Below are 144179 nucleotides of genomic sequence, written 5' to 3'. Positions count from 1 at the left end.
AAAATGTGACTGATACGACACTTTTGTATGAACAAAAAAACAAGGTAATTCAGTGTGTGTGTAAATGTTATGCAATGAGAGTGTGTGGTAGAGAGACACCAACACAAAGAGGAGGCTTGCAATTTGTTCCTGTTCCCAGAATGAGGGATCCTGAAGCTGTATCCTTCAGTCTTGTCCCACAGTTAGATGCCAGGAGAAAGGCCTAAAGGGGCTGAGGTGGGGGAGATGCTACAAGGATCCAGAGATTACATCAACCCTGACACCACTGGATGGACTGGCGAGGACTGCTCGCCATTCACTTCTTGCAGATGTGCCCTCCAGATCCCTCTGCTCTCTACAGAGAAGGCTTTGTCAGCCTAGCTCTGAGTTTGTGGTCATGCAGAATCCAGAAAATGTGTGGCAGGAAGAGTATGAGAGAGGCAACAAGAATGTGGAATGATAACTGCTTGCGGGATTGGTTCTCGGTTTCTCATTTCTGTGAAGAGAAGCAGCAGGGCAGAAAGAGCAAAACAAGAAGGTGAATGGGTCACAGGGAGTGAGGAGGGAGAGGGAAACTGAAAAGGTACAGGAGTTGGGTCTAAGAGATTCTTTAAGTTTAGCATGGGAGAGGTTTTGAGGCCCTTCAGGGGAGAAAAAAACTGAGCAACAGAGAAAGGGGTTGTTGGGAAGTGTTGCTGTGGATTTCACAAAAACATAAAAGTTGACTTCATTCAAAATGGTGGTTGCCCTGGGGTGTGGGTATTGATTGACTGAGAAGGGGCACAAAGGAGCCCTCTGTGGTTCTGGAAATGTTCTCTGTCTTGATCTGGGAGGTGTAGGCGTGCCAGATAAAATATAGGATGCCCAGTTAAATATTTGGGACACACTAATACAAAAAATTATTTGTTGTTTATCTGACATCAAATGTAACTGGCTGTCTTGTATTTTTGTTTGCTAAATCTGGCAACCTGAGGGTGGTGGTTACATGGTATAGACCAGGGCTTCTCAACTGGGGGTGATTTTGCCCATGCAGACATTTGGCAATGTCTGAAGATATTTTTGGCTGTCACAACTGGGTGGGCATGCTGCTGGTACCCAGAGGGTGGAGGCCAGGGAGGCTGCTAAACATCCTGTATTGCACAGGACAGTCCCCCACAACAAAGAATTATCTAGCCCACACAGCAATAGTGTATACCTATGTAAAAACCCAGCAAGAAGACACTTGCTTAAAGCACCTTTGCTCTTTTTACTGTATATATATTATAATAAATTTATGACAAAAATAATTCTAAACCAACAAAACTATTTACAGTATCAGAGACCTTAAAATGGGTTAAAAAATGAATTAGATAATAGGATAATGAATCTAAATAACATCAGAAAAAAAATGGACCTCATTTTTAACGTTTGTTCATTGGAATGCACTTTAATAAATTTGAGTCCTTGAGGAGACTGAGCAATATGCGCTTGATGTGGTTTGGCTCTGTGTCCCTACCCAAATCTCATCTTGAATTATACTCCCATAATTCCCACATATTGTGGGAGGAACCCAGTGGGAGGTAATTGAATCATGGGGGCAGTTTCCCCCGTACTGTTCTCATGGTAGTGAGTAGGTCTCACGAGATCTGATGGTTTTATCAGGGGTTTCCACTTTTGCGTCTTCCTCATTCCCTCTTTGCCTGCTGCCATCCATGTAAGAGGAGACTTGCTCCTCCTTGCATTCCGCCATGACTGTAAGGCTTCCCCAGCCACGTGGAACTGTGAGTCCCGCTAAACCTTCTTTTGTAAATTGCCCAGTCTCAGGTATGTCTTTATCAGCAGTGTGAAAATGGACTAATACACGACTCCAGGATTTTCTGATTGCGTGTTTTTTCAGTATTTACATAAGACCTCATGTTTCCCTGTGGCTGCCCAGCAAACTCATAGAGATACCATGAGCTATTTTAAATTCTCAAGAGAAACACAGAGGTACTTAACAACCTCCAGATACTGTACAAACTGCTAGCCTCAACTAGTTCAGTTTTAACATGAGGTCACAAAATTCAGTATGAAACAGAAAGTGAGGGGTGGTGGTGCTTCCATAATTTGAGAAGCCGTAGTGTTCTCAACTAGTGTACACAATCTCATTAGTAAGTGTGGTCATCTAAAAAAATGTTTTTCTTCCAACTTATGTGTATTTATTTAAATGTTTACTAAGTAATATATAGGGCACAGGTATTATTAAATTGTTTTAACCTAACTACTGAATAAGCAGAACTGGGCCAGGCGTGGTGGCTCACGCTTGTAATCCCAGCACTTTGGGAGGTCGAGAGAGGAGGATCACTTGAGGCCAGGAGTTTGATACCAGCCTGGCCAACGTGGTGAAACCCTGTCTCTACTAAAAATACAAAAATTAGCTGGGCGTGATGGTGTGCACCTGTAGTCCCAGTTACTCAGGAGGCTGAGGCAGGAGAATCGCTTGAACCCGAGAGGCAGAGGTTGCAGTGAGCTGAGATTGCACCACTGCACTCCAGCCTGGGTGACAGAGCAAGACTTTGTCTCTCTGCCTCCAAAAAAAAAAACAAAACAAAAAGCAGAACTGTAGATATTTTCTTTAGGCTTGGAGTGCCATGAAAACATCACTGGGTACCGTGAATAGAGAAAGTTTGGTGAACCTCTGCCTAAGAGAACTGAGTGATTGTACAAATTTAGCATTATTTATACAATACATAGCACACTGATTTGCAGTTTTTGAAAGTAAGCATGTTTCCTCCCCCTTGAAAAAAGGCATTGTCTTAATCGTCTTTGTCTGTCCAAAGACAGAGAATGTTTGCTGAATGGCAGTTGAATGAAAGGGGGAAAATTAGCAGCTTGTTACCCCCAGAAGAGCATGGCTAACGTGTGATTTCAATTGACGGGATAAAATTTGAAAACCCACAAAATAGAGAAGAAAGCAAGGAAATTTTTAGACAGGGAGATGTGAGGAATGGGGCTTTCCCTGTGTCTTGACATGGCAGAGCAGACACAATGGCCTCCTCTGTCCCTGGGAGTGGCTTGGCCTTCATGTGAGCACAAAAGACGTAAGATAAAATTCCTTGGGCTGAACATTAGAGCAGTTGATGTCACCATATCTATCTCATAATCACCAGTGGAAAACAGCCCATTCACCTTGAGCAAGCATAGAATTTTTCAGTAGTGTTCAAAGCATTGCCACAGCCATGTTCATTTTGTCACCTGCCTCTTACTTAGTGAAAAGCATGAACATCACTGGGCTCCCGTGCCTGGCCCAGGTTCACATTTCCTGGCTTTCCAAAAGGCATGCAGGTCTCTCTGCTTTTGCACAAGGCAGTAGCCCCTTGACCTTTTGCAATTTTCCACAGTTGTGTCATATCCAGTCACTCACAGGCAAGCACAATTAGTGGTACTGCCAAGTGCTGGTGGAGAAATGCCAAGCCGGTGAGGAAGTGAATCAAAATGAATTGAAATTACCTGCAGAGAACTGATGAAGAGGACTCAGTCTGCCGCAAAAATCAATGAGTTATGAAACAAAACAAAAAAGGTCTGCCTGAGAAAATCAATGAAACCCAAACGGGGTGACCATCGAGAAAAATTCTCACATACACACAAGTCATACCTGACCTCAGATGTGCCCAGCAAATCCAGCTCTTGCCCAGCTTGCTAAAGGGAGCATAACCCGTCTACCCTCTGCAGCAGGATTTCTCAAGCTTCCCTGTGTATGTGAGTCACCTGGGGACCTTGTTAACTTGCAGAATCTGATTTAGTAGGCGTGAGGTGGGGGCCTGAGAGTCTACATTTCTAACAAGGTTCCAGGAGACATTTCTGTGGCTGGTGTGTGAACCACGCTGAGTGGCAGGCATCCAGAGGTGTGTGGTTTCTCAAAGGGCAGCCCTTACACGAGCATCATCAGTACATCTGGGATCATGTTACAAATGCAAATTCTTAGACCTCCACCCCAGTCCAGCTGAATCAGAAACTCTGGGAATAGGGTCCAGAAATCTGAGTTTTAAGCTCTCCGAGTGTTCGATGCATTCTAAAGTTTGAGAACTGCAAATATTCTAGATCTATGTTTTCGTGTAGGTCCATGTCCATCTCTACAATAAAAATGTTTTATGCTAACCAAACCCTAAGGTCTCTTGCCTTCCTCTGAAATCACCATCCCTTAAATTTCTATTTTATGTTGTTAACTTTTCAACGGTCATATTTATCTCCCAAATAGCTATTGTCTTGTCTTAGAAACGATATCAAGAGCTGCTTGAGAGCAGGGGCCATACCTTGTGTAGCTCTGTATTTCCAGCTTAGCACAGTGTTTGCCACATGGCATGTGCTCAACGAATACTTCTTGATAGGCCGATGGGTATTATGTGGATTCATGTTGAAGTCAAATATGAAATGACATGCAGGAATTCGTTTTCTAGTTTGAGCATCCTTTTCAACTGAATATAGGCATTTCTGTGAATATCTAATGCTGCATAACAAACCACCAAAAAACTTAATGGCTTAAAGCGACAATACTCATTTATTTTCTCTCATGGTTTCTGTGGATCAGGAATTCAGCACACATGTGGCTGGCAGTTCTGGCTTGGCTTGGGGTCTTTGATGAGGTTGCAGCCAGATATTGGCAGGCTAAAGTCAAGCAAAGGCCTGAGTTCCTCTCCACTGATGACTGCTTGAGTGACCTCACAAAATGGCAACTGGCTTCCCCAAAAGGAAGCAATCCAAGAAGCCAAGGCAGAAAGTCTGAGGCTGTCACTTTGTTTAGTATTCTATTGCTCACATAGGTTAGCCCCAGTGCAAGGTAGGAAAGGACTGCACGAGAGCGTGAATAGCAGGAGGCAAGGATAACTGGAGGTCAGTTTGGAGGCTGGCTGCCATAGTGGGTATCTTCATGTAACCACAGACATCGCTTTTGCTCTCAAGGAGTTTGCATTCCTGAGGAAGACAACAAACAGTAAGCAAGTCCACAAATAGGGATTTAAGACAGAAATACTTGTATGAAAAAAATAAAACAAGCAGGCAATGGGGTGGGATGGGGATATGACTTCAGATAATGAGGCCAGGGACTCTGGGAGGTCACGATATTTGAGCCGAACGATGTGAAAGAACCTCCATGTGGCAACCAGACAGAGGGAACAGCTTGTGCAAAGGCACTGGGCAGGAGGCACAAGCTTGGCATGCTTCAGAAACAGAAAGCAGGCAAGTGCAGCTGGAGAGTAGTAAAGAAACAGGAGAGTGCCAGTGAGGAGAAGCCAGAATCCAGGGAGGCGGGAAGGGAGCTGGAAGGGTTTGGTGTCTCCAAAGCCAAGAAAAGAGCGTTTTTAGAAGGACAGAGTCATCCGCTGTTCTAAATGCTGCTGAGAGGTTGAACAAGAAGAACATAAAGAATTGGCCAACGGATTTGGCAAGGAGTGCTTTGCAGACCTTGTCAAGAGCAGTTTCCATGGCGTGCTTGGGATCAAAAGCCTGATGAGTGTGTTGAATTGAAGCCGGGAAACAAAGACGTGGAGGCAAGCAGTGTGGAAAAATTCTGAAAAGAACTGATGTCATGAGAAAACAAATGGGGCAGTACCTGGGGAGGGAGGAGGGGAGGGGGACGTGGAGTTAAGAAAACTTTGTTTTGATTTGGTTTTGGTTTGGGGCTTTGGGTTTTAGGTTTTGGTTTTTGGTTTTAAGGTGGGAGATGGGAAAGCTACGTGGGCTGGAATATGCTGAAGGGAGTGAGGTAGGATGCGGAAGTCTCTGGAACACAGCAGTCACTCAATACATGCGGTTCTTATCATTACCCATGTGACTAAATTGTACTTTGACCCAACTAGCTCGAGACAGCAGATGTGGCAATTTGGGAGACTTCTGTTTACTTGGGAATTGTAGTTCTTTTGTTAACTCTTCTCATTTAACCTATGAAATTGCTACTTATACCTTAGTGTCTAACTTGTAAAGTTTATGGAAGTAGTAAAGCAATCTTTTGTTTCTAAAATATACAACTTTAAATTGCCATTGATTTAGACTTGTCTCCTTCCTTTCACTCTTCTGCTTATTCCTACTGAGTTTTTTTGTGGTTAAATATGATTGGGTGCAGAGACTCACCCCTGGCTGTGCTCTGCCTAGGGTGTTCCCAGTGATCTCAAGGGGTATTGAATTTTTCCTACATTTTATTGAAACTGTCAAGTTTCATTTACTTTCATTAAATATATAAGTTATAAAGAAGGGCTTTATTTTAAACAAATATACAAAACATCCCATTGTTGCCTTGAGGCACCCTGGGGAAACCACAAGATCCCCTCAGTGATCCACAGTACTGGCAGCCTCTGTCTTCCTGGTTGTATTTTATGAATATTTTTTTTTTTGTAAGTGCCATGAACTGCAGAACACTGAGAAATCTGATTTTAAAACACTGGATGAAAGTCAAAAGTGACACAAGGCCTTCTTGCTTTTGCCTGGCTCCTCCATGATGGGACCCCAGCACCCTCCCATCCTCCATCACCAGCTCTGCTTGTCTGTCTTGGAGACTTCCTAACCTCTTTCCATTCACCAGCCTTGTGTAGGACCATGTTACACTTACCTTTGAGGCTGCTGCCTAGAGAAAGGGAGGAAACAAATAAAATCAGTGATCCACATGTATGTGCTAGTTAATGCCAATCTCCTTGGTTGCTGTGAGTTAGTACAAGCCCTCCTCAGGAATCCCCACTCTGGGGGCAGATGATTAGGAAGTGGAGAATCCTAAACAGGAGTCCATTCTCCAGATTCTGCAAATGCTCCAAATAGCATCCTCTAAATCAGCACCAGAAGGCTCCTAAATTAGCATATGGATGTTAGATTTAGGCTTTACATTGGGAAAATGTTTTCAAGGTGTATATTTGGCTAAAATGAGTATGCATGCAACACCGCCCTGCAGTCCAACACCTTCCAAGCAGTACCCCAGTTACAGAACTCCACGTAGTCCTGAATGGCCCCATTCACAGAGGACTCTGCTGCCTGATCCAGCTGGAAGACTTGCTGATTCTTCCCCACAAGGGGCTGTTTTGAACGCCCAAGAGGACAGAGAACAGGGGCTGCACCAAGCCTAGAGAAAAGGTTGTATGATGCATTTGAACCTGTTTTCTTACAAGTCTCTACATGTGAAAGAATTCTGTCTGAGACCAACTTCCATTTTTAACCTGTTTTACTTATCTGCTGCTATTGACCACCCCAAAACACAATGGCTTGAAGTGATGATTTACTATGTTTCATGATTCTGTTGGTTGGCAATCTGGGTCCTCTTTTTTTTTTTTTGAGATGGAGCCTCACCCTGTCACCCAGGCTGGAGTGCAGTGGCTCGATCTCAGCTCACTGCAGCCTCCGCCTCCTGGGTTCAAACGATTCTCCTGCCTCAACCTCCCAAGTAGCTGGGATTGCAGGCGCCCACAACCACACCCAGCTAATCTTTGTATTTTTAGTAGAGATGAGGTTTCACCATGTTGGCCAGGCTGGTCTAGAACTCCCGCCCTCGTGATTCGCCTGCCTTGGCCTCCCAAAGTGCTGGGACTGTCCTGAATCCCATGTCTGGCTGTTGGTGCCAGCTGTTGATGGGGGCACCTCTGTTAATGCTTCCCCAGGAGACAATGCTAAGCTTTGTCACAGCATGATGATCTCAGGCTTCCAAGGGCGTGAAAGTGGAAGCTAAATAGCCTCTAGAGGACTAGCTCAACATCACTTCTTACATATGCCACTGGTCAAAGTGAGTTACAGGCCAGCCCAGATTCAAGGGGGGCAGAGAAATAGACTCTGTCTCTTGTTAGGACTAGCAGCAACATCACATTGCAAAGAGGCATGGCCACAGGAAAGAATGACCCATGAAAGCCATTATTACATTGATCGATTCCCTCATCTGGTAGTGAGATGGAGGAGGCAAAGAATTCCTACCCACCACTGATCATTCAACAAAAGAATCTAACAAATTAGGCTGAAGTACATCCTTTGTCAGAATAGATGTAAACCCTTTTTTACAAACTATCTTCTTGATAATTTTGAATTTTTCTTCAGGAAAAACTTGTTAGGCCTAATGAAAACCTCATTTTTTTTTGAACCTCATAATTTGGCTGATGAAGAGTTCCAAATTGGAAAAGTGTCAGCATAGGCATTTTTGATTGCCTTGTGTTTGCATGATTAGTATTATCTTATTCAACCTCCAGCTCCATCGCTGGAGGGTTTCTAAGCCACCTATACAATTGGTAAGCATTGCTTAAAATTGGATAGGCTAATACAGAAATCTGCTTTACCTGAACATGAAATCTGAAACACATCATAATTTGCTAATGGAACAACACTGTCAATCCCTCTTCACTCTCCCTGCCATCCCTCTAGATACCTTGTGAACTGAATGTGACATGTGTCCTGCTGACATATGGATCAGGTAGGGATTATATCATCAAACCCGCTATTAAATAGTAAGAAACTTTTTTATTTATTGTAGATTTTATATAACTATATATGTATATGTTATAATATATATTATTATATATTATATTAATTATATATTTTTATATATTATACCTGTTTTTTCTTCCAGTGCCTCCAGTGGATCATGTTTCACACCCCTTTGGAGACTATAAGAGTTACCTTCATGCAATGCATAATTTATTACCTTATTTTATAATTAATCGTGTGTGTGACATCTACCATACTCAGGACAAGGACTAGGGTGAGGTGAATAAGGCATTTGCCACATGCACAAAATTTAAGGAGACACCAGAAAACCTGCAATCAAAATAAGTACTATTTTAATGCAATATTTTAAAAATCAAAATTAATGCAAAAAAGATCCATGATGAACACGGTATGAAAGTTTTAAGTAAAGACAGCCTCCAACAGGGCCAAGATTAGCATTAGGCGAGTGAGGCTGTGTGCAAATGCAGAGTTGCAGTCTTTATTCTACATGTTCATACTGCGTTCATCCATGAAACACAATCTGAGATATGAGATTTTTTAATAAGAGTTTTTGGATTCACAGCAGTATTGAGTGGAACATACAGCGAGTTCCCGTGCATGCCCCGTCTCTACACATTCACAGCCTTCCCCACTATCAACATCCCACACCAGAGTGGTGCATTTATTACAATCAGGGAACCTCCATTGTCACATCATCACCATTCAAAGTCCATCATTTACATTAGGGTTCACTGATGCTGGTGTGCATTCTATGGGTTTGGACAAATGTATAATGACACATATCCACCATTATGGTATCACACAGATTATTTCACTGCCCTAAAAATCCTCTGTGCTTTGCCTATTCATTCCTCCCTCCCCCCCTAAGCTCTGGCAACCACTGACCTATTTACTGTCTCTATAGTTTTTCCTTTCCCAGTATGTCTATAGCCGGAATCATGCAACATGTATCCTTTTCAGATTGGCTTCTTAGCCCAGTAATATATAAATTTCCTCCATGTCTTTTTGTGACTTGATAGCTTGTTTATTTTTAGTACTGAATAATATTCCTCTGTCTGGATGTTCCAGTTTATCCACTATATTAGTCTGGGTTATCCAATAGGATATATATATATATATATACACGTGTGTATATATATGTGTGTATGTACATATATATGTATATAGGTAGGTACAGAAGGTACGGGGAAATGGACTGATGATAAGGAATTGGCTCATGCAGTTATAGAAGCTGAGAAATCTGAAGGTCTGAGTTTGGCAAGCTGAAACCCAGCACAGGAGGGCTGATGGTACAGATCCTGTCCAAGTCCAGAAGCCTGAGAATGCAGAGAGCCTGTGGTGTTAAGTTCCAGTCTGAGACCAAGTCCAAAGGCAGAAAAGACTCATGTTTCAACTCAATGATAGACAAAGCAAATTCTCTCTCAGCCTTTTTGTTCTATTCGGGCCATCAACAGTTTGGATGAAGTCCACCCACGTTAGGGAGAACAATCTACTTTGCTCAGTCTACCAAATAAAATATTCTTCCCATCCAGAAGCACCTTCACAGACACAGCCAGAATAATGCTTAATCAAATAGCTGGACACCCTATGGCCCAGTCAAGTTGACACACAAAATAAACCATCATATCTACTCACTTACTGCAGGATATCTTGGTAGTTTCCAAGTTTGGGCAATTATAGTAAAGCTGCTATAAACATCCGTGTGTAGGTTTTGGTGTGAACATAAGTTTTCAGTTCATTTGGGTAAACACCAAGGAGAGAGATTCCTGGATCCTCTGGTAAGAGTGTGTTTAGTTGTAAGAAACCAACAAACTGTCTTCCAAAGTGGCTGTACTTTGCATTCTCACCAGCAAAAGATGAGAGTTCCTGTTGCTCCACATCCTCATATATATTTTGAACTAATTTTCATATTTTTAATATTGCAGTAAAATATATTGGTCACTGCATTTTTTGGCACCACTTTAAATTTTGAGCCTAAGGCCAATGCCTTCCTCACCTCACTCTAATCCTGGCTCTTGATTTAGCTCCTTCAGGGCAGAAACCATTTCTTCTAATTTTTGAAAATATCTTAAGTAAAGTACTTAGTAAAGTGCCTGACATACAGTAAGTGCTGGAAAAATGTTAATCATAGTAAATACTATTATGAAATAGTGCCTACCAGAGTTATTTGTACATACTAAATATTCAATGACGTAACTGCTTTTTATATCATTGAAATATCCTTTTACCTTTTACCTTTCACCTATTTTATTAATAAAAGCACATTGTTGCCTATTTTGTCCAGCTCAGCAAATCTGTTATTTGAGGCCTGTCCATATCTTTACATTCACCTCTAACATTTCAAAGGTTGCATTTTTAAAAGTCAAGCCTTGTGCTTTCAGGTAGAGCAAATGCTTCCACTGAATCCCGGATGGAGAAAAGATTTTCTACTTGGGCTAGAAAAAAAGGCAGTTTCCCTTGCTTTCCTTGTTATGCAATGCAGTGAGGATAGGCATTTGCTCTGAGATTCTACTGGTGATTAAAATAACATTATAATTCAATAAAAAGTGCACCAGGCAGCCTCTCTTCCAGATGATTACATGTCACTGTGGTTGTTTTCTATTTAAAGTTCAATAAAATAAAGTATAATTCAGTACTGACTTTAGGATTTGCTCCAATGTTTTTATCAACTGTAGTTTTATGTACAGAGATCAGCATTTATGTCTTCTGATTTTCCTCACATTCTAGAATCATTGAAGAGTTAGTCCAAATGACTTTAAAAATTTCAATTGCTGAGGCAGGAGGATCACTTGAGCCCAGGAGTTCAAGACCGCAGTAAGCTATAATTGCACCACTGCACTCCAGCCTGGGCAACAGTGCAAGACCCTGTCTCAAAAAAAAAAAAAAAAAAAAAAAAGATTTCAATTACTAGCAAATTACAGAATTGTAATTCTTAAAGTAGAACTAGCCATAAACCAGAATTCTCAATGTAAACAATAATGACAATTTAATCTTGTGAAAACAGCCTACAGAAAGGCTGGGAGAAAAATTTCCCATTCTGGCAGGATAGTTACTGATATTTTTGTGACTGTGTCAAGAAGCTATTCCAAAGTTCTCACAATTACACAAGGCAAGCCACTTAATAACCTGCTTTTGAACAGCTGTCAGTTGCCAATATAAAGGATCACATTTACCACAACACAACGAAATTTCTGTTCAAATCAAATCACAGGTTTATTTCCACACATTTGTGCATCTCTGCACCAAAATAAAGAAATCACACATGCATCAAGGACTTCAGTCAATCCTAGCCCCGTTCCCAGTCAATTTGAGTAAAGATAGAAGCAGAGGGGGAAGGAAAAGGGAAAGTAACCGGTTTAATATTTTTTTAGCTTGTGATAGTATTAGCTAACTGGTGATTTATCTTAATGTTTTCCTGCTACCAGGAGTGGAGAGAAAGATCAGCAACAAAATCCATTCAGTACTTTTCTTTTTTTCTTCTTCTTTTTTGAAAGGGAGTTTCGCTCTTATTGCCCACGCTGGAGTGCAATGGTGTGATCCCAGCTCACCGCAACCTCTGCCTCCCGGGTTCAAGTGATTCTCCTGCCTCAGCCTCCCGAGTCGCTGGGATTACAGGCGTGTATCACCACGCCCAGCTAATTTTGTATTTTTAGTACAAAATGAGTTTCTCCATGTTGGTCAGGCTGGTCTCGAACTCCCGACCTCAGGTGATCCACCTGCCTCAGCCTCCCAAAGTGCTGGGATCACAGGCATGAGTCACCACGCCCAGCCCATTCACTATTTTTCTTATGTGAGCCATTCAACCAAGTGCCTCACTCTCAGAAATGTGTTCAGTTGTGGCTACCATGAATGCTTCCTTTAGCTGCTGATGGTAAGAGGAACATGCCTGGCAAGGACAGTACAGCCACGGGGCTGAGCTCCTCATCTCTGTGTGTTGCCTTAGATTTATCTTTACCACACAGGCAGGTCTGTGCTAAAAAAGTATAATTTATATATTCTGTACCACCATTAATAGGTAGCAATTGATATTTACTAAGTGCAAATCATCCATTGAGGATTAAAACTTGAAGCAGAAAACTTCTAATAGATTTACTTTAAATGATTTAAGTCTAACATCAGTAGAGTAGAGAGCATTCTGAACTGTATTCACTTTAACAAAAGATGGCTGGAAAGGCTAAAACTCATCTAAAATTCATGTGAGTGATCTGGCATCCCCATATGGGAAAGGCCCAAGCTGGAGTGCAGTGGCTATTCACAGGAATGATCAATGCACACCACAGCCTCGAACTCCTGACCTCGAGGGATCCTTCTGCTTCAGCCTCCTGAGAGCTGAGACTACAGGCACGTGCCACTGCACTCAGCTTCTTTTCCTTCATTGAGTCCTTTCTGCTATGAATTTGTCCACGTTACTAAGAAATAATCATCCTTTGTTGAAATGCTCAATTGAATTATGGCTGTGATGAGACATTAGTATCTCATTTACCTGTGGAGGATTCTGCTCCACAGATGCTAGCAACAGCATAGAGGTTTTAACTATTTAGATGTGTATATTAGAGACTTCTAGATATTACATACTAAAAATCCATGTTGTCTAAAAGTTAAAACATCTAAAATGGATACAAGCCAGGCACAGTGGCTCACGCCTGTAATCCCAACAGTTTGGGGGGCCAAGGCGGGAGGATCGCTTGAACGCAGGAGTTCAAGACCAGGCTGAGCAACATAATGAGACCCTGTCTCTAAAAAAACAGAAAATATTAGCCGGGCATGATGGTGTGTGGCTGTACTCTCAGCTACTCAAGAGGCCGAGATGGGAGGATTTCTTGAGCCCAGGAGCTCGAGGCTGCAGTGAGCTGTGACTGCACCACTGCACTCCAGCCTGAGTGACAGAGTGAGACCCTATCGAAAGTAAAATAAAATAACAAAATAAAATGAAATGGATATAAATTAATAGACAATATGACCAAGTTTTTTTTTTTTTTTTTTTTTTTTAGATGGAGTTTCGCTCTTGTTGCCCAGGCTGGAGTGCAATGGCATGATCCCGGCTCACAGCAACCTCTGCCTCCCGGGTTCTAGTGATTCTCCTGCCTCAGTCTCCCGAGTAGCTGGGATTACAGACATGTGCCACCACGCCTGGCTAATTTTTTGTATTTTTAGTAGAGATGGGGTTTCTCCATGTTGGTCAGCCTGGTCTCGAACTCCCAACCTGGGGTGATCCACCCGCCTTGGCCTCCCAAAGTGCTGGGATTACAGGCATGAGCCACCACGCCTGGCTTATGACCAAGTTTTTTTTTTTGAGACGGAGTCTTGCTCTGTCGCCCAGGCTGGAGTGCAATGGCGCAATCTCGGCTCACTGCAAACTCCGCCTCCTGGGTTCACACCATTCTCCTGCCTCAGCCTCTCCGAGTAGCTGAGACTACAGGCGCCCGCCACCACGCCTGGCTAATTTTTTGTATTTTTAGTAGAGACGGGGTTTCACCATGTTAGCCAGGATGGTCTCAATCTCCTGACCTCGTGATCCGCCCGCCTCGGCCTCCCAAAGTGCTGGGATTACAAGCGTGAGCCACCGCGCCCAGCCTATGACCAAGTTTTTAGGCACTAACAGAGATTTTCAGAGAAAAGACAACATTAATATTTATGTTCTGTAAACTGAAGGTATAGGAGGTCTGCATCTTCCAAATCTCTGAGTAGATGGTTACCATGCTGCTAAGTGCAGGTCCAGAAATGAGAAAGACAAACATGGTAGATGATGAGTTTTGCACACTGACAAAGTGGATATCATGAAAAGCAATAATAAGCGCCTGGGCCATATTCCCGAATTATAATTTGTTTGATAAAATGCTAGAAGGACAGACATCTTGGCTAGGTGTATTCTATTTTATTCGCTCTTCAAATAAAAGAGTCTTTCCAGCCCAGTGATATGTCATGGGATTGTACAAATTGGCATTTGCGGATATCAAAAGGATGCCTGCCACCTAGAGAGACACGGGAGTTTGCTGTCAGCTGCTGGCTGTCAGCGGCCTTTCTGATCTTGTTTCCATGGAAATTGACATTAGATAGGTGAGGGGGAGGGGAGAGTTATGGGTTGCGTTTTTATTTCATTATTTCAAATGAGATGTTTGAATCCTTTACCTTCTTTGCACCCATCTGAAACTGGTTTCCCTGACAACGGCATCAGGGATGCTGCCCCCTCAAGATCTGAGAGCAGGAACTCTTACTTTGCTGGTCTCAGATGACAGCATTGAAGAGGACAATCAGCCCAGGCTGCAACTCCCTCAATCGGCAGAAGGGGGTCAAGAAGAAAAGGAATTGGAAGTGACCTGAAACTTTCTAAGAAGGTTAAAAGAAACACCACAAGGTTTCCTTTATTTCAAAAACTAGTCATTCAAGTAAAACAAATGCACAGGTAGTGAGGCCTGGCTCAGACCTTAAAAACTGCCATCATGCGGATAACTACCTAATCCCGCTGGTTCACACAGCTCCTCTCTCTGTGGGTTGGACCACCTGCTTGTGCGCTGTCTTAGAGAGCATGCTCACTTTTCTTAGATAGAAAGAAAGGAAAATTCCAGACAAGGGCTCATTAAGTCATTTTCTTTCCCCACCAATCAATGTTCTTCATACTGAGTGCTTTGCTTTCCAAGGAACTATAGTTGTTTTTAAAGGATTTTTGCTGCAGAGGGTATGCTAAATGCAGAATGTGGTGGCACTACAATGGCTCTCTGCTTAAAAAAATAATACTATACAAGAAACCATAAGGGAAAGAAAAGAGTGACCATTAAAGTAAAGTATTAAGAATGGTTGCACTCTACATTCCAAATGTGAAGTTATGTATCAGGGCTATTACAATGGCAGAGAGCTATGCAGTGGATTCAGTAGAATGGCCATGTAAATCGACAAGCAAACTAATGTCTCTTAAAGCCTGGAAACCACAGAAGGAATTTGCTCCCAAGTGGAAAACTCCAGGCAATCAACCAATGAATCACTCACCCAAAGAACAAGAGCTTTGTCTTTCTCGACTGTCTTTTATGCAGAAGGATGTGGGTCACTACACACAACATCAGAAGAAATCTAGAAGGGCACAGGCTTTGGCATAGGCCGTACTTGAGTGTTGATGGTTTCTATAATGAAAAGGGAAAGAGTTTGTTCCTTTTCTTTAATTTTGCCATATAAAACATTCTTATGAAAGGCTATACCAAAAATGCTTGATAAATAGAAAACTCTTGATTGAGATAGTTGTGTCGGGTGGAGGTAACAAATTTTACTTTTATGCAAGCTAACAACAGAAATGGAAAATACGCTTATGATATAGTCACACTCTATGATGTAGCAATCTAATTCTTGAGATTATTGCAAGGCAATAGTTCAAAAGAATAAAAAGAAAGTTCTATAGATGGAGACTTTAATACAGTATTAGTTATTAGAGTTAAAATAACCATGCAAGGCCAAGCACAGTGGTTCACGCCTGTAATCCCAGCACTCTGGGAGGCCAAGATGGGTGGATGTCTTGAGCCCACGAGTTCAAGACCAGCTTGGCCAACATGGTGAAACCCTGTTTCTACTAAAAATACAAAAAATTAGCCAGCCATGGTGGTGTGCACCTTATAGTCCCAGCTACCCAGGAGGCTGAGATGGGAGGATCACTTGAGCCCAGGAAGATGAGGCTGCAGTGAGCTGAGATTGTGCCACTGCACTCCAGCCTGGGTAAGAGGAGTGAGACCATCTCAAGGAAAAAACAACAAAACCATGCAAAATGGCAGTAGTCTAATAAATGGCATTGTATTATTTGATGGGGTCAATAAAAAGTACAGAAGACTATGCAGAAATAAACGGGAAAAAATTTGTGATAGCAAATGGAATGGGTGTTGTGCTTGCATATGTATGCATGCATGAAGAAATAAATGTAAGGGAAATACACCAAAAATAGAAATACTAGAATGGAATAATTTTTTGTTTTTGTTTTGAAACAGAATCTCACTCTGTCACCCAGGCTGGAGTACAGTGGCGCAATCTTGGCTCACTGCAACATCCACCTCCCAGGCACAAGCGATCCTCCCACCTCAGCCTCCTGAAGAGCTGGGACTACAGGCACCCACCACCATGCCTGGCTAATTTTTGTGGAGATGGGGTTTCACCATGGTGCCCAGGCTGGTCTCAAACTCCTGAGTTCAAGCAATCTGCCCACCTTGGCCTCCCAAAGTGCTGGGATTACAGGCATGAGCCAGAAGACTATGCAGAAATAAAGGGGAAAAAATTTGTGATAGCTAGTGAGAGCAGAACACAAAATGGAATGGGTGGAGTGTTTACATATGTCTGCATGCATGTAGAAATAGATGTAAGGGAAATGCACCAAAAATACAGATATTTTTGCCTGGCAGTTTTGTTTTTTAATGCTTTGTAGCCTTTTCCTCCAACAATATATAAAATAAGGCAGTAAACTCAATGTTTGGGCCCTTCCTGCCTCACTTTTGCAAGTGGATTTGCATGTTGGCTGTTGCTTACTGCATCAGCTCGTGGCATGTAAGTTGAGTCATTACACCGGTTACTTCTCTAACTAGACTTAGCATAAGGAAAACAGGATAAATAGTAGCATATCTTATTCACAGCAAAGGAAATGACCACTTACATCAAGAAACTGCTGAAAACTTGACAGTTAACAGGAACATACAACAGGTGGAAACTGTGCAAGCCTTAATAGAGCTCACTCATTTTGAGAGATATGAATATAAGTATAGAGTTTAAATTGCAAGAGATAAATGCCATCTATTCTTTAAGGGGTATTGAAACACAGTTTCTTTCTATGGAAAATGGTCTGAACAATCATTGTTCTAGGATAATAAGGGATACCCTCAAAACCTAGTAACGTACTAGGTAACCCATTTACTGACACCATCAGCATCTTTTTTTTTAGAGCTGAGAGAAGCTATCCACAGATTGGACAAACGTAAGTTGATCGTATCAGGACTCACACAAGTCGGCTGTACCCCTACAATCCAGGCATGCTGCAAAGCATTACAAGTTTCTTCAAACATCACCTTTTCTGAAGGTAACATTTGAATTTGGTTATTTCTAGGAAAAAATGCCAGTTCAGAAGGTCCTGGATGTTGAAGCCTGACTTCCCAGTCACCACCCATGCCCTTAAAAAAACTAAACACGAGTTGCTGACTGTGCTAGTTACACTTTGTACAAGCTTTTGTTAAAGTCTACCCATTTATTCACCACTCAAGGCAGGCCCAAGTAACAACCAGCTGGGGAGGTCCAGTGGCCAGCCAAACTGGGCCCAACATGGCAACTTCTCAAGGAAATGCATGACTAGCCCCCACGTTAAATTCTCAAAATGCAGTACCTGTTAGCAACTCTGTGAGGTATACACTTTTATTCCAATCTTGCAGCTGAAGATTCTAAGAAGGACTGAGGAAGTCGCTCAAGGATATATAGAAAAGGTAACTACGTATCACACCTGCCATCTCTGCCTGGTCTGGAGATGATTACAAATGGAGTGTCCTTCTTAACACACCACAGTGCCCGTGGCATATTACTCTTACAACTACAGAAGATCTTTCTAAATAATACAAATATAGAAGTAGGTTATAGGTCCCCACTCTTAACTTATTAAGGTTTATCATCATTGGGGTTTCTAAATTACCCCTTTGTGGCAAGCAAATGATAACAATGAAAAATAATTATGATCCTGGAAAACTATAGATTCTTAATATTGAAAAATAGAACACATAAGTATATACAACAGAAACTGATCAAGAAAATTAGGCATCCACATTAAGTGTCTAAAAGAAGCTATCAAGGGTCTATGAAAGCTTTTCTAGGAATTGTTAACAGGACAGACATCCATTGTTCTTAAAGATGGTGTTAGCCTATGAACTGATGTCAGGATCCTTTAGAAAATAATGAATGGAAGCTAGAACAAAACTAGATGGAACATGAGACATTTATTGCCTATCATTAGCAAATACTTTCTTCGAGTAAGAACATTAATGAGGTTGACCTGAGAAAAGCGGCCATTGCCATGCCTTGCTAGGGACAGTATACATAAGCCCAGCAATTCTGGAAAGCAATTTGGCAGTTTATAATATCAAAGATCTGAAATATCTTATCTTTTGATGTGGTAATTCAACTTCTTAGGATTAATCCTAAGGAAAGGAGCAGAAATGAGGAGAGAAAATTATATATGAAAATTTTCTTTATAAGGATTATAATATCTTAATGTTTAAAATGGCCTACATATCGAACAAATGAGAAATGGGCAAATTATAATGTACCCAACACTGTAAATGTTAAGTGATAAAAAAAAAAAGTGAGAAGCAGGTTATAAAACCTCATGGACAAGAAGGTAGAACAGAATTAAAACTTTGGAGTCCGAACATCTGAGTTAAAATCTGATGCCACAATCTCAAGCAAGTTAATCTCTGTGCCTTGGTTTCCTCATCTGTTAAATAAGCATGAACCCAGTAACTACCTCACTGGGCTTTTGTGAAGGTTCAATGAGATAATACAAAGTGCTTAACTGTCCTTTGGTAAGCAGCAAACACATTATTAATAATTTGTATTACATTTGGCATGATTGGCATAAAAAAGAGTAGTTTTGGCCGGTAGCGGTGGCTCATGCCTGTAATCCCAGTGCTTTGGGAGGCTGAGGTGGGTGGATCACTTGAGGTCAGGAGTTTGAGATCAGCTTGGCTAACATGGTGAAACCCTGTCTCTACTAAAAATACAAAAATTAGCTGGGTGTGGTGGCATGTGCCTGTAATCCCAGCTACTGGAAAGGCTGAGGCACGAGAATCACTTGAACCTGGGAGGTGGGGGTTGCAATGAGCCTAGATCATGCCACTGCACTCCAGCCTGGGCGACAGAGTAAGACTGTCTCAAAAAAAAAAAAAAAAAAAGTTTCTAGGTGAAGCAATTATGGTGGGTTTTAATTTTCTTCTTTGACATTGTTTTCCAAGTTGATAATCAGGTGTGTGAACTTTTTGATTTTCTCAAAAGTATCAATAAAAACAAAGGGGACTTGTTTTTTATTATGTATATGGGCACATTCAGTAATTAAATGCAAGAACATCTGGAAGCCCTTGGCACATTGCCTGGCATAAAATAGTTCTTCCAGACACTTGTTGGAATGGCACCATTGGGTGTTCTAACCAAGGGTCAGCAATGCCAAAGTGTAATTCACATCCAAGACTGCTGAGAGCTGACTGCCCATCGTTACTGTTGGTTTTCTTAGGGCCATGTCTCACCACATCCCCTCTATCACCATCAGCAGATTCTTCCCCAACTTCCCTCTTTGGAATAACTCCATCTTAGTCACCAGCCCAGTGACCACCCTGCTTTAGTCAAATGGCTGGTTGACTGAATCTAATATGATAATTTGAAGGACAACACTCTGTCAAGTCAGCAGCTTACTATCTTACAGTTATGTATTCCAATTTTCAAAGAACGATTTCTAACTCTGCATCACCACTCCAGTTAAACACCATGTACATTCTTGGGGCCTCCACATTAGGTCCTTGTGGTATGTTTTCCAAACCTTCGCAGACTCACATTGATTTATGTCTAAGCAAGAAGCAACATTTTTAGGAACTCAATTATTGTAGGGCGCTTACAGTACTCTGCTTCAAAAGTTAGTTTTGGGCAAAGAGACTACTCAAAGAACAGATGTCAAGCAACTTCAAAACAGTAAGCCTTACACTTTATTGCCATCTTCCTTTTAATCTTCAGCCTCAAACTCTCAAATACTGAGGGTTCCAGTCTTTAGGAAATATTAATATACTCTCTGTTTATTAAATTGATGGCTCTGTTGTAAAGATTATTATGCCAGATCACTAGTTCTCAAAGTGTGGTCCCCAGTCCAGCAGTCTCAGGACCACCTGGGAACTCGCTTTAGAAATGCAAATTCTCGGGTTCTAACATGGCCTACTGAAACAGAAACCCTGAGACTGGGGTCCAGAAATCTGAATTTCAACTAGTGATGCTGATGCAGACAAAAGTTTGACAACTTCTCCAGAAACATGAACCTGATTAAGAACAAAATATTTAACTGCTTATTAAGTGCTAGTTTAAAATATGAGGCAAAAAAGCTTTGGATATCTGGATAATAAATTCCCCGGGGCAGAAAATGACCCTTATATGAGCTTCATCTTGCTCAGGGAAGCCTGAAATTGTGGTGATCTGATGATGTCACTGCCACGTGAAGAGAGGACATCCTTGAGAAGTAAACAATCCACGCACCCGAGCAGAGAGTTTGAAATGTCACCACTCAACTTCCTTCCCATGATGACAGAGGCAGCAGTCTCTTGAGGGAATTAAACAACATGCTGAAAGTAAGAATCTGATCCCTTTCTCTGATCTGTTGGCAAATCTGGGGAAAGTCAAAACTATTAGCAAAGGTGTAATTTTAAAAATCCCCATATGGGCTGGGCATGGTGGCTCACTCCTGAAATCTCAGCATTTTGGGAGGCCAAGGCAGGCAGATTACCTTGGTCAGGAGTTCCAGACCAGCCTGGCCAACATGGTGAAACCCCCGCCTCTACAAAAAATACAAAAAAATAAAATAAAATAAAAATCCCCATATGAGTGTTCTCAGCTTTGGGGCAGCTGCTATTTACCAGTCATATCTTAAAAGAGCCCATCAAAATCCCATCCATCAGCCACCACAAAAATTAGAATTTATGTCAAACCCCTACCCTATCACTTCACAAACAACAGAAACTTAATAAATGGTAATTATATTGATGCAATATTTTGTCCTTATTATATAATAGGTGCTAGAAACATCTAGCTATGAAAAAAGTATTACAAAACCAATCTCACTAGGACTTTGATTTTTCAACCCAATTCCATAGATGAGTTACATGGTAGAAACATACATGCAAGGCATGAGTAAAGACTGTGAGTGATTTAAAACATCAATATTAAATATATATGATTTGTTGGTAAAGAACAAGGAAAACAAATATTTACGTAAATTAGTTTATAAATTAGTGAACATGAACGTATTTATACACCTAATATTACATAGGAGTGCTGCTTAAGGGAACTGTGCAAATTATAAATTTTTTTTTTTTTTTTTGAGACGGAGTCTCGCTCTGTCACCCAGGCTGGAGTTCAGTGGCGCAATCTCGGCTCACTGCAAGCTCTGCCTCCCGGGTTCACGCCATTCTCATGCCTCAGCCTCTCCGAGTAGCTGGGACTACAGGCGCCCGCCACCACTCCCGGCTAATTTTTTATATTTTTAGTAGAGACGAGGTTTCACCGTGGTCTCGATCTCCTGACCTCGTGATCCGCCCGCCTCGGCCTCCCAAAGTGCTGGGATTACAAGCGTGAGCCACTGCGCCCGGCCATAAAATTTTTTTTTTTGAGACAGAGTATATCGCTCTGTTGCACGGGCTGGAGTGCAGTGGCGTGATCTCGGCTCACTGCAAGCTCCGCCTCCCGGGTTCCGGGTTCACGCCATTCTCCTGCCTCAGCCTCCCGAGTAGCTGGGACTACAGGCGCCCGACACCACGCCCGGCTAATTTTCGTATTTTTAGTAGAGACGGGGTTTCACCGTGTTAGCCAGGATGTTCTCGATCTCCTGACCTCTTGATCCGCCCACCTTGGCCTCCCAAAGTGCTGGGATTACAGGCGTGAGCCACTGCGCCCAGCCACAAATTATAAATCTTTAAAATGAAATGAAGATGGAATTTGGAGAACTAGAGGGAAAAACAAAACTTAACAGCCCACTCAGCAGGGCACGGTGGCTCACGCCTGTAATCCCAGCACTTTGGGAGGCCGAGGTGGGCGGATCACGAGGTCAGGAGATCAAGAACATCCTGGCTAACACGGTGAAACCCCGTATCTACTGAAAAAAAAAAAAAATGCGAAAAATTAGCCGGGCATGGTGGCACGAGCATGTAGTCCCAGCTACTCGGGAGGCTGAGGCAGGAGAATGGCGTGAACCCGGGAGGCGGAGCTTGCAGTAAGCCAAAATCGTGCCACTGCACTCCAGCCTGGGTGACAGAGCAAGACTCCATCTCAAAAAAAAACACAAAAAAACAAAAAACAAAAAAACCACAGCCCACTCGATGAAATTTGAAAGAACACAGACAAGGCTCATGGCAGAACCTGCATTTGGTCTGTCCTGTGAGGTCATGGGGACACAGCTTCCCCGACCCTTGGTTATATGAGGATAATGATAACCACCTTCTGACATTTTTATATGTGAAACTGCCACATAGCTCTTGGCACATGGTGACCAAAGAATCTGAATTTGTTGAAACTTACTTTGTAACCCATATTCAGGGCAAAAGGTATACAAATATTTGGCTTACTGGATCTCAGCAATCACATGATTCCAGTCTCCTGGGGAAAAGGAGTGGTGACTCCTACGGTCACAGCTTAGGAAGAAATTGCTCTCCCACTTGCACTCGCATTTGTGAGACAGTCACCACTCACAACCCTGTTCTCATACCTACCACCATCCTCCAGACCCTGAAAGGTAGACACAATTTTTGCTGTTCCCATTTTCCAAGTGGGAAACAATTGTCTGGGCAATTTCCTAAGACTCTAACCCTTCTGCAGCTGGGCTTGCACTAGTCATCTCCAGGACTCTTGCCACCAACACAGTCAGAGCCTCTTCCAAAATCAAATAGAAGTGGCTTCCTCAGATTCAAGATGATCTACGAGTTGATAAAAAGTTTCAGAAAAATCCCGTTACAGAAAGAATGTCACAAGTTTGAGAACTATAAAGTATGAGGGAAAATGAAGGGAGAAAATCCACTAACAGAAAACAGGAGTATCTCTTTAACTCACACACACGCGTCCCCCTTCTCCACGGGCATATGGCTGCGAAGCAAGACATCACATTTCCAGTCTCCCTTGTGGCCATCATGTGACAAACTCGCTGCCGATGGACTGGCAAATAAAAGTGGTGGAACAAATTCTAGTTACCTGCTTAAAAACACATCCCTTTCCCTGGACTTCTGCCCTTTCCCCGCTGCTGGCTGGAAGTGGTGGCAACTAGAGAGGCCTTGCAAGTGCAGAGCCGCATTGTGGGCCTGGGTCCCTGGGTCGCAGGTGGGAGGGAGACAAACTCTAATGATCTTTAAGCTACTTCATTGTTGGTATTAGAGAAAATAGGGAAGTAAGGTGGAGAGGGAGAGAGAACAGAAAAGATAAACACTCCATTAACAAGCCATCGGAGTCCGTCGGATAGAAAGCTACTTCGTTATACCAGGAAAGGATGACGGCAAAATCAGCTTTAGTAATGGGGGTTTGCCATTCACTTAATGAGAAGTGAAAATATTTAACTCAGTACATAAACATTTTTTTTTTTTTTTGGCAAAAAGCAAACAAAGTAATGTTTTTGAATATATAAAGAACAAGGTCTTGGTAACAAATGAAAAATATTAAGACAAACTGCCAACAACTCGCTGGATCATAAGAGCACAAGAGCATTAAAAATTCCTTAGGTGCTATTTTTAAACAGCCAGGAACACTGCCTTAAAATTATTAGCTATTATTTTATAAAATAATAGAAAATAACAGTGTATAATAGTATATAAAAAATGAGCCATGTAGCTTTTTCAGGAGGAAACATGGATGGTAACTTATTAAAAGCCCAGGGTTACAGATTTCATCTAATCAAATTAGTAAAAGCATGTCCACAAAGATAAAGACCAAAGACTAATGATAGATAATAATGGCTAGAGCTGCAGGGAGGGCCTTAATGAGAAAAATGGGGAAAAGTGCTGGGTATGGCTGGCTTAAGTAAATTAATATAATAGACCAAATAAGTATTAATGAAGACAAAACCAGCTGACTTTCCACCTTTTACAGGTTAATGAACTCTGCAGCTTTCTGTGTATCATAGATCATAACACAAAACCCAAGTGAAGCTTGTGAAGAGAGAGAATACAGATTTGAAACTATTGAAGCTGGCATGTAGTGGGTCATGCCTTTAATCCTAGCACTTTAGGAGACCAAGGCAGGAGGATCATTTGAGGCCAGGAGGTCGAGACCAGCCTGGGCAACAAAGTGAGACTCTGCCTCTACAAAAAAAAAAAAAAAAAAAAAAAAAAAAAATTAGCCCAGCTATTCAGGAGGCTGAAGTGGGAGGATTGCTTAAGCCCAGGAGTTCAAGGCTGCAGTGAGATGTGATCATGCCGTTGCACTCCAACCTGGGTAACAAACAGTGTGAACCCAAATCTTTAAACAAAAAAAAAAAAAAAAAGAGAGAGAGAGAATGAAAGAAAGAAAGAGAGAAAGGAAAAGAAAGGGAAAAAGAAAGAAAAGATTAGGCCTTCCTAGAAAAAGGAATATTTTGCCTTTCAATGAATCACCAGAAAAAAGTAGAGCTTTAATTTGTGACCTTGAATCACAATAGTATCATAACAAAAAAACAAATCTTGATGAAGTAATTTTACCTTCCTAAAGAAAACTGTCATTAGTAAACCTTCAATTACTCACAATTCCTAGTCTTGAGTTCCCAGTAACTCAAGCTTGTGAAGGATTAGGTTCTAATGCAATGGGAGCCTACCACCAAATATATTTATAAAATAAGCAGTGCAATTCAAAACTTCCTCTACAAATGTATAATCTTTGTTTATAAAACCCACATTGATGATCCCAAAGCTTTAATAAAAAACAATAAAGAAAGAAAAGGGAAACCACTTATTGGTACTAAAGCCTTTACTGTAATAAACCAAATATATTTACAATTTATACAAATGTTTAACCTTCAACAAAAATACAAAAAAACATTTCACAAGATGCAAAACCAGGAAACAAGTTCATTGGAGACACCACTGCTCTACAAAGGACGGAAAGTGAGGTGAACTGCAAGGAATAGAAAGGTAATCTCACACTTGGGCAAGGGGTGATCCCCAGATCACCCAGAAAGAAAGAATGGGCTGTCACGTGAGTCGGCAGATTCTGTTCCTCAATCCTACAACCCATGGCCCCTCTGTCCGCTTGGCCTTGGTGCTCCATTTGGTCTATGTAGACAGGTGACTTTCTGCTGATGGACTTGTCGCCTCCTCTTTGTAGACTCAAAGTAGTTTCGTGTCAAGGTTTGGAAACAGGTGTTTGTAATTTTTTTTCTCTTTTAAAGTTACAACTTTTCTATTTCTACAAATTCGAAACATTTTGGCCCAATTCAACTATAAACGTTAAACCACATAATGTTTTCAGTAGATGACTTCATAGACTGTAGCCTTCTTGTCCCCTGAGCCAGTGACTATGTACTTATCATCCACAGAGATGTCACAGCTAAGCACTGACGAGGACTCTTTGGACTGGAAGAGAAAACAACAGACTTGTGTTTCATGTGGAATAACGGTACTCAGAGGCCCGGCTCCCTCGGAGGCACCTTCACTCCTGGTTTCAAAGGCGACACTGTGGTCAAATTGTGGATCTAGGTGAGGAGCACTTACTCACCTGGAATATGCTGGCTCCATAGGGGGTCCGCCAAGCATTGAGGAGGTTATCTTTTCCAGTACTCACAAACCATTTACCTAGAATTAGCAAAGGAATATCTAGTTTTCACAAGGTTAAAACTCCTACTATACAATTAGCAACTTGGACTTAATCAAACTAAGAACATTTTTCATGTATGAACTATCATGCCCTAAGGACTGGTCCATGATATGAACAGAGGTTTTAATCTGGGCTCCTCAGTGATTTATCAGTGATCTTGGGTATAATCTAAGAAGTGTCAGCCTCCTTAGTCACTGGATACAGGACTAGTAGCATCATATCCAACACACGGTAACCCTCAAATATAGAATCAATGAAGAATGTGTTCTATTTTAGTCAGTCTCCTCATGATAAAATGGGATTAAAAATTCCCATCTTTAATGGGAATTAAAGGATTAAACATCCAACTTAAGTAAAATGCCAGTCACATCATATAGCATGAAGAAAAATGCTCAATAAGTGATAGGCACTCATCCATCCATCTATCTATCCATCCATCCATCCATCTGTCTGTCCATCCATCTATGCATCCTGTGAACAGATATCTGCCCATCTGCAGTGCACAAGAAGGGTCTCCACATGAACTTCTTCCCTCTTCATCCTCACTGTAGAGTGTAACTAAGTATCTGGATATATCTAAATATCGGCTTCTCTAACCCTGAATTCCTCATCATGGCCAGCTCATAATGACTTCCACTGCCCCTGCCCCATTCTTCAATAAATTCCCACCCACCCCTCTTCAGAGTGGAAACTCATTGTTGTCTCCCAACCCCCCCAAAACAAACTTGTGTCCAAACCTTGTATTAGGCAATTACATTGCCTGCTGACTTTTCTCAAATTAGCAAAACAGACTGAAACAGACATTGCTGTGCTCTGAAGGGCATATTAAAACAATAGAATTATTGCGTCCAGCTGCTCAGAGAACAACATTTTTTCCAGATATGATCTCTACCATATTTTTTTAAGAAGCGTTTTCCATTTGGGCCATCGACGACCGCCAGTTTCCTTTCGGCTGAACTCACCACAATAAGCAAATTTCAGGGACAGCACGCAGCTCTCGTGCAGGTGCAGCTGGTACTTGTCGGGCTTGTTCACGTGCAGCACCTCCACATTGCTGCTCTCCATGCCCACTGCCAGCCACTCCCCGGTGGGGCAGTACCCCAGGGAGAAGATCTGCAAGGAGCAGGACAGGCTCACTCATGATTCTGCCTGATACACTTAGGAAGGGAAGACGCAATGTGAAAAGGGGGGAAATAGCAAGAATGGGGGGAAGTAATCAGCCAAGTACAGACTGTGGGGAGGCCCACAGAGCAAGTGATCTAATGCAGATGAACCAAGTGTCAAAACCTTTAGGAAACTGGAAACATTTGAACCCCTCTGTCCTTTGGGATAACATTAAGAAATGATTCCTAATAATAATGGCATTCATGTGTACATTTTAAAGGAGGCTTTACCTTTCAGAGACACTAACTGAAATACGATCATATATCACCTATCGAGGGGGATAGGTTCTGAGAAATGTGTCGTTAGGTGACTTTTTTTTTTTTTTTTTTTTTTTTTTGAAACGAGGTCTCGCTCTGTCTCCCAGGCTGGAGTGCAGTGGCGCGATCTCGGCTCACTGCAAGCTCCGCCTCCCAGGTTCACGCCATTCTCCTGCCTCAGCCTCCCGAGTAGCTGGGACTACAGGGGCCTGCCACCACGCCCAGCTAAGTTTTTGTATTTTTAGTAGAGATGGGGTTTCACCGTGTTAGCCAGGATGGTCTCGATCTCCTGACCTCGTGATCCGCCTGCCTCAGCCACCCAAAGTGCTGGGATTACAGGCGTGAGCCACCATGCCCGGCCTCGTTAGGTGACTTTATTGTGTGAACTTCAGAGAGTGCATTTACACACATCTAGATAGTGGAGCCTATCGCTCGTAGGCTACAACCCTGCACAGCATGTTACTCTACTGAGTACTGTAGGCAACTGTATCATAATGGGAAGTATTTGTATATCCAGATACATCTAAACATTGAAAAGGTACAGTAAAAATATGGTATTATAATCTTAAGGGACCGCTGTCACATATGTGGTCTGTCCTTGGCTAAAAGGTTATATGGTGCATGACTGTGCTTATGGATAAAATGACATGCTGCTGGAATTTATTTTAAAATAATCCAGTGTTTGGGGGTGGGAACGAGAGTTATCATACGGCCAAATAACTTAAAGCTGAGCGATGGGCATGTGGCATTTATTGTACAATTCTCTGTACTTTCATAAATGCTTGGACATTTGCTGTACTCATATGTATTTGAGAATTTCTCTAAGAAGTTTAAAAATAAGGCAGAATAAAAATTGTATCCTGCTTATGTTGGGAAAGAGTGAAAACAGCAAGACTCTAAGAAACTCAACAAAATGTTAACAGGAATATGAAATTTAGAAGTGTATATGCTTGTTTTCTGTTTCTGTCCTAGTTTTCTGAGTAGAATTATTTTTATTACAAAACAAGGTAAAAAAAATGCCAAGTCATGATCAAAAGAACAATTCTACCACCAGAAAGCATTTAAAATGGCAAACACTGTTTTTTCCAAAACAAGTCTACATTCAGACCCTGAATATCAAAATACTTTTCACAATCTACAAAGTTGCAATTTATATATTATTTCAAAAGTCTGCAAATCTAGTCAGCCACAAGTTCATTTTTTAAAGGATGAGGAATAAAATGGGTATCACTGAGGTACTGTACATTTTTTTAAGCTCTCTGGTGCAGGCAAAATAAATGAACTTTCAGAGCAGCTGTGACTTTACTCTTTGTGACATTCTGCAGATTTCTCAAGTTCTGTTTATTTGGGAATCAAAAAATCATCTCCTACTCCTGCATTAGATGGTGAGAATATGTGCCACAGATCAAACACTGCTGAAGGAAAACTATACATTCCTCACTGTACAAATCCCTTAAACAAACTCATATGTAAATATAACACAGAACACGCCTTAACCTGCAGGATTCTAAAAACCACTCTAGGAGTTTTGGGGAAGGTAGGGACAAGGGTGGTGAAGGAGGAGGTGGTGGTCGTTGTTTTTAAATTAGTTACCTCAAATTCTGCCCTGATCTGTTTGTCCAGCCACTACCATCCTAGGGTAAGGAGGGAGGCTTGTGAGGAGGAAGACACACTCCAGCCACCTCCCAGACTCGGGGGCAGGCGGAAGCCACTCAGTTACCTGGGAGGTGAAGTCGTGCTGCTGCAGCTGCCGCCCCTCGCGCAGGTCCCAGGACCTGACCGTGTTGTCCAAACCGCCTGTCCAGAGCTTGGTGCCATCATTAGAAATGTCAATACAGCTGGCTCCATCTGTGTGGCCCTGGAATTGCCTGATAAAACAAACCAGATTGAATAATGATTTCCTGCCAGAGCTCAAGGTAAACACTGTTGTGTTGTTAGTTTTGGACCCTGTGTGTGTGCGTGTGTGTGTGTCATCCGCCAGTGTCTGCTGATGTGCAAGATCAAACTAACCGTCCCCCGAGGAGGAGGGGAAACAGCACCTGCGATTGTCTTTCCCTTTTTTCACGATCCAAGTGCTAAAGAAATGGAATGCCACTGCAGGTCACTACCCAGAACTTAAATATGCTACTCTGACAAATCCATCTGGAAGGTAAAATTCTTTCCAGGTCTGGAAAAGTGTTTAACTGTTAAATAGAAAATAAAAGACAAACAAACAAAATCCCAATTGTATTCCTTATGGAAAGATAAAGGTCTGTTCTTTAATCATGCAGGCCTGAGTCCATGAGAGAAAGAAATGGGGACGTTACAAGCACAGGGTGTACAGAAGCATTCCTGTTTCCATGAGTGAATCAACACAGCAATGCCCTACGTGCCAACAGAGCATGAGCTCATGTATTTACTCAACCTTGCTTTCTGTGTTAGAAACAGCCCTGCGTTAGGAAATCTGGACTCCCAGAGACAAAGGGTCACGCATGCCAGCCTCCTGACCTCAGAGGCATTGGGCAGAGACAGAGGTAATTGCTGAGACAGACCTATGGGCACCTCAGCAAGACTCTGCCTCCAAGCGGAGCACAAGGTTGTTCTTTAAAGAACCTTGTGCTTCATTCAAAAATCGCCACCAGAAATGATCAGCCAACAGGGATCTGCTGGGCACAGATGCTGTGCAAGGCAACTAGCAGAGCTGCTGAGGGGAGGTCAGTGTAAGCCCCAGCAGGGACGGTGACTGGTGGACTCAGTTCTGCATGCTGAGAGGGAGCTGGTGGGGGAGCGGCCAGAAAAGGCGAGCAAAGTCTAGACCCAGCCTCAGAACCAAGCGGGATCCAGTAAAGAACTGCGTGGGAATTTCAACACCAAGAAGAAAGTTACCATGCTGTTTCTTCCTCCAGGATCCCCACACCTTATCATTCCTGTAGAGCTCCAAACTTTCAACCTGAGCTTGGATTTTAAAGAGTGCAAGGGAAGGAAAAAGCACCACTACTGCCCTAAATTCTAAGCCAAGACGTGAACCATGACTTTCAAAATCGTCTCTCTGCAAGCCATCCCCAACTTCTGCACTTTAGGATCCAAGTTGAGTCCTCTCTCCTGCGGCCGTGCAGGTGGACCTCCAGTGTTTCCACTTGCTTCCCAGACGTCCCCACAGAACACCCAGGCCTGGAGCAGTCCCTGCTTCACTTGGTGAAAGTGTTGCTTTTCTTCCCTTCAAACAGCTCTGGAAATCCAGTGACCCTCTGACTTCTTTTGACCTTTCTAACTCATTAAATGCTGTTCCTCCTTGACTGAAAACACCTTCCTCTGCTGACATACAGTACCTGACGGCTGCTCCCCCATCCCTCTGCCCTCCCTCCATCCATATACTTCAGCACTATTCTCAGGCACATCCTATGACTGTTCAGAACGTGCTGGGTTACAGTGGATACAAAGACATTCAACAGGCTGTACATGGCCCTGTTACATGCGGCAGCCACTAGCCACCTGTGGGCGGTCCAGAGAAAGATTTGTAAGACGTTACTCCATTCTATCCAACAGGTATTTACTCCCCAGGAGCCAGCACGGAGCAAGGGTTCAGAGCAAGACAGCAGAATGCCTGGGCCTCAACTTGGCTCCACCACATCTGACTGTGTGACCTGAAGCCAGTAACTTACCCTCTCTGAGCCTCAGGCACTTCACCTATAAAATGGGGCAAATAGCAGGACAGATGTTATGAGGACTAAGTGGAGGAATATTTGAAAAGTGCTTAGAATTGATATTTCGGAAGTGCTACTTATGGAGTTTTAAAAAAAGAAAAAAACCAAGTAACTTTTGCTAGGATAAAAGGTTGAGAGGGCGTTCGGCTCTGGCTCCATTATTCCATTTTGCTCACCTACACTACCCAGCAAACAGAAGAGGAAAGTAACTGCCGCATTGTCACCCACACACAGGGACCAGGCCCGGCTCAACGACACTTAATGGATTTCTACAGCGGAGGTCTGAAGAGAGTGAGCTGTCATGATGACTTCTGGAGCCCGTCCCTTCTCTGTGCAGCATGAGAAGGGACTTACCAAAAAAGCCACAGACCCCAAACTGCGCCATCCGCAGGGATGGCTTCCCAGCGAAGATGAAACAAGAGTAAAACACATGCTCATTTTACCTTTCATGTTTCATTCGTGCTTACTTTAAAAAGACTTTTTGAGAACAGCTCTGATGTGAGCACTGACTTCTGAAGGGGGCATTTGGTGGGGGAGCTGAGGAAAGACACAAGGGTACCAGAACTGCAGCTGCTGCTATGGTGACGGGGCGGATGCCAGGACGCCAGGCAGAGCCCTGTGGGCTCCTGGGTGGAACCACCCCTGGGCAGGTCTCCTATTTCATTATTAAGATACTTTAAAACCATTTTGTGGGCAAAATTCATAGAATCTCCTCTTCTCGTGTCCCTTTGTTGATTTTCTGTTATCTTTTATCAGTTGGCTCTTGTCTGCACCAAATTCTAGCCAAAGCCCAAAACATCTAGTATCAAGGGCCTTTTGTGCTGCCGTGCAATCCACATTAGGCCACCCCTTGGCAAAAGCCAGAAATATTTTTAGAATAAGTTTGGAGTCTGTATGTGGGCTGAAGAATTGGCACACTAAGGAGATAGAAAGTCTCAGTGACACCAGGAATAGTAGCAAGACTGTAAGCCCCCCAAAGGCAGCAACACAGTTGTCTTTGTTCCCCCATCACCTAGCCGCATGCCTGGCATTCAAGAGGCTTTTATTGTGTGGGCTGCGGGCAGCCAGAGAGAAGCAGAGGTGATAGGCCCAGCTGCTCAAGAAGTGAACCCCTCCTCAGATGACCATCTTTGCTTACCTCACTAGTGTCTGGTTGTGCAGATCCCACACAGCGATGTTGCCGTCGCTGCAGCATGAGAAGCAGACCTTGGAATCGGGGCTGATGGCCAGGGCGTAGCAGGCGGGGGCCGAGGACGTCAGCTCCGCCTTGATGCGTGGGGTTGGAGCCGCCAGGTCCCAAATGGACAAAGTACTGGCTTCCCCTCCCACTATGAGAGTGCAGCCATCAGGTAGCAATTTACAGGAACGGATATAATTGTCTCTGTTCTGTAAAATAAACATAATTCATTGCTATAATGAATTACCGAGCAATCATAGCACCATGTTCTCTAATGGCAGTCTTGGTTTTTTAAGAGTGGCGTTTCATGGACACTCTAACACATCAAGAGTTCTCTAGTCAAGATTGGGGTCCAAGTACAACTGTCTCCTTCAAAATAGTAAACAAAACAAATTCATAGGAGCTTAGGTAACTGCTTCTGGTGTCCTGCGTCACAGAGCTGAAACTATCTAGGTATGAGGTACAGGTGTACACATAGTTCCCTGAGAAGAAACCACTTTTCCAAGCTAGTTTATAAATCTACCTCAACATCCTGCATTATTTACCTCTTGGAAACTGCAGGCCCACCCTCTATGTTTCGGTCTTCTTTATACTTAGCACATTACCTCATTAGTCAGAAGGATTCTTGCTAAGAATTTACCAGAGCTTCTTTCTCAAGTTGTCATGTGGCTGCTGTTATATTTAAGCCCCTCGATGCAAAGGCCAAAGAACCTGATAAAAGCAGGCATCTTTCCATCAAAACCAACACATATGAAGGGGGTGGGGGGCCCCTCACATGATCAACCCCTGAAAGATGCAGATATGGCTAAAGTTTGCTTACATGCTTTTAAAGATGGATTATCTTTCAAAGATTAAAGAAATTTTAAGCACGTGACTTCAACAAAGGATACTCCTACTGCTATAGAATATTGGGCCATATTTAAATACGAATTTCATGAATGAAGACATTTTGAAGTTATTTGGTTTTTTTAAAAAATGCACTAATAACTATGCTAAAAAAGTCTGTGTTTCAAAAACACTGCCACTCTGCTTTTTGGAAACACTTTCTCCGTAATCCCTACAATTTTCCAGGCAGGCAGTGGGTACATGGCACCATCTTCAACAGCAGAGTGCAGGCAGACACCACGCCAGGGAAGGGCAGGGCAGCTCGGAGTCTGCTTAAGGCCAGTGGTATGTGCTCTGTAAATCCTGGGGTTATAGTTTAGAGATCAGAACATGGCCGGGCGCGGTGGCTCACGCCTATAATCCCAGCACTTTGGGAGGCCGAGGTGGGTGGATCACAAGGTCAGGAGATAGAGACCATCCTGGCTAACACGGTGAAACCCCATCTCTACTAAAAATACAAAAAATTAGCCGGGCGTGGTGGTGGGCGCCTGTAGTCCCAGCTACTAGGGAGGCTGAGGCAGGAGAATGGCGTGAACGCGGGAGGCGGAGCCTGCAGTGAGCTGAGATCCAGCCACTGCACTCCAGCCTGTGCGACACAGCGAGACTCCGTCCCAAAAAAAAAAGAGAGAGAGAGAGATCGGAACATGTCCCAACATGTTTTATGTCCCTGAAAAATGCAAAATGGTATTCTCAGGCTCTGTTTTATGTCCCTGAAAAATGCAAAATGGAATTCTCAGACTCTGAGTGGATGTGGCTTAGGTACTCTGGGAAAGCATTCTCACTGCTCTCTTTTGTTGATGGCTGTCCTGGGTCTTTGCAGTGACAGCCTTTAACCCTTTCCTGAAGTTAAGGTCATAAAACCTAACCAGCTCTCTCAGGTCTCCCTTAAAAACACAGACCCTGTTCAGAATGGTTTTTATGCCATGTTATCAAATATTTACTATTCTGTATTTATCTAAAGGCTATAGGTCAATTAAAAACCGAGTGGATGGCAAGGATCAGAGTCCAGGCCAAGTTGTGCTTTTGTCCATTAAATGGGAAACTCTCTTTTGTAACACACATCCATACACAAGGACAGCCTCTGTAAACCACTGTAAAATATTTTTTAAAAAGAAATCCATCAACTCTGGGATTTAGCCAGTACAACAGCAACAAATGAAACCTTCGCATTTAAACGGGGAGCCGAGGGGGTTAAATACCCAACACAGGAAACAGAAGGGGCTTCTATTTCCTCATAATGGGAATAAAACCCAGGCCCACACAGCTATTTCCTTATTGAATCTCCAGGGAGAAATTGCCCTTGTGCACCAGTTCCTGTTCACTCACCAGACAGTCGAGCTGGGAGACAGGACTCTTATTGCCAGGGTGGCTGATGTCCCAGACCTTGACGCAGCCCTTCCCGCCCGTATACACGTGTCTCGTGGGGTTGCTGATGGTCACCGCACACACCACCTCCCCGTGGTTGAGGGTGTTGATCTGGCGAGCATGCCGGGGGATTCCAGGTCCAATGAGGGCGTCGGGGGGAAAAGGGACAGGCTGCATTTGACCGTCTGCAGTAACGTGGAAGGAGTATGCACTTTTGGAAAAACAATTGGAGAGAAGACACAAAACACATTTACAGAGGAAGCAGTCGTTATCTCGGCAATGTGCTACGACTACGAAAAAGACGAAAAAAAGGAAAGATTCTCTTGTATAGTTTCCTTTGAAATCAATACAAGTCGAAGTATTTACTGATGGTGCAAATTTAAAATAATTAATAGCAGAAATCTAGCGTGTACCAAATGACATACATATTGAACTGTATTTAGAATTTTTTAAAGGTTTTAAATTGTTCTTACCCATTCTGTAAAGCATTCCCTCAAATCTCATTATAAAACACTTAATGTACTTCCAAATGAACATAAAATACCTCCTTCCATGTATCTTGTGTAATTGTATGATTTCTTAGTATAATTTTAAATGATTATTTTCTCTGCTAAAGATGAAGCCCTTAAGAACTAATAATAATTAAACAGAGTAGATAGTGTATTTCAACAGCAAAAACAACCCCCAAAAAAACAGCTTTCTAAAAATACCAGTTTATGGTTTGGACTTCAACTTTCTTGTGCTTAAGGAAGAGAAAATAAGATTATCTTATATGGCTTTAAACAGAGATTTTAGGTTTCCTACTCAACAATCTTCCTTGCCTACCTTGGTTAGGAACGCCACAAGGCAGCAAAGTGCCCAGCTAAAAAACTAGTCTTCTCCGCTCTCCTTTACCCTGGCCTGCCTATGTTCTGACCAATGAGGTATAAGAAGAAGCTGTTAGATGGCATTTTGAGGAAGTTCTGAACTTGAAAGAGAGGAGAGGGATGGGGGATATGGGAACTCTCTGTAACTTTCCACTCTATTTTGCCAAGAACCTATAACTGCTCTAAAAAAATAAATAGGGAGAGAGCATACCTGCCCTCTTCTCTTCTTCCTTCCCACTGCCTGAGCTAAGAGCAAGACGACTGGTGCTCCTATAGCCTCTCTGGGCCACAGGTTGATTTCAAAGACAGAAATCAATTGCTGGATAGCAAAGATTTGGAACCAACCCCAATGCCCTTCAATGACAGACTGGATAAAGAAAATGTGGCACATACACACCATGGAATACTATGAAGCCATAAAAAAAAAAGGATGAGTTCATGTCCCTTGCAGAGACATGGATGAAACTGGAAACCATCATTCCCAGCAAACTAACACAGGAACAGAAAACCAAACCCTGTATGTTCTCACTCATAAATGGGAGTTGAACAATGAGAATGAGATCGCGCCACTGCACTCCAGCCTGGGCGACAAGAGCGAGACTCCATCTTAAAAAAATATATATATATGCACATTCTACTTTGAAGACCACTACTTCCACTTTCTTAACTTGAAATGACTAGGAGAGCTAGAAGTTCAAACCATAAACAATAAGTGAAGTATGCACTGCTTCCTCCTTCCCATTACCCTCGAGAAAGTCTGGGCCCTTTCTGGAGCTTGTCATTGGCAGCTTTAAATATAATGTAAACACCATGAGTACTAACACAGAGCTTAAATTTTCATTTTAATACAAACTCAAATTTTGTAAAGTAACTTAGCAAGCACAAAACTGAAAACCGATTATGCCAGGTCTCTACCACCCTGCACTTAAAACCCACATACATTTGCTTGAAAATAAAATGCATGCTATTATCTTCCCTCCATAAAAGCAAAACATCAGACACATGAAGACTTTTTTCAACCACAGGACACAATCTCAATCTGTTATCTGCTGGCAAATCGGTTCCAGTAACTAAAAGTAAATAGCTTTTTGGCCCAAATCCTTAATGTTACTCTTAATTTGAATGAATAAGCACATATAATGGGAACCATGGAGACTGTCCTAGGAAATAAATACACATATAAAAACAATATAGCTCAAAGCTCTCACATCACCAAACCACTCAATTTCATTTTTTATCCAACAGGATTATTTGGTGTCCTTAGCAATATATCGAGTCCACGTGGTATTTCAACATGCACATTATAGTTAGTTGAACAGGAACCTATGCCACTTATTATGGGATATTTGGAGTCATAATCAAATAGCATTTTGTTGCCCTTGAAGACTGCCACAGAACTATGGGAGTTTAAGTCTATTCATGTCCTACAAGAATTCTAGGCTTTGAAGAATGCTCAACAAACAAAGTCCAGTAGCCAAGTTCTATGACTCAGAATCAGGCTCCATGCTCTGGGTCCAAAAACAACAAAAAAATAGCCAGGTGATACTGAAGAAATGACAAGTAAATTTCCATAAAATTAAACAATTGAGGCTGGGCGTGGTGGCTCACGCCTGTATTCCCAGCACTCTGGGAGGCCGAGGCAGGCGGATTATGAGATCAGGAGATCAAGGCCATCCTGGCTAACAGAGTGAAACCCTATCTCTACTAAAAATGCAAAAAAATTAGCCAGGTGTGGTGGCGGGTGCCTATAGTCCCAGCTACTCGGGAGGCTGAGGCAGGAGAATGGCGTGAACCCGGGAGGCGGAGCTTGCAGTGAGCCGAGATCGCGCCACTGCACTCCAGCCTGGGCAAAAGGGACTCTGTCTCAAAAAAAATAATAATAATAATAATTAAAAAAATAAAAGTAAAACAATTGAGTTGCACATGATTTATAAGGATGGTGGTTAAGATGGAGAAACTGCTTCTCAAAGATCTCGGTGCTATGAGAGAAATGACATATGTGAGGATTAGTTTTTCTCTGTGTACCACAAATCAAGCTGGGCACCTCCAGGTAAGGCCAGGTTTCCATGAGGCACCCTTTCAGCAATCTCAGATATTTCAGAGAAAGGAAATTTTATCTTCCTCCAACTGGAAGCCTGCTTATCATAGAGTTAAATGTTCCAGATTAAATAGATGCACCGAGTAACAGACGGGAGATCTGTCTACTGATCTTTGGAAGACACCCACTTCTCTCCCAGGTGTCCTCTTCTTTAAACTGCACAGGAGGCCTGCGATCATCATACGGAGGCAATTTAAAATTGATTCACAATACAGCGAGCTGCTGTCAGAAGCTGTGAACACTCATCCATCCCACGGGAAACCCATATGGATGTTAATACATCAGTCACAGGGGGCCTCGCAGGAAGCTGGTGCTGCCCGCAGTGCTGGAGAGCCAAATCAAATGAACACACCAGAGCAACACAAAGGGCGGATGAGTCTTTAGGAGGGATCAACTGGAAGGGAAAAACCAGGGGAGGAAATTATTCACCTACAATAATAACAGAGCTTTTTCAATAAAAGGCCACAATGAGGGCTCATCATGACAATGGTAAAGGGATCCCAGAAGGAAACTTAACTTTCTCTACTGGTTGAGGAAGTAGGAAAAGTAAAACCAATCAGAAAGAGGAATATATAAACAGATAGTGAGTATTCATCAATATCGCTCACACCTGAATTCAGAATGAAGCCAGATACAAAATAATGGACATGGAAATGACTGCATTTCTAGAATTTCGAACACAGGCAAAACTCATCTGCAGTATTGAAAGTCAAGGAGGTGGTTAACCTTCGTGACTGCAAGGGGCATGGCAGGGGTTTCTGGGCAATGATCCTGCCCTGTTCCTTGATCCAAGGGCTGGTTACACAGGTGGCTGCCTTTGGTGAAAAGTCACTGAGCTAGACACGTATGATTCATGCACTTTTCTGTGTGGGTATGGTATTCCAATATTTAAAGTTTGGATTCATTTACTTATTCAAGAGAAAGCCGAGGGGAAGGCTGTTAACCAGTTAACACATTAGATTAGGTCCACAGCCAAATCAAGTGCCCAAACTTTGCTGTTAAATGAACCTCTCTCTGGTTCTCTGGCCACATCAACTGCGGTCTTGCCAATCAGCCAGCCTGCAGTCGAGAATGTGTCCGTTTCGTGATCCATAAGATAGGAATAATAAAATATAGAGGTCGCAGGGGTTGCTGTAAGGATTAAAGTGGTAACAGCTGCAAAACACTTAGCACAGCACTTGACACCTGCAATGAGTCTTCAGGAAATGACAGTATTGTTATCGCACCACCATGAATTAAAAAAAAGCCAAGTGAAGATATGTTGAATTGAGGGCTTTATCTCAACCAGTGGACAAGTATGTGGGTCAGGGAATGTGGAAAGGGAGGAAGACGCAGGGTGGGGATCAGGAAAGCACAAGGGCAGTGACGAGGTAACAAAAAACACAAAATTTGTAAGTCATCAAAGGTGAGAGTGGGGGAAATGGCATTCTGCAAAGACTAGAACAAACGCCCAAAGCGTAGAGATGGATGTTTGGATAGAATCGTGGCAAACTGCAGGGCAGAAAGTCAGTCCTGGATCCCTCATTAGGGGCCACACAGCGAAGCCCACCTGCATCTCAGAAAGCCTCAGAACTGAGCCCCAGCCCCCACCTAGCTTTCTGAATCAAGCTCCTACAGATCAGGATCGCTTCTGATTCTGAAGTCTGGTGTCAGAATCGAAAAGAATAAAGCCCAGTCGACTTGACAGATGTAAAAAGTGAATGAAATAAAAACCCATTAAGAGCAGGGGGCTTTTCATTTACTGGGCACACAGCAGAGGTGAAGGAACTAAAAGCAAAGAGTCCCCATCAGGCTCCTTCGCAGCCACAGTGAACTGGAAAACAAGACTGTGTTCCAAGGGGGCAGGTTGATTTTTCCTAGCAGACCAGGCTCCTGTTAATAAAACTATGCTGTGTTCTGTGGTCAAAGGAAAACAGGTGTTTACAGGGTTGTTGGTTTCCTGGAAATAGGATCTGCAGTGGCAGAATCAAGTAAACAATAATGAAGAACCACAGACCCCGGAGATGATGGCTGCGGTCAAGCCCCGCTGCCTATGGACTTGGCACTCTGGATGTGAAATTGTTAGCTATATTAACAAGGATCAAAAATCTGATCGTGTCAAAAACCTTCATTCACTCTTCAAGCTCTTTAGGGCTCATGAAGCCCTTTACAATTTAGTGCCAACAAGTCTTATTTCATGTGACCTTAAACTCCCAGCCACGTAGGACAACAGGCCAGTCCCCTAAAATATCACATGCCGTCACATCTCCAAGTTGCGCACAAACTGTTCCCTCCTGCTAGAATAGCACCGCCTCCCTCCCAAGTACACGCCGCTTCCTCCCTCCCTCTGCCTGCCATGACCTCCCCAGCCTTGATGATTCTTTCCCAGGGTCCTAACCTTTCCTACTAACCTCTCTAGTAGTATTTCTCATGCGGTGAACATTTATGTCTTTCCCATTCCAGCGTTCTTCAGGGGTAGGCAGAAGGTTTCGCCAGCCGGCACTTTATCAATGGATCAGAACACCACAAGCTGTCTACTGTTACCTAATCACTTATATATTGAGGAAAAGTTGCCCTGGTAAGGAAAATCTGCTAAAATAAGGTGGGCATTCCTCTCTAAGCCCCTGAGTTATGCCAGCCAACTTTTCCCAGGCAATGTCTAGCAATTATACCAAATGTCACTACGAGATGGTAGCAGTTTTCCTAAGGGGGAAAGGCAGTCTCTAGAGAGCAGACTTAGACCACAAAAAAGACAGTGAAAGCAATGACAATAATGAAGTGAAATCCATAGCTTTCCCCTAAGCCAGCTAAATCCAGTGGATGCTGGGCCCTTCCCAAGCAAGCTGTGGCAGAAGCAACCAGAGGTCACATGGAACAAGCTCCATCCTGCATCTGGGCCCTGGAAAGCAGGACCCACACAGTCAAGTGCAAGAAGTCAGAAGGCACAAGCAATTGCTTCAGTTTAATGACCAGTAACATGTGGGCACCATGCCTAACCAACTTGAGCCTCATTTCCCCATTTTTACAACGTGCCCTGACAAAACTTAGCCTATGAACAGGACTGCTGAGGTGTGAAGTAATGAAGCCACATGGGAAAGGACTTCAAGAAAACTATGAAGCGCAATATAGTCAACCTTTGTTTGCCACGTCACAGGAGGGGGCTCACTATCCCCTTACTGTTTAGAGATGAGGGAAGGTGGCACAGGAGAGGCTAAGTAACTCGCCCATAACCACCCAGCTATTAAGCGGTAGACCAACTCCAGCTCAGCCCAGCTGCAAAAGTGGAGCTGTTAATCTTTACCTTAGCTTCCACGTCAGCACTATCTGTGACGTTATCCCCTCAAGAGGGATAACGTGGGACCCACCAGGACAAAGACACCTACCCCACACAACGTGAGCAACATAAGGCATGTCGACATCGTGAGTGTGACTGTGGGGGCTGGGTTCCTTATAGAATGGATGAGAATAATGTAATTTATGGTTCCGGAGGATACTCTTAGCCTGAAAACTAATAAAGTTGGTGGCTGGGAGGAATAGTGACATGGGGCTCATAAGAAAATCAGTCTTATTATTCTATGATTTTAGAAGAAAGTATAATTTACCTGCTATGGGTAAAACCTTCCTCTGTCAATTTTTTTTAAGGGTCTGCACATCTAACCCATAACATCTACAAAATTTTCCCAGTTTGGCCACTCGCGTATTCTTCCAAATAGAAAATATGCAGAACAGGGTATAATTCCCACCTTATTTGGAAGACAGCATTTCTGCGTTAACGGACGGCTTTATTAACAACTAACTTGAAAGCGGCAAACTTCAAAGCATTAGGTTGGGGGACTCTTTGTTTCCTTATTTAGATGCATACACTCTATTTTCATTTTTTTTAAAAAGGCAAATACCAAACTTCTTAAAATGGATATGTAAAAGAAGATTACAAACAAAGAAAACAAGAAACAGATGACCTAAGTTGATAAATGAGGAAGTATTCCAGCCAAAGTCAACATTTAAGATTCTGAGTTCTAGGACCTAACTTCCTCTATCAATTACACGTTTCCAAACTTCTCAACATGCTGGGGCAGGAACAAGGCTCCAAAACAGGACAAAGATACAAATGGAGAAATTCTTGGATGGAAAGTAAAACAAAAAGAGGCTTAATATATTGCTATTTCAAAGCTAAACTAAAAAATTCCAGCAAAGGAACTATCACTACAGACAAAAACGAGCATTATCCAAGCAAGAAATATACACAGTATATTTATATCCCATAAACCAAAAGTCATTTCTGACAAGGTGAAGAGGGACAGAGAGAAGTAAAGTGAGGAATTATTGTAGCTAAACACAACTGACATCAAAAGGAAGGTCCTCCCAGCTACTCAGGAGGCTGAGGCAGGAGGATCCCCTGAGCTCAGGAGTTCGAGGTCACCCTGGAGATCCGCATCTCATTTTTCTTTTTAAAAAGGAAGGGCCTCACCTCAACTTAATTTCAAAAAATTAAGCTACATATTCCTATATCAGAAGGTAGAAAAACAGAAGTTAAACTAATGCCCACATGGCAATAATAAGGAACAAAACGGGCATGTTATTTTTAGCATTTAATAGACCAAAAAAAAAAAAAAAACCTACCCAAATATCACTGTGATGGTCAATTTTATATGTCAACTTGATTAAATCAACTAAGGGACACCAGGGTGGCTGATAAAACTATTTCTAGGTGTGCCTCTGGGGCTGTTTCTAGAAGAGATTAGCATTTGAATAGGAAACCTGAGTAAAGAAGGTCCCCTCACCAATGCAGGTGGGTATCACTGAAGGCCTGGACAGGACAGAAAGTTAGAGGAGGAGCAAATGTGCCCTTTGCTTGAGCTGGAACATCTACTTGCTGCTCTTGATTATCAGTGCTGCTGGTTCTCGGGCCTCAGCTTGGAGTAGAGCTACGCCGGCTTTCCCAGGCCTCCAGCTTGCAGACAATAAATCATGGGATTTCTCAGTCTACACAGTCATGTGAGCCAATCCCTCCAAATAACTCCTCCATATCCATATCTATAGTTTATTGGTTCTGTTTCTCTGGAGAACCCAGAGTCATACAACCCCATCAAATAAAAAGAAGGCTGAATCAATTTTCAAGTCCACTAAATAAGCAAGCTGTGGAATCTAGACAAAAACAGAGAAACCAGAAGATCAGAAACAGAAAAAGTGGGGTAAAAGGGGGAAGCCCCTGGCCACTGAAACTTTTTCTTGGCTAAAAGCCTGGAAAGGGTATCTAATCACTGCTCCAAGTGTTTTCCTATGAGGCAATTTTACCCCAATTTTAAGATTTTTCTTTTCCCTTTAGGCTGTAAACCAAAAAGGTACTTTAAAGATTTATTTAAACACTAAACAAGTGGGTAGAAGATTTCTAAATTACATGTCTGGCATTAAAACATAGGGTGAAAGGACCTGTAACTACCCTAGACTCTTAAGCCAAACTATTATTAGCCTGAGTTATTACTGACCTCTAGGTGCTAATATATAAGGCAGGTAGAGCACAGCCCCCAGGTATTTATAGGGAGAACAGCAGTGCTACAGTGCCAGAAAAAAAAAAAAAAAAAGTCTAACTAAACTTTGGAATTTCTCTTACCAATGATCTCCACAGAGCTCAGGGGAATAAATATCCTAAAACTAAAAATGAATTCAAGTTATGCTGAACTAAACAATACCAATTAAATCCAGCCTTGAGGGTGTGAAAACAAGTTCAGGGTTACCTCTTATAAGCCAACACTACTTAATAATTCGAAAATGCGAACCAAGGATCTCCTGTAGAAAAGAATGAATCACAGGGTCTTACACAATCCTGGACCTGTCTCCCACCTATTCAAGGCAACGAACATTTGTTTCCTGGGTGTCTATGCTCAAGGGACAAGACTTTGGGAACTTCCATCCCACTGGGGAGGAAGCAGATAGAAACACGGCTTGTACACGATTATAATCCAAGCTCAAAGTGTGAGAAGTGTCATAAGATGTTTCACAGTGCAACTGGAGGGAGACCATAGATGGGAAGGCATCCATGAAGGCTTCATGAAGGAGGCAGCAACTCAAGTGGGCTTTGAAAGACAGAAAATACTTCAACAGGAAGACACCAGTGGGAAGGGAAGCTGCTCCAGGGAGCAGGGGCTGGAGTCATCAGGGAACAGAGGCTCATCCCACTGGGTTAGCACAGGATGTAAAGCGCACAGGACATGGCACCGGAAAAGCAGGCCGGGGGGATATTACCAGCAGGGCCTTGAAGGGCACATCGGTTTATGCAGGTCGAACATCCCTTATCCAAAATGCTTCAGAACCAGAAGTGTTTCTGATCTCGGATTTTTTTCAGACTTCAGAATATTTACACATACATAAATGAGTTATCTTGGGGATGGGACCCAGTCTAAACACAAAATTCATTTTTGTTTCATACAGACCTTATGCACTTAGCCTGAAGGTGATTTTAGTTTTCCCTTGGGGATGCCAAATAAACTGTGTGTTGTGTGTTTTGACCGCACCTTGTCACATGAGGTCAGGTGTGGAATTTTCCATGTGTGGCATCATGTCGGTACTCAAAAAGCTTCAGATTTTGAAGCATTTTGGATTTTGAATGTTCAAATTAAGATGCTCAATTAGGTGTACATGGGAGTCTTCACAAGGAAATGAAGACCCGAAGAAGTGACCAGGGCAGACAGCTTGTATCACCTTTTTTTTTTTTTTTTTTTGCACAAGTTTTCCCCCAATATATCTACCTCTTAGTTACTTTCCCACAATTTACTGCCTCCAGCCCAAAACTCTTTTTCTTGTCATGTCTTCACAAATTTGTCATTTCTTTGTATAAAAGTGATACAAGGTCAGGCGTGGTGGCTCATGCCTGTAATCCCAGCACTTTGGGAGGCCAAGGCGGGTGGATCACCTGAGGTTATGAACTCAAGACCAGCCTGGCCAACATGGTGAAACCCCATTTCTACTCAATGTATTCAACTTTTGAAGATCTCTGTGCAACACACAGACCTGATAAGTGCTTTACAATAAAGAATAAACCGACAGCAATTTGATGAGGAAGGAAGACAACACTCATCGAGGACCTTACTGACAAAACTGGGCATGAGAAAGGTGAGAATTTTAACAAAGAATAAGACTGTTAAAAAAAAAATGCGAGTTAAATGGGGAAGAATCTAACATTCGAGTTTGGGTTCAGATGTCAGAGGGAATGGGAATGATGCTTTAACAAAGAGAAGAAGTTTGGGGAGGCTGGAATGGGTATGAGAGAGGAGGGAAGGTGACCAGGGTGGTTGGGAAACCCATCTTGTCATCTTAACACCGGAAACAGGAGTGTGGAATGGTAGCACTACAAGTCTTCTTGCTCTGTTCCACTCTGATTGACAACAGTGTGAAGCCACAGGGCCTTTGCACATGCTGGTCTCTCCGCCTAGAGGTTCAGCCCCTTCCCCTATTGGGTTAGTGTAGCTCTGAAAACCCTTCCGCCGGGAATCCCTGCTTGACCCTCCCCAATGGGATCAGTCACCCATGCCCTGTCATAGGCTTTCTAGGACAGTGTTCCTCTGTAATAGCTCTGTGGTAGTCTCAGGGTCTACAATTCTGCCTTTGATTTTGTGATTATTTAACTCATGTTCCCCTTGAAGGAGTTTGGGATATGCCACACCAAATATGCCCCTTTGGTATATTGGTTATTTTGAGCTGAAAACACTTGAGAAATGAGAGATCCAGGAAAGACTTTCTGACCTCTCTCTTTCTATATAAAAACAGGCCATAAAATTTCCCATGAGAAAGGTGCCCTCCCTGTACCAGAAACAAGAAGAACAGCCTTATCACCAGTCTGCGAATCAACACTAAAAGGGATGTGTATAAATAAACTTACCAAAATAACCTTTGTCTCCCACAGGTTTTCCCCCAATATATCTATCTCTTAGTTACTTCCCCACAATTTACTGCCTCCAGCCCAAAACTCTTTTTCTTGTCATGTCTTCACAAATTTGTCATTTCTTTGTATAAAAGTGATACAAGGTCAGGCGTGGTGGCTCATGCCTGTAATCCCAGCACTTTGGGAGGCCAAGGCGGGTGGATCACCTGAGGTTATGAACTCAAGACCAGCCTGGCCAACATGGTGAAACCCCATTTCTACTCAAAATACAAAAACTAGCTGGACATGGTGTACGCTTGTAATCCCAGCTACTTGGGAGGCTGAGGAAGGAGAATTGCTTGAACCTGGGAGGTAGAGGTAAGTGAGCTGAGACTGGGCCACTACACTCCAGCCTGGATGACAGAACAAGACTTTGTCTCAAAAAAAAGGTGATACAAGCTGTCTGCCCTGGTCACTTCTTCGGGTCTTCATTTCCTTGTGAAGACTCCCATGTACACCTAAATTCTTAATAAGACTTGCGTGCATTTCTCCTGTTAATCTATCTTATGTCAGTTTGATTCTCAGGCCCAGCTGCAGCTCTGAGAGGGCAAAAGAGAATTTTTCCTTCCCTGCACCCCATCCTAGGCTGTGAGCTCCCAGTGGGGTCTCCTATACCTATGCAGGAGGTCTCAATAAAATCTGTGAAAGTGTGTATGGAAAGGAAGTGACAGGGTCTGGATCTTAGTGAGCAGGTGATATGGGAACCCTAAATCACGGCCCACAAGAGAGGGCTGAAGCGACAGACAAATTCTAGCCAGAAGAGAAGCCTCAGAGTGGTGTGGAGGTCTCCAAACACTGAAGAGCTGCCATGAGGATGATAGATTAGCAGCGTGCTGTGTGGTCTCAGTGGGTAGGAAAGAGCCAGGATTGATGGGTCAAAGTTCCAGGGAGACAGATTCAGCTCAAGGGCTAGAAGAATTTTCACAGAGTCATGGAAAATGCATTGCTCTGGGCAGCAGTGGCTCCCCCAGCCTTGGACATGCATGTTCAGAGGCACACAGTCACTGCACGAGGCTATCTTAGCAGACTTGAACCATGGATAAGCATTTATACTAAAGGGACATTAAGGTCCCTTCTGCCCCAGCTGAACTCTTCTGGCTGTAACACTCAGGAGGCACTCATCCATCTGCACATGGATCCCTCAAGCTCTCTCTCTGTGCACGACACAGACTGTGCCTCCCCGATTCCCTGGGAAACTTATTCCTTCCTGCATGTGCTTCAGCTTCAGCTTCACCCCATGAAGTCTTTCTGACCCTAATTTTGGTCACTTCTTTACATGTCTCCCTATCACCCACCGCTCTTCCTCAAGAGCACGTATCACAAGTTAAACTAGGATATTTACTCTTCTTTTAATGACATCATCATCAAGCCCCCACGGGCAGAGAAGGCTGAGAATACCCTTTCCTGGAGCGCACCTGGCATCGCACACAAAGCCTTACAGTTCACACTCGGTCTATGAATGGCAACTGTGCCTTCCGTCTGCCTCACCCAAGCATTCTTTCCGTGGATATTTTTCAGAGAATTATTTGTATAACCTTTAACACCTTGTTCACTCTACCCTGGACACATGAGTTTGTCCTCATTTCTCTTAAGTGCCTCAGACCAGCCCCACTCAACGTGTGGTCAGCAAACACTGGCTACTGTTTGCAGTGAGATGAGTGCAGTCATCAAGAGTGAGCGACAGCAACCTGAGGACTTACGGCTGTTGACTCTTGTAACAACAAAAAATGGACTTGGATTTTGTATCTTTTTCCTCCTATTCATTTGTATTGTATGTTACAAATGTATCCATCTTTGACTTACTCGGGAAAAAACTGGTCTGTCACCATAAATGGTTTGAGCAGCACTGCCTCAGGCAGTATTACTTTACTAAATAGTAAGAACAGCAAGTCCTCTCATACTAATTAATAGATAAATATGGGCAGTCATATGTAGAAAGCTGAATCCCTTCCTTACACACCTTATACAAAAGTTAATTCAAGATGGATTAAAGATTTAAATGTTAGACCTAAAACCATAAAAATCCTAGAAGAAAACCTAGGCAATACCATTCAGGACATAGGCATGGGCAAGGACTTCATGACTAAAACACCAAAAGCAATGGTAACAAAAGCCAAAATAGACAAGTGGGATCTAATTGAACTAAAGAGCTTCTGCATAGCAAAAGAAACTACCATCAGAGTGAACAGGCAACCTATGGAACGGGAGAACATTTTTGCAATCTACTCATCTGACAAAGGGCTAATATCCAGAATCTACAAAGAACTTAAACAAATTTACAAGAAAAAAACAACCATCAAAAAGTGGGCAAAGGATATGAACAGACACTTCTTAAAAGACATTTATGCAGCCAACAGACACATGAAAAAATGCTCATCATCACTGGTCATCGGAGAAATGCAAATCAAAACCACGAGATACCATCTCACGCCAGTTAGAATGGCCATCATTAAAAAAGCAGGAAACAACAGATGCTGGAAAGGATGTGGGGAAACAGGAACACTTTTACACTGCTGGTGGGAGTGTAAATTAGTTCAACCATTGTGGAAGATAGTGTGGCGATTCCTCAGGGATCTAGAACTAGAAATACCATTTGACCCAGCCATTCCATTACTGGGTATATACTCAAACGATTATAAATCATGCTGCTATAGAGACACATGCACACATATGTTTATTGTAGCACTATTCACAATAGCAAAGACTTGGAACCAACCCAAATGTCCATCAATGATAGACTGGATTAAGAAAATGTGGCACATATACATTATGGAATACTATGCAGCCATAAAAAAGGATGAGTTCATGTCCTTTGCAGGGACATGGATGAAGCCGGAAACCATCATTCTCAGCAAACTGTCACAAGGACAGAAAACCAAACACCGCATGTTGTCACTCATAGGTGGGAGTTGAACAATGAGAACACTTGGACACAGGTGGGGAACATCAGACACTGGGGCCTGTCAGCAGTTGGGGGGCTGGGGGAGGGATAGCATTAGGAGAAATACCTAATGTAAATGACAAGTTGATGGGTGCAGAAGACCAATATGGCACATGTATACCTATGTAACAAACCTGCACATGTGCACATGTGTACCCTAGAACTTAAAAGTATAATTAAAAAAATACATACAAATGTATAGAGGCAGTAAGATTGTATAGAGCCCAGATCCTGGCAACTATGGCAAAGTTCGTTTTTCCTACTAAGTCTATCTTCCTCACATAATATGGCTCAAACATGAAAGAGAATCCTAAAAAATATATTTTAGGCTGGGCATGATGGCTCATGCCTATAGTCCCAGCACTTTGGGAGGCCATGGCAAGAGGATCACTTGAGCCCAGCAGTTCGAAACCAGCCTAGGCAACCCAGGGAGACCCAGAAGTGTCTCTAAAAAAAAAAAAAATAAAGAGATAGAGAGAGAGACTTTAATTATTTCAGAGACAGCAGTGATTGCCAAAGGCCAATGGCCATTTTGACCAAGATGAGAAAAGTACCCTGACATAGTCTCACAACATTGGCCACTGTGTCCACTGTCCTTGTCCTTAGGCACATTGTGATTCTAGTTTGCACAGCTCTGAACACAAAGAAATGCAAGGTGCTTACAAGCCAAGGACATGAATACTTAACTCTAATAAGCATGATATTACTTCTGTCTTACAACTGATCCTGTTAACACACACACACATATAAGGAACAGGGTCCAATTTAACTGTGCCCACCTACCAGCCTTCCACCCTAGCATCACAGCTCACAGCTCTGCTCACTGGCCTTCCCCCACTGCATCTTCTATTACACCCAAGGTGGGGGCTTAGCAGCTGAACACACGCCCCGTACCTCTAACCCTTGAAGCTAGCTTTCCTTAAGGGTCAGCTGAACTTGGCCTTATTTGCCTATTATTCCACCAAAGGTTCATGAGTTACTGGTATTACTGCTTCTCATCACAACTTTACTGGTTTGCCCTTTATCCACTCACCTATCAGTAGAACACAACAGCTACAACACCGCTGGCAACCACAGATAGGAAATGCTCACAAGTGCCCCAAGGACCTCCCAGGCTGGAAGCAGAGGGGCATTCCCAAATTTCCAAGAAAACACACCAGACAGTAACTAGTTCATGGGTACTCAACTGGATGAGAACTACCAGCTAAGTGAACATTGAGCAATACTACCCAATTCCCTTCATTGGGCAGAGATGTCATCATAAACTGCTAACATCGCTACTGATTCCTAGTGTAGACAAAAACCTCATTTCATAATGAATCAAATATTGTGAAATAGATATTAAAATACATGAAAAGTAGAGCAATGGGAATCGACTTTCCTAAAAAGCAGGTGACAGGGTAAGAAATTCAATTTTATCTCATGCTGGTGGTTTATTTGAAACAAGGCTCTTATCAAAACCACACAAGGATGACCGCGGGCAGCTGAGTGGACTGCTCAAAATAATTCAACATGCTGGGCGTGGTGGCTCATGCCTGTAATCCAAGCACTTTGGGAGGCCGAGGCAGGAGGACCATGTGAAGCCAGGAGTTTGAGACCAGCCTGGGCAGATAGGGAGACTCTGTCACTACAAAAATAAATTTAAAAATTGGGCAGGTATGGTGACACATGCCTGTAGTCTTAGCTACTCAGGAAGCCAAGGCAGGAAGATGGCTGGAGCCCAGGAGGCTGCGAGCCCAGGAGCTGTGATTGTGCCACTGCATTTCAGCCTGGGCGACAGAGCAAGACTCTGTTTCTAAAAATAAAAAACTCACTAATGTGACATGCAAGTGATGTACCGATAAAAGCTGAAAGCAACCACATGAAGGCAAGGGTATGACAAAAATAAACTGAAGGCCTAAGACAAGTAGCACCAGTATCTTTATTGAAAAAAAATCAGCTGGGCACGGTGGCTCACGCCTGTAATCCCAGCACTAAGAGGCTGAGCTGGGCAGATCAACTGAGGTCAGGAGTTCAAGACCAGCCTGACCAATATGATGAAACTCCATCTCTACTAAAAATACAAAAATTAGCCAGGCGTAGTGGCATGCACCCATAATCCCAGCTACTCGAGAGGCTGAGACAGGAGAATTGCTTGAACCCAGGAGGCAGAGATTGCAGTGAGCCGAGATTGCACCATTGCACTCCAGCCTCGGCAACAAGTGAAACTCCGTCTCAAAAAAAAAGAAAAAGAAAAAAAACAACAACATTTGCAAAGACGTGCCGTCTTTCCTTTCCTTTCCTTTTTGAGACAGAGTCTCCCTCTGTCACCCAGGCTGGAGTGCAGTGGCGTGATCTTCACTCACTGCAACCTCTGCCACCCAGGTTCAAGCGATTCTCCAGTCTCAGCCTCCTGAGTAGCTGGGATTGCAGGCACATACCACCATGCCCAGCTAATTTTTGTATTTTTAGTAGAGACGGGGTTTCACCACATTGGCCAGGCTGGTCTCGAACCCCCAAACTCAGGTGATCCACCCGCCTCAGCCTCCCAAAGTGCTAGGATTACAGGAGTGAGCCACCGCGCCTGGCCTCTGCTATTTTCTATCTTAGGAGAAGGCAGAGTTTTGCTGCTAAGCAAAACAGACCTTCCCATTTCAATTCTGCTGTTTAAAAAATTTGAGAACTTTAGCAATTCTTTGAAATCACACTTATAATTACTAACATTATGAAAATGAAGCAATTTTTAAAGTGACCCAGGAAGAACAGCCAATTGAGTTTTTTTAAATTCCAATGCTTGGCTGGGCGTGGTGGCTCACGCTCGTAATCCCAGCACTTTGGGAGGCCGAGGCGGGCAGATCACGAGGTCAGGAGATCGAGACCACGGTGAAACCCCGTCTCTACTAAAAATACAAAAAAATTAGCCGGGCGTGGTGGCGGGCGCCTGTAGTCCCAGCTACTCGGAGAGGCTGAGGCAGGAGAATGGCGTGAACCCGGGAAGCGGAGCTTGCAGTGAGCCGAGATTGCGCCACTGCACTCCAGCCTGGGTGACAGAGCGAGACTCCGTCTCAAAAAAAAAAAAAAAAAAAATTCCAATGCTTTTGTGCACTGGACACAAAATGAACGTTAACTTTTCCTGCTTCCCCACGAAGCCACTTTGCTTTTTATAATTCTAGATCTCTCAGAGCACTCATCAAAACTTTACTTGGGGGTAAACCTGGGGTGCTGGCATCCAACACAACCTACCCTTCAAATAACTTGTTTCCACCAAAATAAGAAAAAGGTGGCACAGAGCTGGGTAAAGAGATGACACATTTCAAAAAAGTGTCTAAGCCTGCAAGAGTTCGTGACAGCTGACTGCCCACAGCACAGCACTGTTGGGAATCTCCAGTAGCTGCCCTCTAACCAAATGGCAGAGCAGAGCAGCTTTCTGAGGGGTCAGGCGAAGAGGGCCAGCCACCTCCAGCGCTTTCCTCCCACCTCGTCCTCATCTCCAACAGTTTCTCTCCAGAAATAACTAAACTTAGGAGATCACCCCCAGGGAGAAGACAGAGGCATGACACCTACTAGTTGCCTATTTATAGAAAGTGTTAACATTCCTCAGGAAAAGACACCAGAAATCTCCTTGGAAACGCCCAAGCCTGTACTCCCTTTGGAATTCTAGTCTGCTAATACCAATGACTGAATAACCACCTTTAAAACAAAACCAAGGTCTTTGAGGTACTTACGGTTTCCCCCCAGGGATTCCTGCCAGGTTTGGAGGAATGGTAGGTACTCTCATGTGAGGGGGAGGATCAAACCCCACCTGGAAACAAAAATAAGGCATTGCAGACTCAGTTTATTGCAGCAGGCACTTTGTGAACATCAATACTGTTCATTAGAAACTCACAGATCCCCAAAGCACCATAAATGGGAACAGTAACATGGCCTAGTGTTTTTCTTTTTAATTACTATGCAAGAGGTAATATAAGCACCCCTGAAAGCCACAAGACCCACTTCCTTTTTGGGAGGTAGAGAGGAGATGTGATCTATTTGTGCACTGAGAACCACTTCCCCATTGTAAATTCTTCCCTTAGACTTGCAAGCAAGTTCACAGAGCAGTATGTTGTATTAGGATTTCTCAACCTCAGCACTATTGACATTTGGGGCCAAACAGTTCTTTTCTTTGTTAGGGGCCGTCCTGGGCGTTGCAGGATGCTGAACAGCATTCCTGGCCCCTACTGTTTATGTGCCAAGAGGAATCCACACCTGCCCCCCTCCCACCCCCAGTTATGATAATCAAAAGTGTCTCCAGATATTATCAAATGTCCTCAAGGGATAAAATCATCCCCAGTTGCATACCATGGGTCTCATTTAATGCTTAAGGATTCATACATGGATTCCCTACTTTGTGCAGTGTAAGGACAGCGTGTAGTCTCTCAGTTGACCACCTTACTTTCAACACTTTGCCCGCCACTGCACAGCCTCTCCTACAAGTGCAATATCAGGAAAAACAAATGAATCTTAATGTCACCACAAACTAGTGGAGGTAATGCTATGTGAAGAGGGGACAAGAGAGAAAGGTAGAGGACATTTTTCAAACAGCCAAGAGAAATGATGGTGGGACTTTATACCCTTAATGCAATCAACGATCACAGAGCCAATTCTACCCTTCAAATGCAGTTTTGTGTCTTCTTGGTCAAAAATTAGATCATTTGCACAGTGGCAAGAGGCAGGGCAAACAGACGAGAGACAGCCTGCCCCCATGGTTCAGTCTGTCCAGAATTCTACCTGTTTACAGAGACCACTGTTTATATATAAGTCATGCTATTGGGTTTAAAGTGTAACATAGGCATAGAAAGAGAAAGCGATGGCTTCTTGGACATTTTTTCCTACGGTTTAATGAGAAAAAAAAGTTCAAGAAAATGAATGAAAAGGCTTCTGTGAACCACTTGAATCATTTCATCGCCTTCAAATAAAAAAAATTGACTTTGGTGGGAGAAAACCAGATGTCCCCTGAACCACTGAAGGAGTTTCTAAACACTGCCTTTTTCATCCACAAAAACAGTAAAACAAAAACCGTTTGGCCCTCACTTAATGAAGCAGCGTGCTGATGAAAGCTGACAAGAGGAAGGCGAGTGTGTGGCTGGGACACTGGGCGTCTTTGTCTCCGAGGTGTGTGGGGCTGGCTGCTCCTGCCCACGCAGCGCAGAGAGGCCTGGCCCCAAACTTGACAGAGCTCAGTGGAGCATGCAGCGTTCCTACCCCAACCACAGCCCACCCAACAGCGGCCTACCATGGGGGAGCGCCCGTAGGCCACCACGGCGGCCGCGGCAGCTGCGGCGCTCATTTGGGGTGACATGTTGTGTAAACTGGCGTAGGCAGCGCCTGGGCTGGTCAGCTCGCCGTTCATGCCAGCGTGGGGGACCATCCCAAAAGGAGCAGGATATGGGCCGGGCACTGCCAGCGGTGTCCTCAAGCCAGCTGCTGAAAGGAAACACAAGCCACACATCACTCAACTGACCCACTCCATCAAACCTGACCAGCAAGTCTGGCCTCATCATTTGTTAGTGTCACTCATGGGAAGAGGGAAAGAGGTAAGGCTTCTGGGGGAGGGGGGAAATCACCTCTAATTTATACACTGGATCCCTCCTTCCCCAGAGTGGAATTCATCTCCAGGAAAGAAAAGACTCCAGGGGAAGCACAACCCACACATTTTCTCATTCGTGTAAATGGCAGCACCGGGAAGCCAGGGGAATTAAGCGTATTCCATACCCAATTTACAGAGGGCAAACCAAGGCACAGACACCAAGTGTTTACCTGACTTAATCTCAAAAGAAGATTTTCTCGATAAAATCCAAGATTTCTCTTTCAGTCCGAACTTTCCATTCCCTGGTACCAATTCCAAATGAAAACCCAATCCTGGATTTACGTAAACCAAAGCACGGGTTTAGGAGGAATATTCTGTTGCCTATTTTCCTTTGGGCCCAGGTTGTTGCTTTTTTCCTTTCCCACTGGGGAATGTCAGGTTGCAAATCATGCGTTTTTTAAGGGCTGGAGTCGCAGAGCAACCCTCCTAATTTCTACTGAAGGAGAGACCACTGATTCCTGAAGCTTTCCCTAGCAGAAAACCAGCAAACTATAGTCTGCAAGGAGCACGGGTGGGCCGGCCAAACCGCTGTGTCAGCCAGTAATAGCAAAGTCAGACGTACAATGCTAGTTAGGTAGGGAGGCTTGTGTTCAAAATAATTACCAGAAACTTTACTGAAGTCCCTAGGATTTGAATTATTTAAAACTAAAAGAAGGCTGGGCAAGGTAGCTCACGCGCCTGTAATCCCAGCACTTTGGGAGGCCGAGATGGGCAGATCACCCGAGGTCAGGAGTTTGAGACCAGCCTGGCCAACATGGTGAAACCCCATCTCTACTAAAAATACAAAAATTAGCCAGGCGTGGTGGCAGGCGCCTGTAACCCCAGCTCTTTAGGAGGCTGAGGCAAGAGAATCACTTGAACCCAGGAGGCAGAGGTTGCAGTGAGCTGAGATCACGCCATTGCATTCCAGCCTGGGGGGACAAGAGCGAGACTTCGTCTCAAAGAAAAAAAAAAAAGAACAGCTGAATGTAAACAGTTGGAGACTGAACAGAGTGCAGCTGCTGAAACCCAAGGACAAACATCTGTTTCTTATCATGGCTTTTTCAGAGATAGGAAGGAGGGTGGCCCTAAGTACATTTCATATTTGTAGGGCAATTGCGTCACAACATTAACAGACAACAAATTAAGCTGGGAATGGGAGAAACCAAACAAAGCACAACAAGAGGCGATGCTGTACCCGCTTGGTTAACGAGGGGGTCTATGGCTGGAGGCTTGCCGAGGCCTGGACGGAGGCCTGGAGTGGCGCTGGTGCCCGGCGTTGGCATGTCGCTCCGAGGCGTTGGTGTGCTGGATTTCAGAACAGGCGTGCTGGCTTTTTCATGCTGGTGTCATTAAACAAATTAAATGAGTATTATTTTTAATCCAAGCCATATTACACAATTTATCACAACAGCAGCTGGGACACTGGGCACCCTCTAGCTACTCCCTCAGCCAATTTTCATAAATCCACACAATGTTGACAGCATTAACTTGTGAGCGAGAAATGTTGACCTTTCCTCTTCCTGCCAGAATTAAAACTCGAGCTAGAGACACTGAACATGATCACACTTCTTCCTCCGCAGATTTTATTTTAAAAGTATTTTCCATCAGCCTTGTGGACTTTGGGTCTACGCCAAGTTAGAAAGATGACCACCCAGAGAATATTTCCCAGGCACTCAGAAACACATGCCCTGGCCGCCAAGAAAGTCCAAGGAAGACCCCTATTCTTTTCTTTTTTTTTCTTTTTTTTTTTTTTTTTTGAGACAGAGTCTCGCTCTGTCACCCAAGCTGGAATGCAGTGGCACAATCTCGGCTCACTGCAAGCTCTGCCTCCCGGGTTCACACATTCTTCTGCCTCTGCCTCCCGAGTAGCTGGGACTACAGGCACCCGCCACCATGCCCAGCTAATTTTTTGTATTTTTAGTGGAGACACGGTTTCACCATGTTAGCCAGGATGGTCTCGATCTCCTGACCTTGTGATCCACCCGCCTTGGCCTCCCAAAGTGCTGGGATTACAGGCCTGAGCCACCGCGCCCAGCCAGAAGACCCCTTTTCAAGTCTCCTTTTTAGGTAGCCCTGGGATTGAGACAAATGGTGAGAGAGAGTGGGGCCAGTATCTCAGAGACAAAAGCCCCAGGGCTAACCTTACCAATATGCGTAAAAAGAACAACACTTTGGAGTTAAGTGTCACTGCCCACTTGCCTACATAACCAAAGTGGACCTACCAGTGCAGACCAGAGACTGAACACCAGCAAGGGGCCTTTCGGAGTCCAGACAGTAACGGGGTTACAGGGCACCTTCTCTGGCCTTTCAACCTTTCATGTGCTTTACAACACAGTCCAAGAACCACTACAGTGTGGCAAAGCGCACAGGCTAAAGAGAGTTCTTTATGACCTTGGATCATGAGCCACGGCTGTGTAGCCTTGTTAAGTTATTCATTCCCCTCAACCGGTAAAACAGGATAATGCCTACCAGGACCAGGTAAGGATTAACTGCAGGGTTGTTATGAAATGTTATTGTTAAAAGATGACGCAGTCTACAAAGTTTGATTAAATGAATGACCACATGAGTGGGTTCTGATGCACCAGTTCCTGGCTTCCCCTGGGGCCTCCTTTGTGCATCACTGATCTGACGAGCTCCATGACATCGGGGCATGCTCTATGACATGCCCCAATATTAGGGATCAGTCTACCAGGTAAATGGCCAGCCTAAGAAAATGAAGACTTAAGAATCTCGGAAGTTTGAGGCCAGGTGCGGTGGCTCACACCTGTAATCCCAGCACTTTGGGAGGCCGAGGGGGGCAGATTGCCTGAGGTCAGGAGTTCAAGACCAGCACGGCCAACATGAAACCCTGTAACAAGCCAAGACTGCACCACTGCACTCCAGCCTGGGTGACAAAGTGAGACTCCATCTCAAAAAAAAAAAAAAAAAAGAAGAAGAAGAAGAAGGCAATGAACATGGATGCGTGTACATCCTCTCTAATGTATGGTGGTACCAGGAGTGGTGGTGGGTGCCTATAATCCCAGCTACTGGGGAGGCTGAGGCAGGAGAATTGTTTGAACCTGGGAGGTGGAGGTTGCAGTGTGCCGAGATCACGCCACTGCACTCCAGCCTGGGCAACAGAGTGAGACTCCGTCTCAGAAGAAGAAAAAAAAAGAATCTCAGAAGTTTGAACCATTTGTCAACTGGGAAGTTTCAGAGAGCTGTGTGGCAAGAACACATCCCCCAAGTAAGAAGGCAGTGAGGCTGGGCTTGTAATCCCAACACTTTGGGAGGCTGAGGTGGGTGGATCAAAGAGGTCAGGAGTTCAGCCTGACCAACATGGCGAAACCCCATCTCTACTAAAAATACAAAAAAAAAAAAAAATTAGCTGGGCATGGTGGTGCACGCATGTAATCCCAGCTACTCAGGAGGCTGAGGCAGGAGAATCGCTTGAACCCGGGAGGCAGAGGTTGCAGTGAGCTGAGATTGCACCACTGCACTCCAGCCTGGGTGACAGAGTGAGACTCCGTCTCAAAAAAAAAAAAAAAAAGAAGAAGAAGAAGAAGAAGGCAACGAACATGGATGCGTGTACACCCTCTAATCATGGCCGAAAAGAGACAACTGAGAGGGGAAAAAGTAAACCCTGAATGGTGACAAAGAACAGAAGGATGAGTTTCACTATTAAACTCTTAAAAATACAACCCTCAAGCAGCAAAACCCCCACATTTCCAATACTTCAGAGTCCTCTAGTCCACAATGAAAAATACACCGCAAGTGTCAGTTTTCTTTACCTACCAAGCTCATTTCTTTGGATTTCAAAGAAGTGGAACTTGCTGAGGAGGCCGTGGAAGCTGGACTGCTAGAAGCATCCTTCTTTAGCAGGCGGTTTTTGTCGATTCCATTTTCCCGGGGTGAGTGGGCAGGGCTTGCTCGCGGAGAAGAAGGGTCCTCAACAAGCATAATCAAAAGTTTTCGTGATTTAGCTTGTAACAGACAGATTTTTCCCTTTCCACACTCATTCTCTAAATTTAAGGACAGAGCTGAAAGTCCTTTGGGTTGGGGTTGTACAAGGTGACCAACACCATGTTATAAATGAGCAATATGGTGTCTGCAAACATACCTGCAAACATGCCATAAAAAACAATCCCACAGTCATATCCCTTTGTGCCTCAGGCTTAAGAACTTTGCCTAGAGGGCACTGGAAGGAAAGGGGAGCCAAACATCCAACTTAGGCATTCAAAATGTCTAGAGAAATATCTTTTTTTAAAGGAAATAAAACTTTATGTCAGTTAGACCATTATTGCTCCATACATGAGCAACCATTAACTTCTTAATGTAAAAAGTTGCAAGAGGTCCCCCCACCAAGGGGCTTACTTCCTTCATTCACTGTTAGTTTTTTTTCATAACATTATTCAAATCATTCTGAAGACAAACTTTGATGAAAAGAATGGTTACCTCATTAGACACATCCACAACTAAGTTGTCGTCGCTTTTGTCACCATCACTGTCCTGGAAAAAAAGAAACATTAACGCCATTTACTAAAAGCTAAGAATAGGTTTGAGGCACAGTTAGATTTCTTTCTATAGTTCTTGGTAGCAGACAGACTAAAAAAACTACCTGGGACAGGCCTGCAGGCTCTCTATCAGTTTGCCAGCCCTAGTAATTATCATCATCTTCCCCCTCTTCTCATCTGACCTGGGGCTGTGCAAAGCTTCAGGCAGGAATTCTGTAGCAGTAGCAAACCAACTATTCAATCACAACTTGTTTACAGGTGATGGCAAGTTGCAAATACTTGGCAGATTGTAAGAGCTCAGTAAATGGTTGCAGCAGCTGAATTTCTCTTGAGGGCTGAAATCTCTAATTTGAGATCTGCACACCCTTATATCAGAGTTTTTCCATATGATTTCAAGGGAAACCATTTTCCCATGGGATTACTAGTTAATACAAAAAAAAAAAAAAAAAAAAGAATCCCGCAAAGCTAGCTGGTGGATCGAATAAGCAAACAAAACCCAATCTTTTTCTCTTAAGTAACAAAAAAGTAAATTAAAAATAAACCTTTTTAGCAATCAGCTTGAAGCATTTTTGGAAAGATAATAGATGGCAATATTTGAAGGGCACTGGCATTCTGCAATAGGGCTCTCATTGTCCCTTCATAAAGCTCTGATATTTACTAATCAGAGGAAACTCCAAGGTAGCACTGGGTTTGGAAAAGATTCGGAAAAGCTGTTCAGCCGGGCATGGTGGCTCACGCCTGTAATCCCAGCACTTTGGGAGGCCGAGGCAGGCAGGTGGATGGCTTGAGGCCAGGAGTTCAAGACCAGCCTGGCCAACATGGTGAAACCCTGTCTCTACTAAAAATACAAAAATTAGCCGGGCATGGTGGCGCATGCCTGCAGTCACAGCTATTCAGGTGGCTGAGGCACAAGGATCGTTTGAACCCAGGAGGTGCAGGTTGCAGTGAGCTGAGATCGTGCCACCGCACTCTGGCCTAGCCGACAGAACAAGACTCTGTCGCAAAAAAATAAATAAAATAAAGCCTGTTCAATTTAATGATGCGGGCTGGGTGCGGTGGCTCAAGCCTATAATCCCAGCACTTTGGGAGGCCGAGGCAGGTGGATCACGAGGTCAGGAGCTCGAGACCAGCCTAGCCAACATGGTGAAACCCTGTTTCTACTAAAAATACAAAAATTAGCTGGGCGTACTGGTGTGCATCTGTAATCCCAGCTACTCAGGAGGCTGAGGCAGGAGAATCGCTTGAACCTGGGAGGTGGAGGTTGCAGTGAGCCGAGATTGTGCCATTGCACTCCAGCCTGAGTGACAAGAGCAAGACTCCATCTCAAAAACAACAACAACAACAACAACAAAAATTCAATGATGCGATCACCCCTACATCAAGCTTGAGGCAGGCTGAAAAAGCCTACTTTCTTAGCCAAAACGTCTCATGTCCTTTAGGGCAGAGTAATACATTATACAATGTAGGCATATGGAAAAAGCAGGACATCTCAATGGGTTTGAATTCTTGGAAAGGAAGAGGTCCTGAATTTATGATCTAAACAATGCTTTTACTGATGTTGTTGTCAGTGAAGAATATAGAAATAATATCTGAAAAATATTAGTACAAACAAGTGCAAATATTATTCACATTGGCCTTCTGAAGTAGGCCCACAAATCTAGTCTAGAAAGTTTACCCTCAACTCTAAATTCAGGTCTTAAATGACTTGTTTCCTAATCATACCCAGAGCACTACACGTGGGAGACCCAATTTATTTTCTTCAATAGTGTGTTACAAGATATATTTTAGCCATGGTTACAGGGGCACCATGCAATTCACTAGTAACAACTTCAAATTATAACCAATGAGGAAGCCTGGGTAATCCTAAATAACAGTCTACTGAAATAAATATTTTCATGCAATAAAGAACAAAACTAATACTAACGAAAATCTGTTTTCTCTTGGTAAAGCCCACAGCAAAGCACAAATGTTTCCAGGTATTAAGGGTGGTGGTGGTAAAAAAAATATAAACTAGAAAAGTTTCTCTTCTAAAAAGAAAATTATGAAAATGGCTAATTTAGTACACAGAAGGAACTAGCAAAAAGTAGCAAACTATTCCTGTGTTACAATGGAACTCTGAAGTGAGTTTACTGTAATTTAAATCTTAGCTTTTTACTGGACCCTTCTGCAAATATAAACCTTCACAGGACAGTACATGTCTGTCATCTGTGATCTAAGGTCTGAGGGCTTTGTTCCAGATTCTCCAACATACTCTCCACACATGGTCCCTAACCATCTATCCAACCAGACAAACCTAGTAAATGCAGGTTACAAAACTACCATGCCAAGCTTTATGGATTCTAGAGCACTCATTACTAAATAACTTACTATACACAACAGCCTCATGAAGGGCAATTCAGAATTCTACATCAGCAAATCTCTGCATGTCATCAACCTTCCAACTTGCTTATTAACACTGAAAGTACACAATGAAAATACATGCATGGGACATCAGCTCTGGGCAACAGGCAAGGGGAGAATGATATGTACTAAAAAGTGTTGGGCTAGGGTGGGGAGAACAGCAGCTTTGTTTCTTAGTATGTTATTAAAGCATAGTGCAAAGTGTGAACCAATCTGAGGATCTCTGGTAAAATAATCCAATACTGGAGCTGGGTTTGGGCATCTTAGCATAGTGTCGAAGAGCAGAGATACTACACCTGGCTCCAGCAAATCACTGGGATGTTATAAGAGTTAAATGAAATAATCCACGTAAAAATCACAAGGTACCTGGCACTAACTCCAGGTGGTACTCAAAAAGATGTTACCTATCGTCAGCTATAGGCTTGGGCCAGCCAGCAGGAGACACTATCCTCTGTCTAGTGTTTAGACCTCCACATAGCCTGCACAGTAGACACCTCTTCCTCCAAGGGCCTCAGGGACGTAGCCCCAATTCAGCAACTTTACTTTCATACTGTTCCTGAGAATGCATCCATCCTGAAACAGACACTCAGGGACACACAGTCAACTCCAAGTCATACGTCGGCTGCAATGTTTATAACCCTGAGACCAGAGCCAATGGCCATCTGGCTTGGTTTGGCTTCCTTTTGAATGTGGTTTTAGCTGGATCTGTGACAAGAGTCCTCACTCCATCAACCAGTAGAGTGATCTCATCTACAGAATTTAAACAAGATGCCTCTGGGGTTTCTTCCATTTTGACCATGAACTTAGATCACTACAATGCTCACTATGGAAGACGCTGAGCTCTGCCTTGAGAAGTAGTATAAGCCTATATTATCAGAACAGCATCCACCAAGCTTTTGTGACACTATAATTTTTACTCTATCTTAGCAGGAATGGCTACTAAATTCACATAGTCCAGGACAAAATGAAAAATGCAGAGACCTTATTCAAAAATTGAGAATGCAAAGATGGTGAGATCAGAGCGTTATACCAAGGGAGGGCGGGGGCCGGGGGAACTCCTAACAAGAGCAGGGTCCTGAGCAATCGCACAGCCCACAAAGCCAGCCCTGCATTTTCATATTCCCTTTTGAGTAACAAAGGCAGGAAGTCTAAAGTGTAACACTGAGCCCGGCAGAAGCATAATTTACAGCCCCTAAAGGAAATACTATCCTACGATGTAAGAACCTCTCCTCTTTACAGTATTATTTTTAAGGACATGGAATTATCACTAAGATCTTAGAGTACACTTCGATACTCACTTAGGTAAGCAATAAGCAAACAAATATTATTTCAAGTCCTTTAATTACTTACATAGTGGCTAGAGTCCTTATCATCCACCTTCCTTTTCTTGATGTCATTGGAAAATTCAGGCCCATTTCTGCGTTTATCTGTGCTTCTTAGACTGTCTGGGACCAGGAGGGAATTACTCTGCAAGACAAAAAAATTAATCAAAGATTTCTTCCCAAGCCTCTTTGTACACATGAAAACCCAACCTCGATGTGAGAACTATTTTTGAAAGGTGATACCTACACAGCCTTTCATTCCATTTAATTCATCTCATCTAAAGACTCTGATGGCAAACATATCTACAGGTTTACACACTTAAAAGGGAGACCCTGACTTTGCAATCAAACCATCCAAAGCTAGGTGGATTCTTTAGGCCTCCTTGGAAATGTGCTTCTGTTCTATTTACTGTTTGAGAAATAGGAGCTTGCTGTGTTGTATGTGGATGTGTTTTTATTCTTTCCCACTGCGACTTCCTGGTCAGGAATACAAATGGCCTATGGGCAAATCTTGAGATTCCTCTATTAGACATATTCTTTAACTGTAAGAGTCAATGTGTACCACTCTAAAAAGGCACAAAGGAAGCGGTAGGATTAACAGCATGGTTTCCTAAAAGGCAAATCACATTTTCCACAGCAACAATGAAGGAACTCTTTTGAATTCTTTTAATTTATTGTTGAAAATAAGACTTGGTGTTCCTCGCCAATAGCACTGAAATTTAAGACCCAAGGGGGGAATTTCAGCCAGTGAATCTTCAATAGCAAGGCCAGCTCCCACACACAAAAGCAGGAACGAGGACTAATCTTTTCCACAAACCACACAGGATACTTTCATTCGCATATGCCGAGTAGGAACTGTTGACCCAAAGAAAACAGGCATTTTAGATATTTTGGGGTCACATGACATGATCTGACATCTCTTCAATTCCCATCTCCCCTCGGGCTAAAGCATCAGAACATGTTACAATGAGTTCTTTTAAGAGTGGGATTAGCATATGCAAGGGAGCAATTTGTTCAGTGATGTGTTACTGCCCTGAACAATGTTGAATGAGCTGTGCAAAAACCTCCTTTCACAAAGCGCAGATAACCCCAATCTCTGAAAGATGTTTGAGAACTACGAGGATGGTGTCCAGGGCCAACAGACAATCATGTTACCTTTCTCTGCCACAATTTAAAATAGAAGGGGCTGGGGGATACCTTTAAGTTAGACCACATCTAATGCAACAGTATACAACAGAAGCAAATATTTTATGGCACCTTTTTAAAAGCCGTGCGTTTCATTCCCAACCAGCCAGAGGTAATCAGCCAGGTGGCCAGCCCTCAAAGCTCCCCCGAAAACCATGGACACCCCACCATGGGAGGGTTGTCCCCAGCTCAACCATATGCAGGAGGAAATCAAAACTGGGGACCAGAAGGCAATCCCAAGCCTCTTGGCCCGCCTCAGGGACTGACTCTAAAGGAGCTGGGCTCTTTTATTCATGACTGTTCAAGCTACACAAATGCCAGGAGGCTTAGATAAAAGCAGCTGGGAGGGACCAACGCAATTCAATATAGAGAAGCTCAAAGTAATGTCTTTACCACAGTGTTTGGGGCTGAAAGGTGAGCCAGATGGATCCCTGAACTAATTACCTAGATACGTGTCCGCTAAAAACCAACCCCTCCAACCCAGACCCACAGCTGACAAGGCTGCAGGAGACCTAACTCTTGCAAAGTGCTAACACACCCTCTGAAAAGCTGGGCTAGGGCAGCAGCTGCTTGTTCACACACGGGAAACGTGTTTAAATACACCCCTCCTAGTTTACTTCAGCCCCGAGGTCTCCTCCTCTAGACTCTGAGCAGCATCCAGGGCAGGGCTGTATCTTATTCAACTTTAAATCCGCCCAAGTGCCCAGCAAAATGGGGCACAGAGTCTGTGTGTGCTGACCAGTTTTAAGTTCAAGTCTCTCTCCACAGCCTTCCAAGTCCTTCTGCTGTCATCAGCACTGTGCATCCAAGCCACAGGGCCATTCCAAGACAGCTTCTTAATGTCTTGTTTTTCTCGTTTGTTTTTTTGTTGTTTAATGATGTCAAGTGGTACTGTGAACGTAAAAGTAAACTACACTTCTGTTAGAAACAATAATCTTTCCGTGGCTGGACCTTTAAGACTGTCAAGCTTTGAGGCCTCTGCGTCTATGTGTTCAAAGTTACTACTGTAATTTCCGCTTGAGCGGCTTAAATGAAGCTTATAATCTGAATAGGTTTTGAAAAGCTCTGAAAGTTCCTCCAAATGTAGTGGACAGGGCTAGTAATTAGCACCCCTGCTTATCTGAAAATGGGCCCCATTCAACAGCAGACTTCAACAAGTTACAAAACAAGATGCCTCATCATACCTTTGATGCTGTAAAACTGACTCAAAACAAGGCAGCAGAGTGTGGGCTGGAAGGCCCAGGAACGCCACACTCAGACCCAGGGATCCCCGGCCCACGCAGTTGCCGGATACCCGGCAGGCTTTCTACCTAAAGGCTACCCCACCAAAAACAGACCGCTTCCTTTTACTCTTGCTCCCATGAACCCAGTTTTCTGTGTATAATTGCCCCTGACTTCTTCCAGCCCTGACGCTGCTTTCATTGTTGTTCTTGATATGAGCAAATAGTTCCAGCCTAATGAGCTTCGCTGGCAGCAACAGCAAACATTCTGGTTTTTAAACTACTGCCTGGGGGACCCTTACCTTCATGAGTCCCTCATTTGTTTCCAGAAACCCAAAAGTGACTTTGTGGGTACTGCATTTCTTGAGGTATTTTTCTCTCACGTTGTGATTTCTCCTCGTGCACCCCCTACTGTGTGTTGCTTATGGCTCCAGGGTAGAATACAGTCATTTTGATGGCCATTAAGAGCTACTTTATAGATATTTTGAGAATTCAGAGATTAAACCTGGGTATTGACTAAATTGTCATTCTGATCCTCCAAAATTTCGAATGCTATGTTGTCTGGGTCCAAATCTAACAAATCAGGGCAACATTTAGGAGGACACCATTTGCAAAAGAATGAAACAGAGGTTGCTTTGTACTAAGCTATTTAAAAATGGTCAGGAGGCCGGGCACGGTGGCTCATGCCTGTAATCCCAGCACTTAGGGAGGCCGAGGCAGGCGGATCGCCTGAGGATAGGAGTTCGAGACCAGCCTGGCCAACATGGTGAAACCCCATCTGTACTAAAAAAAAAAAAAAAAAAAAATTAGCCGGGTGGTGGCAGACACCTGTAATCCCAGCTACTCAGGAGGCTGCAGCACGAGAATTGCTTGAACCTGGGAGGCGGAGGTTGCAATGAGCAGAGATCCCGCCACCGCACTCCAGCCTGGGTGACAGAGTGAGACTGTTTCAAAAAAGTAATAAAATGAAAAATAAAAATCAAAAAAATAAAAATGGTCATGCATTCTAAATACAGAAAATAACTGGAATCAAACCTGAGAAGAGGCCAAAGCAACCACTGAGACATTTCATTCCTCCTCCTCCTCCTGCTCCTTTAATCTGGAGGACTAGGATGTCCAGAGACAGAGGTGATTTGCCTGAGGCCAAGCGGCTCTGTCCACCACCTGCTGATTCCTATTACAGCCAAAGTGCCTCCCCTCTCAGAAGAGTGATTTTTAAACTCAAGTTTACATACATGGAACACTTGTACCCAAAAACTTATTTGAAATCCACCCTGGCTCTTTCAACTACTGCACTTAACATTCTAATGTGACATAATACCTGACACATGGTTTCTCTGACCCACCTCCTAACCAACAGAATGCCTTGCTTTAATCAGGTTAGATGTCTTCCATACCAAAACTAGAAACGTGTAATTTTTAAACGAACATTTTAAAGTCTACTTTAAAATGAACTAGGAATAGTCCCAAATTCCTGCCTTGCCACTCAGAACCCAAAATTAACACTGAAAAAGGCCTCAGCAGAGAGTGACAAAGCAGCCCAGGTACACACAGGCTTCATGGCATGCCAATCACCGCAGGTAATCATCCTACAGACCTATTTGCCACTGCAGACACCTCTTCCTAGAGTCTATATTTTGAAAGATTTTAATCTACCAAACAGGATTCATCAAGTAGAATTCATTTTTCAAATATTTGCCAAATAAATATTTAATCAAGAATCAGCTTTTTGATCAACATGAGAACCAGTGTTACTATACTGACTGATATACTCTAATTCCGGCCAAGAAACCCAATGTTTTACTTCACCTTGCAGCTGGTAAAATGTAAATATCTGCCAGGATTTTTTAAAGACTGTAAATGTTGGGCAGACTTCTATTACAAGTGTCCCAAGGACTGAGGTTTCTAGACTGTACGTAAGTTTTCCTTTATTTAAATTTAAAAAAAAAATAAACAAAATCACCTTATTTATGTCTTCTACAGAAGCTCAAAATAGGAGTTATACAGCTCACGGAGGACACTACAAACCTGGGCAAATCAGCTGAAAACACACTGTTCAAAACAAACTAAAATTCTAAAACCAAATAATTTTCTACACCTACGTGTGGCATACACTTGTGGGTACAGGGTCAAGTAAAACATAAAGGGAGAAGCATAACTGAGAAGTCTAAAAGAAAAGATCCTCCTAGAATGCTCAGTATCAGAAACATAAAGAGGGTCCAAAAATGGGCAGAACCGGCATAACTTTTATATAGAAAGTACATGAGATGAATAGATGAGGTGCAAGAGAGAAACCATATACTCCATAAGAAAAGACTCTCTCTCTCATGAAAATCTGGAATTCTGTGAGAATGCCAAATCTCAAGAGGGCATCTTCACTGGCAACAAGCAAATTGCTATTTATTAATATATGCTTCCTAACGGTTACATCTAACTTGCACTAATAGGATGACAGAATAGAATGGCTATGACAGCAAAAGAACTGGTCAGAAGAAAAGAGGAATGGCAGATCTGCTAATATTACAGCCTGTGTGCATTCTGAGACAAATTCTGAGCACAATTTCCTAACTGTGGGAACCATGTTTTATTAAACACACACCAGGATCTCTCCCTGTGGCAGCTCAATGGCCTCAAGGTAACTAGATAATTGGTGAAGTGTTTGAATTTCCTGGATGCGAGAGGCTAATATATTCTTTTAAAATAAAGCAAAACTAAACATTCCAACACAATTATGAAACCATACCTTCACGTAAGAACTTACAATGTAAGTAGGTGGGTTGACTGAACCTCAGAGAGCACCCAGTGGCATCAAAACAAAATGTTAAGATTGGGACTCTGTATTACTTTATCCTGACCATTCAACACAAGTGATGTGTCTATTTCATGCTCCAAACACCTATTCAAGACCAAGGTAGCAAAGACCCAGCCACTTCAATAAGGATAAAAACCAGTCTTCATAGTCTTGTTCCAAGTAATGGTTGTTCACATCTACTAACATGTTCTGGAAAGTAACCCCAGAAACTATGAAAAAAAAAAAAAAAAAGCAACTTTAATAAAATGCTGCCTTGTCAATGCTACCAAGCACTAGCTACAGAGGCCTTCATGAATCCTAAGACCTCCAAGCAACTTCTCTGCCAACAAATTTGAACCCTGAAACCACCAGCAGCAAAATGGAAAGGAAAACCCATTCATGCATACAGCAAAAGCAAAACAGGTTTCCCTAATGCAAAAATAAAGCACATTATTCAAATGGATTTCTTTAGCTGCCATGCTGATTCCCCTTGGGAACTTTCTCCTCCCGGCAGGAAAAGTGTTTGTGTCAGAGGTACAGATTGGAAACTCGTGACACCTCATTTATCCTCAGTTACACTAAGGCAGTAGGAACCTAATTTACTAGCACACTCCACACTGACAATTAACTTCTCGGTGAACATTAAAACAATTAGGTAACGACGCACCCCATCACATCTGTGTGCCTTCTCCATCTACACCTGGTGTCAATTAAGCCATCACCCTGCGCTGTACTTTTTGCTACGGTCCAATTGGTCATTCACGTACTGTGCCTAACACTTCGACTAATGTATTTTTAACCCATAAGACTAATGAGATCCCCACTTGTTAACAACATGGACAAAGTTGAAAATCTGTCCACTGGCAACCATATCATATCTCAGAACCCTGCCTGTGCAGCCGTTCTGAAGGGCACACATTGATGTTTCACACAGTTTAAATGCAAACTATGGAGAAGAACCAGTGCATTCCTGCAACTCGATTTTGCAACTCATCACTGTAGAATGCAGATGGATGACTCAGTCAGGAGGACTCATGGAAAGATAGCCGTGCAGGTGACATACAGGGCCGGTTAATGTTGAGGCTGGACAGGGTGCTAAAACCACGATGCCTTCGTCACCACCCTCTCATTTGTAGCTGGCCCTTCTACCCTCCTCCAGGCAAAGCAAAACAAACTCTGCAGCAGACAAGAAATACAATTATTTAAAATTAAATTTAAATAACCTCATGACACTGCCATCCCCCAACTCAGGACTTAATCACAGCAAAAACAAAATCTCTATGTCAAAGCTTTTTTGAAAGCATGGTGTCTAAGAGCTGCTTAGCTGTTTCTGTGCCTCTTTGCTCTCCAGCCCCTGTGGAGATACTTGCTAATGCAAGAAATGGCCCTGAAACTACAAAGCCATTAGGTCAGGACTTGACTAAGTCATCTGTATATCTGACAGCACTTACATTTATACCTCCTTATCTCAAAGATGAGGACACAGAGTTTGTTGTCCACCCAGTGAGGAAATGATAAAAAGATTATAGGGACAAAAGAAAAAAACCTGCTCACAGTTGTAGGTTTTCTAATTACAGAGCACAAACTCAAGTCAAAAAGAGGTTTTGGAGGGAAAAATTCTCCTCTCACTTTTTGTTGTTGTTGTTTTTAAGAGTAAAGATGCCCTATTTTCACTGTAATCACAGTGAGATAAAACCTGAACGGTAATCCAGTCCCACCAAGGCCTCGATATCCACCTGACTTATTGCATCCACAGTAAACAGACGCCTCTACCTGGTACAGGCTCCTGACAATCTAGAAACCACTGGGGCTTTCCTTTCAAGGGTTCACCCTACTCACAGCAGTGATGCCAACTTTCTCAAAGAAGACCCATTTTTTTAAGCAGAGTTTTAAACTTGGCCAGAAGGGAAACCTGCCCAGGAGACTGCTTAAGAAAACTTAAGTGTTTGCCATTGTGCCCAAAAATTGAAATTTTAGGTGACTCATCTCAGTTTTAGCCTTTATTTCCAGGCAATCTCTTAACATGTCAGGTCAAGATTAATTCATAAATATTTAGGCAAAAACAGCACCTCCTAGCCTGTGTCTACTTTTGAGAAATTTGATTATCAGAAAAGTGATCAAGTTAATAAGCAGCTGAGATCAGTTTCACGGTGCTGACATGCTGAGAACCATCAGTAACTGCCACCTTGGCACGTGGACCCTTATTTCCATAACTGCCTGTGTAATGTGTATTTTAAAAAGGAAGAGAAAACCAAGGCTGGGTGCGGTGGCTCACGCCTGTAATCTCAGCACTTTGGGAGACCAAGGTGGGAGAATCACTTGAAGCCAGGAGTTTGAGACCAGCCTGGGCAACATACTGAGACTCTGACTGTACAAAAATTAAAAGAAAATTGTTTTAATTTAAAAAATAAATAGGAGAGAAACCCAGAAGTAACTGCACTGAATGTAATGAATGATGCATTTACTGCTGTCTTGCTACTCTAAAAATGGCAGTGGGAGGAGGGCATTCCCTAAGCACCTTCTATGCTGTCTGCTACCCTCCCACCTGAGGCCTCCTAACCCCCTCCCTGTGAGGCAACCACTACTATCACCATTTATAGATGGGACTAGGAAGTCACAAAAGGATGAAAAAGCCTTGCCTGTGTAGCCAGAATTCCACTCAGGTCTGCCTTTGTACAAAACTCATGTTCATTCTACCACCCCTGATGCCGCCACGGTTCCCATGGGCCTCTGGGAGAGAATGTGATTTTTTTTTTTTTTTTCCAGAAAAAGACCAACAGTATTCTTTTCCAAAGCAAGCCTCACATCTTAACTCCTCCTTGCCTTCTATAATGTTGTCATTTTGAGAAAAAGTGATGGATGGGTGGTCCTAACTAGGATTTGGTCCTGCCTCTGACAATTAACTAGTCAAGAATAGCTAGAGAAGAGTAACAAAAGAAACCACCTTATATAAAACAAGGTGATGTCTGTCATAATTATCTCTAGGTAAGTTCTAAATACAAACTCCTGGTGATTTTAGAAGTCAGTTACAGAGTGACAACATGGTCCCTCAGATTACTAACTCTCAGTCTCTGTTAACTAAGTAACTATGTGACTGGATGCACCCAGCCTCCTTGATAAAACCATGGTGCGGTGCCATATGACCCTGAAAGAGCAATGAGTGGTGTGCTTAGACTGTTCTAAGTCAGGAACCCCTTTCTGAGAATTTGATGAGTTATAATCTCTCCCCAGAATTCTGCAAACGAGCACAGACCCACCCAGTCCATCCATAAATGCCACTGCGTAGGTCTACACACCGTCTGCTCTGGGGTCTCCCTCAGCGTCTCCTCCCTTTTCAAACAGTGATCACACTGGCTAGGTATTTCAGTGCCTTACATTCAACAAACGTTTAACTGTGACATAAAAGGGATCACTGCAAAATGATAGCAAGTATACGAAGTACCTCAAACAGTACTTGGGCACATAGTCAGGGCTCAACAAATATTTGTCAAATGACTCAAAGTATTTAAAAGCATGCCCTATTATAAATTTTTTTAAACCATACAACTTTTTGTCAATTCTCTCTTTCAAGCAGATAAAAACAGCATTCCCTTCAGGCAAAATTTAATGTAATTTAGCCTTAAATTAATTAAAATATCTAAAGTTCTGTTTTTATTACTACTGAATGCTACTAAGAAATAATGGCCTTTTTTAGGTCATTTCATATTTCTCTGCTGAAGAGCTGCACTTATATAAGAAAAAACAGATATCAAAATTTTAAAACAGCCAAAATAACTTTTTAAACCAAAGCAAAACCTCTATAAAGTTGCTAGCTTTATCATTCATCCCTTTCAGAAATAAGAAACTTTAAGGTAGTTTCCATAAAAACTTTCACTCTTAGAACAGCCATGTGTCACTGAACAACAGGGATACTTTGTGAGAAAGCCATGTCAGGCAGTTTCATCATTGTGCAAATATCAAATAGTGTGTTCACACAAACCTGGGTGGTATAGCCTACTACATACCTAGGCTACTGCTCCTAGGCTACAAACCTGTACATGTTACTGTCCTGAATATTACAGGCAGCTAAAACACAATGTAAGTATTTGTGTATCTAAACACATCTAAACATAGAAAAGCTACAGTAAAAATACGGTGTTATACACTTACGGGACCACCATCATATATGCAATCCACTGTTGACGGAAGTGTTGTTAGGCAGTGCACTGATTGCACTTCTATTTCCTAGGCTTCACATTAAAACAGATTGCTTATTTAAGGCTCATTTGTTTTCCTACAATAAAACCTTTAACTAGCAAATTAATTTCTGCCACTAAAAATAAACAAACTACCTACCAACCAGTTTTACGCTCACAGATAAAAATCCATACACACCCACATTCCCTGTGGATCCCGTCAGTCTCTGATTTCTGCACTTCGAATAAATAGTATGTTCAATATAGAAAGATAAACAAGAAGAAAAAAAAAAAACAGTAAGGAGTTCATCTTATTTATGGCCAAGGTTCTTAGACTTTGGTCCAAGGATCCCTCAAGGGTCCCAGAGACCCGAGCAAATCTATGAGGGCAGATTTTCTTCCTAAACATCAACTAAATACCACAAAAGAGCGAATGCAGAAGATGAGAATCCAGCTATCCTCTTTAAAACTAAATAAACTACAAGGCATTCAAGACATTTGTAGACATACATAGCAATGCCACTCTTCCCACTATAATTTTTTTTGTTTTGGAAAAGTTATTTTTCATTAATAATGTTATTTGTATTAACACAATTTAAATTAAGTAGCTCTTCATCTGTTTAAGTGATTTAAATTTTTTTTATTTCTTACCCAGTAAATATCAAGAATCAAAATATTAACCCAGTAAATATCAAAATATAACCCAGATAAACAAAAAGTTCTTCAGGGTCCTCAATAATTTGATTTCAAGGGTATCAAGATCATGAGGCCATAAGGGTTTGAAAATCACTGGCCTGTAGCAACCACCCTTAACCTTTCACTGGATTAAAAAACAGCAGCAAACAGCAATTGGCTGACTTAATCTGCCAAGTAAAATTAGACTTTCTAATTCAAACCACTTATTAAACAGATAAGTACTATAATATTTTAGGCACTAATAGTACACATCATCTCATTATCCACTGCGCTTTTCATATTCATTTTTATACAAAGTTTGAAGAGCTACTTAATTTTATATAACTGTAGCAAAATCCCACTTATGTGGACAGTGAACAATTTAATTCCTTTCTATGCACTGAATTAAATGTTTAGGTTACAATTAGTGTAGTTTTCCCATTTTAATCATCATTGCCCAACAGTTTTCTGCAGTAATTAGGCAGAAAACACAGCATATATAATTGTTCTGAAAATACTCATTGAAATGATTAGAACTTGTCAAAAATTTGATATAAAAAAGGATACATGTCCAAAACACAGAAATCCACATTTGAACTAGAAAGTTCGTTGACTGCTAACCCTAACTTATAGACTTAAAAATAACCCACAGTTGCCTGTAACTCAAGAACTACTTCATACTTCTTGAAGGGGATAACCAATAACCCTCCCTCCACCCACTCCAATGAACCCATGAATTAAGTACTTGCATATATTTTTCCGTCAAAAATACCAACAGGAGGTTATCAGACACATTCGGAAATTCAGAAAGACACAGAGGTATAAAATACATCTCTACTAGCTTAAGCATGGAAACCTCTGCCTATTCACACCCCTGGCATTTCAGAGAGGCACATACCATGTGGTATCACTTTCACAATTCTGATACCAGTAAGTTATAGAACTTTTGCTGAAACTTTCTCCAGTCTTGCTTCTTTTAGTAATTGTGTCACTCACTCCTCCTCGATTCTCTGGGAAAGGGCTTTGTTGCATGCTTACATACCTCGAATTGCAGATGCGTGTCCCATAGTGCCTTACATATATGGTATGCACTCAATGAACATAGCCATTTAAGGTGAAACAGGAGTACTGAAGAAAACATGTTAAATTGAAGTCCCAAAGCTAGACTTTAAGTTCAATAGATTTAAAACACTTAACAGCCTAAAGGGCATGGGCTTTCCCCAAATTTCTTCTGTGATTTAATCCAGGGTCAGGTTTTTTAATTTGACACTCTACTCAGCAGACATAAAAGATGACTATCTCACCGGGCATGGTGGCTCAGGCCTGCAATCCCAGCACGTTGGGAGGCTGAGGCAGGTGGATCACCTGCAGTCGGGAGTTCCAGACCAGCCTGACCAACATAGAGAAAGCGTGTCTCTACTAAAAATACAAAATTAGCCAGGTGTGGTGGCACATGCCTATAATCCCAGCTGAGGCGGAAAAATCGCTTGAACCCAGGAGGCGGAGGTTGCAGCGAGCCAAGACAGTGCTACTGCACTCCAGCCTGGGTGACAGAGCGAAAACTCCATCTCAAAAAAAAAAAAAAGACTATCTGTAGGAAACCTGGAAGGGCAAAATAAGGCTTCCTCCATAAACTAAAGCCTGTTTACTTATCTGCACTCTGTGTGTAGAATATTTTATTTCCTAGCTATAATTTTTGTCCCCCACAATCCCTTCCCAACATTTTCCAGAGAAATTTATAGGACAAGAATTTTAAACCTAGCTACCTTTTCCTTCAACCATTCCCCACTCCACCAAACACATCCAGATACATGAAATATACCAAGATCTGTCTCAAAGACAATTTTAAAAGTAGCTACTATTCTACACAGAAGAGGGGAAAAAAAAAACCCTGAACTTTTATCTTCCCCCCAAAACTTATACCAAAAAAGTTATCACAATTATTTAAATGTTCAGTATCCCGTTTTGTTTTTTACAATATTAAACGTGGTCAAAATACTGCTATGTTCACAAAGAAGGAAAGGAGGCAAAACCTGTAGGTTATTCCAGCTGAAAAGGGGCTGAATTCTCTCTATTTGCTACACAACATTTGAGACGCACTTTAAGTACAGGTCTCTCCAGAGCTAACTGGCAGATGCACGTACAGATCAAACGTGCACATGAAAAATGAGTGTGACTTAGGCTGGTGAAAACATGAACTCTCTATGCACACAGCCCTGTCCACTGAATTTTCTTCTTTTTAAGAGCTTACTGGTACGCTCAGTTCTTATGTCTAAAATAGATATAAGATCAAGTTCACATTCCAAGGACAATTATGCAAAGAAAACAAGATATGGAAACCTAGCAACTAAGATGCATTCGCAGAGGATAATGACTGGTTTAAGTAGAAATAGTACATTACTAACCAACTTCACAAAGGGATTGTGATCTCTTGCCTCTAAAACTGATTTAAGATATAAAAAAGAATATTCTTTTAAACTACAGCCAACCAGACTTAGAATGCAACCATTAACACTTTTAAAGTGAGGCAGGGGAATATACAGATCAAAGTGTATTTCCAAGTAAGTAATCACAGCAAATAGTGTTGCCTCCAAATTATGCCCCTCTTGTCCGATGCAAGTTTTATAAAAAGACAAGAGCAGAGCAAACAGTCATATAAGAAAAAGAAATTTTAAAGGAAAAGAAGTAAAAGAAAAAAGCCAGGTCACTGAGAGAGACAGGGAGAGTGTGCATGTCTGTCTGTGCCTGTGTGGAGAAGTGTTGTCAGAAGGGGACCATATGTGCGTGTGTGTGTGCATGTGTGTGTGTGTGCAGCAGGCATTTGAGTACTTACTGTGCCCGGCTCTCTGTCTGCTCCCGAGGTTACCAAGAAACGCACAGACATGCCCGTTCAGACACAGAGGCAAGAACAGAAATAAAAAAAAGGGGGGAATAATTAGAACACAAGCCCCAAACAGTTTTAAAAATGGCTTTTATTTATATAAGTCATTGCACATTCCTAATACAGTGATTTCCTGAAAATTACAGTATTTTGTAAACATAAGATTTACAGTTTAACCATACACAAAGCCTATTTTTTATTTCTTGACAGAATAAATTACTTTTCTTCAAAAAATTAGTCAAGTGCAATTTTGCCCAATATTTAATGCATACTAGAATTAAAGCCTATGAAACTAAGTAGTAACAGATGCAATTATCAAACCTTTCATTTGAACACATTCACTTTCAAATTTAACTTCTTATTTCGCCCCATTTAACAACATTACTTTCTTTGAAAATTACCCAATTAAGCAGTTAACAGTTTTCCATAATATGGTACAGGCCACTGGCATTAACTAGGCAGTTGCCAAGATGTCAAGATGCCTGCAATCTAACGAGATCGAGAAATCTACAGATGCCCACAGCAAACCCTGCAAACTTCCAGGGTGACCTGTGTTTCAGTGGAAAGCTTTGCGACAGTTCCTCTTATCTCATTGTTTGCTCTCTGTATAGGCTGGGGCTCTCTTTAGCGATGCACACAACTTTGCAGCACTGTAAGAGTATGAGGACAAAGTCCTAATCTGGCTTGCCCGGCCTCTCACCTCTGTGGTGCTCTGCATCGTGGTGCTTCTTGTCATCTTTTATTGCCAAGTGAGACTGCCCACTCAGAGCACTAGACAGCGCAAGAAGGCCGGCACTGCCCCCGAGGGGCGGGATTCCAGGAGGCTGAAGTCCCGAAGGGTGAGGCGTAAGGGGAACTGGGGGTCCGTGGCCATGAGAAAGATGCTGAGCTTGCAACTGCTGCTGCTGTTGGTGGTGGTGAGAGAGAAAAAGGAGGAGGAGGAGGAGGTAGTGGTGACAGTGATGGCGATGGAGGCGGCATCCAGGGGAAAACAGACATGACAGGACGGAAGGCGGAAACAGAACAGGAGGTTCAACAAACACACAAAAGGAGCCAAGAAAGAGAGGGAGGAAAGGGGAAAAAATGCGATTAGTGCTTTCAGTTCATCAAAAGCTTTCACCTGCTCAATTACCTCTCCCACCTTCCCAAAATACAATCCTCACATCTACACTGTCACTTTCTGGTATCACTCACCCCGAGAGGGGAGCTGTTTATTATTAAGCAAGGCTGGCTACATCAGTAAGTAAACATGAGCTAGTTCTGTCTTTATGTGCCTCCAGGGATGAGATCCAGCATGTCACTGAATCGAAGATGCCACAGATTTTCAGACTCACTCTGTTTTCAGAGGGTTTAAAATGGGGGTGGGGATGCATCCCACAATATAGTAGCCATACTCTCAACCTGTCACCAGGTAACTCCATTTCACCCTACACCCTTGCATTGACTTACCACACTAGTATGATGAGACAAAACCAAAATACTATCACTAAGGAACAGAATTTGGAAAGGAAGACCCAGTAATCTGGGTGGGTGTCTCATGCACCACCCAGGCACTTGTGCCCCCTTATTCCATCAATCCCTCTCAGTACTGTGAGGAAGTATTGCAATTCCCATTTCCCAGAAGGAATGAAGGCTCAAAGGCATTGACTAAATTGCTGAAACTCTATCCCTAGGCGAGAGGGGACTGCAGTCAGTACAGGAGTAACTCTTAAGGCTGCTGTTTACCATGCCACCATAGACGGGGAGAGAATCTGAGGGAGCCAGGCTTGTGGCCACTGGAAGAAACATTAGAGACGGAACTTTGTTTATCCTTTCCTTCCTACCAAGCTCCACACCTCAAACCCACTCTTTCATCGTGACTGATGAAAATACTGAGACCTAGAATGGGTAGGACCGTGGATGAGGAAAGCACTTATGTGTGGGACTCCAGCTAGTGACCCAAGCCCCCGTTCCCAAATGCCTTTTCCATGAGTGCACTTTGCGCCCATCGCTTAACCCATTCCAGAAGTTCTAAGTCTGTTCTCATTACACAGTATCATTGCTCTTATACATTATATTTAAAAGCACATTGTATGAAATGAAAAAGTATCCAAGAAATGGCCCCTGCACCATGAATCTGGCCACATTTCAGCTGTCCAATATAAAACTTGTTTTTGATGAGACAGTAAAAACGATTAAGTCTCAATTTCTAAGGTGTAATGTTAGAAAATTCTCCAGATTCTGATTTGTGCTCACTTCCTTGGGACTCAATTACTCATTTTATTTATTATCCCTTTGCGTGCACTGAATATATTAAATCTTCATGCCAGATCTTCAGTCATTTCTACCCAGACCACTGATTTTTAACGGAATCCCGAACACAGTTCCCAGCCTCAAAAGTTAGAGGAAACATCATCTTAAAGGCAGAAATCAGTGTCTGTGGAAATTTTACAATGAAGTTTCAAGCACTCCAATCTTTCTAAAAATGTTTAGGGTCAGGCACAGTGGCTCACTATAATCCTATAATCCCAACACTTTGGAGGCCAAGGCAGGAAGATCACTGCAGCCCAAGAGTTTGAGACCAGCCTGGGCAACATAGGGAGATTCCATCTCTATTTAAAAATAAATAAATAAAAATGTCTAAGAGCCAGCCAACCATCTTTATAAACTTTCATTCTTTTCAAAGAGAGCACGGTTCTAATTAGAAGCAAAATGGAAAAGGGGGTGAGGTCAGAATAGGCAGCATTCATAGCATTCTTGGAAAGTATAAACTACTCATTCACCATTTGAGATCATAATAACAATTTCTTTATGCATAAAATCACCTTCCTGTCATCCCAAAGACACTAATTCTTGCTCTGTCACCTTTTAAAAGCTTGGCAATAGTGAGACATAAAACTGAAGAAGCTTGCAGTGGCATCACGGTCCACTAGGCATGCTCATTAGCACTTAATTAGGAACTAGACACCTGCCATAAGAAATGTGCTTGGAGAAGGATGAGGAACAGGACTGCCCTACCAGCAATTACTATCATTACTTAGAGAGTAGGAGCTATGTCCGGCTTCTGGCGGGGGAAATGCAATGATGCATACACAAGCAAGTGCAGCGGGTAATTACGGACGGCACTAATTAAATGAAGATGAGAGAGGCTAAGCAGAGGGGAAGGAATCTAACTACAGGGTGGAGGATGCCACCCTCTCACCCCTCTCCCTGCTTCCCTCACTCCCTTAAAAATCTAGAATGGAGTCACCAGAAGATGAGGGTGGGATTCTTATGTCAGACCAAACATACTTTAGTAATATTTAGATACTAAGAAAGTAAAGATTTCCGGCCAGGCACAGTGGCTCACCCCCATAATCCCAACACTTTGGGGGCCCAAGGCGAGTGGATCACGAGGTCAGGAGTTCAAGACCAGCGTGGCCAAGATGGTGAAACCCCGTCTCTACTAAAAATACAAAAATTAGCCAGGTGTGGTGGCAGATGCCTGTAATCCCAGCTACTTGGGAGGCTGAGGCAGGAGAATCACTTGAACCCGAGTGGCAGAGGTTGCAGTCAGCTGAGATCACACCACTGTACTTCAGCCTGGACGACAGAGTGAGACTCCGTCTCAAAAAAAAAAAAAAAAAAAAAAAAAAAAAGAAAAACGAAATATTTCCTCTCCCATAAATCCAAGCTAGCTTTCAGAAAGATGAACTGGGAAAGGTGGATCATGCCTGTAATCCCAGCACTTTGGGAGGCTGAGGCAGGTGGATCACTTGAGGTCAGGAGTTTGAGACCAGCCTGACCAACATGGTGAAACCCTGTCTCTACTAAAAATATACAAATTAGCTGGGCGTGGTGGTGCATGCCTGTAATCCCAGCTACTTGAAAGGCTGAGGTGGGAGAATCGCTTGAATCTGGAAAGCAGAGGCTGTAGTGAGCTGAGATCGTGCCACCTCCAGCCTGGGTGACAAGAGTGAGACTCAGTCTCCAAAAAAAAAAAAAAAAGATGAACTGGGAGCAGATTCTGATATCTTACTGTGAAGAGGTGTTGGCTTACATAATGGGGCTTTGCCACAGCTGTGAAGTGGTTAAACCCAACAGTTTGACTAATATCTATCAACAGCAACATTCCACAGCCTAACTGGCCATGGGTAACTTCCAGCTCTACCCTAATCTGACCTTCTAGGTCCCCTGAACAAACAGCTCACTGTTATTAGAGGTAACTGGGTTCTTCCATCCATTGCTTGGCTACAATGAAAGCTTTTTTTTTTTTTTTTTTTTAAGCAAAATCCTATCAAATTGAAAGGAGTACTAAGTAACAATCACAACTGCTGAAGATGTCGTGATTCTAGGAAATGTGGCCATTCCACCTCATATTCGACTTCTTGTTTCTGCAGGGCAGTGCTCCTAGATAATATCTAAGTGTCCACCGTCTGGCACAAGCTTGGAACACATCTGAGGCAGAGACGGTAGGTATCATGATACCTACCCATTTCACAGATGATACTGGCTCAAAGCCAAGAGGCTTGCTACGGGGCTCAGAGCCAGAATGAGGGCTACAAACCTTTTGTTTCCTAGGACAACACTTCTCCTGTAACCCCAGCAGCTCAATCATGTTCTCCAGAATGAGAAAGGAAAAGGGCAAAGTCGTTCTCTACTGAAGACTTCGCATTTCCCCTGCTGCTCAGCTAACCAGATGCTCTTGAGAACGCCTGATACTACATACACAGAGACAAATCCACCCTCACCAACAGGCCTAATGGTAGTTGACGGGGGAGTTTACGCTTAGACTGCATGAGTACCATCTCCTGTCCCCCCTTCTCAATGTCTGTCCTACATTTGCAAAAGGACGTTATCCCTTGCTCCCAGCTCTCTTCCAAAGAAGCATGTCAAGAAGAATCAAGGCTAACAGTGTTGGCTCTGGTTTTTCTCAGAAGTAGATGCTTAACATTATAAACACAACGTGTCATTTCTAAGATAAAATATTTATTTAAGTGAGTAGAGGGGCCAAATCTAGAAGAGTAAAACAGCTATCTCCAAAAGGACAGCGCTCCTCTGTCCCATCTGTCCTTGGAAGCCCATTTTCTCTCAACAAGGCTTATCTGAGACAACCTGGTACTTATCACCTTCAACAAAAGGAAAAAGTATGGATGCTACTTGAATATATTTTAGGAAAAAGTGATACTGATACTACTATATAGCCAAAACCCAATAGCTCTGCCAATCAGGAGAATTTATGCACACTTTTTTTTTTTTTTTTTTTTGAGACAGAGTCTTCACTGTCGCCCAGGCTGGAGGACAGTGGCGCAATCTCAGCTTACTACAATCTCCTCCTTCTGGGTTCAAGCGCTTCGCCTGCCTCAGCCACCCAAATACCTCGGATTCCAGGTGCGCACCACCACGCCCAGCTAATTTTTGTACTTTTAGTAGAGATGAGGTTTTACCATATTGGCCAGGCTGGTCTGGAACTCCTGACCTCAAGTGATCCTCCCACTTCGGCCTCCAAAGTGCTGAGATTACAAGTGTGTGCCACCACACCAGCCGATACATGCATTTTTTTGAGGCAAAATCTCACTCTGTCACCCAGGCTGGAGTGCAGCAGTGCAATCATGGCTCACTGCAGCTCAAATGCCTGGGCTCAAGCAATCCTCCCACCTCAGCCTCCTAAGTACACTCTTAGCTGGGACTACAGGTATGCACCACTACACTTGGCTAATTTTTTTTATAGAGATGGGGTCTCACCATGTTGCCCAGGCTGGTCTAGAACTCCTGTTTTCAAGCAATCCTCCTGTCACAGCCTCCCAAAGTGCTGGGATTACAGGTGCGGGCCACTGTGCCTGGCCATGACTTGGTTAATTTTTTTACAGAGATGGGGGTCTCACCACGTTGCCCAGGCTGGTCTAGAACTCCTGGCTTCAAGCAATCCTCCTGCCTCGGCCTTCCAAAGTGCTAGATTACAAGCGTAAGCTACCACAGCTGGCTTGCATCTGTCCTCTCTAACCAAAACCTGCCCCTATCATTTGGAAAACTGCAAGATGTTTTTTTCAACATGACAGGAACGATGAGAAAATTTATTCTTCTATCTAGGCATTAGTTTATAGTAATTAGGAAATTTGTTTAAAAGTCAAAATGCTTGTAGATTTATACAACATAGAACACACATGCAAAAGTTTGTAAAGTGATTAGTAAAAGGTTTTTTTTATTTTTATTTTTTTTTTTTGAGACAGTCTCGCTCTGTCGCCCAGGCTGGAATGTAGTGGTGCAATCTCGGCTCACTGCAACCTCTACCTCCCGGGTTCAAGTTATTCTTGTGTCTCAGCCTCCACAGTAGCTGGGATTACAGGTGAGCACCACCACATCCAGCTAATTTTTGTATTTTTAGTAGAGATGGGGTTTTGCCATGTTGGCCAGGCTAGTCTCGAACTCCTGGCTTTGAGTGATCAGCCCACCTTGGCCTCCCAAAGTGCTGGGATTACAGGCATGAACCACCGCGCCCAGCCGAGAAAAAGCATTTTTGATAAGCAATGACAGTTTCTAGCAATATAGATGGTTTCTCAGGCCATGATTCTAGACCACTGGTTCTCAAGCACAACCAATTTTGACACCCCTCCCCTCCCTGCTTCAGGGACATATGACCATGTGTGGAGGTCACTGCGGGTGAGGGAAAAGAATGCTACTGGTGCATCTAGTGGGTGAAGGCCAAGGATGCTGTGAACATCCTACAATGCACAGGACAGCCCTCACCACAGAGAATTATCCTGCCCAAAATGTCAATGGTGCTAAGGTTCACTAACTTGAATTTAGACCTAAGCTGAGATTCTGTGCCATTAATTAGAATTCATGTTCTTGTATGCTAAGTGACTTGCCAAATTCTTGTTTAAAAAATAAAAATACTACTCAACATTCAATCACATTTACTGTCCCTTCATCGCCATCTGAGTACCCTGTCACAACACAAAAAAATGAACATCTGCTTTCTTAAGCTGATTCCACTAACGATTTCAAAAATTAAAAAAAAAAAAAAATCCTTGTATTTTACAAAGCAATTTGAGAAAGGACTACACTGGGAAATTTTACATACTGGTGTTCTAGGGCCCTAAAGGGAATGACAAACGTTCAGATTTGGGGATAAAGAGATCAATGCACTTGCTCTAACCAAAATCATTTGAATAGGCTGCGAGTGAGACAAATAAATGCCAAACCCTGAGTTAATGATACTGAAAACCCACAAGGAATAAAGCGATCTCATCCATGTCAAACAACAGCCACGCATTGAGAATTTTAATTCACATTTTACTTAGTGCAGCTTGGGTCAATTATATTACTATAATGAAACTGACTTTGCTGTTTACATTCAGAGTGTTACTGTAATGGCATAGTTTCTACACACAGTCACAGCACATGGCTTATCACCATGTTGTTGTAGCCTCTAACAACTGGGAAGGACACCCAGTATGAAAACACAGGCCAATGACAATGCCCACCTTCTCCTGACCGGAAGCTAAGCTCCTTACCACCAACCATGGAATCAACTCTAATTTCTGAAACTTCACCCACTTTGTAACCCCAAGAAAAACTGTATCATAAAAGTCACAGACTTAACCCAACCTAAACTAAAATCATGCCCCTAAATGGCACCTCTGATGCTAAGAGTGACAGTAAGTGGCATTTATAGCACCCGGTATTTAAACACTTTTTTCTAAGGGGACAAAAACGTGAGAAGGAGTGTTTGTTGACAGTTCTCTCCAAATCTCTCTTCCTTGATTTCTGCTATTTCCCTGTTCTTTAAAACACTCAATTCCTATCTTGGGAGCCAGCAAAATAAACAAATAAATAAATAAATAAAAATAAAGAAGAAGAAAACTGGTATGCTACGTAAACACGTGGAAAAGAGCTGTCTGGCGGCAGAAAACATCAAGGACACTACTGCAGGAGTTATCGCAAAACCTCCCATTATGTGAATGGCCTCTCACGTAAAGAGGGGCAAGGGTGATAAACAGGGAGAAACTGCTTATGGGGCCAAGAATTCTCCAGCCACTTGAAGACAATAATAAAAACTAAAATAACAATCCACTAAAGGCCCCATCTCAATGCAGGAGCACAGAGAAAATGATGCATGGGCAACCTAAGGAACGGGAGAAAATATTTGCAAACCATAACTCAAGTAAGAGTTTAACATCCAAAAAACTCAATAGTACAAAAATAAAAAAATAAGTATCCTAATTTAAAAATGGGCAAAGGACCTCCTGAACAGACATTTCTCAAAGAAGACATACAAATGGCCAACAGATATACAAAAAATGCTCAATATCATTAACCATGAGGGAAACGCAAATCAGAGCCACAATGAAATATCACCTCAGGCTGGGCGCAGTGGCTCACGCCTGTAATCCCAGCATTTTGGGAGACTGAGGTGGACGGATCACCTGAGTTTGGGAGTTTGAGACCAGCCCAACCAACATGGAGAAACCCAGTGTCTACCAAAAATACAAAATTAGCCGGGTGTGGTGGCGCATGCCTGCAATCCCAGCTACTCAGGAGGTTGAGGCAGAACTACTTGAACCAGGGAGGCAGAGGTTGCAGTGAGCAGAGATCGCACCACTGCACTCCAGCCTGGGCAACAAGAGCAAAATTCCATCTCCAAAAAAAAAAAGAAAGAAATATCACCTCAAACCTGCTGAGATGGCGGGTAACAAGAAGACAAGATACGTGTTAGTGATGGTGTGGAGAAAAGGAAACCTTTGTACACTGTTCTTAGGAATGTAAATTGGTACAGCCCTGATGCAAAACAGTACAGAGGTTTCTCAAAAAGTTAAAAATAGAACTACTTTCTCAAAAAAGGTTAAGTATCCCTTTTCTGAAGTGCTTGGGACCAGCAATGTTTGGATTCTGGATTTTTTTCAGATTTTTAAATATTTGCAATATTCTTACTGGCTGAGGATTAGGGCTGCTCAATCTGTACATGATCCAGCAATCCCACTTCTGGGTATACAGCTAAAGAAAATGAAATCGGGGTCTGGGGTCCAGGCGCAGTGGCTCATGCCTGTAATTCCAGCCTTTGGAAGGCCGAGGCAGGTGGATCACCTGAGGTCAGGAGTTCGAGACCAGCCTGGCCAATATGGTAAAACTCCGTCTCTACTTAAAAAAAAAAAAAATTAGCCAGGCATGGTGGTGGGTGCCTATAATCCCAGCTACTCAGGAGGCTGAGGCAGGAGAACTGCTTGAACCCAAGAGATGGAGGTTGCAGTGAGCCAACACGGTGCCACTGCACTCCAGCCTGGGTGACAGAGTGAGACTCTGTCTCAAAAAATGAAAGAAAGAAAGGAAAGAAAGAAAGAGAGAGAGAGAAAATGAAATCGGTATATCAAAGATACATCTGCAATCCATGACCACTGCAGTGCTATTCATGAAAGCCAAGATACCGAACAACCCAAATGTCTGTTGATGGAGGAACAGATAAAGAAAATGTGGTACATATAAACACAATGGAATACCATTTAGCCTTGAAAAAGAAGAAAATCCTACCACTTACAACAACATGGGCAAATCTGCAGGACAATAGGCTAAGCGAAATAAGCAGATTCAGAAAGACAAATAATGCATAATCTCCCTTCTATGTGGAATCTAAGAGTACAACTCACAGAAGTAATACGGTGGCTGCCTTGTGGGGTAGCGGAAAACGAGGAGCAGTTGGTCAAAGGGTACAAGGTTTCGGTTACCCGAGATAAAGAAGATCTGGATTTCCAAGGTACAACACGGTGACTATAGTTAATAATACTGTATTGTATACTTGACATTTGCTAAAATGGTACTTTGTGGTGGGGTTTTTTTTTTTATGGAGTTTCGCTCTTGTTGCCCAGGCTGGAGTGCAATGGTGCGATCTCGGCTCACGGCAACCTCCACCTCCTGGGTTCAAGTGATTCTCCTGCCTTAGTCTCCTGAGTAGCTGGGGTTACAGGCATGTGCCACCACGCCAGGCTAATTTTGTATTTTTAGTAGAGACGGGGTTTCTCCATGTTGGTCAGGCTAGTCTGGAACTCCCAACCTCAGGTGATCCGCCCGCCTCAGCCTCCCAAAGTGCTGGGATTACAGGCATGAGCCACCGCGCCCGGCCCTTTGTTTTGTTTTCTTAGAGACAGGGTCTCATTTGGATATAGTGGCGTGATTTTATCTCATTGCAGCCTTGAAGTACCAGACTCAAGCAATCCTCCCACCTCAACCTCGTGAGTAGCTGGGACTACAGGCACACACCACCACACTCAGCTAATTTTTTTGATTTTTAGCAGGAAAAAAGTCTTGCTATGTTGCCCAGGCTGGTGTCCAACGCCTGAGCTCAAGCAATCCTCCTGCCTTGGCCTCCCAAAGTGCTGGGATTACATGTGTGAGCCACCATGCCTGGCCTGTCTTTATTCATTCTCCATTTCAGCTAATCCACACAGGCCTGCTCCTCCTGCATGACCACTGCCTTGCTCATCCCATTTCCCTGGAAAGCCATTAAGGCTATGACAAGCCACGTGAAGGTGGATCCACTACAAAAACTATACAGGTTTTGGTTGAAAAGATGTTCAATATCATCAGCCATCAGGAAAATGCAAATCAAAAACAGGAGATGCTGCCTCACACCCATTAGGATGCGTAGAATAAAAAAGATGGACAGTCAATGCCAGAGATCACGTAGAGAAATTGGAATTCTCATACGCTATTGTGGGAATGTAAAACGATGCAGCTGCTGTGGAAAACAGTCTGGCTGTTGCTCAAAAAGTTACCATAGACCCACTGATTCTACTCCCAGAGACAAATCCAAGAGAAAACATGCCCACACAAAAACCTGTACACAAATGTTCATAGCAGCATTATTCATAATAGCCAATCAGTGGAAATAACCTAAATATCCATCAACTTATGAATGAATAAGCAACTATAGTATATTGATGAAATGTTAATTGTCAATAAAAAGGACTAAAATACTGGTGCATACAACAACATGGATAAACCTTGAAAACATGCTAAGTAAAAGAAGCAAGGCATACAAGGCTACATATTATGTGATTCCATTCATATGAAATGTCCAGAATAGGCAAATTCATAGAGATGGATAAGCACATTGGTAGCAGCCAGACGTTAGGGGAGGAGGCATGAAGAATAAATGGTAATGAATATTGAGTTTCTTTATAGGGCGACAAAAATGTTCTAGAAAAATTTTATAGTCGTGATGGTTGTACAGCAATGTGAATATGCTAAAAACCACAGAAGTGTATGCTTTAAAAAAGGTGAATTTGGCCAGGTGCAGTGACTCATGCCTGTAATCCCAGAACTTTGGGAGGCAGAGACAGGTGAATCACCTGAGGTCAGGAGTTTGAGAACAGCCTGGCCAATATGGTAAAACCCCATCTCTATTAAAAATGCAAAAATCAGCCAGGCGTGGTGGTGTGTGCCTGTAATCCCAACTACTCGGGAGGCTGAGGCAGGAGAATCGTTTGAACGCAGGAAGCGGAGGTTGCAGTGAGCTGAGATCGCACCATTGCACACTGCACTCCAGCCTGGGTGATAGAGTGAGACACTGTCTAAAAAAAAAAAAAAAAAAAAAAAAAAAAAAAAAAAAAATGGTGAATTTGAAGGTATATGTATCATATCTCAATTTAAAAAAAAAACACACAGTAGGCTGGGTGTGGTGCCTCACATCAGTAATCCCAGCACTTTGGGAGGCTGAGGCAGGTGGATCACCTGAGGTCAGGAGTTCGAGACCAGCCTGACCAACATGAAGAAACCCTGTCTCTACTAAAAATACAAAATTAGCCAGGCATGGTGGCGCATGCCTGTAATCCCAGCTACAGCTACTTGGGACGGGAGGCTGAGGCAGAAGAATCGCTTAACCCGGGAGGCAGAGGTTGCGGTGAGCGCCAACATGGCGCCATTGCACTCCAGCCTGGGCAACAAGAGACAAACTCCATCTCCAAAAAAAAAAAAAAAAAAAAAAAATTAATTTAATTGTAATTTTAAAATAACTAGAAGAGTGTCATTAGATTGTAACACGAAAGATAAATGCTTGCCGGGCGTGGTGGCTCACACCTATAATCCCAGCACTTTGAGAGGCCAAGATGGGTGGATTACCTGAGGTCAGGAGTTCCAGACCAGCCTGGCCAACATGGAGAAACCCCGTCTCTACTAAAAATACAAAATTAGCCAGGCATGGTGGCACATGCCTGTAACCCAAGCTACTTGGGAGGCTGAGGCAGGAGAATCGCTTGAACCCAGGAGGTGGAGGTTGCTGTGGGCTGAGATCACGCCACTGCACTCCAGCCTGGGCAACAAGAGCGAAACTCTGTCTCCAAAATAAATAAATAAATAAATGCTTGAGGGGATAGATACCCCATTCTTTATGATGTGCTTATTAAACACTGCACACCCGCATCAAAACATCTCCTGTACCTCATAAATATATACACCTAGTATGTACACACAAAAATAAAAAATTTAAAAACACACAGGTGTAACTCCTATAATGGGGTACTCTATTTTTTATTCTGAAGCTTTTTTCTCCTCCTGGAAAAAAGAAGAATATATAATGCTTTATTCCAGGGAATCAAGTAAAAATCACAGGAAACTATGTGGGTGGGTTGATAGGTGCAGCAATCACGGCACACATTTACCTATGAAACAAACCTGCACATCCTGTACATGTATCCTGGAACTTAAATTAAAATTTTTTAAAAAAAGGAAAGAAATATGTGGGGAAATTAAAAAGTAAATGCTTCAACTCTTTTCTAATAACTACAAAGCATGATCACGATAATCCAGATACTGAGGAAAAGTTCTGCATTTGTCAGGCGCCTAGTTGTGCTCTCAGTAAAAACAAACAAACAAACTTAACCAAAGGAGAAATGGGCTGTGAAGACTTCTTTGCAATATTGCTCTTTCCCTTTGGAAATTTAATAAAAGGGCTAGACTGTTGGAATTTAAGTAGAGAGTACGTCACTAAATACAGGTTAGTAGAGCTAGAAGATCCATGTTTGTTGTAGCTATTTAGTCTTCTCTCGGTAGCAGGATACACATTATTCTCCTAGAGAGAATTTGTTTTATAAAGAAACTTACAGTTGGGTTATTAGTGGTTTTCCGGGGATTAATCACATACTCGTAAGAATAAGAGGCTAACCTCATCCTCTTAAACTTCACACACTACAATCCTATAGATAGCTGACAGCTATAGCCAAAGGAGAAAAATAATCCAACATTTTACTAATCCTTAAACCAATCATCTCATGCAACAGTGGAGAGCCCTTTAGGTCTACAACTCAATCTCTTAGGGATAGACAGGCTCCTTCTACAAATGTTTTAGGAGTTTGAATTCACAGCCATCCCTTGCACAAAAACATCTAGTCAGACATCACAAAATACCCTAGACTTATTTTTAATTTTATACTAAGTTGTTTTAAAATACACAGAATCAGATATTTGCCTATGAAGAAGGAATATAGAAATCTGACCAATAAACAGATTCCCATATAAGCCCCATATGCCTTGACCAAGGTTATGTTCATGAAAAATAAGTCAGACTACATCCAAATAAGTGAGAAAGAAAAATGAGGTTGCCTAAACCCAAATTTCGTTTTTTTTTTTTTCTCTTGTGCATAGGTTATATGTAAACAAACCCAAATTTCTTGATCTCCTAAAGTTCACAGGCATTACTATGGGAAACTGCTCAAATTTTCTTGCACCCAACTGTCAGCTTTGAGGCCACAAATAGAAACCTGGCATTTTGTGGAAGGGAAGGACAATCCCCACTGGTCATCTGACCATCTCTTCTAACTCTCTTCCCTCCCAATTTTATCAGAATGATTCCTATAATCTCTTGTGCCAACAATGGCACTATCTGCCTTATTCTTTATGTTAGGTAAGGAAGCCAATGATGTCTTCACATTTTTGCTCTCAATTCTGTCTCCATCTGTTCCCCAAACTTAACTTTTCTCTTGTGGTTTTGAACTTCTAAGTTTGTACATCAAAAGCTAAATGGCCGTCCTTTTCCACTACTGTTTCCTTATTAAAAGTCATTCATGCACAAGAACTTAATGGCAGGAGCAGAGCATCTGGCTGGGTCTAATCTCAAACACCCACATCCCTGTAACCACTAAGGACAAAGGAGGAAGTGCACTGCTGCTTGGTGCAATCACCACCGACCAGGGCTTGACCAACTGGACCCACAGATCTGCTACAAGCACTTAGGGAAACCAGGCAGACAAAAGTGCAGTTCAAGGAGTCAGGAGCACATGTTCAGGGGAGGCTGCCAGCCAGGGTCTTATCACCACAAAAGCCGGGAAGGTAGATGGTATTACCATCTACAGATGGGGGACATTGATAGAGGTTAACTGACTATATGAGGTCATAAAGCTAATAGATGGCAGCTAAGCATCCTCCCCAAGTCCATCTGATCCCAAGGCCCATGCTTTGTCCAAGGCAACACAATGTAAATATTCTTATGTGGATTACCAAAAACACCATGAAATGGAGCAACAGGTGGTTAGAAATAAAATATACAACTGTGCCATTGTTTACTATTAATATTTTTAAAAATGCAATTAGCTGATTCTTTTTTAACTTTTCAGTTAAAAAAACAACCATCTTTATGGGCAGGCATGGTGGCTTGCATCTGTGATCTCAACACTTTGGGAGGCTGAGGTGGGTGGATCACCTAAGTTTGGGAGTTCAAGACCAGCCTGGCCAACATGGTGAAACCCCGTCTCTACTAAAAATACAAAAATTAGCCAGGTATGGCGACACATGCCTGTAATCCCAGCTACTCAGGAGGCTGAGGCAGGAGAATCATTTGAACCTGGGAGGCAGAAGTTGCAGTGAACCGAGATCACACCACTGCATTCCAGCCTGGGTTACAGAGTGACACTCTGTCTCCAAAAAAAAAAACACCCAACCATCTTTAGCTCTTCTTTCACATGCCAAAAGAAAGAAAGAAAGAAAAAAAGCAAACATCTTTCTTTAGCAGAAGGGGAAAAACTGTAAGAATAATGGAATTCACTGGGGTTCTGGAAACCACCCCCTTATTGCGGAATGTGGGTTACCAGGTAACGAAAATCAAGCTGTGCATTTCACTGTATTACAATTATACATTAACTGAAAAAAAAACAAATATGTGTGTACAGATATGTATCTCTCTATATTATCCCTTGATTATCTGTGATGTAAAGAGAACACTAATTATTTGAAATCCCAATCTCAACTGAAATCAATTATTCAATATCTATCAGAGCAGGTAGAAGAGACTTTTAGTTCCAAACTCCCTAAATAATAAAGTGGAGAAGTGGTCTTGAAGAGTCTTTCAATCAATTCTCCCCGCATTCAGGCAGCCATTAGCCATTCCACAAACAAGATGTTACAACATTTAATAACCAGTTTTGTTTTGATCATTCTTAATAGAAATTTTAAAAAACAAACAAAAATGTTGCTTATGGTGTAACTACGATCCTGATCTAAAAACTCAAGGTCTCAAATGAGTAAGTTCCCTTCCCACAATGCGACTTGTTTTCTAAGGCCTAAGTGAGCTGTGTGTCAAACCAAATAAACCTTGTACACATTTTGTACACCTTTGCACTATAAATTATCCTTTTCGTTGTGACAAGACTACAACACATTTAATAGCAAAAGAATTGGTAAGAAGCAAAATTCAAAAAGTAGGGCTGTAGTTATTATTCTGCCAGTCATCAAATTTGCTGTCAAAGCTGTTTAAAAAAAGGTCTACAAAAATATTTCAATAGTCTCTCCAGTATTAAATATCTAAGAAGCTTATTTTTCTTAAATACCGATACTCTATGTAAGTTGAAGGCAGGTGCTATGGTGAGAAAGAATTCACTATTTTCTGCCAGACAGAACTACAATTTCTATGCTGGTGAGAAATGGGGACTGTTAATTCACTCAACAAGCACAGAAAACATACAACCTCTCTGCCTCCTCAAAGAGCACCCACAGGCCCAAGACACACCTTGAACTAACCTAGAAGCTGGATGTCCTTGAGAAGATTTACTTCTTCCAGGTTTGATAAAGAGAAATATCTTTAGCCCTGTCAAGCAAGCAGTAAAGCTCCTTGATTGTACCTTAAAGGGAATGAGAATGTTTCGGCTCATTTGCATTTTAAAGGGTACTCTTTCATGATCTTTCACATTTGTAATAGATGTCTAAACCGTTAAATTACTATTTCTTTTCTTGGCCTGAAAGTGGATGCAGACTAAGAGCGTGGCCTCTCCCATTGTTCTTTACCCTAAGTCGGCCCCTGAACAATACTGACAGCTGCTATCAAACCAGGCTGCATTTACTCTGTGCGCAGCTGCTGCTTGTAGGAACAGACAGTCTCCCGGTACCTCCTCCCCTCTGGGGAGACAGGTTGACACACTGCATGTTCAATGAAGGGGTGCAAAGGTCCACTGAATTGTCAACCCAATTTTATGCTACTTCAATTTTCCAGGACGCACACAATTCCTTTCAGGCAAAAATCAAGCATATGCCACAGCATGAAACTTAAGGTGTGGGATAATTATTGATCACTACAAACTTGAAAAGAGCCTTCGGACATAAATTCATATACTAATCCAAAAATTACAATGACAAAAACCGCACATGCCGTATGCCGAAGACACGCAATGGGCAAGTCTCGCTTGCATTGCGCCTGATTCACCACTTTGGTTTACTGTTGCCAAGGTATCCAGAGCTAACCTGCCTTTATAATAACCTCCAAAACATTTTTCCTGGACTAAAGCCATTTGTAAAATTAGAAATTCATTTGCCCTTCTAAAAAGATCTGCTATTTTTATTCTCCGATTCAGCTCAAAATGGGTATTACCTATGAACATCTGGTTAATGCGATTTCCTCCTTCCTAAGTGTAGGTGCAAAGGAGATTCACAAGAGCTGGGCGGTGCCTTTGAGAATTTAAACGTCAGAGTTTTACCATCAAGAAATTATATGTCGAAATGTAGTCTATCAGAAAACAAACATGTTCCACAAAGTTTAACTGGGTACTTGAGAACTGCTTTGCATATGTTTTCCTTTAATCAAAACAGGCTTTTCCATCCTCATTCATTTGGGTGAAAAAATTCTGTGCTTGAGCTACAAGTACAATTCACTATTAGTCTTTGCTAATCAAACACAGTACATGCGAAAGTACCAGTGAATATTTGATTTGATCTCTGAAATAAAGCAATTCATTACACAAGAAAAGGGTACAGAAGGCAGTAGACAAATGCAGATGTAATTGTGTTTTTTGTTGAATGTGATTAGAGAGCCCAATAAGTAACAGTCAAAAATGTGATACTGAAGGAGGGGGAAGGCAGTGCCTGGATCTGGGGGGAAAAGGAGGGAGAATTGTTTATGCAGAGCTAAGCTGTCAAGTGTAATAAAGCAGCTTGAATAAAATTTAAGCTGAAAATCCACTGAAGCTCCCCATTTCAGGGAGGAAAAAGCTATTAAAAGGAAATGAAGGTCACCCTCCTAGTTTATTTCACCTAATTGACTGCCAATAGCTTACCACAGACAACCCAACTGCAGATCTGCAATTGAGAAACTGATGAAAGGAGAGTTTTCAAGCTGAGGCTCATTCTTTAATCCTCCTTGGCTCTTATGTTTTTTCTCCATCTCCAGTTGGGATGTAATTTTAAGCCCTGATGGATTAACTGGTTCCATTGTCTGTGGCCGTCATTGGACTATGGCACTCTTAATCCGTACAGCAGCATGTCTAATTATCATTACAAAGTGTCTGAGGGAACTATAAAGACCAGCAGGGCATCATCTCACAAGCAATTAACATAAATTGATAAATGAGTGATTTGAATCTGCTCAAGGCACTCACATATGAATAAAATCAGAAAGGACAGCCCCTTGTTTCAGCTCCTTCTTTGGCTTAGTCTGGAAGGGGACGAACACATGAGAACCATCCCGGTCCTGCAGTGGGGGGGCAGGGGATGAACTCATGCAGGGGATGGAATGCACGGTTCACCAGATTCATTAATGCAGAGCAAATGACTTGTGATTGACAACCAGTGGCCAGCACGGAGCACTAACTGAACTCAACAGAGGAGAGCAGAACCCCGGTGAAAGGCCAGGGAGCACTAGGGCAGACAATTAACACTTCTTCCACGGCAAGAGAGCGCTCTTTTCATTGGTGTGTGACTTAAAAATTCATGAAAGAGGCACAAGAAAGAACAAGAGCCAACAGTTATATAGGTTCGAATACCCCAGAAAGCAAAAGGCAAAAAGCAAGGATAACGAAATGAAATGATAATTCAGAGACCCATTTTGACCTCATTGTGATCTAACATTGTAAGACAGAAGTGAGGAAAGTATTTAAAATTCTATCCTAAAGCTTTTACTAGACTAATGAAGCAAGGGTGGTTTAGGTGTCACAGGATGAACCACATTTATTTTCCCACTTAAAAGTAGATTTAGGGTCGGGCAAGGGGGTGCCTGCCTTTGGATCCAGCTACTCAGGAAGCTAAGGCAGGAGGATCACTTGAGTTCCAGGCCAGACTAGGCAAAATACCAAGACCCTGGCCTGTTTAAAAAGAATTTTTTTAATTAATAGATTTATTTTTTGTCCCCTCCTAAAATGCTTCTCCTATCATCTTCCTTATGCTAAGCACTCTTCCTCCATATACCTTAGCACACCCCAAGTCTCTTCCTCCCACCCTTAACAAATAGGTCAACGTTAAGCTACACAAATACACACACACACACACACACACACACACACACACGTAAAGCCATCAAATTAATAAGAAATGAAAGCTGGTTATACACACTGTAGGAGGTAGACCTGGTAGGCCACGTACCCCGATGATGGCATTCAACTCTGCCATGGTCACCTGTTTGGCACGTTCGACAGCCTGGGCCACCTGTTGTTGATGCTTTGAAAACAAGGAGAAGAAAGGTCATTAGCAACAGCCAAGAACTTCACTGTATATTCTAATAATAAAAAGTCAAATGCTGTGTGCAATGCAGGCTGAAGTAGAAGGGTTTAAATGCAGAATTTCTCAACCACACTTTATTTTCACAGAACATAGATAGGGAAAGAAAAACTGAGAATGGCGCTGCCCTTTATTTCTAAACAACACCAGTCACCACTTCTGGCTGTAAATTTCAGCTTGGAATGGTAGAAAACAAAAAAGGACATAAAGAATGGTAACATAGGACCTTAAAAAATAAATAGAACAGAATTTGGAAGATCGCCCTTGTTCACAGAAGGGGTTCACAAGTTTACAGTAATTTTAAAATATTCATTTTACAGCCAGGTGCAGTGGCTCATGCTTGTAATCCCAGCACTTTGGGAGGCCAAGACGGGGTGAGCCCAGGAGTTCAAGACCAGCGTGGGCAACATGGCGAAACCCTGTCTCTATTTTTAAAATAAATAAATAAAATACCCATTTTAATACCTAAAACTTTAACATTAAATCCGTTGATCACTTGTCTGATCAACCAATCTTGACCCACCAGTCATTTTCGGAAACTCCTGGAATTCCTCTCATTCTTTTACAGCCTTTTGATTGTTTACCCTCCACCAGGCAAAGGAAGGACTCCAGCCTCAGTTCAGAGATGGAAACTCACCCCACACCTCCCAACTCCCAACTCCACCCACAAATAAAAACAAAGCCATAAATTTACATTGGGAGGCATGAGAATGTAACATAGAGCCCTGGATCACTAAAGTCTAACAACTACTGATACATTCAAAAGGCAGACAACAAATCTACTGTCATATCAGACAGACAAAGGTTATGCTGGAAGAGGCTGTTACAACAATAATGAGATGGTGACCATCCAGCATGGAGCAACAGATGCCAACCAGGATACCCAGTATTCCAACTCCTAGGCCAATAAGCTTTCCACCCTGCATGAAGATGCATTCATCCCGTGCACACTTAGAACACATTACAGCATTTACTAGCTTATATCCAGAAGGAAGGTAAACTTTTCAAGGCAAAGCTAAAATACAATAGTCTTGAGTCAATTTCATAGATTACTCATATAGATTTCCCCTCTCAAAGAATGTTAAGATTAAACCTCTATGACTTTGTAACTAAATAAAATAGCTTACACATGCATATGACTCAGTAAGTTAATGTATTTTGGACTATTATAATCCATCCCTTCAAGGACAGCATTAAGACAACTGCCTTGATACATAAGTACAAAAGAACTATCTGCTTCCATAGTAAAGTCTACCTTGATGAAACCATTTTTAAAAGTCAGTATGAGAACAGCTTTCTATTTAAAAGATATAAAAGACACCTGAATTTTCAGTAGCTCTCAAGCTTATGCTACTTAAAGCGAAAGCTGTACATTGGATAGTCATTTTGCAGTTTTCCACAGGAAAAAAAAAATTAATTTGGGGGTTGAGCTATTGTCACCATTTCTACAGTGTGCCCTCAGATGTGCTCGATAGACTAGCAGGGGGTTTACACACTTCAGCTGTAACAGATGTTCTTCACACTTGTTCCTTGTGATAAAATTAACATCTTAAAACTAGCTAATTTGCAAACACAGAAGCAACATAATTGCACTTTAACAGCTGAACAGTTTTACTTACTTCCTGAGACAGAAATGGGATGACTTGTGCACAAATCGTATTCAATCTCTTGGCGATTTCAGTCTATAAAGACAAAGCCATACAAATGTTTAGAATACTTCACAGTCAGTTCAGAAAGGCAAAACTTCATACCTCTAACACTTTAGTCCTCTTCTCCCTTGCTCTGGAAATGTGTATAAAATGGTTTCCCCAGGTTATGTTACCAATACTTATCTTGAAATAAACAGTAGATATTAATCCCACTTGCAAAGTAAGCCACAACTGCACACTTTATTGGTCACATAATAAGAGATAATGAGTAGTTTGATTGAGTTGGAAAATCTAGGTGGTTTAAGGCTACATTATCATTTAATATGGTGACTATATATATATATTTTTTTTTTTTTTTTTTTGAGACAGAGTCTCGCTCTGTCGCCCAGGCTGGAGTGCAGTGGCAAGGTCTCGGCTCACCTCAAGCTCTCCCTCCCGGGTTCACACCCTTCTCCTGCCTCAGCCTCCCAAGTAGCTGGGACTACAGGCGCCCGCCACCACACCCAGCTAATTTTTTTGTATTTTTAGTAGAGACGGGGTTTCACCATGTTAGCCAGGATGGTCTCGATCTCCTGACCTCGTGATCCGCCCGCCTTGGCCTCCCAAAGTGCTGGGATTACAGGCGTGAGCCACTGCGCCCGGCCAAGTGTACTTTTTCAATGATGGCACACCATGACACATTTATGTCATTATTGCAAGTTCATTCAAGCGGGTGTCAGAAGCCGCTGCAGCTGCAGCACTGTCAAAGCAGTCCAGCTTTAAAGATGAGGTCTAAGGTGATATAGTAGAAGAAAGGCCTGCTGACCTCTTTCCCACTTGTCCCAGCTCTTGTACAACTGAAACAGGATTTTATTGTTCACAGGCTTCCCCAAGTCTCAAACTTTCAAACAAACCAAGAAAACATTCCAGTCTAGAGGGTGATGGTCAAGTCATGATATCCTGAGTATTCTGAAAGTTTCGCCACAGTTCAGTATCAAACTCAAAGACCTCACCGACAGGGCCCAGGGGTCAGCTGAACATAATAAAAGGTGTCCTTAGTCTATAGCACGAGCTGTTTTAAAGAAGGCAGGAAAGGCCGGGTGTGGTGGCTCATGCCTGTAATCCCAGCACTTTCAGAGGCCAAGGCGGGTGGACTACGAGGTCAGGAGTTCAAGACCAGTCTAGCCAAGATGGTGAAACCCCGTCTCTACTCAAAATACAAAAATCAGCTGGGCGTGATGGTGGGCGCCTATAATCCCAGCTACTCAGAAGGCTGCGGCAGAGAACTGCTTGAACCAGGGAGGTGTAGGCTGCAGTAAGCCAAGATCATGCCACTGCACTCCAGCCTGTGCGACAGTGAGACTCCATCTCAAAAAATAAAAAAAATAAAGAAGGCTGGAAAAACCTTTGCTCCACTCCACATCCACAGCAGTCCCTCTGCTACAAGGGACAAAAACTGGCAAGAGAGGGAACAGAGGGTACTCTACTAGCCTAGGGGAGGGTCCACCTGCAGCACCTCCAACACCCTACAGCAATGCAAAGCAGCTCTGCTTTCCTCTACCAGGGAAGAACCAGTTCTGCTTTTTTAAAAAAGAAAAAAAAAAAAGTCATCTGTAAAGAGGCCCATCCTTGACCTTATTTATTTCATCATTTTGTCAATGCTTACTAAATGCCACCTATATTACTGAATTTAGCAATGAAAAGGATCACAAGAAAAAAACTTAAAGGGACGCAGTCCATGACCTTGAGAAATAGAGAACGGAAAAAGACAAAGTAGAAACCCCAGGAACAAAGTCGAGCCTGCGGTGAGCTGAGATTGCGCCACTATACTCCAGCCCAGGCGACAGAGCAAGACCCTGTCTCAAAAAAAAAAAAAAAAGAAAGAAAGAAAAAGAAAAAAGAACAAAACCCCAGGAACTTTACAATCAAGCATACAAAAAACAGCAGCCTTGTATCTTCTAAGATGATTTGAATTAACTAAGCAAAGTCTTTGGTTTTATAAGATTGGATTTAGTCTGACCCAACCCAATTCTCCCTGACCACCAATGAGACAAGGTTACAGACAGACCATGCCTTGGACAAAATGTACTAGAAGGGGAAATGAGTGGTAGAGAGAGGAAGCCCATGCAGGACCTTGCTTTAGCCAGCAAGGCAGATATATGCAAAAAGGGTGCAGCTGTACCAGGTACAAAAACAGAACTGGGTCAGCCCCACCCAGTTCATTTGACCACAGCCACCCACTCAAGCTACCTCAAGGTCATGGCTCTCCTCGAAAGCATGGGCAAGGCTTTCCTTTGCAACAGGGTTCTGCATTATCTATTTGGGTGCATGTAAAGGAGTAGAGATGCCTTTGGTAGGTATCCTGCTTAGGTCCTTGCTCCCATCTCCTACCTACCACACATTCCTGCAACATTCTGTACATTCCTCTTCCCGGAAATTCACACTGAAGGTTTCCAATTTTAAAAATGATATATGCTCACTTTGAACTCATACACATGCACACAGATGTATGCTCACTTTGAACTCATACACATGCACACAGATGTATATACAGAAATATAAAAGAAAGCTAAAATAACCCTGAGCCCAACATCCAAGGATAAGCATGGGTAACATACTGGTGATTTTAGGAAACCATCATTCCAGGTTCTCACTTATGTGCACAGAAGCCCAGAGTGAGAGAGACACATTTTAATACCAAGGGGTTTCCGTTACATACCCTGCCTTTCTATAATTTGTTAATCAAACGTGTCACGGACACCACCCCAGTCAATACAGATTAACAAGTACCTTGAAATATTCCACCATATAAGCATATAGATGTGTAAGTACTATTGACACCAGTGAATAATCTTTCATTTAATTTTGCACAATTAACGACTCTGTGTCAAATAAGCCTCCACACAGATCTCCAAAAGGAATCCCTAAGATGTGAAACTACTCAGTCAAAGTGTATGCATATTTTAAGTTGCAATGCATGCTGCCAAACTGCCCAGCAGAAAAGCTGTACCAATCATTGCGAGTTCAGGAGGGTTCCTGCTCTCCCACCCAGTGTCAATATTGGGTTTTGTTGACCTTTCTTTAATCTTCATCCATCTAATGGATTAAAAAATAACCTCATTTTTATTTGCATTACTTGAATTCTTCCTCCAGTTAAACATCTTTTCATGTATTTATTGCTCCACTCTATGTTTCCCTTCTCCATTCTTCCATTGTTGTTCAATCATTTTTGTCCTTTGGTGGTGCTTCCTCGAATGCGACAAATATTAACCCTTTATCAGAATTTGCTCAGCTTGCCACTTGTCTTTCGACCTTGCTTAATATGAATTTTTTGCTGTATAGAACTTAAAGTATGTGGTCAAACGAAAGCATTTTCTTTCTATGCTCCTGGCCTTTAGGTAAAGATTAGAACACACCAATATCATAAAAGCCATTCTTACTTTTCTTCTAGTGTGCTATGGCTGCACTTTTTACACTTAACTATTTGATTTAACTGGAATTTATTCTGGTTTAAGAAAAGATGCCCTCATCTTTAACTATGATAGCAACTATGTGTTACTACCTAGAATGGCATCAAAGTAGACTTGAACATGGTCGGAGGACAGTTAAGATCCAGTCTGAATGAAATGAACTTGTAAACCTTTAATAATATTAAAGTTATCAAAAATAAAATAAAGAAAAGAAAGACATATGAAAGCAAAGGCAATGAATACAGTGGTCTCTCAGTATCTGTGAGGGATTGGTTCAGAATCCCCCATGGAAACCAAAATCTAAGGATGCTCAAGTCCTTTATATAAAATGATGTATTTGCATATAACCTATGCACATCTACCCATACACTTTACATCATCTCCAGATTACTTAAAATACCTACGACAATGTAAATCCTAGGTAAATGGTGGTTGTATTATTTAGGAAATAATGACAAGAAAAAAGGCTGTACATGTTCACTACAGATGCAATTTTTTTTTTTGAGACAGAGTCTCGCTCTGTCACCTAGGCTGGAGTGCAGTGGCACAATCTTGGCTCACTGCAACCTCCACCTCCCGGGTTCTAAGGAACTCTCCTGCCTCAGCCTCCCAAGTAGCTGGGATTACAGGCACGTGTGCCACCACGCCCGGCTAATTTTTTGTATTTTTAGTAAAGACGGGGTTTCACCATGTTGAACAGGCTGATTTTAAACTCCTGACCTCAAGTGATCCATCTGCCTCAGCCTCCCAAAGTGCTAGGATTTATAATCCTAGCATGAGCCACTGTGCCCGGCCGACGCAATGTTTTAAAAAAAAAGTATTTTCAAACCATGGTTAGCTGAATACACAGATGCGGAAGCCACAGATACAAAGGGCTGACTGTTCTAGGTAAGTTGGGTTAGACTGGATAAGCCTGAAACAGGAGGAGAAAAGTTAGAAATCAAAGCTCAACCTGATGAAAAACATCAAAAGCCATACCATATGTTCTGGAAATTCTACATAAATGGTCTGGAGAAGAAGCAAATAGGAGCAATAGAGGAGAATCTTACCCAAGACTTCCCCTCTGTCTGCCAGGTCTCTAAACCCTAATCTTAAACTATCCTGACAAGCCAGCTTGACTTTTGAGCCAGAAAATCTAAATCCAAGTCTTGGACTGTTCTACTAACAAGCTGGTTCACCCCGGAAAAGGCGCTGATGTCCTCTGAAATACCCTGGCTCCTTCACCTGCACAACCTACCTCCTGGCAGGTGAGGGTACAGAGCTTACCCAACAATGCTCTGTGAGTCCTAAAACATCACTAGCTCCCCAAGAGGCCTTCATGAACATCTTCCCTTCAAATAGTCTGGATTGCAGCAGCATACAAACTGGCAATAATTCTTAGTATTATCTCTTGCTTCAACAAAAGGGTATTCTGGTAAGATTCTTAATCTAGCACAAATTAACAAGTCTCGTAGTGACTTTGTTTTATTTACGTATTTATTTATCTATTTATTTATTTATTTTTAGATGGAGTCTTGCTCTGTCACCAGGCTGGAGTATAGTGGAGCCATCTTAGTCACTGCAACCTCCGACTCCCTGGTTCAAGCAATTCTCCTGCCTCAGCCTCCCGAGTAGCTGGGATGACAGGCACGCGCCACCACACCTGGCTAATTTTTCTATTTTTAGTAGAGATGGGGTTTCACCATGTTGGCCAGGATGGTCTCGATCTCCTGATCCTCATGATCCGCCCACCTCAGCCTCCCAAAGTGGTGGGATTACAGGCGTGAGCCACCGCACCCAGCCTCTCATAGTGACTCCTACCCATGCTTCTATTCTTGATCGGAGTGTGCTGGCAGGTTAACCTGGGTATCTGACCCTGCTGCCTTCCACCTCTTGCAAAGGCTAGACAACTCCAGTGAAAAACTGAGGGGTAACTGTATTTCCCACCTAGAAATCATTTTCCTACCCAATGATGAATACCTATTTGGTACCCACTAAGTCATAATGCTTATAAACTTACCCTGTGCCTAGATTTTTGATACTGTGTAAGGCAACAACAATAAATCTGCATTCAAGAGCTATCCACAAACCAAATCTGCATGAAACCCTCCACCCAGAAATGTAAGCAGCAGGATGAAGGCTCCAGCAACAAGCCTTTCTTCATGGATGGCCACCACCTACTGAGGCAGCAGGAAGCAGGAGTCCAAATTACCTGTCTACAACAGTCTTTCATTCTCCTTACCCATGCCAACTCTCCTCACTGATTTGCATGTGGTCATACAGTTAGCCCTCATCATCCAAAATTAGGGTTTGCATCTTGGCAAACTACTACTAGGTGTTCTATGTTAAGTCACTTAAACCACTGAGTCCCAACCAGGTCTCTTACTTAACAGGATTACCACCAATCTACTTCCGAGTTTCATCAAAATCGAGTGAGCTGATGAGCTGGTGTGTAAGCTAAGGTATACTATTCCAAAGTGCTGTACAAATATGAGAGATCTTCCCAATCCTTCAAGGCCTGCCTCAAATTCACTGAGAAGCTGCCTTTCCCCCATAACACCAATAAACACACTCTTCTCTAGGCCCTTCAAGATCCTCCACAGCACTTACTGTCATTTGGTAAACTAAACCTATGTGCTTAAAAATCACCATGTCATACAAAGAAAGCTTCCATACAGTTTCTTCACCGCTTTCTACATAAAAGCCTTCTCAACATAACAAGATGGGAAGCATTAGGAGAACACGACTCCTACCAAATACTGTGACACATTTCTTTGCTGTACCTCCCCTACTAAAACTGATGCCAGGGCACATATTTAATACACTTTCAGAGTCATGCCTCTATGAACCAAAACTTAATCTCCATGCACCCCTAAATTCAATGGCCAAGGTGCAACCAGATAAACCATTACTAAACAGTGCTAGAGAAAGGCTGTTCGCAAAAAAAATAAAAACAAAATCATACGTTGGTAAGTATACAATTCATGTACATGTATGGTTTTATTTTTCTATTTTATTATTATTATTTTTTGAGACAGAGTCTCACTCTGTCGCCCAGGCTGGAGTGCAGTGGTGCGATCTCGGCTCACTGCAAGCTCTGCCTCCTGGGTTCATGCCATTCTCCTGCCTCAGCCTCCTGAGTAGCTGGGACTACAGGCGCCTGCCACCACGCCCGGCTGATTTTTTTGTATTTTTAGTAGAGACAGGGTTTCACCGTGTTAGCCAGGATGGTCTCCATCTCCTGACCTCGTGATTCGCAGGTCTCAGCCTCCCAAAGTGCTGGGATTACAGGTATGAGCCACCATGCCCAGCTACATGTATGTTTTAACTGAGCAGAAATACGGCCAAGGACTTCAGAGACCAGCAATCAATCAAACTCTAGTGTATTCTGTGACTTTTAAATTCAAGATACGGCCGGGCGTGGTGGCTCACGCCTGTAATCCCAGCACTTTGGGAGGATGAGGCGGGAGGATCACGAGGTCAGGAGGTCGAGACCATTCTGGCTAACACGTGAAACCCCATCTCTACTAAAAATACAAAAAAAAAAAAAAATTAGCCTGGCATGGTAGCACGCACCTGTAGTCCTAGCTACTCAGAAGGCTGAGGCAGAAGAATTGCTTGAACCTGGGAGGCAGAGGTTGCAGTGAGCTGAGATGGTGCCACTGCACTCCAGCCTGGCAGAGTGAGACTCAGTCTCGGGAAAAAAAAAAAAAAAAAAAAAATATATATATATATATATATATATATATATGTGTGTGTGTATATATATATATATATATATATATGGTCTTCCGAGTAGCTGAACTTAAGAGTTTAGGGTTCTATAATTCCTAAAACCACCTTTCCTACTTCTCACACTTTGTCTAACTGCAATACGGAAGAGCCCACTCCTCAGCACCCGCACACTTCCCCACTACACATACAGTAGTGCATAATGAGTGCTGTTTGAAGCTCAAAACAGGGCGAGGACTGCTTAAGAGTAATTGCCCATGGGCCTCAAAGCAATCCAATGGCACCTTGCCCAAAGTCAGCTTAGGGAGGGGAAACTCCACCAGCATTAAATTGCAAATTGATGGATCATAAAAAATGGTGCTTATGCTGAGGGCTGGCAAACTGATCTTCTGGTTTCTTTGAACCAAGCGGGAAGCCAAGATAAAAACACAGTGGAGTGTTGGTAAGAAGTGTCTGGCAACAGATACATGGGCAAGAACATGAAAACAAAGCACACAAAGGAAATCAACAGATAACCTCTAAATCCCTTCTGACTAGAAGTTTCTGAGTCTGTGAAATGACAACCTTAAATCCCCCCCCAAAAAAAATGTACACAGAAACCTCACCAGCCACCAAACAAAAATGTAAATTTTATTGTAAGTAAGGTAGGTCATTCAGAAAGTTAAGGCAGTTTTTAAAAAATTAACAAAATCCAAAGACGATGCATCCTCAGGGAAAGTGGAACAATCATACGTTACTGATGACATTAAATTGGTAGCGCTGTCTTGGAAGGTAACTGGGCAATGTTTTTCAAGAGCATGAAATTATTCAAACCCTTTGGTAAGGCTTCCCACAGCTAAGACTTTATCCTAAGGAAATAGTTCAAATGAAAAGCATTCCATGCATGAAGCTGTTCACTGCAGCACTAGTTTCAAAGCGAAAAGAGAAAAAGCCAGGTAAAGATGTAACAGCAATTCAACACATCACAACCATCTGCCGAGTTTTTGAGAACGTTAACATTTGCCCTCCTAACAAATCAGTTGTCTAATACTAAGAGAACAGTTAAATACACTACACATCAACCCACAGGCATGGCAAGTAGCCATTAAAGTCATACTTTGATAATGATGCTAAAATGACCAAGACATTCACTAGATGATGCAGGAGGGAAAGAAACAAAGACACAGTATTAGTATTAGTGTGCCTGTTTCGTGTGTGTGTGTGTGTGTGTGTGTGTGTGTGTGTGTTTCAAAGGGCCGGGCACTATGGCTCACGCCTGTAATCCCAACACTTTAGGGGGGCTGAGGTGGGCGGATCACCTGAGGTCAGGAGTTTGAGACCATCCTGGCCAACATGGTGAAACCTTGTCTCTACTAAAAATACAAAAACAATTAGCAGGGCGTGTTGGTGCATGCCTGTAATCCCAGCTACTCGAGGAGCTGAGGTGGTAGAATAGCTTGAACGCATGAGGCGGAGGTTGCGGTGAGCCAAGATCGCACCATTGCACTCCAGCCTTGGCGACAAAAGTGAAACTCCGTATCAAAAAAAAAAAAAAAAAATTAGGAAAGTGGCCAAGCACCGTAAGTTGATATCCAAAATTAAGAGTAATTATGCTGAGGTGGTAGGGTTTTTAGTGACCTTTTTTTCCTCCCTCCAGTGACTTGAAATCATTGCCCTTGATTTACTGTTTAAATGTTTTTGTTGTTGTTGTTTTGAGACAGGGTCTCACCCTGTTGCCCAGGCTGGAGTGCAGTGGCATGATCTCAGCTCACTGCAACCTCTGCTTCCTGGGCTTAAGCAATTCGCATGCCTCAGCCTCCCAAGTAGCTGGGACTACAGGCGTGCACCACCATGTGCAGCTAATTTTTGCATTTTTAGTAGATGGGGTTTCACCATATTGGCCAGGCTGGTCTCGAACTCCTGACCTCAAATTATCCACAAGCCTCGGCCCCCCAAACTGCTGGGATTACAGGCACAAGCCATTGCACCTGACCAATTTACTGTTTAAATTTAATATTTCATCAGGAAGGGAGATAAGCGCCGTCAGACTCACCACATTTGCGATCAACAGTGGTGCTGAGACACAACAATGCTGGCAAACCTGGAACCACTTGGGTACCCAGCCCTCTTACAATCCTCAAATCACACGTAGAGAAACAGAGGTCTAAAGGAAATGATTTGTCCAAGATCATAAAGCAAAATTAGAAGCCACATATTCCCTGCCTAGTTCTTTCTCCAGAAAGCAGAAGTTGAGAATTGGGAGATAAAACAAGAAAGTGCTGATGAACTTGGCCCTATCTGCAAAGCAACACAGCTGCTGAAAGGCCATACAGCCCAAACAGGGCTGCAGCAGCACAAGGACAAGTCCGCATGATCCCTCAGCCAACAAAGGGACTACAGAAAGTGCCTCTCATCTGTCAATGACAGGGTCACCATGCCCTTGCTACCCTAGCAGAGGTATCTGCACAGAATAGACTTTTTTTTTTTTTTTTTTTTTTGAGACGGGAGTCTCGCTCTGTCGCCCAGGCTGGAGTGCAGTGGCGCAATCTTGACTCACTGCAAGCTCTGCCTCCCCGGTTCACGCCATTCTCCTGCCTTGGCCTCCCGAGTAGCTGGGACTACAGGCACCCGCCACCAGGCCTGGCTAATTTTTGTATTTTTAGTAGAGATGGGGTTTCACTGTGTTGGCCAGGATGGTCTCGATCTCCTGACCTCGTGATCCGCCCACCTCGGCCTCCCAAAGTGCTGGGATTACAGGTGTGAGCCATCACGCCTGGCCAGAATAGACATTTTATAAGGGACCTCAATTATAAATTGCAAACCTTAAGTAAATGAGTTGCAGCCAAACTCCACTTTAATATTCTCCTTCACAGGCAGAAAGAATGATGCATCAACCCTAACATCAGACCATCTGGCCCACCAGTAGAACAAAATCCACAAACACATCTCTAGTTCCTGAAGATGACATCTTATTTTTATACCTAAAGAAAGTTGGGAGCCAGGCATGGTGGCTCATGCCTATAATCCCACCATTTTGGGCGGGATGGATCACTTGAGGCCAGGAGTTTGAGACCAGCCTGGGCAACACAGCAAGACACTGCCTCTACCAAAAAAAAAAAAAAAACTTAATTAGGGATACGTGGATAAAAACTGTGTACCAAAAATGATACACACAAAACACTGCAAATAATCTTCCAATACTCCCTTTCCCTTCATAGGAGAGGAAGAGCTCCTTTGCCAAGAGGCCTCCTTCAGGATATCTGCTACTCAGAGTCTTAAGATTTCTCCCATCACAGTGCCTTGCTCACCAATAGCTCATGAAAAGGTAAATTCATCTTTAAATCTAATGTGTCTGAGTAGCTTTTGTTTAAAATATAATTACGCTGATAAAATGACTAATCACATTTTGGGGAAATCCAAATTTAAAACATGTGGGGAGGTCGGGCACAGTGGCTCATGCCTACAATCCCAGCACTTTTGGGGGGCTGAGGCAGGAGGATCCCTTGAGCCCAGGAGTTTGAGACCAGCCTGGGCAACATAGGGAAACTCAATCTCTCTTTTAATTTAAAAAAAAAAAAAAAAAAAGTGAGGTACCTTTAAGTTGACCTTATAATGGTTAGTGAGGTTATCAGTGGTTCTCAAACTCCAGCGTACACTAGGATGGTCTCGTGCTTGTTAATACACAGATGACTAGGCCCACCTGCAGAGCTCCTGTTGGAGTCTAGGCCTGAGAATATTCATTTCTAACAAGTGCCCAGGTGATCCTGAGGCTCTTGGACTGGGGAACAAGCTTTGAGAAGCACTGCCATCTATTTCAGCAGCATCTACTGCTTAGCACCTGCCAGGTGCTCTGACACCCACTCTCTAATCTTCATGTGGACACCAGGTCCCCTGGGAGAACAGACTAAAAAGGTTAAAATAACTTGCCTAAGGTCAGAACAAGACAGTGGAGAGGAGAGGTCAGGCCTGTCTCTCTCCAGAGCCTTGCAGCAACATGAGAGCTGCCCTCTCACACATTTTTACAAAACACTGAGGCAAGAACACAAACCAGGGGTGTAGGAACACATTTGCCTTCTGTAGAAAACCTCACACAATATTCATTTAAGTTATTCCACCCATGGCAGTGTAATCTCGCCCCTTCTTCAAGCCTGTGATTAAAACAAAACAAAGAGTACCAGATGACAGAAACCCTTTAGTGGCTCAACTAATCAGAACACAAGTCACCAATTACTGGCAGATAATAACTTTTCTGTTCCATCTCCCCCTCACTTGGCAGCTCCTGCAGCATTCTAAATCTGAGCTCTCTCCAACTGCGCCCAGATACTATCCCTTCACTCCTCATCTTTCACACTCGCAGCTTCTCTGAAAACAAGGAGGGGTTAAAAGAAAGGAAGGGAAAAAAAAAAACAGTGCTGAAGGCTGCTCGGGCAGAGATAGCAACACTAATTGCTCCCATTCTCTAGCTCCTCGTGAGGCAGATTGCAGGGGCCTGCATCTCCGGAGAAAGCTCTCCTATCTTCGCAGCAGCTCTCAGCAGAGCAACTCAAGTGCCCTTAATTGTTTATGTTCTTAATGCAGAGGCTCTTGAATGCATTCATTTTTAATAGCAGGCTTGAGTGTGGGGCCCATCAAAGAATGACAAAGCAACTCTATTCACTGGTTCTCCTTCCTGCAATGATGGTCTTTTGATTTATTTGCAAATGACAAGCTTGCCAGGCCCCACTTGAGGGCTGCCCTCATTTTTTTTTTTTTTTAAAGAATTCAGTTGCATTTTCCAAGATGAAGTTGAGTCTGTGATGCTGTTTGTGTAAATTTTTCCCCCTTCAGTTCCTTCTAATTAATGACTTAAATGTTTTGACCCAACTGTTGCCAAGCAGAGCATTTGGGCTTTAATTTGTCATTTTGGTAAAGATGCATCTTTGACAAAAGCATCACAGCTGTTTTAGTTCCTAAATAGCACATTTCCATTATTCAGAAACCCTTGTTATGGAGTCCAGAAAGGGCCTGTTCACAGGAAATTGTATTGACTTGTCCCAGGATGGAAAAAGGACAGCTTTTGGTGGGCTTAAAGGAAAATGCACTCTGTGGTGGAGAAAGAAACCTTTCTCCAAACTCTGCAGAGTGAATCACAGATCATCACCGTGAAGTCATCACCCACTCTCCCGTGGAAAGCAAGCAAGCCTCTCCCTGGGCCACACCCCAAGCAAGCCTATACCTTTAAACCTCTTCACAGATCTTAGTCATTAGAGAGCTCATAAGAAATTAGGTAATACCATACAATAGCAGGATTAGTGGGAGGAAAAGCAGACTACATCATCATCATCATTGGTTGAAGGTTAAAATTACAATTATGAAACTAAAATATGCCTGTGTAGCCGGGCGCGGTGGCTCACACCTGTAATCCCAGCATTTTGGGAGACCGAGGCAGGCGGATCATGAGGTCAGGAGTTCAAGACCAGCCTGACTAACATGATGAAACCCAGTCCCTACTAAAAATACAAAAATTAGCCAGGCGTGGTGGTGCACGCCTGTAATCCCAGCTACTCAGGGGGCTGAGGCAGGAGAATCGCTTGAACCCGGGAAGCGGAGGTTGCAATGAGCCAAGATCATGCCACTGCACTCCAGCCTGGGCGATAGAGCGAGACTCATCTCACAAAATAAATAAATAAAATAAAATAAAATATGCCTGTGTAAATAAAGACAAAGGCCTGAAGCACTGGCTCACATCATCAGCACTTTTGAGAGCAAGGTAGGAGGATCACTGGAGATCAGCGTTCAAGACCAGCCTGGGCAACATAGTGAGACCTCATTTCTACAGAAAAATTTTAAAAATTAGCCGGGCGTGGTGGTGTGGCCTATAGTCCTAGCTACTGGGGATGCTTAGGCAAAGGATCACTTGCTTGGAGTAATCCTTGGTTCGGAGTTTGGAGTTATGATTAAGCCACTGCACTCCAGCCTGGGCAACAGAGTGAGATAAAAATATGTAAAAATCAGCCGGGCACAGTGGCTCACACCTATAATTGCAGCACTTCGGGAGGCTGAGGTAGGCGGATCACTTTAGGTCAGGAGTTTTGGGACCAGCCTGGCCAACATGGCTAAAAATACAAAAATTAGCTGGGTGTAGTGGTGCACACCTGTAATCCCAGCTACTCAGAAGGCTGAGGTACAAGAATCGCTTGAACTCGGGTGGCAGAAGTTGCAGTGAACCGAGAGATCACTCCAGCCTGGGCGACAGAGAGAGACTGTCCAAAAAAAAAAAAAAAAAAAAAAAAGCAAAAATCAAGTTACCTCTGAATGTTTCCCTAACACACTGAAATCTTCAGCCAATCTAGATGGTAGAAAAGGAACTTTCTGCACGTGGGCCATGCTACAGCTGAATGACCCACATACATGAGTAACAGCTGCCACTCTCCTTTCTGAGCAACTTCTTAGGGAAAACAGCTCTCTACAAGGAGATCTAGGCCCCCAATGCCACATAATGGCTCCAAGTTTGATATATGTATCAAAGCCATTCCTGGCCCCTCAAACTCAGTGCTGAAACTTCAGCGGGGAAGTCCCAGCCCCTAAGCTGTATTCCTGCTCCCTCAAGCTGAGCGGCTGGGGAGAGGTGGTCCTTTGGGAAGGAAGATAAGGTTGCTGCCTTCCCGGATGGAACCTGGAGTTGTGTTTTTAATCAGTATCACATGCCAAAAAACCTGCAAGGCTCCGCAACTTAATCTCAAAGTAGCCAGAAGAAGGATACTCAGACCAGGCGTGGTGGCTCACACCTGTAACCCCAGCATTTTGGGAGGCTGAGGCGGGTGGATTGCCTGAGGCCAGGAGTTCGAGATCAGCTTGGCCAACATGGTGAAACCCTGTCTCTATTAAAATTACAAAAATTAGCCGGGCGTGGTTGCACATGCCTATAATCCCAGCTACATCAGAAGGCTGAGACACAAGAATTGCTTGAACCCAGGAGGTGGAGGTCGCAATGACCCGAGATCGCGCCACTGCACTCCAGCAGCCTGGGTGACAAAACAAGACTGCATCTCGAAAAAAAAAAAAAAAGGATATGTAAAGGAAGTTGGAAGTTGTGGTGGGCAAGGGTAGGAATTAAAATTTAGAGCCACTGAGGCAGAAAAAGAACCTGTGAACAGTTAACAGTCAAGAAGTTTTATTTTCTCAAAAGCATTTTAGTCATGATTAAAATGAAATCTGGGATTCTGGCTAAATTTTTCAAAGCATAACCTTTGGAAAAGATTATTTTAAGTATTTAGAAGAGAGTAAGCGAAAGGATCCTGGATGACAGGTGCCATGGTGTATGGATTCACAGAATATTGACTCAGCCATGCATGTGGAGGCAAACAGGAATAACATTTTAAATACAAATTACTTCTTTACCAAAAAAAACCCCAATCACTGCATCATTATACAATCCACAGAGGAATCTAAGTAAGAGAAAAATAATCACCATTCCTCCAAGATAACAATCAACCTACTTTCAGGATGGGAAAAAAAGTGTCGTATGGGACAGAATCTATTCAGGGTTACGGGGACTGACCAAAAATATACATAATTAAAAGTATGCCAAAAAAAGGCCTTCATCCCCTTATGCTCAGTCATGTCAATTTATAATTTTAAAATTATAAAGCTTTACAGTATTGTCTAAGATATACTAGGGAAGCATTAAATAAGGAGAGAGGAACTGAAGATAATGGAAACAAGAACAATTTATAAACCAGGGGCCACCAGAAGTTACCACTCCTGTAATTCACAAGTTATTTTACAAGTGGACAAATCAATTTTTATGCTCCTGTGTGTTTTTAGAAAACATCCTAGATATTCTTCCATTAATTATGTGGGTTCCAGGACATGTCAATTCTCGTTTCCCAGAGCACCAGAAACCAAATTTAACCCACGTATTCTGTTACACTGGTCTGCACTTGTGTGGTTCCCACAGGGCTGGGCTGGCTCAATAATGCTGCACTCCTTCTGGAAGAACAGAATAGACTTCCTGCCATTTGGACTGTGAAACACAGTAATCCACCAGGGAATAAAGGTCAATGTTGCACTTTTGGTCATTACTGAATCATTTGAGATGATCTGTGGTGAGGATGAGAGGAAAATCGAAGGCTGTGAGAACGCTGCAAATGGCTTGACCTCAGACCAATTTTCATCTCCATCTGTCTAATAGACATGTGGATAAAAAGCCCTCCCTCCTTCTGGGCCACTCGGCTGTTTTCAAATCCGTGGCACAAGCCAGGAACCAGTTAAACAACATATTAATGAGGGGAAATAACCTTCTAAGCCACAGACTAATGCTTATTCAGGTTTTAGATCATCAGCTGAAGTTTGGAACACAATTTTCCAGTCTGCAAGCAGTACTGCAAAGTAGAAATTTTAACTAATACAGAGAATCATCTGCAGTGTAGGGGCATGTGCCAAAATCTCCTCACTTGTACATGCAAATATATGCATGCTTACACCTCCACCCTCCCCCCACAACCAAAAGACATGCACACAAAGAGGAAGGGCAGTTCCAAAAACTGCATATTGCTGCTAAAGAAATCTTTTTTTCCCCAAGTGTCCAATTAAAGCTGCTTAATCATTATTTAGGCATTTCAATCCTTAGATACAAAATATTCTTGGGAACCCAGAGTCTAATCATCATTTAAGCCACAGAATAAATACATGTTAATATCTCTGACTTTATACCAATACTCCCCTTTGCTGGTTTGGCCGAGCTACTTTTTAAAGATAATGCTGTGCCACATATAAGTTTAGGCCCCCACAGTATATCAATGTCAAACAACATCGTGTCAAGCTAAGATTCAATTCAGGTAAGTGCCACTGCCAAATTTTCTTGTTCCCAGACGGGCTTTAAGATTATTTTATTGCTTAAAATTTAATTTGTTCCAACTCGTGTCTCCATGACAACGTTGGCCAACCCTGCAAATCATTTGGGTAATTGGATATCTTATCTTTCTATTGCTCTCAAATCGAATGATTCTGCTAGAATTGTAACAGCCAATCAAATTTACAGTCCTCCTGAGTAATAGACTTGGAAAAGTAGCCACATTCATCTCCTCTTTACGGCCATATTAACCAGTATGCGACAAACAGTAGAATCTGGTCTTCAAACTCTACTCCAAATTATAAATGGTGTCAATACGAATATTCTCACAATGCAAAGTCTACACAAAAGTCCCTCCCCACCTCCCCTTTTTTTTTTTTTTTTTTTTTGAGATAGAGTCTGGCTCTGTCGCCCAGGCTGGAGTGCAGTGGGGCAATCTTGGCTCACTGCAACCGCCGCCTCCCAGGCTCAAGTGATTCTTCTGCCTCAGCCTCCCAAGTAGCTGGGACTACAGGCATACGCCACTATGCCCAGCTAATTTTTGTATTTTTAGTAGAGATGGGGTTTCACCATATTGGCCAGGCTGGTCTCGAACTCCTGACGCCTCGTGATCTGCCCACCTCAGCCTCCCAAAGTGCTGGGATTGTAGGCATGGCCACCTTTTATATTGCTTTAATTTGAGAAGCAACAATTGTTACTTATTCCCTATTAACTTTGAGCAATTTCAGCACTTTTGAGAGTTCCAGAAGCTAATCAGAAAAAAAAACAAAAACAAAAAAAATTAAAAAAAAAAAAAAATCACAGCTTTTTTGGGTATTTGATCTTGCGATAAAATAATAACCCAAACAATGGCTGCATAAGATCAGTGATGCACTGACATTGACCTGTCTGGGACCCTTTCGGTAGGTAAGCCATACTTACTAAATTAGTCAATAAATAAGGACGGGCTGGGTGCGGTGGCTCATGCTGGTAATCCCAGCACTCTGGGAGGCTGAGGCAGATGGATCACCTGAGGTCAGGAGTTCGAGACCAGCCTGACCAACATGGCAAAACCCCATCTCTACTAAAAATTCAAAATTAGCTGGGCATGGTGCCGAGTAATCCCAGCTGTAATCCCAGCTACTTGGGAGGCTGAGACAGGAGAATAGCTTGAACCTGGGAGGCAATGACTGCAGTGAGCTGAGATCACACCACTGCACTCCAGCCTGGGCAACAGAGTGAGACTCTGTCTCAAAACAAAAAAGAAACAAGGATGAATACAGATTTAACAACGAGTTCAAAACCAATGTATTCTTAGGCTGGGCATGGTGGCAAATGCCTGTAATCCCAGCACTTTGGAAGGCTGAAGCGGGTGGATTGCTTGAGCCCTGGAGTTCAAGACCAGCCTGGGCAACATGGCGAAACCCCGTCTCTATTTAAGAAAAATGAAGGCCGGGCGCAGTGGCTCATACCTGTAATCCTAGCACTTTGGGAGGCCAAGGCAGGCAGATCACAAGGTCAGGAGTTCAAGACCAGCCTGACCAATAAGGTGAAACCCCACCTCTACTAAAAATACAAACATTAGCAGGGTGTGGTGGCATGTGCCTGTAATCCCAGCTACTCCAGAGGCCAAGGCAGGAGAATCGCTTGAACCCGGGAGGCGAAGCTTGCAGTGAGCCAAGACCGTGCCACTACACTCCAACCTGGGCGACAGGGCGAGACTCCGTCTCAAAAGAAAAAAAAAAGAAAGAAAAAAAATCTATATACTCAGAAAAATCCACAGTCAGTATTTGAAACCTCCTTATACTTCCTCCTTATACTTCCATTTAATTCATAAATATCATAGCATCTAGGGTAGTTGATCATAAAATACAGATTTCTTACAAGATTCAAATGTCAGCAGTTCCCCTCCTAAGTTAGTGGAATGATTTTGGCCTTTGGTCAGCTAAAAAGTACAGAAGTTGGATACATTTCAATGGTCCAATTCCAATCTCCTCAGTAGCTGTGCACAGACATTGGCTCTGAGGGAGCTCATGGCCCAGGCACTGTAAAAGAGCCAGCCCACTTACAAATGGAAAAGGTTCTGGGACCCAGGCCAACTGGCAGGCTAGGGGGTTGTCAAGAACCTAGTGCTTCCCCTACAGATCCTCAGGGTGTCAGGGCCACTTCTCAAGCTAAGCAGAAAGAGCCATGAACGCGGAGCTTCTCAGCACACCCAGATCAGAAGGCAGCCAACTTTGGAGCTTGTTTGAGAGCAGGTACTGGCACAACTTGTCTGAACTGTGCCCTGCTTTATCTCAAATACTTACAAAGACACACAAGAAGTTTCTACTGCATTGTGCTTGGGATTAAGAGTAAACAGCCTAAACTTCCAGTTTGACCAATCCCAATGGCTCTGCTTTTCTCCCTTGCAATAATTTTTTTTTTTTTTTTGAGATGGAGTTTCACTCTTTTTGCCCAGGCTGGAGTGCGATGGTGCGATCTTGGCTCACTGCAACCTCCGCCTCCCAGGTTCAAGTGATTCTCCCGCCTCAGCCTCCCAACAATTTTTTTTTTTGCTTCCCCAAATATTAGTACATAAGCAGCAGCTGTGAATGTTGACGGTCAACAAAAATCTCAAGACCATGGAGTAGACGGAGAAAGATAGCACCACAACTAACCTACTCACTTTTGCGCAGTACTTTACAGAGCAAAAAGAAAACTACATGCACACACTCCCCACAGGTGTACATACCCCTCATCAAAATGAAATTTTTTCTTTCTATAACCAAGCAACAACTTGACCCTCTAATTCCATACCCTGCTTGTTTTCAAAATGACAAATTTTCCATGTTACATTAGAAAGAAAAACTCTGAAATATACCTCCTACTCCTTATTCTGCCAAAACTTACTTAGATAGAATGAACCAAATCCTTTGTTGTTCTTCCATCCCTTTAAATGAAAAAACTCAACACAACTTTATTCTGATAGTTACATTACTTAAAGCTATTGCCTTCCAAGGACACATTCTGCTGTTTGGCCAAAGTAAGACATTTTACTTAGACAACAAAGACTGCCAACAAGGCCAGGCGCGGTGGCTCACGCCTGTAATCCCAGCACTTCGGGAGGCTGAGGCAGGCAGATTACTTGAGGTCAGGAGTTTGTGACCAGCCTGGCCAACATGGTGAAATCCCGACTCTACTAAAAATAAAAAAATTAGCTGGGCATGGTGGCGCATGCCTGTAATCCCAGCTACTCGGGAGGCTGAGGCAAGAGAATCGCTTGAACCTGGGAGGCGGAGGTTGCAGTGAACTGAGATTGTGCCATTGCACTCCAGCCTGGGGGACAAGAGTGAGACTTCATTTCAAAGAAAAAAAAAAAAAAAAAAAGACTGCCAACAAGTCCTTTTTTTTTTTTTTCTCCTTTTAAGCCTAAAGATAAATGCTTATGATCTTAGAAATAAATAAATAAAACACTGTAATGGGAAAATCAATTCAGAGGTAGGAAGGAAGCTGGGTTTGCAAGCAAAAACAAAATGGAAGTATCAGTGAAGCATGGCCTAGAAGTCCAACAGCAGGGGTAGAGTTTTAAAGGGACTGCTATTTAGATCACAGCTATCCCTCAGAGCGCCCCCATGCCAGGAAACTATGCAACTGCTCCTGCATATGGTAACTCACTTAACCTTGGTATCTACCCTATGGGGCAGGTGCTACTGTCATCCCCTAATCCCATTCGCCTGTTTTCTCTTTCTCAAGGTGGAATAATTAGTATCCACACAAAGGGAGGCTGGGAAGGTTGACGGGGGCGGGGGGGGCGCTCCTGGAGGAACACTTCCTAGGGCACATGGGAGCTCCATGGATGGGGGCTATGACAACTCTAATGTTGTCATTGGAAAAGCTTACTGTAATAATAAACCCAAAAAGCCGACTTTTGAAAGCCAAAGAGCTGAGAAAGACAACTATGTGAGAATGGAGCGTGCACCTGTATCTGCAGGCTGCATGGGGACTGGATGTCCTTTCTCCATCCGGTGGTCCATCCTTTATTCTCTCCATACCAGACCAAGACGCAGATCAATGTTAAGACCCTCTTTCCTAAACCAAAAGCAACCTTTTTATTTTCACTCACTAATCCACAGAGGCCTTTCAAATGGCACAAATAATGGCGGCTGCATTTTGTTCTCTAAATCAATTTTCTCCCCAGCCATCAACTAGATGTTCCCACACAGAGAAAGCACAGCCCTTCCCTTCTAATTCAAAAATCCATACTGCCATTGCCCTTGCAAACTGCTAAACAAGCAGTATCGGCAAGTCACTTGTGTTCTGTAATATATTTACTGCAAATCCCAATGGCTTGCCTTCTAATGCAGTTTTCTATTGTGTCTTGCGTGTCAATACACTGGCTGGCCACTGTACTTATAAGAAGCTCCGACCAGCTGTTTGCTCAAGGCATCAGAGGGCATCGAGAGGGAACAAAGACTGTGCTCCTGAGGAGCAACCGGAAGTCCACAGCATTGGAGGGCCTGGTTCCACACACTGGGGTCCTCAATGAGGTTTTGTTTCTGGTCCTTCACACCCCCTTACCACCCAAGGCCCCTGAGGCCAACTGAAAATCTCCATCAGGACAATTCCATACACACAAGGTTCAAAATCAGAGTCCTTCTGCAAAATTATTTCTATTTTCCTGCCTATCATTACTAACAATATTTCCCCCAGCAAATACACTGGTTACATCTTAAAGGTAAAGTATAAGTCAAGTTTCATTAAGGGGTCAGAACGAAGACAGGAGGACTTGGTAAGGGGAGTCCAGCTTTTCTGTGTTAAATAAAATCTCAAGTGACAGTTGAGAAAGAAAGCACCTAAAAACCATGTGATGGTGGATCACCTAGTACAACCACACCAAAAGTACAAAGGGCAAGTCTAGGAGGAAAACCTTATGAAAACAGGTGAAGACAGAATTCTTAAAATGTACATGGATGCCAGGTGTGGTGGCTCACACCTGTAATCCCAGCCCTTTGGGAAGCTGAGGTGGGAGGATCGCTTGAGCCCGGGAACTCGAGACCATCCTGGGCAACATAGTGAGACCTCATCTCTACCGAAAAAAATCAAAAAATAAATTAAAAAAAAAGTACATGGAAATCCCTGCTTCATGTTATCCGTCTAAACCAAGGTCGGTAGCTAAAGAAAGGCCTAATCCTCTATCAAGCCCTTCCAAATTCCCCACATTATTAATTTATTTCTTGATTTTGGGGGAAGGAGGAGCCTATGGAAGATATATGACAGACAGATATTATAAAATGTTAATTTATAGACTCCAGGTATCATACAGGTGGGTATAATATGGGTATTGCTATGTATTTCTCTTTCATTCTGTAATTTGAAATTTTTCATAATAAGATGTTTGGGAGAATGGAAGACACAATGTAAAGACTAAGTAAATAATCAATGGTTATACTCATTACTAAGAAATCTGGTGACAAATCAAGTTTAATGTCTTGAGAGAAGCTTGTCATGCAATTCCTCTACACTCTATTGGCAGCTGCAGTTCCAGGGACAGTAATACCTGCACATGCTCAATTCACACCAAACCTAAGCCCCAGCAACATGCTAGTTTTGTTTATCTCTCTTTTTTAGTCCAAACCCAAACATATTACTATAATAAAACTCCTAAGAAGTCTCAGTGGTCACTGACTGCAGATCACTCTCCCAAAAGAAAAACTGAGCAAAACTGGTTAGATAAGGTTATTAGAAGTGAAAAGATTTCATTTTTAATTTTAGCATAAGGACTCACACTAATTTTCTTTTTTTTTCTTTTTCTTTTCTTTTTTTTTTGAGACAGAGTCTCGCTCTGTCTCCAGGCTGGAGTGCAGTGGCGCGATCTCAGCTCACCACAACCTCCAACCCCCTGGTTCAAGTGATTTTCCTGCCTCAGCCTCCCAAGTAGCTGGGATGACAGGTGCCTGCCACCACGCCCAGCTAATTTTCGTATTTCCAGTAGAGATGGGGTTTTATCATGTTGGCCAGGATGGTCTCCATCTCCTGACCTTATGATCGGCCTGCCTCGGCCTCCCAAAGTGCTGGGATTACGGGCGTGAGCCACCACACTAGTTTTCTTGATTCTAGTTTTTAATCTGAATTCCATGGACTTGTTGAAGGATCTAGAGATGCACACAAACAGCCAAAATTGTTGGGCAAAGCTATCCTGGGTATTTGTGTGTAAAAATATGTACAAACTTTGCTTGCAAAGTAGCTTTCACCTGATTTTCAAATATTCAGGCTCCAAAATGGATACAACTACCACTACACATAAGGAGTACCCAAAACACAATACAATCAATGCCTACTCCAGATAACTCATTGGGAAGGGTAGATGGAAGTCCCTAACTCAGCTTCAAGCAGACTGCAACCTAGTCGGAGTAAGGAAAGAAGCACGTGAAAAACCACTATTACAGGACACTGAGCAAAACAAGTACTGTGACAGCCTGCCACTGGGCACTCCCCAGCCGCCTTGAAGTAAACAGGTGGTGGTGTTTGAACTGGGACTCGGAGACTGAGGAAGGCCATTTGATGGTTGATACAAAAGCCTGGACTTTTTATAAAGAAAACAGGAAAACTCAAAACATACTTTCAGCAAGAAGAGGCCTATTTGGCAGGATAAAAGGAAATGCAGGAAGAGAAAGAAGCAGTGGCCAAGACGGGAAGGGAAAGTACTCAGGGGTAGACACAGCAGGCTGTGAGGGACAAAGAGGTCATCACAGAGGGAAGTCAAAATTTAAAAGAACACACATGCAGGATAGGATGGATGTAATCCCAAGACTCTGAAGACAATTTGCATCTGCTATCTTAAAGATGCTCCCTTTCCAGGGCTGGAGTTCCCAGGGTATAGCCAGGTTTGACATATGGGCTAGCAGTCTCTGAGCAGTGGGGACACTGTGCAAGCCGATGGAATGTGTGCTGAGAATAGGAAGATTTCATTTTACTACTGTTTAAAATGTCCATTTATTTTAAATGTATACAATAGTGTAATACAACAATGTACGTATATAACTTACATATTTGGCCGGGCGTGGTGGCTCATGCCTATAATCCCAACACTTTGGGAGGCCAAAGTGGACTGATCACTTGAGGCCAGGAGTTCAAGACCAGCCTGGACAACATGGAGAAACCCCATCTCTACCAAAATGTAACAATTAGCTGGGTCCGTGGTGGCACGTGCCTGTAGTCCCAGCTACTCGCGAGACTGAGGCAGGAGAATAGCTTGAACCCCAGAGGCAGAGGTTGCAGTGAGCTGAGATTGTGCCACTGCACTCCAGCCTGGGAGACAGAACGAGACTCATCTCCCAAAAAAAAAAAAAAAAAAAAGACCTTACAAATTTAGAAGTAAACAACTCAGGCCGGGCGCAGTGGCTCATACCTGTAATCCCAGCACTTTGGGAGGCTGAGGCGGGCAGATCATGAGGTCAGGAGATACAAAAAATTAGCCGGGCGTGGTGGCAGACGCCTGTAATCCCAGCTACTCGGGAGACTGAGGCAGGAGAATGGTGTGAACTCGGGAGGCAGAGCTTGCCTCAGTGAGCTGAGATCACGCCACTGCACTCCAGCCTGGGTAACAGAGCGAGACTCCGTCTCAAAAAAAAAAAAAAAAGTAAACAACTCAGGTGAATGCACTCAAGCTTTTTACCAAGAGGTTGCACATATACCTAGACTAGTATCACAGACTAGTAACCTACTTAGATCAGTCATGGTGCTAATACCAAACCCAGTCTCATGGTACATGTATTTCAGTAGTTTGACAAATTGCAAGATTTGGACGCGCAAGCTCAAACACACCTACATTCTCAAAGACTGATTCCACTTCATCTAATGGATAACGAATATCCATTAGTACACTGGGAATAGATTTCAGGGATGATCAGCAAGCTACCTATACAACTATCCCTTCCAGCGTACAGTGGTGTACATCTAGCACACTTAGTTTTTTCTCTGTTTGGAAGATGAAAAAGTTAATTCAACGGATAGAATTTTCAGAATTTGTTTTTTCCTCCCAGCTTTTTCGTTCTACCAAAAGTGACTTGTATCCTACTCTTTTTCTGCTAACGTATTTGGCGGTCAAAGAATGACTAAGTAGCAAATACTACTACAAGAAAAACTAAAATAAATAGCTGTTTATACCTACTATAAGAGCTTACAGGGGAGGGGATAAACAACTGTGCCCACCATTAGGATTTTTATATTGCTTCAAAGAAAGTAAATAGAATACAATTTATTGTTTGTGTGTTCTGAGACAGGGTCGTCCTTGTGTCATCCATCCTAGAGTACAGAGGCGTGATCACAGCTCACTATAACCTCCCCACTCCTGGGATCAAAAGATCCTCCTGCCTCACTTAGCACCAGTACTAGCTAGTACTACAGGTCTGTACCACCAGGCCCAGTTATTTTTTTTTTTAATCTTTTATTGTAGAGATAGGGTCTCGCTATGTTGGCCAGGCTGGTCTCTAACTTCTGGGCTCAAGTGATCCTCTGGAGCTGGGATTATAGGCATGAGCCACATGCCTGGCTTGCAACTTAGTAATTATTAAAAATTTAGGGGCTGGGAGCAGTGGCTCACGCCTGTTAATTCCAGCACTTTGGGAGGCTGAGGCACGTGGCTCACTTGAAACCACAAGTTCAAGACCAGACTGGCCAACATGGCAAAACTCCGTCTATACTAAAAACACAAAAATTAGCTGGGTATGGTGGCATGTGCCTGTAATCCCAGCTACTTGGAAGGCTGAGGCAGGGGAATCCCTTGAACCCACACACCTGTAATCCCGGCTACTCAGGGAGGTAGAGGTTGCAGTGAGCCGAGATCGAGCCACTGTACTCCAGCCTGGACGACAGAGCAAGACTCCATCTCAAAGAAAAAAAAAAATTAGGGGCTGGGACCAGTGTCTCACACCTGTAATGCCAACACTTTGGGAGGCTGAGGAAGGTGGATCACTTGAGGCCAGGAGTTTGAGACCAGCCTGGACAACATGGAGAAACCCCATCTCTACCAAAAAATAATTTAAAAAAAATTAACCAGGCGTGCTGGTGCACGCCCGTAATCCCAGCTATTCCAGAGGCTGAGGCAGGAGAATCACTTGAACCCAGGAGGCGGAGGCTGCAGTGAACCAAGATTGCGCTACTGTACTACAGTCTGGGCGACAGATTAAGACTCTATGTCCATTAAAAAAACAAAAAAGGAAGAAAATTAAATGTTAAATAATGAAACATGTAATTTTGCTAAACAACAGGTTATTTGATAAAATCACATATCAACACTGCCTGGATTTTCATTAAAAAATATTATGGTGACTGGGTAGTCTATAAGCAGTAATTTTAAAAATTTTTCTTCAATTTTTTTTTCTTTTTTTTTCCCCTGTGGGCCCTGCTCAGGAAGAAATACAAGCAGCAATTCTGAAATAATTCCTTTGCAAACAATTTTAGAAACCATACTTTTGTTAAATCAAGTCAATGGCAATACATGAATATCTTAATTTCTGTTAAAATTTCAGTGCAAATTTATTTCACTTTTCAGATCAAACCACACCTCAGGGGGGAAAAAAAATCAGAAAACGTCTCTCCCCCCTGCCCACACCTGCACACCCTAGCTCCACTTAAAACATCACACCGTATTCACAGAACAATACTCTGGTGAGGAGTATTTTGAAGGTATAGATGCCTATTCTTGTCAAATAAGCCCGCCGACAAAAACAGCTGTCTAAAATTTACTTAAAAACCACTATACTAAATACCCTGCAGTAAAGGTACTAGTTGTGAGAATTTCCATTTTTAAAAATCAGAGGCAACAATAAGCAATGGGGAGGGGAGAGGGTAGGAAACGGAATCAATCAAAGCTTTGAGGAAAGCCAGTAAGTTTCTCAGTTTCCTCTCCTTTAATCCACTTCTGGAGACCACAAAAGTTTTAATAATAAAACAGCAAAGACTCAGATCCATGGAAACTTAAAATGGTTCCATGAGCCAGTAACTGAATATATTTTTAGTTTAACTACCACTCAAGATGATTTATTTAAATATTTACTAAAGAAACAGATTTTCTTTCTGTTTCTTAATAAACACTATTTGGGAGAACATCTTAAGCCCTCTGGCGAAGGACGCTTCTCAGTTTGCACACACGAGGTGCTGGGTTCTGCGGGTGTATGCTGGGATGGCTCCCACCATGTGAGGGAACAAACAGACTTTTGTCTAGTCTAACCCCCATTATACAGAGAGGGGAACTGCAGCCAGGGAACGTGTTCGTGACTTGCCCAGTCCCAAATGGAAATCCCCAATTAAATGACTTCAATGAACTACAACGGAAACAAGTCAGAGCCTATAGTTCATGGCCACTCCCCACAGGACAGGTAACCAAAGGCAGAAAGATGGGGAGGCAAGGGAGGCGCTGTGGCCCTGCAATGGCCTGACTCTACCTCCTGTCCTCACCCTATTCCCAGCTCCCCCTGTTGGATCCTGCCCTAATACAAAATTTGGACATTTTGTTCCTTGAAGATTTTGGGGGCATTCCGTTTGAATTTTCAAAATATTGATGGTGATAACTATGTTTTCTGATGGTACCCCCTTAAAATCCGTGCCCAGGGCCTCCCTTGCCTTACTCCAGTGCAAGTCCAGGACAAAAACCAGCCACTGGCCCACCGCTGAAGGGTGGGGAAGGTGACTGAGAGGTGAGAGATCAGTCCTGCTTGCTGATAAGAAACAAAGGCTAATCTTGCACCTCGGAATCTAGACTCTAAATGCACAGAGAGCTTTATCTCTTTTAACTTATGCTTGCAAAGAACAGGCCTGGCTAATGAATTTGGGGACCACTCCAATCCTGATGACAGCTACCCTCTTTATAGGACAAGATTATTAACACCTGCTGGAGCTTAACTCTAAGTGCCTATACTCTAGCTAGTCATTTCCCTGTGTGAGATGTTGACTTAGGGGGAAAAAAATCTCAGTGAGAAACTATAGACAAAAACACACATGGTTAAAAAAAAAAAACACTAAGGTAAAATTTGCAAAGAGTAAAAGAATCACATCTAAGGAAATATCCCACAGATGAGTCCCTAACAGTCCCATCTAAATACTTTCTTAAAAACCCACTAAAGAACGACGCATTTTTCTAAGAGAAATGTTAAAGCACACATCAAAACTGTAAAAGCAGTTTCACTCCAAAATTTACATGGCTGGAGACGTTGCTTGCTGAAATATCATATGGAGCTCTTTCCCCTTCCCAAACCAGGATTGCAGAATATATCATCCTTCCTTTCAGAGCTAGTCCTTTCATTTATTTTTAAATGCTTCACCATCGGTCGGGCACAGTGGTTTACGCCTGTAATCCCAGCACTTTGCGAAGCCGCGGTTGGGGGGGGATCACTTGAGGTCAGGAGTTCAAGACCAGCCTGGCCAACACAGTGAAACGCCGTCTCTGCTAAAAATACAAAAATTAGCCAGGCGTGGTGGTGGACTCCTGCAATCCCAACTACTCGGGAGGCTGAGGCAGGAGAATCGCTTGAACCCGGGAGGCGGAGGTTGCAGTGAGCCGAGATTGAGCCACCACACTCCAGCCTGGGCGACAGAACGAGATTCCGTCTCAAAAAAAAAAAAAATTCTTCACCATCCTGGAGAGCCCAATGCTCTCACTCTGCCCACTCTTCAGCAGAACACAAGCACAGAGTGACTGATCAAACTCCCTCCCCATCACTGGGTCTCCACCAGGATTCCTGACTTGTTTCTTCTTAAACATACTTAACCTGAGGACAGTACTGCTCAGTAGGATACAACGTTTTACCTACCCATGGCCTGTGACCCTCCTCTCCCCAAAAAGACCAGTCAGCGGCACTGCTGATTTTCCTAACTTTTAGAACATACATCCAGCCCTGAAATGTCTTATAAATCATGAAGTTCATCAGCACAAAGGGTCAGAACTGAAGAGGCAGGCACTAGGGAGACATGGTCCACCTCATCTTCCTGATGGCAGCATGAGGGGACAGGAAGAAGCACAGACAGGCCGGGTATGGTGGCTCATGCCTGTAATCCTAGCACTTTGGGAGGCCAAGGTGGGTGGATCACTTGAGGTCAGGAGTTCGAAACCAGCCTGGCCAACATGAGTGAAACCCTCTCTCTACTAAAAATACAAAAAAAAATAAATAAAATAAAAGTTAACTGGGCATGGTGGCAGACACCTGTAATCCCAGCTACTCGGGAGGCTGAGGCAGGAGAATTGCTTGAACCCAGGAGGCAAAGATCGCACCACTGCACTCCAGCCTGGGGGACAGAGCGAGACTCCGTCTCAAAAAAAAAAAAGGAAAAAAGAAAAAAAAACCAGCAGCAGCACAGACAACCCTGGAGGAGGCAACCCAACTCAAGCTTCAATAGATGCGTGGCCTTGAGCAAGTCCCAGACTCTGAACACATGCACACAGCTGTGGGTAGAGCAAAACACCTACCCAATCTACTCTGGAGGATGCCTATGGAGGTCACAGAAGACAAATCACATTGAAAACTGTTCATTACTGTGCAAATTAAAGCCACCAATGACAATTTATAGCATGGCTTCATCAGCACGCTGAAAAGATACACGAGTGGGCTAAAATAAGGCTTATGTGTGCATTTACAGTACATCTTGTTCCCAAAAATATCAAATGAGGTAATATCAAACCATATGACAGATAAAAACATTTAAAGATCACGCCACCATACACACACTAGGCACAGCTATGCAAACCACCAGGCTCACACCAACTTGCTGTTTTTCAATGCACTCTAACACTCTGATGGTTTTACTGCACCCTGACACTCAGAACTGCCTCAATTTTCCATGAGACATTGTCTACCTCTACTGTATGCAGATATCTAGAGTTTACCATCCACACAGATAAAGACTGGCAGGCAGGGATCTATAAAAGGTTCTAAGAAAAAAATATTCTTAGTGCTACCATAAAAGACTTAAGTATCTATCACCAGCCGGGCGAGGTGGCTCAAGCCTGTAATCCCAGCACTTTGGGAGGCTGAGGCGGGCGGATCACGAGGTCAGGAGATCCAGACCATCCTGGCTAACACGGTGAAACCCCGTCTCTACTAAAAACACAAAAAATTAGCCGGGCGTGTTGGCAGGCGCCTGTATTCCCAGCTACTCGGGAGGCTGAGGCAGGAGAATGGCGTGAACCCAGGAGGTGGAGGTTGCAGTGAGCCGAGATCGCGCCACTGCACTCCAGCCTGGGGGACAGAGAAAGACTCCGTCTCAAAAAAAAAAAAAAAAAGTATCTATCACCATTCCTGTTTCATTGCCTTTTCGGTAACCCGCCACAAACGGGAGCAGACAAAGTAAGGTGAAGGCTTATCAGGAAGTGTTGATACAACGTAAACATGGGCTGTGGGCACCACACCAGGGAAGGAAACCACAATTATACCATTCTTGATTTGGACGCACTTTCACTTTAAAACTTCCAGACAGGAAAGTCAGCAGTGAGATTTGACACTGAAATCTCTAGAACTCACTCCTTCGACAAACCCGTTGAAAGGTGGGAAGGGAGAGTGGTCGTCACACTGGAGACAAATCTTAACAGCATTAAAGCTCTCTGTATGGAAAGTTTCCCCATCACTGCATTTTTTTTTTTTTTTTTTTAAGTAACAAAGATGTTGTCAGAAATGACAATTTTTAGTGTCCCCTGATGATGCCTTGCTAGCATTTGGTTATAAGCCATAAAGCAGGAATAATTTCAGCCTGTCAGGAGTCTCACTAATGCCCAGTTTCCCCCTAGAGAGAATTCCTGTCAAATCTAATGAGAGCTCCAAAGGCCCTCTCTACAATATAATGAGCACTTAGGCCATGCTGGTGATCAGGCGGCAAAAAGCATCAATTTGAGCTTGGCTACACCCTGGGGGCCAGACGTCACCAGTTTTAATAAGAATTATGATTACTAGCTGCACCAAATGCCTCCTCAGAACTTATTATTAATGTGTGACATTCAGAAGGATGTTTTTCAAATGTAAGGCCACTTTAAACTGAATTATAGCACTACTTTGCACAGCACTCTAGTTAAGGGTCTGTCAGCATTTCCAATATCAACTAAATTTCAGGAGGCTCAGTACCCTACTATGAAGAACATGGTGTCTCTCAGCTTTTCACGTTTTTCAAATTGCTAAGCCAATTATACACAGCACATTATTAATGTATACAGGCTCACGGACAGATAGCATATAGCCACAAATGCCTCATGCTGTATAGAAACTCATTAGAAAACTATTCTCACACCATGGTGCTTCTGACCCACTTCACCCCTTCTCCCTACATGATAAAGAAGAGGTCATCCCGCCACATAACCTACAGGAACCCAGAAGAATTACACACCTCTTTTAGCTCCTCCAATAAACCCAGCACCAGCATATAGCATCACACTGAGGTGGTGTTCCCTTGTAAAAGAGTCAATGAGGTTATTAAATCCTTTGAGTTTATGGGTTTAAGAAAAAGCTCAGTCTCCTCTTACTCTTCCATAATATCTGTTATCCAAAAAAAAGTGCCCTTCAGAGTAACTTAAAAAAAAAAAAAAAAAAGATTAAACCGCCTAGGCCAAGTTTATTTGCATAATTCACTTAAATGACGATAGATGTTAGCCATAGATCTTCTAGCCCATTTACTATCAACAACTTACAAGTGCCTGAATAAGGCACTAGCCCTTGAGAAACACCCAAAAAACAAAGGCATAAACCCAACATAAAGTAGGCTACCAACTTTGTAAATCATAGTAAAATCTGCATTTTTAAAGGCCCAATTACATTATTAATAAAAGGCCCTGAACATCACAATCTCTTTCCAAACACAAATCTGAGAACAGATCTAATGTACACGATAACTTAACATTATGAAATCTATGATGAATTAAAAATCAAAGAGTGCAGAATTACAAAAGCAGAATTCAACTCTGAAACACACTTGCTTAATGAAAGTCTTTGAATATAAGGAAGATCTGAAGGCTGAACTAATCAATTTCTCCACTGTGCCCCAGCCGGTCAGCCATGCTCTTTAATTTAATGAAACAAGGGTTTGAGATGAAACAGCACATATACATCAAGTAAGAATTGTATTGTTGCACTTTGAAATGTGTCCAACTGTGCAACTTCATCTGATGATAATTTTTTAAGAGGCAATCGATTTCTAAAAGACTTATTGTGCCAGCGTCTTGATGAAAAAGTGAATGTCAGCATATCTCCAGAATACTTACACCCTGCCATTAATGCTTTCTTTGGCAGACAATGACTACTCAATCGAGGGTCCTTTGGGCTGAGCAATCATTTAGCTTTTCTTCTCTTATGAGGTCCTTAGTGCCTTGTTCCAGCTCAATACTCTTTTTATACACCATTATAGTAGCCATAAGTGTGAATTTTATGGGAACTTGCAAACTCATAGTCATTGCTAGAGCTTTCCAGTCACTAATCTTCTCATGCTTTTAAAACCACTAGGACTGAAGCAAATCCCAACATATGCTCTGGCCATAAAAAGATGTTTTTTTCACATCCAAACCTGCAACAACTGAGAAATTTTTCAAAAATTTGTTTGCTAATAAGCCACTAATCCTGACTGTTGCTTCACACTGCCCCAAAGCATAAAGAATACTCCACAGATAGTCATATACCTTGATTACTATGATTAAAGAAACTCCTGAATACCCTTCTTTCCCCCCAACAGGTCCATACTTCCTTGCAAAACAGCACAAAAACATTAACTATTCTAAACTTCAGCAACTCTAGAAGATACCCGGCCCTTTCAAGAGGATAAATCTATACAGGTGGAAAAGTAAACTCAGGTCTCAATTCCTATCTGCCAATAAACAGGCTAGTTTATATTTCCAAAACACCTCTCCCTCTCCTAGTCATTTAAACACTTGTAATTATCAAGAAGCAACCCTTGCTGCAGAATACTACCATCAATCCACAGGACAGGAAACCAAGGCAGAAAAATAGCATACAAACCCCCAACCCTAGAGCCCACTACTGAGAACGAAGCCAGCATTATTAAATCACATGAACTGATTTCTCATTTCAGCTTGAAGCTTACCTGTTTGTGCATTTCAATGTTTAATCCATATGACATTTCGTAATACTGTAAAGAGAAAAAAGAATCAAGCATTTCATTAACTCATGTTTTTTATACTCTGCTAACACGTTTGCTAATATCATATGAAAAAGGAAAAAGTCCAATCTTTGATACCTACCATCACATAGTGCCTCTGCATTTCTGTCTTTTCACTTGCCAGTTTCTCACATTCCAATTTAAGGCTACGAAAACAAAACAGGCAACTTAATGTAAACATTATGTCACTTGTTTTAACATCTGCCTCACATATTTGCACTTCAAGTAAAAACACAGACCAATTTGGAAAAGCCATAAACTATCTAGGTAAACACCCAAAAGCTTTGTCCTTGCATTTAATAGGGAAAAGGAATAATGTGAACAATACAAGGTGTCCATTCAGCTACCATTCTTCTTGGTGCCTATCTGGTTAGATGACAAGAATGAAAAAAATCTGTCAGAACCTCTAATTGATTCCTCCTCATAGTCATCTGCTCCCTACCTTCCTGCATCAGTTTGCTTCTCTGGACTCCACCAAAATCCGGCCCTTGCACAATCTTCACTCTTAGGCATAGGCTGTGCCATCTTTGCCAACTCAAACGGTCTCTAGGTTTGAAAATCCTATCTGTTAAGTCACTCCTACAATTGCTGGTCCCTTCCAAAACCTTTGGTTTTTAAATCCCTGCCAAAATATGTCAAGTAGCTACTGCAATAAAGTGGGCTGAAGTTCTCCCTGCTGGGTAAACACGGTGTGTGCAAGTATGCCTCAAGCTGCAGAGATATTATCTACAAGTAGACAAAAGGTCAATAATGAGAAATCCCCTGACAAAGTAAGAAAATTCACACCCAAGCCACTTGGCCTCATCTGTGTGCTTTTTCTCAAGCATGACAAAAGCAAAAAATGTCAATACAGTTATTTCTGAGTTAGAATCAGGTAAAACTTCATAGGAGCAAGGGAAAGAAACTAACCTTTCTGGGAAGTTCACTACTGGCAGAGTATTTTACAAAAATTTATAAGTCCTTTGAAGGTAAGTCTCATTACTCGAAGAAACTAAGGGTGAGATGGATATAAATATGACTCCCCTCTCTCATCCTATCCAAACCAATCCGAAATGACGCCAAAGCAGGTGAGCTTTCTTCTGCATACTATTATACCCATCTCCCTCACCATCACCAATGATGGGCAATGTTATAAGCATCTAGCCTTCCTTAATGGACTTTGCCTCAGAAAACCCAATTTTCTAGTATGGCAAACAGTGATTTCAACATGGCTTTGCTTCCCTGAACCCACACTCCAGGACTGAGACATCGATTGAACCAATGTTTCAGCTCAGTCTGTTGAAAAATAAATACATGAAGCGTAAATATTGACGATTCTCATGCAACTCCTAAAGACAGGAAAAAGGACTCCCTGGAACAGTGCAAATCGGCAAAAGGGAAACAATGGGAGGAGGAGGAGACAAGAGAAGAGGCGGCCCGGGAAGAACCAGGAAAGGGGGTAACTTGAATGACAGGTCTTAACTGAGACTCCACACGCCACCGCCTGGACGCAAGAACTAAGTACAGGCGCCGCCGCCACCCGGCTGGGCGACCAGGGGCACCGGGACGCCCGCGACCACTCGCCTGGCGCGGCCGGACACGCACCTGTGATACTGCGCCTGCAGGAACTGGAATTCCTCTTTAATCCGGTCCAGGGACTCCGGGATAGTGAACTTGAAGGGCTGGCCTGCAGCCTGGTGCGGCGTCTGGGGGCGACCAGCGAGGGGGACCGAGGGACGGGAATGCGGGCGGATGAATAAAGCAGTAAGTCACAGAAGGCAAGAAAGGGTGGGACATAAACAAAAAATAAAGTTAGAAGTGGCTGAAAACGAGGCCCCAAACTCGAGTTTGCCCTTCACTTTGGGGAGGGAGAAAGTGGACCCTCCCCGGGCCCCGGCTTCTAAAGAGGCTTCTCGGAAGCTCTTCCCAGCCTCCAGGGCGGATTGCGCTAAGTGCGCCCGGGTCACCAGGCCAAAGGGAAGGGGGCTCCCCGGCGGCCTGGGAAGACCAGGCCAGATTGTCGGTGTCGCCGCCCCTTCCCCCACGGGGGCGATCATGACCCCGGGGACCAGAGGAGAAAAACAACTCCTTTACGCTCCCCATTCCCCGAGTCGCCAGGGCCACCTCCAGACGCACCGGAACCGGGGCCGCATTGACATGTAAATAGGCGAGACGAGAAACAAAGGGGGGGGCGCCCTGCCCCCACTCGGGTAAGGTCGGGGGGATATGGCTGCAGGAGAGAAACCCCAGCCTTCTCCAGCGCCCCTGTCCGCTCGGTATAGATGTCAAGTAGGAAGGAGCCCAAAGGGAGGGAGAAAATTAAGAGTTTCGGCCCACTCCCCACCCCAGGAAGAGAGGGCCCCAGACCTCCCCAGCCTTACATCGCTGAGGGCGAGAGGGGCCGCCGGGCCGCAGAAGCCACCAGTCTCCCTACCGCCCGGGAGAAGCGCCTCCCCAACGCTCCTGCCGCCCCCCCCCACCCCCACCCCCACCCCCACCACCACCCAGCCGCGCCTCACCGGGTGCCGGCTCTGCGGGAACATTGCTCTGGCGGCGGCCGGGGCTCTGTTCCCCGGCAACTCAATTCTCCGGTCAATTTCCAACTTTAATCCCGCCGAGGAAAATTAAGCCGGAAAGCCAGGCAGAAGCGGGGAGCGCGCTGGCCACGCACGCAGGCGCGCTCGGCCGGGCGCACCGGCCACTCGGCGCCCGCAGCTGCTCCGGCTCCAGCTCCCGTCGGTGCGGGCTCCGGCCCTCAGGGCCACATTAGTGGGCGCCCCAGGCCCAACTGCTTCAATAACCTGCGCGCAGACGTCGGGCGCTCGGGGACTGTGCGCGGGGGCAGCGCTCCGACCCCCCGGCCTCAGCCGCCCGGGCGGGGAGGCGGGGGCGCGGTGACTCCGACCGCACTCCCCTCGGCGATCCGCGTGCGCGGCGCCAGTCCTGGGCAAACAAATCCAGACGGGCTGCTTTTCTTTGCTCTTCTCCTGGTCCGCCTCCTCTTCGGGTTTTCCCCGAGGCGGCGGAGGGCGAGGTGCAGGTGGCGCGGCGGCCCCCGCTAACCCCACACAAACCCGACGCTTTCGGGGCGACTCCCGCAAGACTCGGCTGCGCCTTCGGCCAGGTGCTCGCAGGCTCCCGGGACGCAAAGGGGAGCGAGGTTGAGGACGCGGCGGAGGCTGCTGGCCGGGGAGCGAGGGATGACGAGGCGGGGAAAGTGCGGAGGGCGCGCCGGGAGGCGGCTCGGCACGCCCCGTGCGACCAACACTCGGTGTTCTCCGCGGTTGCACAAACCCTCCGGGCCCGACGGGGCTACTCCACCGAGAGCAGTCCCGCAAGTGCCCGCTGCTCCTCGAGCCCGGGGAGCATCAGGGCGCCGCGCCTCGCGCGCACTCGCCCTGCACGGCCGGCACGGCCGCTCCGGACCCTTCTTCCGAGCCCCTTCTTCCTCGGTCTTCTTTCCTTCCTTCACCTTCGTGTGCTTCTCCGCAAAGGGCGCTCCAGCCCACTGCAAAGTTCTCTCACCACCCGAGGGACGACATCCAGGAGATGGTGGGGAAAACAGCAGGAGTGCGCTCCGCCAATCGGCTACCCTCCCCGGCGGGCAAACTCTGCGGGCGAGTCCGGAGTAGTCACAGCGGTGGGGCCAGCGGGGGTTTTGGTCGCCGCCGGACGACGGAGGTCCGAGCTGGTGGCGCGGGTCCCGCCCGGCAGTGCGAGGGTGGGGTGGCGCAGTCGGCTGCCTCCGGGACGCGGGGCACAGAGTACCCGCCGCTGCTTCTGCTGCTGCTGCTCCTGCAGCCGCCGCTCCCACCGCCGCCGCCGCCGCCCGCGCCTCTCGCGCCGGTTACATTAACACGCGGTTTCACACTCTGGAGCTAACCAGCGCCGGCCCCGCCCAGCCCCGCTCGGGCGGGGGGCGAGAGCACGGAGCCGGCGGGGTACGTGGGCCCGGGAGGTTGGGGGGGCGGGGGGCAGGAGGCCCGCATCAGCCAATCGAATGCGCTGCAACCAACGTGGGGCGCTGACGCGCTCTTCCCCGGAGCCTATGGCCGCGCAGCGCCGGACGGGGCGTGCTCCCTCCCCCCTCCTCTCGCTTCCATCTCCGCCGTCTCCTCGGTCTCCCCTCCCACCCCGGCCCCTCCTCCGCCAGCCGCGTCCTCCCGGGCTTGGTGAGGAACTGTTCCTGGAGGAGCCGCGGGACGCCAAAACCAGCCAATGGGAAGCGGCGATTCGCGGAGATTGGCACTGATGATGGGAAGGTCGGTGGGAAGGAGAGCGGCGGGGCTGGGCTGTCAATCAAAGTAACGTGGGGCTGGCTAGAGAGCGCGCGGGCGCGCGCTAGCGGGAGGGACTGGCGAGCATGCAGCCGAGGAAGCTGGGGGCTCGAGTTAGCAAAAATCCTGCCACTTGCTCACTTTTCCCTTTAATGAAAATCCTCAGATCTAAGTGAAAGTAACTCAGAGACTAGCTGCGGAGTTTCTTTTTGGAGGCGGGGGGGGGGCTTTAGGTAATTCGAGCAAATGTGTTTTTCAGTGCTGGACCCCTTGTTTGATGCTACTCTTAGAGTGAGGCCACATTCAAAAATTTATCTGAGGTTTGTTTTTCCTTGAGCTGCCTTTTTGCGGATGTACGAGAGGGAGTGGACTGTGCACTTAGTTGGAAATGCGTAAATGAGCAACCCCACGGTTGGCGTAGGTACACCAGCAGCAAAGAGGACTATGATGTCCTCCCACCCCACCCACCCCCTTTGCACCCAAAGTGGTAGGATTTGATTTTTATTGCAGGATTTCAAGCCACTTTTCAAAAAGATCGTCCTGTCCCGTTTGGCGGGAAGGATTCCCAGGGTGCTGCCAGAACAAGGCACGCGTGTCCGCAGATGAGACGTTTTGCCCGGGGCGCGAAATCCCAGGTCTTCGTCTTAAAAGTCCTGACTTCGCTGTGTTGGGAGAGGAGGGGAGCGGCTGAGGTTTTTAGGAGCCTCTCAGCTACAAGACCACGAGTCTGTTTCCAATTCCCGGGAACAAAGAGAGACAATGTAATAAACCAGCACTGAGACCTGAAAAACCTGTCCCGCACACCCCACCCCCATAGTCTGGGTGGTACTCCTGAGCTGAGCTGTGTGAAGAGCTAAATGGGAAGAGTTAGGTAAATGACGTGGCTAAGGTTCTTATGAAGTGGAACTTGAGTTAAAAGGGATTTTGAGATTGTAATAATCAAGACATGCTGTATAATTAATGCTGAGAGTCTTCGGTTTTTGTGTATGTCTCTAAATACACAGCAGAAAACCGTCAGTATTGCTGCATTTATACTTTTGTTTGAAGAACAGTCCAATGGAGCTACTTCCACGTGAGCAGTGAGTGAATAATGCTGGCTTAGCCGAACGGTGGTAACTTCTTCCATAAGGGCGCATCTTGGACAACTATTTATCTTATGTTGGAAACTAGTTAAGTTTTTGGTATTAATAACCCCCACGTTATTATTTTATTATTTTACCTTCAAGAGACTTATGGGAAGGAGCTTATTTAAACAGACATACATTTTATTTAAAGATGTGCTTTTACAGAGATCTTTTTCTTGAAATAGTTTTAGAAGTCGTTTTAGATAATACATTTCACCGTTGGAGTTGTTTTTAAATATGTATGATATTGATTTGTCTATAATTGCATCACTCCCAAATATCAATTATAAATGAAAAAATAAAAAAGCGATTTTAGCCAGTCTGTACGAAGCCATGGTAAATTCTTAAACAAGTTGGGCATTGTAGCTTTGTGGTGTTCTCATTAAGTACAGTTGGGAAGGCGGCTGTATTATTCATTTTGCTAACATGCAGAACAAACAAGAAGAAAACACTGCCTCACTTTCCTTGGTTAAATTTGGTGATGATGTGAGTTTTGCTCGACATACAGGACTTTTTGGAATCATAGGATCCCAGGGCCTTTAGCAACCTGTTTTCCTTGAAATCATCTAGTGATTGAGCCACATATACCAGTCTGCGACCAGTTCATCCCATAATCAGCTCCAGGACTGGATAGAAAGTGCTTGGATGCCACATGTATGCTTGTATACATGCTGTGACAACGGGAGCAACTGATACTCCTCCCCAGCTTACCCAGGCTTTACGTGGTGCCTGTATGTTGAATAACTGGCACACTCTCATTAAGTTTAAACAGAGCCATTAAAATATGCTTTGAGATGGGGCAAAAATGTTGCTACTTCTCTTCTTTCCCCACCCCGCTGCCCTCAAAATCAGTTCTAAGGCATCTTTAAATGTTCTCTAATATAACTACTCCCAGACAATGTGTCTGCTCACCATATTTCCCAGTCTGCCATGAGTAAACACTAGAAATTCTCTTTTAACTAGTCTTTCCTTGCCAATAGAGTTTGAAACACCAGGCCTTCTGATTTCCTTATGATGTAGTATCTATAGTATCTACAGAGCATTATGAATTTAAAATTGGAAGGCCTTTAATTGTGTGCATAAAAATGGTTGGTTTTGGTTTTTGAAGCCTTTTTTTCCCATTTAGAGCATCGTCTGGCAGAGTGGGAGAAGACTTTGCCCTTTTCAAGGTCATATTTTCTCCATGATTGTCATGCTGTAATAATTATGCTACAAAACTCTCATCAAACTGCATTACAAATGATGGTGTTTAAACAGTCAAGTAGCTTTAATCTTACGTTTTAAATAAATAATATATGTGCAGATTGCCTACAGCCTGTTTAAAAGAAAATAGTCCTCCTCATGAAATCTATAATTTTGGTCTTCCATTTAAAGCCTGTTAACCATAATCTTCTTTACCTTTAACATTCATATGTCAATGATGTTTTTACGTGACATGTATGATGCTTCAACTGGAAATTTTCTCTGAAAAACACAGTACCCTTTTTATGCTCTGCAGAGAAACAGAAAGATTGTCAGCTTGTTCATTTTCTTTTGATGCATATGTGGATATATTCCCATTCATTTGTTGCTGATTATCAAATTTTCAACTCAGCAATACCCTAAGTAATTACAAAAGCTAGATGTTATCTAGTACAGATACTAAACAAAATAGGAAAAGTTATGGATGCCGATCGTAGCAACTAGACACCTTTTAAATCTATTACTTTTTTATTTGAAATAATTGTAATTTTTTTTTTTTTTTTGGAGACGGAGTCTCACTCTGTCCCCCAGGCTGAAGTGCAATGGTGCCATCTCAGCTCACTGCAACCTCTGCCTCTTGGGTTCAAGATTCTTCTGCCTCAGCCTCCCCAGTAGCTGGGACTACAGGCGTGTGCCACCACACCCGGCTAATTTTTATATTTTTAGTATAGATGGGGTTTTGCCTTGTTGGCCAGGCTGGTCTCGAACTCCTGACCTCGTGATCCGCCCTCCTCAGCCTCCCAAAGTGCTGGGATTACAGGCGTGAGCCACCACGTCTGGCCAATAATTATAGTTTTTAACAGACCACTTTTGTTGTGTTCTCTTCCTTTTAGCTGAGAATTATTGCTTATACATTTCCTCATTTGACTTTTTTTTTCGAGTCAGAGTCTTGCTCTGTCGCCCAAGCTGGAGTGCAGTGGTGCGATCTCAGCTCATTGCAACCTCCGCCTCCGAGGTTCAAGCGATTCATGTGCCTCAGTCTCCTGAGCAGCTGGGATAACAGGTGTGTACCACCACGCCCGGCTAATTTTTGTATTTTTAGCAGAGACAGGGTTTCACCATGTTGGCCAGGCTGGTCTCGAACTTCTAACATCAGGTGATCGGACCGCCTTGGCCTCCCAAAGTGCCGGGATTACAGGCGTGAGCCACCCCGCCCCACCTTTTTTTTTTTTTTTAATTGAGAGTTTTCTTAAACCTAAGAATGTAGGATCCAGAAGAATTTTTCCCAGCATTGCTTTGTAATCTTTTTTCTCCCCCACTCCTTTACCAAAGAAAAGGGCAAGATGGTTATGGAGGTGAAGGGAAGAAGGCAGAGAAGGAAAAAAAAATCAGTAGCAGATCCGTGCAGCAGTAAAACCTCAAATAAAATCACTTCCAAAGAATCTCTTGCGGTTTCACACAATATGGTAAAATTAGAGATTGCAGGAAACCAACTAAATTAAACTGGGAGCATTTGAAGAGAAATGAGCAGACTTTATGAAAATGACACATTGACTGACCAGTATGCTTTTTTATCAACAATTTCTTTGTTAAGACGAAGATCAAAGGAACCTGCATATGTTTTCATTTTGTTCTAACTAGAAAATTACATCCAGATGTTTAATAGGCATTTGGTTGGTTTTTCAGCATTGATTAGATATGTTGGTTCTGTTTGCTTACAAGTGCAGCCGGATCATTAGCTAATGCAAAGAAATGTTTGCTGTGAGTTGCTAATTAGGGCTTTTGGAAACCCTCCATGCTCAAGAACAATTTGTACAGTGGCCAGAAGAACTTGAGGGACTTGGGGAAGTTGTTTTCCCTTCTCTATCAGAGTGGGGAGAAGCAGACAGCCCTATTCCCTAATCTCCCTTTGCCTAGCGGGATTGTGATGAGATCCCCAAGGATTGGAGTGCAAATAAATTAGAAGGAGGCCACACAGGCACTCCCAAACACCGAGAGATAAATGCTGTTTCTGGAACCAGCACTGTGAGGTCTTTTGAGATGCGGGGAGCGAACATCTAAAACGCTGGATATTAACATGTGGAAGATGCTTGGTGCTAATGTTATCAAATACACAGCATTTTTAAGTATACTTTAGAGACAGATGGGAAGGCCCTTTATGATAAACGAGTGTACTTGAATTCATTACTGTAGTACTTATAATTAAAAGTGTCTCCTTTGCAATTTCAGTACTTTTACAGGATACGAGAGACCAAGCTTGCGAACTACAAGGCTGGGGAGAGTGAAAGGAGTGAGGGAGAGGAATTTTGGAAGCTAGGGTGAGCCTGGGAGGAAATGCAGTGTTTACTTTCACAGCCCACCCATTCGTTTACCTTGTTAAAGCCCCAGAACTTGTACAAGATTAGCTATTCACTCAGTATTCAAATAAACTGTTTGGGAATTTGAGGAACCAGGTGGATAAACTTCTTAGCCCACCAATCACGTTTTTAAAAACGCTTGACTGTGTCTGAGGCCTGCAGAAGAACACCACCTCAGCTGCGGCCGAACGTTTGTTTATTTAAGTCTATATTTCGAGAAAGATACCAGTCCAAAATAGCATGTGTTTATAAGCAATCATAGCAGTGCAGATATAAATCCCATTGTACCAAGTTCTTCTGCCTGTTAATGCCCCTTCTAAGTCTGTTTACATCTTTTTTCCCCTCCCCCCGAGACGGAGTCTTGCTCTGTCACCCAGGCTGGAGTGCAGTGGCACGATCTCAGCTCACTGCAACCTCCGCCTCCCAGGTTCAAGCAATTCTCCTACCTCAGCCTCTCCAGTAGCTGGGATGACAGGCGCCCACCACCACATCCGGCTAATTTTTGTATTTTTAGTAGAGACGGGGTTTCACCGTGTTGGCCAGGCTGGTCTCGAACTCCTGACCTCGTGATCCGCCTGCCTCGGCCTCCCAGAGTGCTGGGTTTACAGGCGTGAGCCACCACGCCCGACCAAGTCTGTTTACAACTAATGCACATGTACGGCGCACTCCTATGTGTTAATGTTACCTGATTAATTTGGGATTTTCACACCAATAGGATATATTCATGATTAGTTTCTTTGAAGTAGTTCAAGCAGCGGGCCTTTCTGCCAGAGCTTTCCCTGTCTACCAGCGAGATGCCCCAGAAAAGCAAGAACAGTATTTTGGGGCTTGATGAAACACTGCCTGGAGTTCAGACCATAATAAGAGATCTCAGTGAAGTTTGTCCTCCCCCTCTTTGAGACGGAGTCTCACTCTGTCGCCCAGGCTGGAGTGCAGTGGCGCCATCTCGGCTCACTGCAACCTCCGCCTCCTGCATTCATGCCGTTCTCCTGCCTCAGCCTCCCGGGTAGCTGGAATTACAGGCGCCCGCCACCACACCCGGTTAATTTTTTGTATTTTTAGTAGAGATGGGGTTTCACCGTGTTAGCCAGGATGGTCTCGATCTCCTGACCTCGTGATCCACCCACCTCGGCCTCCCAAAGTGCTGGGATTACAGGCGTGAGCCACCGCGCCCGGCCTTCTTTTTATTTTTTTAACCCATTCTAAAGTCTGAGAAAAGTTGGGATCCTACACTTTTTAAAAAAAGTCATTCAGTTTAGCATTTAGCTCGACTGAAGCTGAAGAGCATTTGGTAGAAAAAAGAAAAAAGTAAAGGAAGCACCTTTGATGCTCCTTCCTACATATTCACATAACAAGAGCATACCTGGGCCCCTTAATGTTCTCTGCTTGAGCCACCTTTGCTGCAGGCCAAGGACTTGCTAGGAAATCAACTTTAAACTGAGACATCTTTCCTCTTCTTTTAAAAGCTTTCACTTTGGCAGTGTCATTTAAATAACTTTTCTTCCTGAAGCCAGCCATATCATTGAAGGGTTAAAGCTTGAGTTCAACTAATTGATGATCTCTAGATGTTCTTCAGAGCTGAAGGCAGGTGAACTCTCGGGATAGGAAGGGGACTAGAGTGCAAGTGTATGTTCCAGATACCTTCACGTTTCCAGAATAGAAAGTTTAAGTCTAGATGAGCAAGTTAAATGGAATAAATACAGAATGTTGGGACATTCTACAAGACAGCTAGCCTGAGCTATTTAAAAAGTTAATGGCAAGAGAGACAGAGAGGAGAGAAGTGGGGAAGAACTATTCCTTAAAAACAAAGATATATAATGAAAATGCAGTGTATAAATTTTTATTAGCTCCTGGATTAAAAGAAAAACATGCAAGATGTCTTGGGCAACTTTAATTTTGACTGGATATTTATGGATAGTATAGAATTATGGTTCTCTTTTTTTGATGTTAGAATATTGTGGTTATTTTGGAGGATGTTATTCTGAGAAGATAGATGGTGAAGCATACAACTTCAAATAACACCTGCAACTGCAAATAAAAAGTGTATGTAGAGAGAGAAAGAGAAAGCGAATTTGACAATGTGTTAACCATTACAGAATTTCAGGATAATGTCTATAGCTATTCATTTTACTATTCTTTCGATATTTCTATGTTTGAAAATTTTTCGTGATGAAAAGTCTGGGAAAACAATTCTAGGTTCATTGTCTACATCTCTTTTTTTCATGTATTATAATGGAATTCACTTCATAGTTAAAAGATTTACTTGTAATGTTTCTAGTAAAAAAAAAAAAAAAAAAAAGTATGAGGCCAGCCGCAGTGGCTCACGCCTGTAATCCCAGCACTTGGGAGGCCGAGGCTGGTGGATCGCGAAGTCAGGAGTTCGAGACCAGCCGGGCCAACATGGTGAAACCCCGTCACTACTAAAAGTACAAAAAATTAGCCAGGTGTGGTGGCGGGTGCCTGTAATCCCAGCTACTCCGGAGGCTGAGGCAAGAGAATTGCTTGAACCCAGGAGGCAGAGGTTGCAGTGAACCGAGATCGTGCTACTGCACTCCAGCCTGGGTGACAGAGCCAGAGCAAGACTCCGTCTCGAAAAAAAAAAAAAAAAAAAAATATATATATATATATATATATATGAAAAAATGATTTTTTCCCCTGATCATGGGAAAGCTGTCCTACTAATGACCAAAGTATTACCCAGTGTTTTTGCTCTGGATCTTTTAGTAGTTTTATTTTATTATTTATGATATTTTATTTTTGTTTGGTTTTCTTCAGGAGTCCCAAATGTCCATTAGTTACCAATTAATATAAAATGAAAATCTTTAAATACATTAGGTTATTACATTAATAATCCTCTAAAGCATTGTTTTATGATCCATAAATCTCAGAATCACCAGAAAATCTATTATAAAATAAAGAGGAAAACTGTTTTATGTTAAGAATAAGGCAACAGCAAATAAATGTTAATTCCTTTATTCCTTTCTTTCTTTTTTTTTTTTTTTTTTTTTTTGAGATGGAGTCTCGCTCTGTCGCCCAGGCTGGAGTGCAGTGGCGCCATCTCGGCTCACTGCAAGCTCCGCCTCCCAGGTTCACGCCATTCTCCTGCCTCAGCCTCCCAAGTAGCTGGGACTACAGGCGCCCGCCACTACGCCCGGCTAATTTTTCTATATTTTTAGTAGAGACGGGGTTTCACCTGTTAGCCAGGATGGTCTCGATCTCCTGACCTTGTGATCCGCCCGCCTCGGCCTCCCAAAGTGCTGGGATTACAAGCGTGAGCCACCGCGCCCGGCCAGTTTTCTATTTTTAATAGAGACGGGGTTTCACCATGTTGGTCAGGCTGGTCTTGACCTCCCGACCTCTGATGATCCACCCATCTTGGCTTCCCAAAGTGCTGGGATTACAGGCATGAGCCACCATGCCCGGCCTTTTATTTTTTTGAGATGGAGTTTTGCTCTTGTTGCCCAGGCTGGAGTGCAATGGCACCATCACTGCAACCTCCTCCTCCAGGGTTCAAGTGATTCTCCTGCCTCAGCCTCCTGAGTAGCTGGGATTACAGGTGCGCGCCACCACACCCGGCTAATTTTGTATTTTTAGTAGAGATGGGGTTTCTCCATGTTGGTCAGGCTGGTCTCGAACTCCCAACCTCAGGTGATCTGCCCACCTCGGCCTCCCAAAGTGCTGGGATTACAGGCATGAGCCACGGCACCCAGCCCCTTTATTTCTATTATGAATAGTTGTTTTGCTAGCCTTTTCATCATTTGACCTAGCAGTGAAACTTAGAAATTGTTTGATTTTTAAATTTCCTTAATATTTGAAATGTAATGCTGATACAGATTATTGCGTGTATCAAGCTTTAAATATTACTCATGAAAGGAAATGAAAATGGCCGGGCGCTGTGGCTCACGCCTGTAATCCCAGCACTTTGGGAGGCCAAGGCGGGCGGATCACAAGGTCAGGAGATTGAGACCATCCTGGCTAACACGGTGAAACCCCGTCTCTACTAAAAATACAAAAAATTAGCCGGGTGTGGTGGTGGGCGCCTGTAGTCCCAGCTACTTGGGAGGCTGAGGCCGGAGAATGGCATGAACCCAGGAGGTGGAGCTTGCAGTGAGCAGAGATGGCGCCACTGCACTCCAGCCTGGGCAACAGAGTGAGACTCTGTCTCAAAAAAAAAAAAAAGAAATGAAAATAGCACTAAATCTTGGACACTGAAGTTGTGCTCATGCAGAATCACAAGGGCACATATTCATGATGTGCTAATAAATAAGCAGTTTTCCAGAAAAGTTGTGGAAAACGACAAGGCGTAATCTGAGAGATGACAGTTGGGATATCCCGTCTATCAATTCTTTTTTCCTTTAATCATAGCTATTTAGTATGTTGTGTTTTTCCTATCGCTGTTATGTTTATTGCAGGGAAAACTTTCTGTGACATTAGTAAACAAGATTCTAGTTAGCGAGTGAACAGATTAAATCCTGTATTTGTGATGTAAAATTTGAGTGTTTAGGGAGGCAAATAAGAAAATACTGGGAAACCAGGACTTTTAACACACTGTGATAATCCATCCATCCAATACTTCGAGCCACCATCCACATAACTAATTATTATGTAAAACGAAACCATGAAAAGAATTGATGCTTCTCCATGGCAGTAGATGCCCCAGGGGAACAGAGTTCCCATCGTGGTTTCCCCCATTTGCAGCCTCCACACTTCAGAAGAACTAGCAAGTTGCAACTGGCACTTGAAAAAGTGTTACAGAACACTGACAAGTATTAGAGAAACATTGATTAATGTAAACAGCCTGCCTCAAGGAATGATACCTTTCTTAAGAAAAGCAGTTTTCAATTAGCATTTCTATGTGCAGGTAAATGCAGTGAGTGTTTGAAGAGAAGTGATTTTTGCCTTTGCTGGAGAGAAGAGAGGATTATCATATTTACATCTTAACTTTATGAAAATTTGAAAAAAGAATTGACAGATTAAAAGTCAATAGGCCCAAAAAATGAAGGAAATTCTGACACATGCTACAACATGGATGAACCTTGAGGACGTTGTGCTAAGTTAAATAAGCCCTTCACAAAAAGAAAATGCCAAATGCTTCCACTTACATGAGGGGCCTACAGTAATACATTCTTGGAGGCAACAGTAGAATGGTGGTTGCCCAAGGCTGGGAGTAGGGGGTAACGGAGAGTTCTTGTTTAATGGGTATGGAGCTTCAGCTTTGCAAGGTGAAACAGTTCTGTGGATGGATGGCAGTGGTGGTTGCACAACACTCAGTGGCACCGAACTGTATGCTTGAAAATGGGTAAGATGGCCGGGCGCGGTGGCTCACACCTGTAATCCAGCACTTTGGGAGGCCGAGGCATGATCACTTGAGACCAGGAGGTTGAGACCAGCCTGGCCAACATGGTGAAAACCCGTCTCTACAAAAACAAAAAAACACACAAAAATTAGCCGTGCATGGTCCCAGCTACTCGGGAAGGCTGAGGTGGAGAATCGCTCACGCCCGGGAGGCAGAGGTTGCAGTGAACCCAGATCACACCGCTGCACTCCAGCCTGGATGACAAAATGAGATGTCTTTAAAAAAAAAAAAAATTAGTAAGATGGTAAATTAGGCTGGGCGCGGTGGCTCACGCCTGTAATCCCAGCACTTTGGGAGGCCGAGGTGGGCAGATCACGAGGTCAGGAGTTGGATACCAGCCTGGCCAACATAGTGAAACCCTGTCTCTACTGAAAGTACAAAAATTAGCCCGGCATGGTGGCGCATGCCTGTAGTCTCAGCTACGCAGGAGGCTGAGGCAGGAGAATCGCTTGAACCCAGGAGGCAGAGGTTGCAGTGAGCCAAGATCACACCATTGCTCTCCAGCCTGGGCAACAAAAGCAAAACTCCGTCTCAAAAAAAAAAAACAAGTGAGATGGTAAATTTTATGTTATCTATATTTTACCGCAATCAAAAAAAAAAAAAGGATTCCTTTTTTCATGTACCAGTTTTATTTTGGATTCTCATCCAATTCACTTTCTTTTTATTTTATTTATTTATTTATTTATTTATTTATTTATTTATTTATTTTTGAGATGCAGTCTCACTCTGTCACCCAGACTGTGCAGTGGCACGATCTTGGCTCACTGCAACCTCTGTCTCCTGGGTTTAAGCAATTCTCCTGTCTCAGCCTCCTGAGTAGCTGGGATTACAGGCGCATGCTACCATGCCTGGCTTATTTTTTGTAGTTTTAGTAGAGACGGGGTTTCACCATGTTGGCTAGGCTGGTCTCGAACTCCTGACAAGTGATCCACCCACCTCGGCCTCCCAAAGAGCTGGGATTGCAGGTGTGAGCCACCGTGCCCGGCCCCTATTCATTTTCTAAACTTATGCATGGCATGATTTTTTTTTTTTTTTTTTTTTTTGGATACGGAGTTTCACTCTTGTTGCCCAGGCTGGAGTGCAATGGCGTGATCTCGGCTTGCCGCAACCGGGTTCAAGCGATTCTCCTGCCTCAGCCTGCCGAGCAGCTGGGATTACAGGCATGCGCCACCATGGCGGCTAATTTTGTATTTTTAGTAGAGACAGGGTTTCTCCATGTTGGTCAGGCTGGTCTCAAACTCCTGACCTCAGGTGATCTGCCCGCCTTGGCCTCCCAAAGTGCTGGGATTACAGGCGTGAACCACCGTGCCGGGCCTGCATGACATTTTTAAAAGAGCTACTTGGGAGGCTGAGGCAGGAGAATGGCATGAGCCCAGGAGGCGGAGTTTGCAGTGAGCCGAGATCGCGCCACGGCACTCCAGCCTGGGTGACAGAGCGAGACCCTGTCTCAAAACAAAAAAAAAAAGGAATATGATCTGGTCTAGTATTAGTTTTGAACTGGGAACTTGCATTTTTCCTCCTTGAGACTTTCCTTTCACATCAATTTTATTAGTGATGGCTGAGGGTCTCTCAAATCTGGGAATAAGGTTTAGTGAGAATTGATGAGCCCTGGTTAAATAAGAATTCTAATGGCTATGGGTTGCCAAACTCAATTATCTTTTTTTTTTTTTTTTGAGACAAAGTCTTTCTCTGTCACCTAGGCTGGGGTGCAGTGGTGGGATCTCAGCTCACTCAAACCTCCACCTCCTGGTTCAAGCAATTCTCTTGCCTCAGACTCTCAAGTAGCTGGGATTACAGGCATGCACCACCACGCCCGACTAATTTTTGTATTTTTGGTAGAGATGCGGTTTCGCCATGTTGGCCAGGCTGGTCTTGAACTCCTGGCCTCAAGTGATCCACCCGCCTCAGCCTCCCAAAGTGCTAGGATTATACGTGTGAGCCACCATGCTGGCCTAACCCAATTATCTTTTAATTCAACAATTCTCTGTCTACCAGGAGACTCCTAGAACCTCTTCTACCTGTCTTTTTTCATTTGAAATCTTTCCTTTGAAATCAGGCCTACTTTAGAAAGACAAAAAAAAAAAAAGAAAAATCAAAATACAAAACCTTCATTTGTGAAAAATGAAAGAAAAGGAGAAGAGATTTTTCTCTCTAGATTTAGCTTTTTTCAGTAAGGAAATATTAGACCATCAGGTAATCAATCTTGGCTACACAGTTCAAGCAAAAAACAAAACAAACAAAAACCATAGATTGCTTAGCACTGCTGTATC

General features: G+C 43.3%; 1 protein-coding gene across 13 annotated transcripts; it reads right to left on the bottom strand.

The window, feature by feature from the left end:
• Positions 1-25059: 25059 nt before the first annotated feature.
• TLE1 (TLE family member 1, transcriptional corepressor) lies at positions 25060-131464 on the bottom strand. Of its 13 annotated transcripts, none has more exons than XM_055272146.2 (20): positions 130133-131464; positions 129219-129319; positions 127717-127780; positions 127560-127604; positions 95526-95588; positions 93772-93846; positions 75686-75890; positions 74938-74954; positions 62087-62203; positions 58278-58331; positions 57618-57770; positions 55039-55183; positions 53508-53698; positions 51961-52037; positions 34416-34665; positions 32166-32413; positions 29065-29212; positions 26886-27036; positions 25825-25901; positions 25060-25682 (listed from the first exon to the last, which is right to left on the bottom strand). In XM_055272146.2, exons 1-20 carry the CDS (start codon positions 130154-130156, stop codon positions 25575-25577), a joined length of 2313 nt encoding a protein of 770 aa, XP_055128121.1. In that variant the 5' UTR covers positions 130157-131464; the 3' UTR covers positions 25060-25574. The 13 variants fall into 13 exon arrangements, with proteins under 13 accessions (XP_055128121.1, XP_055128128.1, XP_055128119.1 ...); XM_055272153.2 differs by having other exon boundaries at positions 93742-93846; positions 130133-130532; XM_055272144.2 differs by having other exon boundaries at positions 53508-53695; positions 93742-93846; positions 130133-130532.
• Positions 131465-144179: the final 12715 nt, after the last annotated feature.

This window comes from Symphalangus syndactylus, chromosome 3 (assembly GCF_028878055.3).
Source record: "Symphalangus syndactylus isolate Jambi chromosome 3, NHGRI_mSymSyn1-v2.1_pri, whole genome shotgun sequence".
In the NCBI taxonomy this organism is placed as follows: domain Eukaryota; kingdom Metazoa; phylum Chordata; class Mammalia; order Primates; family Hylobatidae; genus Symphalangus; species Symphalangus syndactylus.
This window is presented reverse-complemented; position numbering and strand designations above follow the sequence as displayed.

Coding starts and splice junctions, on each gene's coding strand:
- TLE1 (XM_055272153.2), bottom strand. CDS start 130,156: ATGTTCCCGCAGAGCCGGCACCCG. Junction 55,184..57,617: donor AATCCAAAGAAATGAGCTTG/GTAGGTAAAGAA, acceptor TAATGACACCAG/CATGAAAAAGCCAGCACGCC. Junction 29,213..32,165: donor CACAACCAGACACTAGTGAG/GTAAGCAAAGAT, acceptor TTGTTTTATCAG/GCAATTCCAGGGCCACACAG.